Below are 141,568 nucleotides of genomic sequence, written 5' to 3'. Positions count from 1 at the left end.
CTGGTCTCCCTAACTCTTTTTTCCCCTGCCTCTACTTTGAGACTCAATTGCTTCCCCAGGACTTTTTTTTCTCCCCAAGCCAAAGAATGGAAGTTCAATGGTCCCAGCTCAGTTCTTATCAAGCATTCCAGCTAGCCTATGCCAGAGATGTTACACAGCTCTTTAATAATAGTGGCCATAGCTGTAATAACAATAACAACAGGAGGTAACAGTAGTCACACCAACAGTAGGACAGTGCATTTTGTATTACAACTGGTTTCTTGCTCCAGTAGGCTTGGGGATGAGTGAAGACGGACAGGGCTGGCACAGACCCTTTCCTCCTCCTCTCTAGCCCACAGTGATCTGGGCTTTCACAAGACAGCCTGCTTCCATTCAGTAGCGTGGGAAAGTTCCTTCTTGGCTTAGCAATACTCCTGAGACCTTGGCCTGCAGGCTGGGCTTGTTCAGTGGGCTGCGTCTCTCCCTGGGATGCTGGGAGCACCAAGCGTGGCTGAGCTAGGGCTGCTGACTTCCTCTGGGCGCCTCTGGGCTACGAGGGTCTCTTACAGGAATTGAGGCCCTTTGCTGCTCCAAGAAATGCTGAGGCTGTGGGCAGAGGGGTGTACCCAAGGGGACTTTTGCTCTGTGTCTGAATTTGGGGGATCCCCAGGTGGGCAGGGCAGGAAGGAAGCGAGTCCCAGCACTGCAAAGGGGCAGCAGCATTACAGCTCAGCCTAGAATAAGAGAGACCAATGAAGAGAAAGCCAGATTATCTGAAACTGGACAAAGTGGTGACATGTGTAACATGAGTCTTCCTTTTCTGAAGCACTTTGCTCCTCTCCCTACCCTGCAGAGGGCCAGGAGGTCTCGTGAGCCTTTCCACTCTCTTCCTTATCAGAATCTTCTCTCTAGAAAGGATCTGATAGTCTCATTCTGTCAGAAAAGAGAAAGAGAGGCTTGGTGTGTTCTATTCCCTAAGGTATTTGCATTTATCAGAAATCTCTGGCCTAAGGGATTTCAGCCTTAATAGTGCAATCTCAGGCTGTCCCTTGCTTGGAGGGAAAGTTATTTGGGATGTAAAGAGTTGTCAGAGCCATTTAAATCAAACCTAAGGATGGATTGGCACCTCCCAGGTAGAGGACTGGAGGGAAGGCACAGTGGGTAGGGCAAAGGTGCCTTACCTTCCAGACATTGTAGATCCAGTTGAGATAGGCTGAGACCTTGGTGTACACTCCTGGGGTGCTCGGGCCCCCGCAGCCATAGCCCCAGCTAACGATGCCCACCACCTGCCACTGGTCAGATTGGTACATCAGGGGCCCACCACTGTCACCCTGTGAGAGACCAGAACAGAGACTGCTGGGGAGGGCAGGTGAGGTGGAGGGGCTTCTCCTTCTCTGCTCCCTGAACTGGCCTATCTGTTCCCCTGCACTCCCTGCTGCTCTCCGATGTTCCACCCTCACCCTCTTTGCTCATTAGCACCCTGGAATGCTCTTCTCTTCTGGGGCAGAAGGGCTTGTCTGTGGGCAAGTAAGTTGCAAGCGTGCTGTTAGCCTTCTCTCAGAGATTCACAGCTCACATTAGCAAATTAAAGGCTCTGAGTGATGCCGTAAAAAAGCCTGGTTATTGGCCAGGCGCAGTGGCTCACACCTGTAATCCCAGCACCTTGGGAGGCTGAGGCGGGTGAATCACTTGAGGTCAGGAGATCGAGACCAGCCTGGCCAACATGGTGAAACCCCGTCTCTACTAAAAATACAAAAATTAGCTGGGCATAATGGCAGGCACCTGTAATCCCAGCTACTCAGGATGCTGAGGTGGAAAATCACTCTAACCCAGAGGCGGAGGCTGCAGTGAGCCGAGATCAAACCACTGCACTCCAGCCTGGGCAACAGAGTGAAACTCAGTCTCAAAAAACAAAACAAAAAGAAGCCTGGTTATCATTGTTTAACCTAGTCGTTCCAAAATTTATGTAATCACTTATAGAGTGCCTATTTTGTGCCAGGTAGTGTTCTAAGCAATTGGGATCCAACTGATGAAAAAAACAAAGATCCCTGCCACCAGAAAGCTTAGGATCAAATAGGGTGAGAGACGGTGAACAAGCAAATAGCAAAACAAGAAAATGCCAGAAAGTGAAAAGTGCACTTATCTGGGAGTCCTTATCAGCTCTTTTAGCCCCTGGGGCTTCCTCCCTCTGAACCCAAAACTATAGCCTAAATGCCTGTTTAATGCCCCCCTTTCCTCCAACCACTGTGAGCTCCCTGAGGGGTCTCCAAAGACTACCATGTTCATGGCACAAAAGCGATGACTAAGAGATGCCTCTTAAATGAAGGAATTTAATGACTGGAAATGGAGGTGAGAGTAGGGTAGGGGTTTTAATGAAAATGGTTCAGGCCAAGCCTGATGGCTCATGCCTATAATCCCAGCATTTTGGAAGGCTGAGGTGGGAGAATCCCTTGAACCCAGGAGTTTGAGACTAGACTGGGCAACATAGTGACCCTGTCTCTATTAAAAAACATAAAAGAAAAAAGAAAAAAAGAAAATGGTTCAGAAGATCCTTTGGAAGTATGGGGGAGGAAGAAGGTCTACAGGGATTGCTAAACAGTTCTGATGGCCAATGAGGCTGGGGTGAGGGGCACACACAGGTGTGCTTCCGGCATCCTGCAGGTGGTAGTTCCTTCCTAGTGTAGTTCAGCAGCTTGGGGACAGTCACAGAGAAAATAGACCTGGGATTCCTGACCTCAAGGGGCTAATCATTCTGTAGCTAGTGAGAAGGGTGGGTGGGGAGGATGAGTAATGTCATCTTTGTTGTTGTTGTTTTTAGATGGAGTCTCACTGGGTCACCCAGGCTGGAGTGCAGTGGTGCAATCTCTGCTCACTGCAACCTCTGCCTCCTGGGTTCAAACAATTCTCCTGCCTCAGCCTCCCAAGTAGCTGGGATTACAGGTGCGCCACCATACCCGTCTAATTTTTGTATTCTTTTTAGCAGAGATGTGGTTTCACCATGTTGGCCAGGCTGGTCTTGAATTCCTGACCTCAAATCACCTGCCCGCCTAAGCCTCCCAAAGTGCTGGGATTACAAGTGTGAGCCACCACGCCCAGCCAGTAACATCATCTTTGAATGTAAAAGAGACATTTGAAATATCTCTGCTTGTCTGCATCCATCCATCCACCCACTCATCTATTGGTACACTTTTATCTGACTGTATCCTTTCTTTCCCTCCTTCTCTTCCTCCCATCATCACACATTGAGTGCCCATGATATGCAAGGCTTCCTGTGGGGCATGCAGCCTCTGGGTTTTCTCATCTCTCTAGGACCTAAACCCTATTCTTAGAACTCCCCGTGATTCTTGGAGGCCCCACCTGGCAGGTGTCCACACCCCCTTCCGGGATGCCTGCACACATCATCTTCTCGGTGACTTCCCCCTGGTACGCATCGTCTGCATTGCACCGTGTGCTGTCAATGACCTGGACTGACGCCTGCAGCAGTATGTCAGACATCTTCCCTGGGAGGGTAAAAACACTCACATTCCCATCCTTGCCTTCTATCCCCCAGCCCTGGATTGCCAAACCACTTTGCTTTCTGCCTGGTGCCTTGGTGCTTGTTCCTCCAGGATGGGTTTCTCTGAAGGGTGGTCCTCCTTCCCATTACTTCTGGAAGGTGCTCCCTCATACAAGGGCATCTCCTGCCCTGTGGTCCTGCACCCAGGACTTACCTCCACTCTGCTTCGTAAAGCCCCATCCAATGATCCAGAGTGGGGTGGCTGGAGTGAGCTCCTCATCAAAGAAGGGCAGACAGATGGGCCTGACTGTGCCTGCCAGGAGCACAGAGGGAGAAGGAGATCTTTTATTCATCATAAGTGTTAATTTTCTGTAAATTATGATGCTTTATGATTATGGGGATCTTGCTGGTCTGGGAGAGACTGGGTTAGCTAATTCCTGCAGATAGAAAACGACTTGGCTCTGGGCATGACTTTAATAGGCAAACCAGCCAACCCAAAGCCCATATCCCCAACCACTTTCTTTATCTTACTCTCAGACACCAAGCCAATATTATTCCTGCCCTAAATCACTCCAGGGACAGATACTAGACAACCAGAGGCTGACATCTATAGCCTAGAGAATTGTCCACACTATCCAATCCCAAGCATGCTCAATCTTGCCTACCCTACCTTGGCCAGACCTGCCCATGGAAGCCACGGGTGGCTCTGGGCCATGCCTTCCCCTCACTCCTGCCTCCTGGTGGACCCAGCTGCTTCCCCAGGAGTCCCTGTGTTGGGGGGTGGAGTATGTCCTTTTCTCTCAGGAATTATAAATAATAAACTCTTCTTTCAAAGATAGTTGTGTCTGTATCTGTCACCTTACCATACCTGATTAAAACAATTCCCAGGCACAAATCTTGAAACACACACCAGGGTTCAGGAGAGCCTGGCAGTTAAGATCTCTGAAAGGGGTCACACTGGGGCCTCTAGAACACTTGTTCTATGGGATGCTAGTAGAAGTGGCATGAAAAAAGGATTCTGCAGTGAAATAAATTTAGAAAAGGTAGGTTAAACGCAATAAAACAGATTATTTAAAAAACTTCTCCTACCTTTAATAAACTAACATGTTCCAAGAAGGGAGCTGTAGTATGAAAATGTTTCCCAAACTTATTTGACAATGGGATCCTCTCTTCTCCAAGGGGCCAGTGTCCTGTGGACCCCACAGTTGGGAATGCTGAACCAAATATATTTCAATATAAGCACAAGGCATTCAACAGAGCTGTTCAAAGACTCTGTGGGCTGCCTCACAGGTAATGGGTTCCCTGCCCCTGGAGGAAAGCAAACAGGGGCACAGTGACTCCTTGGCAGGGATACTGAGCAGGCTCTTGGGTATTGGTCAGTGGTGGGGAATGAGCTCGATAATCTTTTTAAAAGATCTCCCCAAACTCCAAGATTGGATGAAACTCCAGTGTTCACTTGAGGGACTCCACATAGAGAAGACAGGCCTTGGAAGAATCTCCGGTAGGGAATGGAGTGGAGGTGTTAGCTGACAGCTTGAGGAGGCCTCATGGCATCAGTGATGTTAGGCTGATGTATTAGTTAGAGACAAATGGGCAAGCTGAGGTCTTGAGAGGAGACATTATGTGCCAAGGGCAGTCAGTGAGCTAATAGCACAGTGGGCGTGAAAACTGATGTAAGGGGCTTGAGTGGCCTTGGGCCCTGCTTCTCACCTGAGAAAGTGAGTGGGAACTGCAGCTTCATGAGGGCAATGTCATTGTCTTTGGGGTACATGGGGTTGAATTCAATGATGATGATCTTGGCCACAGCCAGGGATGGGAAGCTGCCCAGTTTGTCTGAGCCGGCCCGCACCTTCCAGTTGAACACATCAGTATGTTTCCTGGGGGCAGAGACAGCTGGGTTCAGGCCTGATCCAAGCCTGAGGAGGCTTTGCCAAAGGCTGGGTCCCCAGGGCCCTGGGGATCAGGGTGCTGGATGTCACTGCCTTGGGAGGAAAGATGATGGTGAGGCGGGGATGGTGGAGAAGGGTCAGTCTTTTGGCACTTACAAGAAGCCAAATTCAAAAGGGGGATTTGGCCCTTTTTCCTCAGTGAAACCTGCCCAACGAAACCTCAAGGAGGTCTGGGGAAGGGGCTCCTCTAATGCCTGAGTTCTGGGGTCCTGGTGCTCTCTCCTCCAACCTTTCTCATTGTGTTACTCATGCTGTCAGTTACATTATGTGCTTTCTTTTTCCCAGTGCCAGGCACAGCTTAGTGTGCAGGGATGTTTTTCCAGGAAAGAATTTATAGCTCTCACCAGAATCTCAAAAAAAAAAAAAAAAAGAAAAAGAAAAAGTGGTTAAAAAACGCTGGCCTAGATCGTGAGTGCCTTGAAGGCAGCGGTGGGGTCTAATGCACTTGGGCGCATAATCTGGTGCTTGGTACCTGGTGCTCATTAGATATTGAATGAAAGAATAAATAAAAGCAAAGGGGGCGCCAGACGTGGTAGCTCATGCCTGTAATCCCAGCACTTTGGGAGGCTCAGGCGGGCAGATCACTTGAGGTGAGGAGTTCGAGATCAGCCTGGCCAACATGGTGAAACCCTGTCTCTACTAAAAATACAAAAATTAGCCGGGCACGGTGGCACATGCTTATAGTCCCAGCTACTTGGGAAACTGAGGCAGGAGACTTGCTTGAACCCAGGAGGCGGAGGTTGCAGTGAGCCAACATCATGCCACTGCACTCCAGCCTGGGTGACAGAGCAAGACTCTGTCTCAAAAAAAAAAAAAAAAGTGAAGGGGGCCTGGGAGTAGCCCTTCCCTGATGTAAGGCCAGGCCTCTCTGTGGACTGAAAAGGAATCTATGCTCTTTAATTTTTTTAAAGTTTCCAGACATAATGAGGACGTGGCTGTGACTCTAGACTCTGGAACAACTTCCTGGAAACAAGCAAAAAGAGAGTGAGTTCTTGGAAGTTGAGGCAGGTGGGAAGAGCTTTTGTGGCTTGAACGATATGGGGGTGGGGTGAGGACTCTGGGTATCTGCTAGTGTCCCACCGGGAAGAGGCCATGCTTGGTGACCAGCACCCTCTGCTCAGACACCCAAAAGACTAACAAAGAGCATCACGGCCATTGTCTCATTGGGGCCGCCACACCCTGGCAAACGTCTCTAGTGGGAGAGTGAAGAGAAGGAGGGTGTCAGGAGACAGGACCCCAAGCTCTCTGGCCCCTGACTGGCCTTGGTCCCCAGAGACCTCCTTACAGCTGGGGCCTTACCTGAAACAGTGGGCTGCCGTGAGGACCCAATGGGGGTCCAGGATGCTCCCTCCACAGACGTGCTGTTTGTCGTACTGGATGCTGACCTGCCAAGGCCAAGAATCCACAGAGGCCTCCTCCCCGCCCACCACACGGGGGGTCTTCAGGCTCTCCCCACAGGCTGGACGCAGGCAGAGGCAGGGAGGAGGCAGGAAGTCAGGCTCTTGGAGATGAGGCTGCCTTCCCTTAGTACCTAACATCTGCTCTAAGCAGGGCCCTTATGGCTGGGGCCAGAGTGGGGAGAGGCCCAGGCCAATTTGAGCTATTCATGGGAGGTATTGAGTGTCCCAGACCATAGGCTTTCCCCAAACCTCCCGCTCCTTTTTCTTTCTTTCTTTTTGTTTGTTTGTTTTTTTTTTTTGGTTTAAGATGTATTTAGGAGTTTAGACTATGAACATGGGTGTGTCCGTTGTGCTGGGAATCTGTGACCTTCACAAGTGATGCAGAATTACGAAAGCCCTGCCCCGGTGGCGTGTCCCCAACCATTCCCACTGAGTAACAGTAAACAGACACCCACAAGCTGTTTTGTGACTCGGAAGTGGACTGTCCCATCCAAAACTCCCCCTTCTCCAAGTCTGTTACCCCTGCCAGGGGAGTCTCTCAATCTGACATCCTGTCTTCCTACTGACTGACCACCACCCCTGGAACTCCTGTAAAGCCCTCAGGTCCCACCTCTCCACCCATGTTCTGCCTTTCCAATTCTTCTGGCAGCCACCACCACGGTTGTGGAGCCATACACAGATGGTAGAAGGGCCATTCTAAGGGGAAGGGCTGGGCTTTTCAAACACCACCTGATTTCAAACACTGCTTTCTTCATGCCACCTTGCCCGCTCCTGCAAAGCCCTTCGGGATCTCCCTTGAGGGCAAAGTAGAGTTTCCACTCCTCCTGGAAGCCTCCTGCTGTTTCATAAAAAGTCTCTGTCTAGCCAAATTGATCTGCTTGTAGTTCTCTAAAAAGTCATTCTGTTTTTGATCCAAAAAGATGTCCTTCCCATTGAAATGCTGTCTCATCTCCTAGTTCTCTAAATCAGGGATCCCCAAACCCTAACCCCTGGACCTCAAACCAGTACTGGTCCGTGGCCTATTAGGAACCTGGCTGCACATTAGGAAGTGAGTGGCAGGGGCAAGCGAGCATGACCACCTGAGCTTCACCTCCTGTCAGATCAGAGGTGGCATTAGATTCTTGTAGGAGCACAAACCTTATTGTGAACTGCACATGTGAGGGATCTATGCTGTATGTTCCTTGTGAGAATCTAGGCTGGTTGCGGCGGCTCATGCCTGTAATCCCCGCACTTTGGGAGGCTCAGGCAGGCAGATCGCCTGAGGTCAGGAGTTCGAGACCAGCCTGGCCAACATGGTGAAACGCCGTCTCTACTAAAAATACAAAAATTAGCCGGGCATGGTGGCACATGCCTAGAGTCCCAGCTGGGCTGGTGACGGGTGCCTGTAATCCCAGCTATTTAGGGGGCTGAGGCAGGAGAATCACTTGAATCCAGGAGGCAGAGGTTGCAGTGAGCCGAGATCGCAACACTGCACTCCAGGCTGAGTGACAAGAGTGAGACTTGGTCTCAAAAAAAAAAAAAAAAAGAGAATCTAATGCTCTCTATCCCCCTCTTGGTTTGCGGAAAAATTGTCTTCCATGCAACCTGGTGCCAAAAAGGTTGGGGACCACTGAACTCTAAATCATTCATTAACCAATTTGTGTCAAGTGCCCTCTGTGTTGGGGCAGTGCTGGGTGCTGGGAGTGAGTGGCAGGCAAGACAGACAGACATGGGCTTTTCCTCCTTGAGCCTACAGATGCATTTTTCCGTGTTTAGTCCGGGCCCCCAGTCCCTGGGAATTTTCCTTTTTCTGGAATTCCCACAGGCTGTCCTGGGTGTTGGCTCCCCTTTCAGTGTTGTTGAGCTTAGGTCTTGGCTTCTTGGTAAAACAGAGGCCCCCTCAAGGGAGGACCTGTCAATTATGCTGCTTCATGCCTTCAGGGCTACTCAGTGCAGAACCTCAGATGGTGTGATCATTCATTCATTCATTCATTGACCGGCCACCACTTGTCAGATCCCACACACTAGGTATTGTGGGGTCGGGGTGGGGGGCACACGATAATGAATGAAACTCTCAACATCCTGCAGGGAAGCATATACACTCGTAAACTGCAGAGGCAGCATTGTGACCTTTTTCCCTTAGGCGTTCTGATTTCTGGCTATCCTTCCAGGCCAGTCTCAGTTCTCTATGAAGCTGGTAGGATGAGCTGAGCCACATTGCTTGTTTTCTTTTCTGATCTCCTCTGTTAGAGCTAGAAGGGTCCCTAGAGATCCTTGATGGGCAGTGGGACTAAACGACTTCTTGGGAAAACGAACTTCAGGGAGGTCAGGTGAATGACTCGAGGCCACACTGGAAGTGAACGGGACTGGTGCCCAGGTCTTCTGACCCCTGGCCAGCTCTCTCTGCAGCATGTCAACTGTGACTGTTACTCAGTTTGGCATTTTCCACATGTTGTCTTGCATCTCTCTCTTACTTAGTCATAAGCTACCGAGGATAGTGGCCAATTACTTCACTCATCTGGTACTTTCTACTTCTAGCCAGCAACTGACAGAGTGAGACATATTCTAACTGTTCAATGAATATTTGCTCAAATAATGAATGTGGGTAATCTGATCTTGGATACCTGAGCTGATTGTGACAAAGAAGGCTATGTGGGCCCTGACCAGGGGTGGGAGGCAGTGGGGGCCCCGTCCTGCCCTTTTTGGTCTTCCTAATGCTCTCTCCCAGGTCTCCACTTAGGTTGTGGAGCCATGCACAGATGGTGGAAGGGGGAAACTGAGGCTTGGAAAGACCCAGAAAAAGAATGTGACCTGCCCAAGGCCACCAACAACTCGAGGGGGCATTGACCTACAAACCCAAGGGCTGTAGACCAAGGCAGAATGAAACTTGGAGTCCCAGAAATTTAGGAGTGAAGATGAAGGTCTTCCTCCTTGCTGATTGCTGGCCCAGGCCCCAAACCCTCAGAGATCGGGGGTACTCACCAAGACAGTGCAGGGAGACCAGGGAGCCTGAGAGACAGGGTCTGGAAGACAGACACAGCGCCCTGTGGTTTAAGCTTCTTCCTCAGCTGGGAGGCAGGGACTCAGGCCTCCTGATGCTGTTAATTCAAGTCCCCTCCCAATACCTCGGAAATATGGAAGCTGCACAGTGGGGAACATCTGGAGACTGCACTGACATCCATTGCATTTCCTGCATTGACACTTCCGTTTGGTTGGATTCAACCAGCGCACAGCAGGTACCAACCCCACTGCTGAGTACCTGCTGTGCGCTGGGCCCTGCCTGCTTCAAAGCCCAGCCTGGGCTCCTGGGACCCAAGAGGGAAGAGGGCAGAGCCCGGAACACAGTCTGTGGCACTGCGGGCTTTCCAAATGGAAGAATGGGATTTTGATAGAATTTTAGGTAAAGGATCATTCTGCTACCAACCCTGTCCTTTTCAAGATTTGTTTTCGGTGAATAAGCGGCCCTCAGCAACATCCCTGAATGCTAAGAAGCCAGCCTCCTCTCTGAGCCACTTTGCCGCAGTGTGACAGATTTCATCTGGATGCTCCGCTCTAACGCAGGGTGGCGAGGCTCAGGAACAGGCCACCCACAAGGGCCGTGGAGCCTCTTCCCTGGAGCATCAAGAAGGTGGGGAGCTCTGGCTGGGTAAGTGGTAGGGAAGGACAAAGTGACAAAGGAATCTTGCCTATTGGGCAATTTATTAGAAAACCTACAGCAGTAGCAAAAACTATTTACTATCCAGATTGATGGAAAGGTCACATTATCCATCCCTCTGGCTTTGAGAAGGACAACACACTTTGTCCAGCTGTCCATTATATTAAAAACAAGTCAACACAGAAAATCTCTCCAAAATGTGAGTCTATAGCTCTTGGCATTGAATGATCTGTCTGGCTAGGAGTTCTTCCTGATGTCTGCTTACATTCCCCTGGGTACTTGGGGTTCCAGGTGAGCTGGTGGCAACCCGAAGAGCAGTGTCCATGCGGGGGCCTTCTGTAGGCCAGAAGGTGTCCCCTCACTTACCCACTTGAGTTCCGCACGTGAAGCTCCTGGCTGTTTTCTGTGATTTCAACAACATCCAGATCCTGGTCTGGGCCAATCTCCACAGCTCTGAAAGTGGGTTTGCTGCTCACATCAAGAGGGAGAGAGAGTTGTGAGCTGGGGCAGGGGGTTAGAACAAGATGGTAGAGTTGGCCCCCACTCTCAGGAGACAGGGTGGCAGAGAATGCTTGGTGGGGAGTGGCCAGGGAATGGAGGTGGTCTTAGTCAGTGAAGATGGGGCCTGCTTTGCTATACAATAAAGAACACACCCTTGGCATCCCAGGATTCAACCCTCGGTGCATTGCTGATGTAACTTGCTTTCTTGGGCGGGGACTCCAAATCCAGAACCCAGAGCGCTGGAGAAATGTTAGGGGTCTCCTTTCCGAATTCCCAGCTCTGTCCCTATTTCAAATATCCCAGCAATGTCTTCTGGTTCACAGCAGGGAAACAAAGACGCATAGGGGCTCAGGTTAGCTCCCTTCTCACCTGGGAGGGAGTTGGATGTGGATATTTGGTTCTCCAAACAAGGCATCTGGTCTGACTTTGATAGTGGGGGTATGTTTTTGGCTCCCGTAGAGATATTTAATAGAACAGGACTGGATCTGTCTTCATATGAATCCAGACAAATGTTTCTCTCAACTGGACCACCTCCCTCTTTCTCCCTCCTAATCCATGCTTGCTGCTTTCAAACCTTGGGTTGCAGTTTTTCCTCCTCCAGGAAGCCTTCCCTGATTAATTCCATCTCTCTGATTGTTCCTTTACTGAATCTGCCTCTTCTAAATCTTTTCCTTCCATCCCTAACTATGCTAGTAATGTTAGTAGAAGCTCTCCATGGAGGGCTGGGTCAATCCATGATACTGGTGGATTGGCACATTCTCAGGCAGGAATGCTGGCACTTCCTGGAAGGACCCAAGTGTCGGACCTGGGAGGACTAGAGTCCATTTTAAGAGTCCTCATGATCTAGGTTCTGTCCCTGGCTCTGGCACTAGTTTCATGTGTGGCCTTGGGCAGGTCACATTCTTTTTCTGGGTCTCTCCAAGCCTAAGTTTCCCCCTCTATAAAAAGATGCATGGGGCTGGGTGCAGTGGCTCACGCCTGTAATCCCAGCACTTTGGGAGGCCGAGGTGCGTGGATCACCTGAGGTGAGGAGTTCAAGACCAACCTGGCCAACATGGTGAAACTCTGTCTCTACAAAAATACAAAAATTAGCCGGGCATGATGGTGGGTGCCTGTAATCCCAGCTACTCGGGAGGCTGAGGCGAAAGAATCGCTTGAACCTGGGAGATGGAGGTTGCCGTAAGCAGAGATGGTGCCATTGCACTCCAGCTTGGGTGACAGAGTGAGACTCTGTCAAAAAAAAAAAAAAAAAGATGCGTGGACTAGATGATCCCTAGTGTCTCCCACATCTTGAAATGCCTATGGTTCTAGGACAAGAAGGGCCTCCGATCTAGAGAGAGGAAAGAAAGTAGGGAAGTCTGAGACCTAGAAGGACGGAATATGGTGGAAATGGACATTCCTAGGAAAGTTAACTTCTGTTCACCAATTCCATCCCAACGAATGATTCTGATGAACTTTGATTTTGTGAAGCACAAGGCTCAGGTGGTTTGGTGCCTTACTGGGCTCCAAAAGGACAGAAATTCCAGAAGCCTATCACCTTAAGAACCCCTGGAGACACCCAGGTTTCATAATCAAGCCTCAGCCTGCTGTGCCAGGTATGGCTGATGCAGCAGTTGACTGGACTACAGTGGGGAGGCAGGGCTGCCTGCAGCGAGGCTGGGCTCTGTGGCTGCAGGAAGAGGGGAGAATAGCAGGTGCCGGGCATGACTTCCTCACTCTCCTTGAAGTGAAGGTGCTGGGGTGTGCTTTCTAGAGGGTACTGGAAGTTGCCCCCTATGGAGAGTAGAGAGCAGCAGAAGCCTGTTGAGCAGAGAAGAGAGAGGCAAATAATTCTGATTGATTTGTAATGGCTGCCTGGAGCATTTACTGAAAAAGGACTTTGAGGCTGCATTAGGGATCCATGGGAGAGAGTTCTGTGATTGGTTGGTGATGTCTGCCTGGTAGAGTTGTTTGTTTGCTTTTTTTGTTTTTTTTTTTTTTTTGGCCTAGTCTCTGGGTCCAGTCTCTTAGAATCCTGAAGAAGTTTGAGCCCTGCCAGAGATAGGTTATCTCAATCTGCAACTGAATGTATGGGTTCTTTTCCATCCTCTCCAGCTAAACTCTCTGAGTGATCAACCATCTCATCAGCCCCTTCCCTTACAGATGATGTCCTACATGAGAATAAAGAATTACTCAGTCCAGAAACAGAAACAATATGGGAACTCCTAATGCACAAGAATTAGGGGTCTTGGGCTCAAATTCTAGCCCTCTACCTCCCAGCTACTACCCTAGCAAGTTACTTGCTTTCTTTGGGCCTATTTATGAAATAGATATGATAACTATCTTTTTGGTTTTCTGCCAAAATCAAATGAATATAAATATATAAAATGCAAATTACTCTTATTATAATCTTGCACCTTTTCATCCACTCCAGATTTGGAACTGCTTTTGAAATTTGCAGAGAGAGCTGGGATTGCTGAAGATGGGGCCCCACTGAAACTAGGCTCACTTAAGCTAAATCTTAACCAATGAAACTTTGAATAAGTTAACTTGGCTTTTGTATTATTGGGCAGGAACAGTTTCTTGCAAAGTCAGGACAAAGGAGTGAAGGTTGAGGAGTAAAGGAAAGGCGAGGACTGCATAGATGCCAGAAGTGTGTGTGTGAGTGTGTGTGTGTGTGTGTGTTGGAGGGCAGCACGCATTCTCTCACTGGCATTCCAAAACTATCCTGTGAGGCTGGCATTAGTTCCCCCAATTAACTCCTGAGGAACCTGAGGCTTAGGAAATTTAACTTCATATTGCTTGTAAGTGAAATGCTGGGATTCAAAAGCTATTCTGTCTGGCTCCAATGCCCGTATTTTTTAGGAAAGAGAGATGAAGCGAGGAAGGAAAGGAGGAAGAGGAAGAAAGAGGAAGGAGGGAAAAAGGAGAGAGGCACAGGTTGGTTACCTGCTGTAGCCCATCTGCCTACAGGCTGTCTCAGCCAGAGCTTCTGTGAAGTTGTCGAAACAGGCAGAGAACCAGTTCCCTGTGGCCGGGTCCAGCACCTGCAGCGTGGATCTGTCCTTGGAGAGGCGGACTGGGAGGAAAGGAACGTGGGTTAGATGGAAGGGGGGGCCCATCTGGCCCATCCCCCTCAGAACTCATCATGAGACCAGCCCAAGCTCCCCCAACCTAGAACTGGGGGTGCCACAGAGCCCCCAACGCTTTCAATGTCAAGGGAATTTCTTCCATTTGGCTTTGTCTATTTGGGCCCCATTTTGACAGTAGCTAGTGTGAACAGACGTCCCAGGGTCAGTCTCCATTTTGACCTGTTGCCCTGGCCCAATGGTTAATAGTGCCCCCTTTTGCTCTTACAGGTATCAGTTTTGATGGTCAATTATGTGGCCACTCTACCCAGTGACCATATACAACTTGTTTAAATTGTATGGACCACATGCCCATCCATGGTCCACACAACTTGCCCAGCCTGGGGAAATAAATGTCTGAGAGAGGGACCTAGGTCCTTCTCCAAGTAAGGTCAGAGGGGAAGGTTGAGTGAGAAGTCCTATTGGCAGTAGGATGACAGGTGCCTGTGGGCATTTGACTTCTGATAAAGAAAGCAAATACACAGAAAGTCACTCAGCCCTGCCCTCAGAAGCCCCATCACTCATCTCCTACCTATCTTTTTTTCTTCAGAGCCCAAGCACCAGGGGGATGAAGGTAGAAGAGCCCAGCTCAAAAGAGAATGTGGATTTTATGCTCAAAACATCTCCCATCCATTGAAAGGACCTAGCTCAGTCCTGTCACATAGCCCATCTCAGCAAACACTAATGAATAGAAGGACCAATAGCTGGCGAAGTGGCTGAGAAGTCTCTTTTCTATTCTCCTTGAAATAACAAATTTCATAGAAAGGAGGAATGCCCCAAGGTCACCCACTCTAACCCTCTGCCTGAAATCCAACCAGGCGCAACACACATGGGGCAGGCTCAGTTACAATTTCCTGTCCTTTCTGGCTCACATTTGTTCATCAAATAGTTACTGTTTGCTGTGTGTTAACTACTAGGATTTAAAGGTAGACAAGACACGGTCCTGCTCTCAAGAAACTTATACAGCTGGGCACGGTGGCTCACGCCTGTAATCCCAGCACTTTGGGAGGCTGAGGCGGGCGGATCACCTGAGGTCAGGAGTTCAAGACCAGCCTGACCAATGTGGCAAAACCCCGTCTCTACTAAAAATATAAAAATTAGCCAGGCGTGGTGGCTGGCACCTGTAATCCCAGCTACTCACGAGGCTGAGGCAGGAGAATCACTTGAACCTGGGAGGCAGAGGTTGCAGTGAGCCTAGACCAAGACACTGCACTCCATCTTGGGCCACAGAGCACTCTACCTCAAAACAACAACAAAAAAACAAACAAAGAACCTTATACAACAAGGATGAAAAGTGACAAGTAGGGGGCAGATACTATGCAGTGGGCCGTGGGGGCCTGAGCACACCTCCTGCTGGGCCCACTTCTCTTGTCCCTCAGACCCTGCACTTACCTGCCACTGCAGGCCCTTCGGGGAAGCTCTTGACACAGTGCTCCTCGTCCTCCCCCAAGGGACAGTCCAGCTCCCCGTCACACAGCTGCTTCCTCGGGATGAAGTGGAGAGGCTGCCCGCAGAGGAAGTAGTATTTATCCAGAATCACCTTGACTGGAAGGCAAGCACAGGGAGGGGCAGAGAAGGCTGAGGGTCAGGCTTGAGCAGGGAGAGGCTGGGTTTTCCTGGCGATAGCGCTGGGCTCTCAGACACGCATGTGTGAGTTCCAGGCTCAGTTCTGCTACTTGGTAGCACATAGACTTGGGCCTGAGTCTCAGCTTCCTTGTCTGTAAAGTGGAGATGGTAACACCGGCCCCATCCCCACAAGATGTCTGAGGAGTCAAGAGAGGTCATGTGTGTGGGAGAAATTGAGAAACAGGCTGGTACCTGCCTCTTACCCCCCAGTGCTGGCTCAGTATGTTCTGGTAAAAGAGGAGGAACCCGGAGTCTGAAGACCCAATTTTGAGTCCTAGCTCTGCTACCTACTGTGGAACTTAACTTTTTTTTTTTTTTTTTTGAGACCGAGTCTCACTCTGTCATCCAGGCTGGAGTGCAGTGGCGGGATCTTGGCTCACTGTAGCCTCCGCCTCCCAAGTTTAAGTGATTCTCCTGCCTCAGCCTCCCGAGTAGCTGGGATTACAGGCACGTGCCACCACACTCTGCTAAGTTTTTGTGTTTTTAGTAGAGGCAGGGTTTCACCATGTTGGCTGGGCTGCTCTCGAACTCTCGACCTCAGGTGATCCACCCGCCTCGGCCTCCCAAAGTGCTGGGATTACAGGCGTGAGCCACCCACCGGACTTGGCCTTACTGTGCAACTTTATATGGATCACTTTCCCTTCTTAGTTCTCAGTTTCCTCATCTGTACAACGGGATGATGATATCTATAATATCTGCCTCACAGGGCTGTTGAGAGCATGTGGTATGATGGTAGTTGTGAAAATGTCTTGTAACTATCAAGTATAGTTCTAGAGGTGGGTGCTTTTATCTGGGTGAAAGAAACACATGGACACGTACAGGGGGATCAACACAAACTGGGGCGTGTTTTGGGGAGGCAGGGGGAGGGAGAGCATCAGGAAATATAGCTAATGGTTGCCGGGCTTTATACCTCAGTGAAGGGTTGATCAGTGCAGCAAACCACCATGGCACACGCTTACCTACGTAACAAACCTGCACATCCTGCACATGTACCCCAGAACTTAGAATAAAAGTTGAAGAAAAAATAATTAAAATATATAAATAAAAATAACTAAAATTAAGAAAAAAAGAGAAAGATCTGTGAAGCGGTTGGTCCTTGGTTTTGTTTTGTTCCTGCTTGCCGTCTTTAGATTCTGCCAGCTGCTTTCAAATTCTGTTGCTCTTTTGCCATCTTGGGATGATGGAAAGATGTTGAGTGTGTTTAATCCTTCAGGGAACTGATATGTTAACACTTTTTCTGGCCGTGCATGGTAGTTCACACCTGTAATCCCAGCACTTTGGGATGCCAAGGCAGGAGGATCGTTTGAGCCCAGGAATTCAAGATCAGTCTGGGCAACATAGTGAGACCCTCGTCTCTACAAAAAGTTAAAAAAAGATTAGCCAGGCATTGTGGTGTGCCCTTGTGGTCCCAGCTACTTGGGAAGCTGAGGCAGGAGGATTGCTTGAGCCTAGAAGTTTGAGGCTGCAGTGAGCCGTGATCACATGATTACACTCTAGCCTGGGAGAGAGAGCAAGACCTTGTCTCAAACAAACAAACAAACAAACTTTTCCTTAGTGAAGACCCACAGCCAACACCCTGGCAGGAGGGAACTCCTCCTTCCTAACTGAATTCTCTCTTGGCCTGATGGGACCCTCTCCAGTCCAGTATCACCCTGCGCTGGTCTTAAGAGTAGTGGCATTAAATCTAATAATGGTCCCTGCTTGTCACCGTGTCAGGAGCTTTCCGTACATTTCCTCATGTAATCCTGATAACAGTCTTGGGAGGGAGGTATTATTACTAACTCACATTACAAACAGGGGCATGGAGAATTGAAGGTCAGGCTTTATTTTCCCAGGGCACACAGTGCTTCCGGTGTAGAGCCAGGGCCCATCTAACTCTCTGGGGAAGCTTGAGATGTGATCTGCTGGCCCTGATGCTCCTGGCTTGAGTGAAGCAAGGGAGAAGGAGGAGCTAGATATTACTTAGCTCTTTGGAGTTTGGTTTATGATCAGGAGCCAGATTAAGGCAGAGTCACCCCAGCCTCCTGGGACAAATCCAGGAGACAGCATTGCCGGTTGAGACTCCAGAAGCCATAAGGTTGAGGGAGCCCGGCCCAGGATGGAGGACTGGGTAACAACCTCTGATTGCAGAATCTGGGGGCCCAGGATGTGGAAGCCACATAGGACCTTCTGGGACAGGGAGCGTCCAGCTCTAAATTATGCTTTAGTGCCTGCCTGGCTTTCCCTGGATAACTTTGGCCCCCTTTATCTCCACTGTGGCAGGGTGTATGCTTACGGAAAGCAAGCTCACTTTAACATTAGCCTGAATAGAACAGGATGGCAAGTCTGCCGATGTCACTGCAGACCTCCATCATGCGGGCAACCAAGGTCAAGGAGAAAGGGTTTGGGGTCATCTGCATCTCACACCATCCAGGGCTCCCAGGGCTTTTTGTGGGGTTTATGTTGTGGCTCTGCATTTCCACCGCCATGAGATGGAAATGGACCTGTTCAATCAGGGGACCAGGGTTCTGTCCCAGCTTTGTCCCTGACTGCCACTCCTCCTCTCTGAGCCTCAGTGCTCATGTAGAATGAGGCCCAGAGTCTCTCTCAGTGTCCTCCAAACAGGCAGTCGGCTGCTACTGCTGGAAATGTCACCACAGTTACAAGTACAGATTCCTGAAAGGCCAGCTATTCCCTGGCTGCACAGGCAGTCCTGCCCCAATTAGCAAATGCATGTCCTGGGTCACATTTTGTCTGCTGCTGTGTGATGACACACTCTTTTGCAAAACTTGGTTTTTAGCTTGGTCCTTTACATGTGTTATCTCACTGGTGCTCATGATATCGCTCCGAGGGAGGAAGGACATTTTATAGGTGAGGAGACTGAGGGTATGAGGCAGTGAAGGACTTACTCAAGGTCACGCAGCAGCAAGTGGCAGAGCCAGAATCCCTGTCTCGGGTGTCCTGATTCCTAGTCTGGTCCCCAGTGCCCTACTTCTTGCTGTGAAAAGTTGTGGTCAGCAACCTGCTGTGCTCATGTGGATAACAAAGGCAATGACTCCATCACAGGATGTGGGAGCCAAAAAGGACCCACATCCCTGCTCCTTCAGTTGAATCTTCTTTATCACAGATAAGGGCCTGAGGCAGAGAGGCCTGCTCAAGACCACATTGGGCCTCAGGCACTGGCCATGGTGAAGGCCAAGCTGAAGGGGGCCAGGTGCCAGCTGCCTGGGGGGTCTTCCCTGCTGCCTCCTCTTTTTCCCCTCCTCACAAGCAGAAACTCTCCCTGTTCTTCCAGCCGCTGCTCAGAGCCACTCAGCTTGCAATCTGCAGAAGATGGGAAGGAGGGGGCAGGGGGCGTGGCAGCCCTGCAAATTGCCTGCGTGGGTTAGGAACATATGCCACTGTGCTCTCCCTCTAGAAGAAGTCACCTGGGATAGAAGCCATCTGGAACAGATGGGGGCCGAGTTCATCTCCCCTTTCACTTTTAGAAGAAGGCTCTCTTCAAAGCAGGGGGTGGATACATTTATTTTCTTTCTTTCTTTCTTTCTTTCTTTCTTTCTTTCTTTCTTTCTTTCTTTCTTTCTTCTTTCTTTCTTCTTTCTTTCTTCCCTCTTCTTTCTTTTTCTCTCTCTGTTTTTTTCTCCTCAAATTCCTTTTACTATAACAACGATTTTTTTCTGCAAAGCTTTATGCAGATCACCTGCCCCTGACTGTGGGGGTGGGGGCTGCCACTTACTGAGGGGGTGAAGGACAAGTAGGGGCTGCCACTTACTGAGGTGATAATGGGAGGGGCGGGGCTGCCACTTACTGAGTGGGTGAAGGCAGGGGTGGGACTGCCTCTTACTGAGGGGGTGAGGGCAGCGGTGGGGGACTGTCACTTATTCAGGGGGTGAGTGCGGGGGTGGGGGTTGGGCCCTGTCATTTACTTAGAGGGTGAAAGTCACTTACTGAGGACAACCACAATGATGATACTCGCCAGGCTCAGTAGTGCTACGATGATGGGGATCCCCACCTTTCTGAAGGTCTCCATGGGGGTACGGGGTTTGCGCAGGGGTTTGACATCTGCAAGAAAATGGGAGGCAGAGGGGAGGAGCATGCAGTCAGCATTTAGTGATCCCCAAGCCAAACTCCACAGTCTCCTGCCCTCTGGCCAGTGACAGGAATGCCTTGAGCACAGTTTTGGTTAATGCTGCGGGGTTATTCCTGCAGACTAGGCTTAGCTTCATCAGCACATGGTTACCCTGCCTCTTCTCACTTATCCAGGCTCACCTATCTTTCATGAGTGCTGCTCAAAGGAGCCCCCAGGCCAGGCCACCTCCCCCGTGTCTTGACTGAGCCTGTCCTAGGACATTTCTGGGTTTTGTCTGACCCTCACCTGCCCGAGAGAAGCCTGAGGCCCTGGGGCACGTACCCATTCATTGTGCCACCATTTATCCTTTTCCTGACCTCTTGACTTAGCTTTTGATTAAACATTAAGCTTCAGGGAGGCAGGGGCCTCCAGCACAGAGTGTGCTTAGTAGAGGCTTAATAAATACTTGTGAATCAATGCATCCTCAGTCCCACAAACAGCAAGTCCCCAGCCTGGTCCTTGTCTTTAAAGAGATTACCATCTGGGGGAAGAGGCAGACACAGATGCCAGTCCAGCCAGGTGGAAGATAATATATGTTATAATAGAGACATCTTCAAAGGTAGGCTGGTGAAAGCCTCCTCAGCAGGTGGCACTTAAATGCAGGTCGGGAGGGAGGCACTGGCTCAGCTCAGTCAGAGACATGGAGGGGGCCTGTAAGCTGCCTGGTGCACCTGGGGTACCATGGGAATAAAGGCAAGTTGGAAGGCAGGATGGGTGAAGGCAGCGGTGGAGACTCTTGAACATTATGCTAAGGAGTCTGGGTTTTATCCTGAAGGCAGTGAGGAACCATTGAAAGTTTTTGAACAGTGGAGAGACAGGATCGAAATAATTTTAGAAAGACGGATCTGGTCGGGTATGGTGGCTCACACCTGTAATCCCAGCACTTTGGGAGGCCGAGGTGGGTGGATCACCTGAGGTCAGGAGTTCAAGACCAGCCTGGCCAACATGGTGAAACCCTGTCTCTACTAAACATACAAAAATTAGCCAGGCACGGTGGTGCATGCCTGTAATCCCAGCTACTTGGAAGGCTGAGGCAGGAGAATCGCTTGAACCCAGGAGGCGGAGGTTGCAGTGAGCTGAGATCGTGCCATTGTACTACAGTCTGGGCGACAAGAGCAAGACTCAGCCTCAAAAAACAAAAAGAAAAATGGATCTTTCATCAGGGAGGAGGTGGATTGGAACAAAAGAGTCTGGGATTAGGGAGACCAGGTAGGAGCTTATCACTGCCTAGAACAGAGGTGATAATAACTACATTGTCGATTGCACATGGTTATCCAAGGAGAAGGAACCTGGGAAAGGGAAAACATAGGCAAAGTTAATATCAGTAAGTATCAGAGATACATTCTTTTAAGTCTCCCCCTCCTTGTGGGAAATAAGCTGGGGAGGTGCCACGGGGACTTCTGCCCTGGGGGAGCTGCAGCAAGAATTCTGGAAACCCTGGAAAGCAACGGACCGGCTCTCCTACCCCCACCTCCACATGGCTGGCTCCCTCTCCTCCTCCCAGTCTTTCTTCACTGTCACCTTCACGGTGAGGCCTTCCTGGATCTCCCTATTTAAAATGCAGCCTTCCAACCTTTCCTATCCTCCTTTCTTGCTTTTTTTTCTTCCAAAGCACGCATCACCTCTAACATATGCTATATTTGACATATTTTGTATATTTTCTGTCTCCTCCCGCCCCTCCATGAAATGAAGACTTGTTGAAGACAGAACTTGTCTGTTTTGTTCACTGCTGAATCCCTGGTGCCTAGAACAGTGCTTGCTCCACAGCAATTGCTCAACAAATATTTGTCACATGAATAGATGAATTGTTCTTGGCTCTGTTCTCTTAAGTACATCCCTTCTACTACCTCCTTTCCTTTCCTTTCCTTTCCTTTCCTTTCCTTTCCTTTCCTTTCCTTTCCTTTCCTTTCTCTCCTCTCCTCTCCTCTCCTCTCCTCTCCTCTCCTCTCCTCTCCTCTCCTCTCCTCTCCCCTCCCCTCCCCTCCCCTCCCCTCCTCTCCTCTCCCTCCTTTCCTTTTCCCTTCCTTCCTTCCTTCCTTCCTTCCTTCCTTCCTTCCTTCCTTCCTCCCTCCCTCCCTCCCTCCCTCCCTCCCTCTCTCTCTCTCTCTCTCTCTCTCTCTTTCTTTCTTTCTTTCTTTCTTTCTTTCTTTCTTTCTTTCTTTCTTTCTTTCTTTCTTTCTTCTTTTTCTTTCTTTCCTTTCATTCATGGAATCTGCTGCCCAGGCTGGAGTGCAGTGGCAGTGGCATGATCTTGGCTCACTGCAACCTTAGCCTCCCGAGTAGCTCGGACTACAGGCATGTGCCACAACACCCAGTTAACATTCGTATTTTTTGTAGAGATAGGGTTTTGCCATGTTACCTAGACAGGTCTCAAACTCCTGGGCTCAAGTGATCCACCCCCCTTGGCCTCCCAAAATGCTAGGATTACTGGCATGAGCCACCATGCTCGGCCCCTTCTACCGTTCTTACAGGTCACATTTTCTTCTGCCTTGAATGATGGCTAATCACATGTCTGGCTCTATTTCTTTCCTCAGCTCTTTAAAAGCAGAGAATGGCATCCTGCCAGAGATTGGCTCCCAATGAATGCTAGTATTAATGAATCTGTTAACAAAGGAAAGCTTAGGACACTTTGTGTTTCCCCAAAAGGAAGTTTTAACTTCACACACAGAGGCCAGTCAGTGGGGATGTGGAGTGGAATGGTATTGCGTGTAAACTATGACCTGGCACAAAGTAGCTTATCAGTAATGTTTGCCGATACTGTTTTTAAAGTTCCAGCAGCCAGTCTTCAGAATTGTCCTCTTTCCTGTGGCCATGGCCATGATGACATTTTGTTCATGAATTCATGCATGATTTATTTATTGAGCATCTACCTCTGGGAACATGAGATTTGTTTGTTTTCTCCAAGAGTGAGTGATCCATGGGGGGCCATGGGTTCCTGTGTCCAAGGCCAGACATTCTCAGGGAGCATCTGCTTCCCCCATCAGGAAGGAAAGAGCTTTCATACCTAGTTTAAGTTAACGAACCCAGTGAGCTATGAACAGCCTCCTTGCCAGCTGTTGTACCTCCCTCCAGCCTGTCCTGCCCACTGCAGCTAGACAGAGCTTCCTAAAAGCTTGCTTTCATCCTGTCACTTCTTACTTGAGGGCCTACAAGAGACTTCCACATCTGGATTATATCTTTCAAAGCCAGTGTAATTTGGCCTCTTTCTCTGAGCCAAATGGACTTCCACTGCTAGTCTTCACCAACCCCCAGTTCTGCATAGTCACGTTCACTCCCTGGTCCTCGAGCAAATTCAGCTTGTTTTCTGGTTTGAGAGTTCTCAGGCTTGCTCAGGTTGTGGAGCGGTTGGCGCCCTGGTGTTCCTTGGGGACACCGTGGCCTACTCTTATATTAAATTCTGAAGTATAAACTAGGCACCATTTTACTTGCTAAAGATTACTTCATTTGTGGTCATTATTTTTTTTGTTTGTTTGTTTTTCTTCTTTATTGTATTTTTTTTTTTTAACGTTTCTGAGTTGACATTCTTTTTTTTTTTTTTTTTTTATTATACTTTAGGGTTTTAGGGTACATGTGCACAATGTGCAGGTTTGTTACATATGTATCCATGTGCCATGTTGATTTCCTGTACCCATTAACTCGTCATTTAGCATTAGGTGTATCTCCTAATGCTGTCCCTCCCCCCTCCCCCCACCCCACAACAGTGCCCGGAGTGTGATGTTCCCCTTCCTGTGTCCATGAGTTCTCATTGTTCAATTCCCACCTATGAGTGAGAACATGCGGTGTTTGGTTTTTTGTCCTTGCGATAGTTTACTGAGAATGATGTTTTCCAGTTTCATCCATGTCCCTACAAAGGACACGAACTCATCATTTTTTATGGCTGCATAGTATTCCATGGTGTATATGTGCCACATTTTCTTAATCCAGTCTATCGTTGTTGGACATTTGGGTTGGTTCCAACTCTTTGCTATTGTGAATAGTGCCGCAATAAACATATGTGTGCATGTGTCTTTATAGCAGCATGATTTATAGTCCTTTGGGTATATACCCAGTAATGGGATGGCTGGGTCAAATGGTATTTCTAGTTCGAGATCCCTGAGGAATCGCCACACTGACTTCCACAATGGTTGAACTAGTTTACAGTCCCACCAACAGTGTAAAAGTGTTCCTAATTCTCCACATCCTCTCCAGCACCTGTTGTTTCCTGATTTTTTAATGATGGCCATTCTAACTGGTGTGAGATGGTATCTCACTGTGGTTTTGATTTGCATTTCTCTGATGGCCAGTGATGATGAGCATTTCTTCATGTGTCTTTTGGCTGCATAAATGTCTTCTTTTGAGAAGTGTCTGTTCATGTCCTCTGCCCACTTTTTGATGGGGTTGTTTGTTTTTTTCTTGTAAATTTGTTTGAGTTCATTGTAGATTCTGGATATTAGCCCTTTGTCAGATGAGTAGGTTGCAAAAATTTTCTCCCATTCTGTAGGTTGCCTGTTCACTCTGATGATAGTTTCTTTTGCTGTGCAGAAGCTCTTTAGTTTAATGAGATCCCATTTGTCGATTTTGGCTTTTGTTGCCATTGCTTTTGGTGTTTTAGACATGAAGTCCTTGCCCACGCCTATGTCCTGAATGGTATTGCCTAGGTTTTCTTGTAGGATTTTAATGGTTTTAGGTCTAACATATAAGTCTTTAATCCATCTTGAATTAATTTTTGTATAAGGTGTAAGGAAGGGATCCAGTTGCAGCTTTCTACATATGGCTAGCCAGTTTTCCCAGCACCATTTATTAAATAGGGAATCCTTTCCCCATTTCTTGTTTTTGTCAGGTTTGTCAAAGATCAGATAGTTGTAGCTATGCGGCATCATTTCTGAGGGCTCTGTTCTGTTCCATTGATCTATGTCTCTGTTGTGGTACCAGTACCATGCTGTTTTGGTTACTGTAGCCTTGTAGTAGAGTTTAAAGTCAGGTAGCGTGATGCCTCCAGCTTTGTTCTTTTGGCTTAGGATTGACTTGGCGATGCGGGCTCTTTTTTGGTTCCATATGAACTTTAAAGTAGTTTTTTCCAATTCTGTGAAGAAAGTCATTGGTAGCTTGATGGGGATGGCATTGAATCTATAAATTACCTTGGGCAGTATGGCCATTTTCACGATATTGATTCTTCCAACCCATGAGCATGGAATGTTCTTCCATTTGTTTGTATCCTCTTTTATTTCATTGAGCAGTGGTTTGTAGTTCTCCTTGAAGAGGTCTTTCACATCCCTTGTAAGTTGGATTCCTAGGTATTTTATTCTCTTTGAAGCAATTGTGAATGGGAGTTCACTCATGATTTGGCTCTCTGTTTGTCTGTTATTGGTGTACAAGAATGCTTGTGATTTTTGTACATTAATTTTGTATCCTGAGACTTTGCCGAAGTTGCTAATCAGCTTAAGGAGATTTTGGGCTGAGACAATGGGGTTTTCTAGATATACAATCATGTCATCTGCAAACAGGGACAATTTGACTTCCTCTTTTCCTAATTGAATACCCTTTATTTCCTTCTCCTGCCTGATTGCTCTGGCTAGAACTTCCAGCACTATGTTGAATAGGAGCGGTGAGAGAGGGCATCCCTGTCTTGTGCCAGTTTTCAGAGGGAATGATTCCAGTTTTTGCCCATTCAGTATGATATTGGCTGTGGGTTTGTCGTAGATAGCTCTTATTATTTTGAGATATGTCCCATCAATACCTAATTTATTGAGAGTTTTTAGCATGAAGGGTTGTTGAATTTTGTCAAAGGCCTTTTCTGCATCTGTTGAGATAATCATGTGGTTTTTGTCTTTGGTTCTGTTTATATGCTGGATTACATTTATTGATTTGCATATGTTGAACCAGCCTTGCATCCCAGGGATGAAGCCCACTTGATCATGGTGGATAAGCTTTTTGATGTGCTGCTGGATTCGGTTTGCCAGTATTTTATTGAGGATTTTTGCATCAATGTTCATCAAGGATATTGGTCTGAAATTCTCTTTTTTGGTTAAGTCTCTGCCAGGTTTTGGTATCAGGACGATGTTGGCTTCGTAAAATGTGTTAGGGAGGATTCCCTCTTTTTCTATCGATTGGAATAGTTTCAGAAGGAATGGTACCAGTTCCTCCTTGTACCTCTGGTAGAATTCAGCTGTGAATCCATCAGGTCCTGGACTCTTTTTGGTTGGTAAGCTATTGATTATTGCCACAATTTCAGAACCTGTTATTGGTCTATTCAGAGATTCAACTTCTTCCTGGTTTAGTCTTGGGAGGGTGTATTTGTCGAGGAATTTATCCATTTCTTCTAGATTTTCTAGTTTATTTGCATAGAGGTGTTTGTAGTATTCTCTGATGGCAGATTGTATTTCTGTGGGATCGGTGGTGATATCCCCTTTTTCGTTTTTTATTGCATCTATTTGATTCTTCTCTCTTTTCTTCTTTATTAGTCTTGCTAGCGGTCCATCAATTTTGTTGATCTTTTCAAAAAACCAGCTCCTGGATTCATTAATTTTTTGAAGGGTTTTTTGTGTCTCTATTTCCTTCAGTTCTGCTCTGATTTTAGTTATTTCTAGCCTTCTGCTAGCTTTTGAATGTGTTTGCTCTTGCTTTTCTAGTTCTTTTAATTGTGATGTTAGGGTGTCAATTTTGGATCTTTCCTGCTTTCTCTTGTGGGCATTTAGTGCTATAAATTTCCCTCTACACACTGCTTTGAACATGTCCCAGAGATTCTGGTATGTTGTGTCTTTGTTCTCGTTGGTTTCAAAGAACATCTTTATTTCTGCCTTCATTTCATTATGTACCCAATAGTCATTCAGGAGCAGGTTGTTCAGTTTCCATGTAGTTGAGCGGTTTTGAGTGAGTTTCTTAATCCTGAGTTCTAGTTTGATTGCACTGTGGTCTGAGAGACAGTTTGTTATAATTTCTGTTCTTTTACATTTGCTGAGGAGAGCTTTACTTCCAACTATGTGGTCAATTTTGGAATAGGTGTGGTGTGGTGCTGAAAAAAATGTATATTCTGTTGACTTGGGGTGGAGAGTTCTGTAGATGTCTATTAGGTCCACTTTATATAGAGCTGAGTTCAATTCCTGGATATCCATGTTGACTTTCTGTCTCGTTGATCTGTCTAATGCTGACAGTGGGGTGTTAAAATCTCCCATTATTATTGTGTGGGAGTTTAAGTCCCTTTGTAGGTCACTGAGGACTTGCTTTATGAATCTGGGTGCTCCTGTGTTGGGTGCATATATATTTAGGATAGTTAGCTCTTCTTGTTGAATTGATCCCTTTACCATTATGTAATGGCCTTCTTTGTCTCTTTTGATCTTTGTTGGTTTAAAGTCTATTTTATCAGAGACTAGAATTGCAACCCCTGCCTTTTTTTGATTTCCAGTTGCTTGATAGATCTTCCTTCATCCCTTTATTTTGAGTCTATGTGTGTCTCTGCACGTGAGATGGGTTTCCTGAATACAGCACACTGATGGGTCCTGACTCCTTATCCAGTTTGCCAGTCTGTGTCTTTTGATTGGAGCATTTAGCCCATTTACATTTAACGTTAATATTGTTATGTGTGAATCTGATCCTGTCATTATGATGTTAGTTGGTTATTTTGCTCGTTAGTTGCTATAGTGTCTTCCTAGCCTCGATGGTCTTTACAATTTGGCATGTTTTTGCAGTGGCTGGTACCGGTTGTTCCTTTCCATGTTTAGTGCTTCCTTCAGGAGCTCTTTTAGGGCAGGCCTGGTGGTGACAAAATCACTCAGCGTTTGCTTGTCTGTAAAGTATTTTATTTCTCCTTCACTTATGAAGCTTAGTTTGGCGGGATAGGAGATTCTGGGTTGAAAATTCTTTTCTTTAAGAATGGTGAATATCGGCCCCCACTCTCTTCTGGCTTGTAGAGTTACTGCTGAGAGATCAGCTGTTAGTCTGATGGGCTTCCCTTTGTGGGTAACCCGACCTTTCTCTCTGGCTGCCCTTAACATTTTTTCCTTCATTTCAACTTTGGTGAATCTGACAATTATGTCTTGGAGTTGCCCTTCTCGAGGAGTATCTTTGTGGCGTTCTCTGTATTTCCTGAATCTGAATGCTGGCCTGCCTTGCTAGATTGGGGAAGTTCTCCTGGATAATATCTTGCAGAGTGATTTCCAACTTGGTTCCATTCTCCCCATCATTTTCAGGTACACCAATCAGACGTAGGTTTGGTCTTTTCACATAGTCCCAAGTTTCTTGGAGGCTTTGTTCATTTCTTTTTATTCTTTTTTCTCTAAACTTCCCTTCTCTCTTCATTTCATTCATTTCATCTTCCATCAGCGATACCCTTTCTTCCAGTTGATCGCATCTGCTACTGAGGCTTCTGCAATCTTTGCGTAGTTCTTGAAACTTGGCTTTCAGCTCCATCAGCTCCTTGAAGCCCTTCTCTCCATTGGTTATTCTAGTTATCCATTCTTCTAATTTTTTTCAAAGTTTTTAACTTCTTTGCTATTGTTTTGGATTTCCTCTCGTAGCTCAGAGTAGTTTGATCGTCTGAAGCCTTCTTCTCTCAACTCATCAAAGTCATCCTCCATCCAGCTTTGTTCCGTTGCTGGTGAGGAACTGCGTTCCTTTGGAGGACGAGAGGTGCTCTGTTTTTTAGAGTTTCCAGTTTTTGTGCTCTGTTTTTTCCCCATCTTTGTGGTTTTATCTACTTTTTGTCCTTGATGATGGTGATGTACAGATGGGTTTTTGGTGTGGATGTCCTTTCTGTTTGTTAGTTTTCCTTCTACCAGACAGGACCCTCAGCTGCAGGTCTGTTGGAGTTTACTAGAGGTCCACTCCAGAGCCTGTTTGGCTGGGTGTCAGCAGCGGTGGCTGCAGAGCAGCGGATTTTCGTGAGACCACAAATTCAGCTGTCTGATAGTTCCTCTGAAAGTTTTGTCTCAGAGGAGTACCCGGTTGAATGAGGTGTCAGTCTGTCCCTACTGGGGTGGTGCCTCCCAGTTAGGCTGCTCAGGGGTGAGGGACCCACTTTCGGAGGCAGTCTGTCCTTTCTCAGATCTCCAGCTGCATGCTGGGGGAACCACTACTCTCTTCAAAGCTGTCAGTCAGACAGGGACATTTAAGTCTGTGGAGGTTCTTGCTGAGTTTTTGTTTGTCTGTGCCCTGCTCCCAGAGGTGGAGCCTACAGAGGCAGGCAGGCCTCCTTGAGCTGTGGTGGGCTCCACCCAGTTGGAGCTTCCTGGCTGCTTTGTTTACCTAAGCAAGCCTGGGCAATGGTGGGCGCCCCTCCCCCAGCCTCGCTGCTGCCTTGCAGCTTGATCTCAGACTGCTGTGCTAGCAATCAGCGAGACTCCGTGGGCATAGGACCCTCCGAGCCAGGTGCGGGACACAATCTCCTGGTGTGCCGTTTTCCAGGCCCGTTGGAAAAGCGCAGTATTAGGATTCCAGGTGCCGTCTGTTTCCCCTTTCTTTGACTAGGAAAGGGAACTCCCTGACCCCTTGCGCTTCCCGAGTGAGGCAATGCCTCGCCCTGCTTCGGCTCGCGCACAGTGCGCTTCACCGACTGTCCTGTACCCACTGTTAGGCACTCCCTAGTGAGATGAAACCGGTACCTCAAGCAGAAATGCAGAAATCACCCGTCTTCTGTGTCGCTGGGGCTGGGAGCTGGAGACCGGAGCTGTTCCTATTCGGCCATCTTGGCTCCACCCCCTTTTTTCATTTGTGGTCATTATTAACTCATGACCCAGAACTGAGAAATAAATAACCCGTGAAGCAGGATTCGCCATTTTCTTACTGATCTGTTCATATTAATGTGTTCCTTGCTCATTTGTTTTGCTGATCCAGCAGGCTATCAGGAGTAGATATTAATGGTTTAAGAAAATGTAATCGAAGAAAAATACCTCCTTAAATTTGGGATCATTCTATTTATTAACTTAGTTTTCTTCCCTTGGAAATCAGGCAAGCACTGCCATTTTTCATGAAAATGCCTCTGGCCACTGTGAACTCCATGTGACCAGGGACTTCGGCTGTCTTAATTAGTGTTATAGCCCAGCATCCAGCCTAGGGCCTGGCACATGGCAGGTACTTACAGTTTTACTGAAAGGATAAGAGTGACTGAATGAATGAATTGGAGAATCATTGCTTTGGGGATTTTAGGTCTGTTGGTCCTGTTTCCCCAGAGTCCAGGCCTCCTACTTCTAGAATGAATCCTGGAATGTTTGCTGAGTGATGGATGGACAGGTGACTGGATGTCACCCATGGCACTTAGCACTTTGGTGGTGGTGGTGAGGGCCAGGCGCAAGTGGCTTAGGATCTACTTGGTAGCTGAAACTCAGAGGTTAAGGTGGACAAATGAAAGCTGGACCTGAACTTACCGAGGCTGTTCAGAGGTTGATCACTGTCAGGATCCTGTAATTGAAGGAAAAACAGTCAGTGAGTTGAGGCAGGGAGTCTCTCAGGCTGGGGCCAGCAGCCTACGGGAGGTTCTTGGGTCTTGTCTACATTCCCTTCTCCCTGAGTCTACGTTGGGGGTCTCTGTGTTATCCAAACACCTGGTTCAACAGGAAACATTCAGTCATGCACCTGTTTGATCTGTTTCAATTAGTTTACTTATTAGTTTACTTAACTAGTAGCAACTGGTTAGCAACTGTAGAAGCAACTGGTTGCTAGTTTTTGTGTAAATTGCTGAATTCCTCAAGATGATTCTGCTCTACTATCTGTTTTTGTCAATAATTTGTCTATGTTTACAGATACTATATTTCTGTAAAAACTCTGAATAGACATTTTACAAAAGGGAATACTCAATGGCCAATAAGTACCAAACGATGCTTATTGTTTTCATTACTTATCAGGCAAATGCAGATTCAAACCACAATAAAACATCTCTACATAAATACCAAATGGCTAAAATTTAAAAGACTGACAATACTGTGTTGATGAGGATGTTGGGCAACAACAGCTCTCAGACCTTGTTGGTGGGAGTGTAAATTGGTACAAATACTTTGGAAAATGGTTTGGCTGAATCCACTAATGCTAAACATACAACTATTTTATGATTCTATGGTCCAGCAATTCTGCTCCAGGATATAGCCAAGAGAAACGAGTTCAAACGTCTAGCAAAAAAACCTGTGTGTGAAAGTTTGTAGTTGCTCCATTTGTAATAGCTAAACATTGGAAAAACCCAGACGTCAGTCACTGGTAGAGTAGATAAACTGGTATTTTCATATAATAGAATATAATTCAGCAATAGACAAGAATAAACTAATTCTAAGTGCAGTGACATGGATGAATTCCATAGACATAATGATGAAGGGAAGAAAATAGTCACAAAAAGTAAGATTTCACTTATATAAAGTTTAAAAGGCAAGGTTAATTTATAGTGATAGAAGTCAGAATAGTGGTTACCATTGGGGGGGCAGTTAGTTATTGGAAGGAATACAGTGGAATCTTCTGGAATGTTGGAAAACTTCTGGATCTTGTTTTCGACATTGGTTACATGAGTGTTTATATGTGCAAAACTTCACTGGGTGGTAGACTTTAGACTTGAGTGCTTTACTACATAAATGCTATCAACACTATGATATTTCTGAGAGAGTAGTCTTAGGCCACCATCGACGCATGTATACAAATACACGCAAAGGCATTTCTACTTACACCACTTCACGTGTGCACTCAGCACGCACACAGCCACATAGAGTCACATGGAGGAGCCACTGACACAAGGGCTCACATACAAAATACATGCACATACTTTCTGCCAGGCAAACATTAAAGGGAGGATGCTGTCCGGGTTTACGCCCTCTGAACCCTGTGGTCTAGGTCTCCACCCAGGGACTTGCCTGCCCTATTGTGCTGATGTCATGACCCGCCTTGGTGGTGGTTGGAGGAGTCACAGGACCTTGTACATTTCTGGCTGGAGATTTTTTCTGTTCCTCTTGGGAGTGAGAGGGCCTCTTTTAATCTTTGAGTGGGTGACCCAGATTAGATATGGAGGGAGGGTCCCTGGGTGTTGCCTGCTCCAGGGCTAAGCATGGTGGACACAGCAATAGGAAGGAGCTCTTTCTTTCCCTCCCAGATGAGCCTGTAGTCTGATGGAGGGACATGCCTGGCCTTGCCCTTGGGTAACACTAGGCCATGGGTGGCCTTGTGGTGTAGCACACAGCCTGGTCCTGCAGTCTGCATGGGTCGAGTCAGAATACAAGCCCGGCCTCCTGTTAACTGTGTGCTTTCAGGAAAGATCCTTCACCTCTCTGAGCTCCAGGCTTACCCTCTGTAGAGTGGGGACAATAAAACCTGCTTCAAAAGACTACTGTGAAGATTACATCAGTTGTCTGGTGGGAAATGCTGGGCTCTCACATGGGAACTGTCTTTCCTCTGCCCTCCCATTGAAACTGCCTTTGCAAAATGATGACTGAGACAGTGAAACAGATCTAACTTAGCCGACTCCATCTTGCTTCTAACCTCCAAGCTGTCCTTGTTCATTCCTGGGTGTAGGCTGAACTAACTTTGGGAGAAACTTAGTTTATAGTTTAAACAAAGTTGGTAACAGCTCTTTCCCAAGCAGACCTCCTTCTTGTCTGGAGACTAGACTAACATTAGCCCCAAGATTAGAAATTATGGTTTAGCAGTCATGCAGCTGGAGGTTACAAGATTCTGACCCTCCCCAAACTGCTTCTAAGATCAGTGCTTGAGATATTTTGCCGACCCTGCACTTGATGGATCAGCTGGCACCACCCAGATCAATAAGCTGGCTCATCTGATCTAGTGACCCCCACCTAGGAGCTGACTCAGCTCAAGAAGACAGCTCCAACTCCCTATCATTTCACCCCTGACCAATCAGCATTCCTGGCTCACTGTCTTCCCCCTACCCACCAAGTTATCCTTAAAAACTCTGCTCGCTGAATGCTCAGGGAGACTGATCTGAGTAATAATAAAATTGCAGTCTCCCACACAGCTGGCTCTGCATGAATTACTCTTTCTCTATTGCAGTTCCCTTGTCTTGATGAATCGGTTTTGTCTAGGCAGCGGGCAAGGTGAACCCCTGGGGCGGTTACACCATCCTCTGCAGTTCTGTAGCATTTGGTACAGGTGTTCATCACAGGACTTCTCTTGTAGGGTGGTCAGCGTTTCCTTTCCTTTTTTCTTTCTTTTTGATTGCTTCTTTAAATTTAACATTTTATTTTTTAATTGGCCACTCTTTCTCATTGCCTTTGTACCCTTGGTGTTTAGCACCAGGCTAGTACCTAGTAAGGGCTTAATAAATGACTGTGAACTGGACTGAACTTTGAGCTCTGCATTGTAGTTCATTCCCAGCCGTCTCTCCTCCACCATCACCAGGGCTGGATAGAACAGACTGTCTCCAGGCTGAAGATGAGACCCAATCAGGCAACTCTGCATTGTTGTGGCTAGAGTCAAGTTAGGATAATATTGACAGTAATTCACACCCAACTGGCATGTAACAGTTTACAAAGTCCTTTCATCTAACTCTTGTCTAGTCAAGTTGATATCAATTGTCTGCCAACCAGGATGGGCAGCATTAAAGAATTAATTATTAAACTAAACAAATGCTTGTAAAGCATCTACATTGTACCAGGCAGTACTCCAGGAGGATTCAGAGACAGATCAAGAAATCACCCCAGCAAGATGGGGAAAATAGTGCCCAAATAAAACAGCTGAGGGTCTGTCCCTGAGAAGCTTGTTTCTTGGTGGAGAGGAGGGCTAGGGGAAGGGGGAGGACAGGCCATAAACAGATAAACCAGAAAAGATCAGAGAGGGGTAGGGGCTATGCAGAGAGTAATCCAGGGTGAGAGGAGACAGCACCTGGATGGAGACTGAGAATGGGAGCTCCAGGGAGGGACTCAGGATGGTTACGGAGGGTCTTGCTGGTCTCCCTAGAAGAGGTGACAAGAAGGAGCCAAGTGGGAAGGAACAAGCTTGGGGGGCTAGAGGAACTGAATAGAGATGGGCATGGTTGGAGCAAGGCAAGGGCATAAGGAGAGAGGAGGTTGGTGGTAAAAGGACGCCATATGTGTTTGGAAGATACAGACAATAGGCCTCACCGATGGATTGGGTGTGCTTGGGTTTTAGTTACATGGATGAGAGGGTGCTTGCTGAGCTGTGGGAGGCTAGAGGAGTGGCTGGTGGAGCAGGGAAGTGGGCCCTTTCCTGTCAATTCATTCTTTTCCACTGAGTCTACCTGTGCATGCATGCCTGCATTCATTGAGGTAGGTAGGGCAGGTTTCTTTTGTTTCTTGTTAATTTAACAAATATTGACTATACTCCTTTGATGGGCCTGGAATTGTGCTAGAAGCTGAGGCACAAAGGAGGCTTATATTCTGCACTTTCTGGGGCCTTGGATTCCTCATCACTGAACTGAACAATGGCTAATTTTGTGTGCGTGTGTGTGTGTGTGTGTGTGTGTGTGTGTGTGTGACAGAGTGAGAGAGAGAGAGAGACAGAGTCTCATTCTGTTACCCAGGCTGGAGTGCAATGTTGTGATTTCAGTTCACTGCAACCTCCACCTCCTGGGCTCAAGTGCTCCTCCCACCTCAGCCTCTCAAGTAGCTGGGACTACAGGCATGCACCACCACGCCCAGCTATTTTTTATTTTTTTGTAGAAATGAGGTCTCACCGCATTGCCCAGGCTGGTCTCAAATTCCTGGACTCAAATGATCTGCCCACCTCAGCCTCCCAAAGTTCTGGGATTACAGGTGTGAGCCACCATGCCTGGCCCTTAATATGTTTTCAATTGCTATTCACTGACTAGTAGTTGTGGGAAAAAATTCTACACCTGTTTGAAACCAAAAGCAAGAAAGAAAAAATAAACTAAAGCAAAACCATAAGCCAGAATGACAGGGACTGTGACTATCTTGTTAACCGCGGCATCCCTGATGTCTCCTACAATGCCCAGTACATAATAAGTGTTGAAAAAATATTTGTTGAATGAAAGAATTAATGAAAATATCTCAGTTTGAGGACTCAGTCTCAGGTCAGTCTTTACGAAGCTGACTGTGGTATATTCACACAATGACATAGTAGGCTGCAGTCAAAACAAATGAACTATAGTGACACAAAATAATATGGATGGCGCCAGGTGCAGTGGCTCACACCTGTAATCCCAGAACTTTGGGAGGCTGAAGCGGGTGGATCATGAGGTCAGGAGTTCGAGACCAGCCTGGCCAACATGGTGAATCCTTGTCTCTACTAATAATACAAAAATTAGCCAGGCGTGGTGATGGGCGCCTGTAATCCCAGCTACTCAGAAGGCTGAGGCAGGAGAATCCCTTCAACCCGGAAGGGGAGGTTGCAGTGAGCGAGATGGTGCCACTGCACTCCAGCCTGGGGGACAGAGTGAGACTCCATCTCAAAATAATAATAAGGATGATATTAGAATGTAATATTAAGGGAAAAAGTAAGTCCCAAAAGATTACATATAGCACAGAATCTTTTCCATAGAGAAGCAAGGGAATGATGAATATAGGGTTTGGGAAGAACTTACTTGGGCAGGGAGCTTGAAGCACAGCTCCTGGCCTATCAAATATGTACAGCCAATATTTGTTGAATTAATAAACGAAAGACACTTGCCCTACCCACCTCAGGAGAGGGATGGATATGTGTGTGCAGGAGTGGGAACCTCATGGTTAAATGTAGGTTACTATTAAGTCTAGCTTTTGTTGGGGATGGTGGGTTTATGGAGGCTTATTACATTGTTAAAACCAACTAACTAGCAAGTTACAAACGGGCCCTGCATGGACAGATAGTGAAAAAAGGCATGAAGCAAGGATTCTAGCTCCCCCAATGCTATGCACCCAAGGCTCAAGGAAAACATAAAAAAAGCCATCACTTGGCTATGCTGAGTGGCTTGAGGAAGTCAAACTCATGTCCTCACCATGCTCTGCCCTTACTGTTGTGCTGCCTGAGTGTTGTGCTGCCTGAGTTTCCCCATGAGTAGCTCATTCTTTGGCTTTTCTTGAAGCTCTTTGGCAAACATCTGTGACACAGAAAGATCAGAGATGATGGATAGATACACTTCTGGAAGAGGAGCTGCAGAAGGTCACGAGTACTGGGGCTCATGGGCAGGGAGGTAGGTGCATTTTAAGCCTGTGAGTGTCAACTGGGGGCCATCAATGTTGATGACATCCCTGAGCAGGATAGAAATAGGGACTTATGGCCAGCTGCATCTCTTCTGAGCCCAGAAGCAACAATCTTGAGCTAAGGAAAGGAGAGAATGGGGCTGAGAGATGTGGGTACCAGGTAAAATTCAGAGATCCAGCCAGACCCCATCACCATGGTGGGTCCCTGCCATGATCAGAAGATGCAAAGCTGAAATAAGGCAACTTCCTTATTTTCAGATGAGAAAACAGAGGTCGGATAGAATTGTCTTAACCTGTAGTTAATAGAGGGAAGGAGGAAGTTGAGAGGTCAACAAACAACACATGTGCTTCCTTCTGCTTTGCTGGAGATGTATTTATTTACCCCCAGCTTGAACTCAGCTTCTGGCTACAACTGTTGCAGCCCCAGCCCAGCCCAGACCAAGCAAAGGCATTGGCCTTTCCCTTTCTGTTTGGGCCACTGGCTGGCCCAGGCCTGTCTGCTGTGTTGATTCAGTCTGCTGCAGAGCCCTGACTCATGGGTCCAGCCCAGCCAGTGTCTGACCTGCGGCTCATCTGGGAATGAAGCTCCTGCTGTCTGCAGTACAGTGGAAGGGCGAGAATGCCCAGGCCCCCAGGGCCCAGGTAGGGGGTAAGGTGGGGAGGCAGAAGTGGGTGGGTGTTCGATCGCTGGAAAACCTGCCATTGCCTGATCAACTCAGAGAATCTTCTTTTCCTGCTTCTCGGTTTGTCACTGGCAGCAGGAAGACATTAATCCAAGACCCAAATATGGAGGCAGAACCATTGGTTATTGCAGTGGAGTAGTATTATATAATTTACAATGTCTTTCTTTCATAAGTGCTGTCCTATATAATCCATGGAACAACCCTGAGAAACTGTCCCCATTTTACAGAAGAGGCAGCTGCTATGGCTTTGGAGCAAGTAAGGAACAGATCTAGCCCTTCGGGCTGGGTTTCTGGACTTGGTGGACTGTTGGTTTCATTTCCTGGTGGTTTCAGGAACTCATTTGGATAACAGTCATTAGCTGGTGCTGGGTCCTTTTGAATCTCTCCTCCCTTGCAATGCAGCCTTGTTGGATATAATCAGCATGCAGTCATCATGCAGAGATCGCCCCCAGCATCTCCCCAGCTCTCCCTTGGTGTGAAGGCAGAGTGACTTTGCTCAGTTCTGGGTTCTGCCATGTCATCCATGAATGGGGTCAAGAGACCTCCCTCAAAGAGCATGTTGGGAAAGGGGCCTATTGCAGAGCTTGGTTCCTAGGAGGGGCTTTATTGATATTAGCATTCGTTCTTCCCTTTCTTCCATTAAGTTCCCACCTTTCTCACCTGCCTCTTCTTCCTTTATTCTTATTCCCCACCCCTACCACTGTTTTAGATCATGGGGAACCTCCTGGTTGGGATTAGCTCAGCTCCAAAAAGCAAACGGACATCTTAAGGTCAGCTTCCTTTCCAGCTCAGAGAGGATGAACCCAGATACAAGGCAGCTCTTGTTTTTAAATGGAGTGAAGATTAAGTGGCTGCAGAGAAGCCACCAGCCTGGAGAGTATGAGTTCTCACCTTGCCTTGTCTTCTGACTTGCTGTGTGGCTTTGGGCACACTCCTCAATGTCTCTGAACCTCAAGATCCCTTTGGGTAATTGGGAACTGCCCTTCAGAGATGGGTTGAAAGAGTTAATACCCTCACAGTGAAACAGGCAAGTCCACCAGGCTAGTAAGGAGGGGAAGAAGAGGAGGCAGCTCAAGGAGGCCAAAGGAACAGAAAGCTTGGCTAGCTCCTGTCTGCTTCCCTTGCCAAGCAGCCTGTCCCTGGGGCCTGATTTCTCTGTTCCTCTCTGCAATGCTGACTTGGCATTGCCTTGCTCTGGAAAGAAGTCAGTAACGGCAGAGCTGGAATGACTGGAGTGTGGACAAAGAGAGAAAAGTAGGGGCACATAAAAGGGGCCTCCTGGCCCTGTTCCTGTCTACGGCAGCTTCAGTGTTCCCTGGAGTCCAAGGCCCTGGCTTCCCACGGTCTCATAGGAAAACCTAGAGCCAGAGATGCTGCTGTTGCTAGGTGATGGGATAAACAGGTCCTTTGAGGCTTGGGAAGGTGGCAGCTAAGTTGCTGAGGCCAGTAACAAGCAGTGGGGAAAACCCAAGGGAGGGGGTGGGGAAAGTTCTTCGGGTAGGCCAAGAGACCCAGAGGTGCTCACCGTCAGCTTGCAGAGTGGGGCCCGGCCACAGTGCTCCTCTGAGGGAGCCTCACTCTGCTGTCTGATCCTGGAACCTGCATCCCTCCCCCAAACCAACGGCAAGCAGCTGTGTCCTCACCACTTGCAGCTGGAATAGGCAGTTTTATGCCTTTGCTGCACTGGAAACAGGGCTCTCTCTCTTGGATGTCTCAGCCATGACAGGTAAGGGGAGGAGAGGGTCACTGAGGGCTGGAAGATCATGGGGCAGGAGAGGAGGGAGTGAGTTTCCTGAGATGAGCCTGGTGGTGATGCAGCAGCCTAGAGTGCATGGGAGGTCCTCAGAGATGACTGTCATGCCTGCTTCCAAGCATCCTGGGATCGCACCTGTTACTCCGTCTCCAGGCAGGTTGGCCACTAGCCCAGGCCATATGCAGCTGGGCATCTAAGCTCTCGCGCGGAAATTCAGGGAGCATCCTCGCAAACACTGTCTTGCATTGAGGCATTCTTAGAGCAGCACATTTTCCTTTGGGTCTAACCTCAGCCTCGGCTGCTACATTAGAAACCATTTTGCCTTGTTCTAAGCCACATAGGTGCTGACCTATTGGCAATTTGAGCCGAGCACCTCAGCCCCCATCTCAGCACATAATGGCTCCAGGGCAGGGCCTGGGGCAGAAGGGAGGGGTCAGGCAGCCTGCCATTATCGCCTGCCAGCCTGCTGTTCAGCTCCCATCATTTAAGAATCAGCTTTTGTGTTCGGGCGTAGCTCTTAGGTTCAGGTAGGGCTAGGGAGGCAGGGAAGATGTAACTATCCCTATTTCACAAATGGAGAAACTGAGGCACGGCACTTATGCTCTTTCCCCAGAGACAATGTGAAGGGCAGGAGTGAGGTATTTGTACATGCCCATTGGGCTAAATTAAACTGAAGACAGACCTGGTTCCCTCTGGAGGGCCCTTGCTTCCAGGCGATGCTGCTGTTTACTGCAATGCTTAGGAATCCCTCTGCAATCCTTCTCTTTGTCCTAGGGGAAGCAGCCCATTCTCTCCCAACTTTCTGAACTCTCAACAATTCTACTTTGCTCAGCTTTCCCTCTGTTCCAGAGTGGTGGGTCCATCCGAGCCCACCTTCCCCTCCTGGAAGGGTCTGATAGGAAGGAAGGTGCCACCATCTTTGCACACCTCAGGACGATGCCTGGGCAATGGTGGAGTGGACTTGAGAGGGCCAGCAGGGGTCCCGCCACACAGTTCAGCCTTTCAGCCTGACAGGGACCCTCATGGGTTTGCCATTGGGAAGGGCTGATGGATATTAAAGCTTAGAGGGGTTCTCTCAACTTTGCAATTTACCTGAACTGAGGAGCTGCCATCCGTGGAGCAGTCTGATGTTAATTTTAAAAAGTTCAAAGACAGAGTTTATACCCTCTTTCAAGAATCGTACTCACTTTTGCTTGTCCTGAATTGTCCTTTAAACTTTAAGGGGGAGGGAAATGGCAGGGAGGGAAAAGGAACTGACTGGGGCTGACTCCAGCCAGGAGTTTGAGACCAGCCTGGCCAACATAGTGAAACCCCATCTCTACTAAAAATACAAAAAAATCAGCTGGGTGTGGTGGCGGGCACCTGTAATCCCAGCTACTTGGGAGGCTGAGGCAGGAGAATCGCTTGAACCCAGGAGGCGGAGGTTGCAGTGAGCCGAGATCGTGCCACTGCACTCCAGCCAGGGCAACAGTGTTAGACTCTGTCTCAAAAAAAAAAAAAAAAAAAAAAAAAGAAGAAGAAGATCTGACTCCTCCATCTGTAGAACAACTTTGAGCAAGTCACTCAACAGCTCCTGGACCCAGTTTCCTTCTTTGGAATGTGGGTACAATAAAAGCGACTTCACAAGATGATGGGGAGAAAGCTTCTATAAGATGCGCCACCCGCTCAGCACCATGCACTTTTTCAGCACCTTTGCAAGCCCCGGGAGCCCCATCTGGTCCTTGCATGATTTTACAGAGTTGCTCATAGTCCCCTAGGTTGGTCTTTGCAGTTTGAGAGGTCTCAGCTGCCTTGATCAGAAGGGGGTTGTCCCTTGATCCTGTGCCTCCTGAATTCTGAGGCAGGAACACTGGCCTGAATCCAGCTCTGCCTCTTCCCAACCATGAAGTCTTGAGCAAGTTAATAAATTGTTCTGAGTCTCAGTTTTCTCATCTGTAAAATGGGGAGAATATGATGTAACTCACAGCGTTGTTGGTGAGAATTATTGACACATGTGATGTGCCTGGCTTGGTGCTTGAAACATAGAGGAGTTTAGTAAGTGAAAATGAGTGCTTTCCGCCCCAATTACCCTACAGGCATGGAGAGCAGAACTCCACACATGTTCAAGGAGGGTCTGCACTATGGTTCCGTACAGGGGCAGGGTTGAGGATTCTCATTTGTTCTGGAGGCCCCAGTGATAACCAGCCTTGGTGGGCTGGTGCGGCTGCTGCAGCCAATCTCCTGGCACAGGTTTCAGTGACTCCTAGATCTGTTTCCTGTGAACTCTGAGCTCAGGATCCTATAAATAGTGCTTTAATAGTGCTTCAGTGTCTTCTCTGCATCTCTGACTTTGCAGTTGCATAACCTGAAGTTCCTTTCTTGCTTTCCTGCCCACTCACATAACTCGTTGAGTGCTTCATGAAGTTCTTCCTTGCTGAAATTTCATTTGCTAGGAGAGGCTGTGTTTTACAGTGCACAGAGCACAGGCCGTGGAATCCTGGCCCAGCCTGGGTCTGAATCCTATTTTCTCATCGGCCTGAGGCTTTAGGCAAGTTTTTGAACCACCAAGAACCTCAGTTTCATGTGTGTGTGAAAAAGAGGGAGAGAGAGAGAGAAAGAGAGATGCAGTAAGTCTCCCTCCTAAGGAGCCCCAGTTATGCATAGCATATACTACATTGCCTGGTGCACAGTAAGAGTACGATAATTGTTTTTTGTTTGTTTGTTTTTTTGAGACGGAGTCTCGCTGTGTTGCCTAGGCTGGAGTGCAGTGGCGCTGTCTCGGCTCACTGCAACCGCCACCTCCCAGGTTCAAGCTATTCTCCTGCCTCAGCCTCCCGAGTAGCTGGGATTACAGGTGCCTGCCACCATGCCCAGCTAATTTTTTGTACTTTTAGTAGCGATAGGGTTTCACCATGTTGGCCAGGCTGGTCTTGAACTCCTGACCTCAGGTGATCCACCCGCTTCAGCCTCCCAAAGTGGTATTACAGGTGTGAGCCACTACACCCAGCCAAGAGTACAATAATTGTTAACTGTAATAATAATAACAACAATAATAGTTTACTTATTTAGTAAGGCACCTTTCTGGGCCCTGGAGACCTAGCAGTGAACCAGAGGTAAAGCTCTTTTGCCCATGGAGTATATTCTTTTTATTAATTATTGATAACAATATTAAAATAGAACCTGGGAAGTTCATGACATAGCAGATACTCATAGTCAAAAATTTTTTATTGTTAATGGGAAGGAGCTTCATAGAGGGCCTGTCATGTATGTAATAGGAACTGAACAAAGAGCGAATTTTATGATTTCATGGGCCCCGGGGCTTGGCTTCAGCAGGGGACTCTGTGGACTAAGTGCATCTGGGGAGAGTGACCAGGGCAGTTGGGACCGGAGGTGATGTCGTGTGACCTGTGTGAACTCTCTCGGAAGAGAGGGTGGAACACGCAGTTCAGAGAAGCAAGGACCAGTGGAAGCATGAAAGCTTCAAGTGTGTGTGGCCGTCTGAGAAAGGCAAAACACAATTCGAGGAGGAACAGGGGAAGTTAGAGAAAGTCTTTTCTCCTGGCAAAGGAAAGATTGTTTTCAGCAACAGTAGCTTCTAGAAACAGATGTGTGAGCAAAAGCTGGATTGTGAAGGTTTCTGTGGCAGATGAGGGCCAGGGTCAGATAAGGGCTCTGAGCACCCCTGGGGGATTCGACCAAGACCCCCAGCGGTGCAGCAGAGGAGAGGGAGGCAGGGCAGAAGTGGCGGGGGTGGGGGACAGTCCTTTCAAACACTGCAGCTCTGTTTTTCTCTCTGTGTCCCATATGGGGGTTCTGCATTTGATTTCAGTGGAGCAAAAGGCTCCGAGGTCAAAGTACGCTTGGGGAACCCCCTCGCCGAGAAGACCTCTAAGGTTTTTCCTTAGGGTCTGTGATTCTGAAGAGCTCACTCTCAGCCTGAAATTTCTCTTGTCTCCTCCCACAGATAGGATTAGTCCTAGGCCTGATCTACTTATAATATTCTCTCTTTAAATCAATTTTCTATCCTTAATGGTCTCCTGGTAATTTGGGTTTTTTTCCCTGAGCAGCATTGGGTATGAAACTTTAGTTTAGTCTTCTTGAAAGTCCAAGTTAATTATAGCTACTGGTTTTCCCTTTGCCCTTGGCCGAATGACCCTTTTCAAGTCATGAACCTCTTTGAGCCTCAATTTCTTTCTTTCTTTCTTTTTTTTGAGACCGAGTCTCACTCTATTGCCCAGGCTGGAGTGCAGTGGTGTGATCTTGGCTTACTGTAACCTCTGCCTCCTGGGTTCAAGCAATTCTCGTGCCTCAGCTTCCCGAGTCGCTGGGATTATAGGAGTGAGCCACTGTGCTCGGCAAATGTTTGTATCTTTAGTAGAGATGGGGTTTCACCATGTTGGCCAGGCTGGTCTTGAACTTCTGACCTCAGGTGATCCGCCCACCTAGGCCTCCCAAAGTGCTGGGATTAGAGGCATGAGCCGCCACACCTGGCTGAGCCTCAATTTCTTCATCTGTAGAATGAGGATTACAATGTCTCAGAGAGTTGTATTAGACTGAAGGGAGATTTTGGATGTGAAAGTGCTTCTTGAAGCCCAACATGGTGCCCTTGTTGCATTTGGATAGAGATGCAATGCTGCCACTGTAGCTATTATTCTCTTTAAGACCACCAGTGACTCCTACGTGTCCAGATAGGTTCTCCCAGCAGCCTGGCAGGACCCTCCTCTCTGGGGACTGGAGGTGTGATCGTGAGTGATGTCAGGGTGGAGATGGGATGAAGGTGAGGGGGCTCACCTTGGCGCTATAGTTACCCACTTCTTGTGGACATCAGTGAGTGAGTGAGTGTCAGGCTCTGCCTGGGGTGTGGGAAAGCAGTTTCCCCTGCTCCTGTTCCATCTGTGGAGTGCACAAAATTGAAGGCCTAGATTTTGCATATTCTCTGAATCTTCCATGGTATCTTGCCAGTACCTAGCACATAGTAGATGCTCAGGGAACACATGCTGAATGAATGAATGAATGAATGAATGAATGCATACAGATTTAAAGGAAGAAACTGAGACAGCAGGATATGCTGAAAGCATTGGTTGGCTCAACTGCACCAGCGGGCGAAGCCCAGCCAGACTGATGTGCAGGACATTTTGTGACAGGAGATGCCACTGCCACCCCTGGACAGGTGCCCACTCCTGGACAGGGGCCATCGTGTCTCTCACCCTCTTCCTCAAGTGTTCCTTTCATCTGCTACCCTTCGAGAGTTTTTGGTTGCATGTGGATTACGCGAGGAAGCTGGAGGGTGCTCTGGGGGCCACGGGCTGGGGAGAACTGTTGCGGTTTTCCGTCTTGTTTACACATTTCTCTGCTGCCGACGTGCCAGTTAGTCAGAGTGGCAGGCTGGGAGGTGGCGTTAGACGTGTCACAGGGGAATTGCCACATTGGCTCTGCCCCATTCTTCCCCTTCCCTATCACCAGGGTTTCCCGGCAGGCTCAGACCTGTGCCTCCCTCACGCCCATCCCCCTCTGGGATAAAAACACCTTGGTAACCCCTCAGATACAATCTGGCATGTTTTCCAACTGGACTTGGGATGAGCCTTGTTTTCAGTGTCAGATAAATCAGAAATTGGTTATAGAGGATTCCATCTTTGATTATTTATCTGTCATGCATCAGTCCACTCATTCATTCATTCACATTTACTAAGTGCCTAGTCCATGCCATGGATGGCATGCCCTGTGCTAGATTTGCGGCTAAAAACAGAAAAGACACAGACCCTGTCCTCAAGAAGCTCCCATTCTGGTGGCAACAGGTTTATAAGAAAATGTGGCCGAGGATTGCACTTTAGGTTTGGAGGAGTTCACTGTCCTGGGGAATCCTTGCTTGGGAACTTGAAGAGTTTTATTGAGGCTGATGTTTTCACCTGAGCAGGAAGGAAGGCTGAGGGCAGAATAGGCATCTGGGAAGGCTGAGGCCATGGAGATTTTCAGGCCTGAGAGCATTTGTCTCCTGCTGCCCTGGGGCAGTTCTGGGGCTTTGGGAAGCTTGTCGGCAGTTCCCCAGCCCTGTTTTGTGTCTGTTTTTCTCATCTCTCCCCCTACCCACGACCCCCTGAGCTGGTCTCTCCTCATTTCTTATATTCAGCTCCTCAGATCTCTTGGGCTTTGGCATGGGTCTGGGCTAGGGAGGTGGTTGCTGGGTTCTCAGCTGCACTGAGGGAAGACTGAGAGGAGGAGAGGAGGCCTGGGGGCATGCAGGAGCCCTGACATCTAAACCTCTTCTCCAGGGAAGCACCCAGGCACAGAGCTTGACCCCCAGGGTCAGGCGGGAAGCGCCCTCAGAGATGGACAGGGCCTGGGGATGCAGCTTCCACCTCAGCAGGTGCAGCTCCCACGGCCTGGAGTGCCAGAGCCTTTGCTCCAGCCACAGCACGAGAGCTTCTTGTCCCTATACTACCACTCTTTCTTGCTGTTCACACATGCAGTCCCCTGTGTCTGGAGCTCCTTAATGCTTTCCCTGCCTGGAGAGAGCCTGCTCATCCTTCAAAGTCCACTGCAAAGTTTCTCCTCCAGGACAATTTCCCGACTTCCCTAGAGAGAATCTATTGCCTTTTCAGCTCCAGGGGTACCTTGTAAGCATTGCTGGTGTTATACTTGTCACACTCTGTGTTGAACACCTGCAGGCTGAAACCTAGGTATTGTGTCCTCCCAACCCCCAGCCCCATTTAGAGGCTGGCCGATGAAAGGGGCTGATTAAATGGTGTCTGGCTGGAGCTTCTTTCTGGGGGGAGGTGGTTACAGTGACACTAGGCCCCATCACCCAGGTGTCGAGGATGCCAGGAGAGCAGGCAAAGCAAGCAGACCCTCCTTGCCTGTCTTGCCCTTTAGGACCTTCCCACTGCCCAGCTCAGTTTACCACCTCAGGGCCTAGGATGGCACTGCCGGGGCCGAGTGGGCTTCTGGATTCTGTGCCCCAGTCAGGGTGGACTCTGCAGTGCTCCCAGCAGCCCACTGCCCGCAGCCTGGCTCCTGACTGCCACATTTCTGAGCCCGGCCAAGCCCAGCCAAGCCCCTTGAGTCTGTACCAGGCTGGCATGGAAAAGAGGAGGTGGGAGGGAGGACCAGCTTCCTCCAGAGCAGCTGGAAGCGCCAGGGGGTTGACCTCAGGTGTTAACACCCACGTCTGGTGGCTCAGGGTGCGTTTGGGTCTCCAGAACAGTAATGAGTCAAGGCCAGGATAGCCAGTCCCAGGGTCCCTGACTTCCCTCCAGGCCTCAGCTATGGAGTAGTTAGCATGGGACTCATTTCCTTCAGGGACAGGGCTTGGGCTCTGACCTCTGCCTGGGCCTGAGTCCCTGCTCCAGCTCTCCCTAGGAATACCCCGCTTAATGGGTTCTGGGGAGAGCCCTCGTTAAGACGCAGCAGCTCAAAGGACCCTGACTGTCACAGAGAGGAGCCTGTGGGGATGGAAGGAGGTAGGAAATGGAAGGGAAGGGAGGGCTGAGCCTGGGCGTGGAGATCCCATCCTCCCCTCAGGGCTGGGAGCTATGGCTGTCTAGGGTTATTAAGCACAGGCTTAATGACAGGGTTATTAAGCACAGGCAGTATAATGGCTAGCTCCGGGGCTAGAAACTTCTTGACCATACCATGGAGATTGGCCATGCTGCTGCCTTGCCTTTGGGGCCCCAGGCCTGACCTAACCCCTCCACCAGTGTGCCCACCTGCCATCCCCCACTCCTCCAGCAATGCCCAGCTCCATCCCTGGTGGCAAAGGGTCTGTGTTCGGTGTACTACCAGCTGTCATTTCCTAACACAGACTCCTCTTTAGTCCTAAGTCCTTACATTTGTGTGGGGCTTCATGGTTTCCAGAACCTACTCACATGTATTAGCCGTGTAATCTCTGCGACCCCTGTGCGTGTGCTTGGGGCTGTTGTGGGTCATATCATTTCCATGGGCAGGGGAGAAGGTGAGTCTCAGGAAGATGAATGCCTCAAGACAGCAGAGCTAATCAGGGAGCTGGCCTCAGCCTTCTGATTCTGCAGTTAGTGACCTGCCCTAGAAATGATTCCCTTCTCAGTTGCTCCCCAAGAGACACCCCAGGTCTCCTCAGTGCCTGCCACCCAGAAGCAGCTCACAGCTAGGTAGGCTCCACAGCTGCTCTCCTCTTCTGGGAGCCCCAGGCGATACAGCATCTCTGCACACAGGCCAAACTTTGGGGCGCCTCCTTGGTTGGGAAAGCAGGAAGCTTGTGCTTTGATCCTGGCTCAAAGGGAAGCCCCTTCCCCTTTCTGATCATCAGCTACAACCGCACAAGGAATTGTTCTTGCCAGAATTTTCAGAAGAGTGTTGTGGGAAGTGCTCAGGTTGGGAATAGAAGACAATCACTCGAGGGGCCCCTGCAGGTCACATCCTTCCCCCTTGGACAGTGGCTTCTCCTTTCCTCTCTTCCCTTCCCTTTCACTTTGGTGGCTGGGCAATTGCTGCCTCTTGGCCAAGGATTGGAGAAGGAAGACCCCTGGGTTCCTCCTCAGACCCAGTTATTATCTCTTCCCCTCCCTGGCCCTCAGCTGTCCTCCTTGAAAGATGGGGTTGATTCTCTTTGCCCCAAGACAGCGAAGACGTTCCAGGTATTCAGAGGAGAAGGAGGAGAGAGGGTGAGGGCATGAAAAGAGACCAAGTAAAAGATCTCCACAAACACCCTAGATTATTTGGAAGCATCTCTGCACTGTTTTCTTTTCTTTCTTTCTTTTTTTTTTTTTTTTTTGAGATGGAGTTTCACTCTTGTTGCCCAGGCTGGAGTGCAATGGCACGATCTTGGCTCACCGCAACCTCCGCCTCCCAAGTTCAAGCGATTCTCCTGCCTCAGACTCCCAGGTAGCTGGGATTACAGGCGCCTGCCACCACGCCTGGCTAATTTTTTATATTTTTAGTACAGACGAGGTTTCACCATACTGGCCAGGCTGGTCTTAAGCTCCTGACCTCAAGTGATCTGCCCGCCTCGGCCTCCCAAAGTGCTGGGATTACAGGCGTGAGCCACCGTACCTGGTCTCCACTTTTCTTTAAAAAGAAAAGGAATCAGTTTCCCCAGGGAGTGGCAGAAGGCCACCATGGCATCAAAACAGCCCTCTGCCGGAAAAATAGTGCCAACCTCTAACCAACAGACCTGGAGACACTGGGCAAAAGAACATGCAGGATTCAGGAAAGAATAGTCAGGAAGGACAGCCCTGGCTCTGTGCTCAGCTTCTTAGGTGAGCTGGTCCAAGGACCATGGCAATGGCGGAAGAGAGGAAGGCAGGTGGGTATGAGACGTGTACCGGGCTGGGGTATGGGGGGATTTGGGTGTGGCCTCTTTTTTTAACCTAGAAGGTGTCACAGAATTCTCAGCTGATGAACGCTCAGGCTGCTTGAAGGGCCTTATATGGGGAGACCCACCCTCCCCGTGTCTTGGGAGCAGAGGGCCCCCACACTCACCATGCTGGCTCTGTGATCCTCCCGGTCTCCCTGTAGCCTGGAGCTGAGATTGTCACCCCAAGGCAGCAGGAGGGCCTCCCCACACAGGTCCTGGCTGGCCAGCAGGTCAGAAGTCCCTGGTCAGCACTGGCTGGAGGTGGTCTGAGTGCAGGGCGGGCCTTGGTCCCTCACGCCCAGCATCCTTGTCCGCTTAGCAAGCTGCTGCCTCTCTCCGCCGTATTCCAGGAGTGAATGGGGGACTGTGGGCAGCTTGATTAAAACAGCCCTACATGTGAAGTTGCCAAACTGGAATGATTATGTGTCTTGTAACCTGACACCTATCTTAGGGGCTGGAACAACACCTGAAGTCATTCATGGGCCCTTCGGCCTCAGAACAGGTGACACACCTAAGATGTCACAAAAGCCTTCCCGCCTGAATGACTTCCACCCAACCGGGTGTTCGCTGAGGGCGATGCCAGAAGTTTCCACCCCCCCCCCACCTTCTAGGTGCATGACTTCTCACTGTGTGGGTGCTTTGGTTTGGGGTTGTGGGAAGTTGGAGTGGTCCGGGGGTTGGGCGACAGAGTTTGTAGCTCAGTTCAAAGGGAGCATTGCCAGGTGTGGAGCAACAGGATTGGAAAGTCCACAGAGAAGGACGGAGTTTCTTCTCTTAGGGAGGTAAGATGTACCCCCTTTCCCTGGATCCCAGAAGTGAAGCTGTCCTGCACAGAGCCAATGTACTAGTGCTTCCTGCCCCTGCCTCAGTGGCCATTCAATATTCTGAAAATCACTATTGGTGCTCTGGCTACAGCCCACGTCTCCTTGTCCACAGGGTTCTTTCTTTCTTTCTTTCTTTCTTTCTTTCTTTCTTTCTTTCTTTCTTTCTTTCTTTCTTTCTTTCTTCCTTCCTTCCTTCCTTCCTTCCTTCCTTCCTTCCTTCCTTCCTTCCTTTCTTTCTTTCTTTTTTTTCTTTTTTAAAGACAGGGTCTCTCTCTGTCCCCCAGGCTGGAGTGCAGGGGCGCAATCTCAGCTCACTGCGACCTCCGCCTCCCAGGTTCAAACAGTTCTCGTGCTCCAGCCTCTCGAGTAGCTAGGACTACAGCCACCTGCCACCACACCCAGCTAAGTTTTGTGTTTTTGAATTTTATTTTATTTTGAGACAGAGTCTCACTCTGTTGCCCAGGCTGGAGTGCAGTGGCGCAATCTTGGCTCACTGCAACCTCCACCTCCCAGGTTCAAGTGATTCTCCTGCCTCAGCCTCCCAAGTAGCTGCTGGGATTACAGGTGTTATGTGCCACCATGCCTGGCTAATTTGTATTTTTAGTAGAGATGGGGTTTTGCCATGTTGGCCAGGCTGGTCTCAAACACCTGGCTTCAACTGATCCACCTGTCTTGGCCTCCCAAAGTGCTGTGATTATGGCGTGAGCCACCACACCTGGCCCCACAGGATCATTTCTGATTCACGTTCTGCCACATCCTGATAGCTGGAGCTGCCCCCCTGGCCAGGGGATGTGCAAGGTGAAACCTTACAGCCACAGACATTTTGCTGGGAGGGACTTGGATAATTGTCCACGTTATTCCCCCATTCTGTGGGTGACAAAACTAAATTCCAGAGAGGCAGTCAATGGCCCAAAGTCACATAATGAATTAGTGTCTGGTTCCATATGAATCCGGATCTCCTTCCATTTCTCAGACCTGACCCTCCCAGGAGACCAGCCTGGGTTAGACACATGTATTAGTCCTCCTGTTGATAACGTGCTTCTGTGTATCAGCCCTTTAATTCTCCAACAACAACAACCCCAATATTTTGTTCCCATTTGTCAGCTGAGGAAACTATAGCTCATGGACATGAAGTAGTTTCGGGCAGAGTTGGGGCTGGAACCTGGTTCTCTTACTGGTTCACACTGCCAGCCTTGTGAACAGGCTGAGTGGAACACAAGTGTGTGAAAGCCCCAGGTTCATGGTTTGGGATAATATGGCCCATGGAGGACCCCAGTGATGTCTGAGCAGGAGGAATACCAGGTCAGTGTGAGGGATTATTGGCCAGATCTCAGCTGATGAATGCAGTGTGGCCTTGGACTTGTCTCTGAGCAGCAGAGATCCGAAGCTGGTCTGCAGGGCTCTGCAGCCAGCACAGCCCCAGCCCTTCCTTACTGACGGCTGGTGGCCTTTAGAGTTGGAAGTCTTGGGCAGAGGCAAGAGCCTGTGATCTCAGGTGACCTCAGGGTCAGGGCTGTGGTGATCCAGGCAGGCACCTCCCCAGCAGGAGGGCAGTGAGAAGCCAGTGGGCCACTGGGAGCCATGTTTTCAGTTGTCTTGGTTCCTGTATGTGCCAGGCTAAACATCTGGCCCACAGGTTTGCATTGCTTCACCTGGTGCTCAGGTGATGAACCAGGAAAGAGGCAGCTGTCTGGGCATGAAGGCTGCTGGGCATGGCTGGTTGGAGGGATGATGACTCAACCCTCCTGGCTTCTGCTCCCATTTGGGTCTGGGAGTTTGTGGAGAGGTCCGGGAAGAAGGCACATAAGCAGGACTGGGCAGGGTGGCTGTGATGCCTGCAGGTGGGGGTGAAGGTTTACAGAGGGAGGCACAGTGGCCTGGAGACAGCAGAGGCCCACCTCTCCCAGGTGCCAGGGAAAACCAGCTGGACCAGAACCCACGTTCTTTTTTTTCTGAGACAGGGTCCCCCTCTGTTGCCCAGGCTGGAGTGCAGTGGTGCAATCTCAGCTCACTGTAACCTCCACCTCCTGAGCTCAAGGGATTCTCCCGCCTTAGTCCCCCAAGCAGCTGGGATTACAGGTGTGAGCCACTATGCCTGGCTTATTTTTGTATTTTTTGTAGAGACAGGGTTTCACCATGTTGGCCAGGCTAGTCTCAAAGCCCTGAGCTCAAGCGATCCACTCGCTTCGGTTTCCCAAAGTGCTAGGATTACAGGTGTGAGCCACTGCACCCGGCCCAGAACCCCCATTCTCCCAGAGGAAGCCTCAGCTCTCCCTCAGCCCCATCCTGCCTGCTTCTTTCTCTTGCCCACCCATCTCTTTAGATTCTCCTCCCATTTTTCCTCGCTTCTTTCCCTCCCATTACTACTCTTTTATCTCTTCCTCTTTATTTTTGACATTTTTTTCTCTTCCTTCTTCCCTTTCCTTATCTGTTTCCAGCATGTGTGTCAAGATCAGAGGCAGAGTTATCATGAAACTCCCGAAGCTGAGGCTTCAGAGCCCCTCACTTGCACGGTTCCTTCCAGGGCCCTGGGAAAGGGCCCGGCAATATGTTCACACAATCATACGTTTTTGTAAATTTTGCCGAATATTTCTTTGATATGCTTTTTCTTCAAGAAAGCCCCTCAAGAGGTGGCCTATCCCTGTGAGTGAAGGCCAGAGCCTTCCTTACCCAGGCTGGTCTCATACAGGTGACCTCAGTTTTAGGACCAAGAGGTCTTGTCCAGCTGAGAGCTCCAGGCACACCAGATTCTGAGAGGTGTCAGCAGCCCTTTGAGAAACTTTGTTGTTTGTTTTCTATGAGGTTTCTGGACCATGGACTGAGCTCAGACACGTTCTGCAGGAGAATATTATTTCTGTAAAGATGGTTATTTAACCGTCCTCCACCCCATCATGGCGGCGCTGCTGAGGGCTGACCCAGAGGCCAGGGGAACTCGCTGGTGTCCATGGGGAGGTCCAAGTCCTGTTGCCACAGCCCTCCTGCCTTGCACAGCACAGAGGCGGTCACCCCAGGGACAGGCAGGCACCCGGCTGCTCCTCTCGCCCTTCCTGGAGGAGGGGGCTGCCTCCTGTCTTTCCAAATGCTTTCCTTATGGGCCAGCCTGACGCTCAGACTTGTTTGAAGCTGCACCAGCAGCATTTTTGTCTCTTTTCGGCATTCACAACAGCCAGGGACTCGATCTGGATATATTTAAAACCACATTAAATAGTCTGTTGCTTTTTGAAAAAACCAAGTCCCTCAAAATGCATTAGCTTCAGGCCTCTCAAAACCCGAATCCTCCCTGGTCAAGATCATGAGTTCTAGTGGCCTGGGGTCCTGCCTCCTAATCTCAGCCACTAACGATTTGTATAACCATGGGCCTCTTATTTAATCCTCTTGCACGCCACCTTCTTCATCTGTAAAGTGGGGATAATAATAGTACTGACTTCATAGGGTTGTTATGAAGATTAAGAGATAATCCTGGCTGGGCGCAGTGGCTCATGCCTGTATTCCCAGCACTTTGGGAGGTCAAGGCGGGTGGATCACGAGGTCAAGAGTTTGAGACCAGGCTGGCCAACATGGCAAAACCCTTATTAAAAATACCAAACTACTTTACTAAAAATGCCAAAAACATTAGCCAGGTGTGGTGGAGGGTGCCTGTAATCCCAGCTACTCAGGAGGTTGAGGCAGGAGAATCGCTTAAACTCAGGAGGTGGAGGTTGCAGTGACCCAAGATTGTGCCACTGCACTCCAGCCTGGGTGACAGAGTGAGACTCCGTCTCAAAAAACAAAACGAAACAAAAACAAACAAACAAACAACACAAAACCTTCACTTCCATGTGAAGTGTTTGGTGCCTAAGACAGACGTTGTAAATGGCACTGTTATCCCCATACATTTCACAAAACGTGTGTTTATGGAGCTCATGCTAGGACTACCTCTTGTGTGCGGCGCTGTGGATTAGGAGATAAAACACAGGCTCTGAATACATACACCCTACAGTCTACTGAAGGAGACAGGAGACATCCATATATCACAGTAAGCTTAAAAAAACATTCTAGTAGAGATAAAAAGAGAACACTTGGGGGTTTGGAAACCTTTTTTCATTTTTACAGTTCTCTCTGCTCCCTTCCTCCTTCCTTTCCTCCTTGACTGATTTCCTTCTTTCTTCTTGCCTTCATTTTTCCCCTAGATATTTTTACTTAGCTACAGTAATTTGTAGGATGGTCATATCAATTGCTAGTTGTTTCTTTTTGAAGAACGGAGTCTAGCTCTGTCGCCCAGGCTGGAATGCAATGGCACAATCTTGGCTCACTGCAACCTCTGCCTCCCAGGCTCAAGCAATTCTCCTGCCTCAGCCTCCCAAGTAGCTGGGATTACAGGTCTCTGCCACCACACCCAGCTAATTTTTTTTACTTTAGTAGAGATGGGGTTTTGCCGTGTTGGCCAGGCTGATCTTGAACTGCTGACCTCAGGTGATCCACTCACCTTGGCCTCCCAAAGTGCTGGGATTACAGGTGTGAGCCATGGTGCCCGGCTGCCAGTTGTTTCTGATTGTGCATTTGATCTCAGTATCAGCAGTCACCCACTCATCCGTCTATATGTGCCTGGCCATCCATCCACCCATCCAGCCAGCCAGCCAGCAAGTATTTTCTATGATGATATAGACACTGTGGTTGGGGAAGATAAAATATCTCCTGCCTTGAAGAGCTCAGTCTGCCCATATACTGCACTTCCCTTCTAGGAGCTTCTGGGGGCAGCAAGCCCTGTAGATCCTTCCTGCTCAAGGTATGTGTGCCCATGGACCCAGCAATGCCACCAGTGCTGGAAGCTGGTTAGAAGCACAGAATCTCAGCACGCCCCACTCTTATTCAGAGTCTGCATTCCAAGATCCCCAGGTGATTTTCACCTTAAAGTTTGAGCAATGCTGTTCTAGGTCTCTTCCCACGCTCAGGAGTGGGTAGAGGCTGTTATTTCTGAAAGGAGCTGAATTCAGAGACTGGAGCTTGACATAGATGAACCCCTGAGGTTCCTTCCAGCCAGCAGATCCTATGGTTCTTCCCTTTGAACCCAAGTAAGTTGAGATCAGTTTCAGTGACTGGCTCGTTTGTTCACATCTCTTCCAAGAAATTAGGTAGAGAAGGGCGCAGTGGGTGGGCATGAGCTGGCAACAGCCCAGGCTCACTCATACCAAGCAGCTCTGGAATGCAGCGTGGAGGGAACCCAGTGTCTCTTTTACAGAGGCCAACAGGGGGCACCTTGGCTCACTGTGAGGGGATGCAAAGCAGGCTCCCTGTTGATTCACTAGCTTTCTAGAAAGGATTTCTACTGCTTAGCAATCCTTCTCCTAAGACATCGTTTAGGCTCAGAGGCGGATGAATTGAGCCTCAATTATCTGTACCAAAAAACCGAGGCAATTGAGAATCCCAAACCTGGATCCCAACCCTGAGCCCTAGTCACCTCTGTTCGGTGGGAGCTGACCTTCCTCTGGCCCCCGCCAGGATGAATAGGTGTTCCCTTCCACATGCCTGACTTAAGGCTGAGGGTGGGGGTGAGGGGAAGACAGGCATGAGTCTGACAGAATGGCAGGACACATTTGCTTCAAATAAGCCACACACGGTAAGGAAATAGCTACTATATAATGTGCGCTCCCATGTGCCAGGCTCTTATGCCTGTGGAAAGAAGTCTTATTGTCTCATTTTGTCTTTGCAGCCACCCTATAATGTGGGTGCTGCTATTACCTCTGTTTCACAAGGGAGTAAACTGAGGCTCAGGCAGGGTTGAGATCCAGGTCAGTGTAACCCAGGATGCCTAGGCCTTTTGCCCTAGACCATGCACACGGTGGGCCTGTGTAGATCCTGGAGGGAGCCTACACTGGCTTCTGCAGCCCACCAGGGACCTCTGGAAAGCATTCAGGTTCCTGTAGCACCAGAGTCCTGCCTGGGTTTGCCTCAGTTCCGGGGGGCGGTTTCCATATTGCCCGTGTAATTTGCTGGCAGTCTCAGTGAACATCCTGTTCACTCAGTCCTCTCCCCTTTAATTAGGCAAGGAACCAATTTCAGATTACTTGTGAGTCCATCCTGTTTCTTTTCATCTGTCTCTCCAGGATACTCTTAATTTCATCCTGGGGCAGCACAAGGGTTAGAAGACACAGGAAGGACAGTGGAGCTGGGACATATTGCTTTCCATCCTACATGCACTATAAACTCCAGACCATGAACATACAGTGCTTTGACAGTGTTTTTAATAAGAATCTGGCTAGAGGCTGGGCACGGTGGCTCACGGCTGTAATCCCGGCACTTTGGGAGGCCGAGGCAGATGGATCTCCTGAGGTCAGGAGTTCGAGACCAGCCTGGCCAACAGGGTGAAACCCCATCTCTACTAAAAATACAAAAATTAGCTGAGCTTGGTGGCGGGAGCCTGTAATCCCAGTTACTGGGGAGCCCGAGGCAGGAGAATCACTTGAACCCAGGAGGCGGAGGCTGCAGTGAGCCGAGGTCACACCATTGCACTCCAGCCTGGGCAATAAGAGTGAAACTCTATCTCAAAAAGAAAAAAAAAGAATCTGGCTAGAAAGTAAATGGTATAGATTTACTTTATCCCATTTATTTTTCTCAGTATCCGGATAATGAACAACATATACTTGGAATGACCTCCGTGCATAGCTTTAAATCTTAGCTCTGTTGCCTCCCAGCTGTATTGCCTTGGTGAATGGCATGATCTCGACTCACTGCAACCTCCACCTTCCCGGTTTGTGTGATTCTCCTGCCTCAACCTCCCGAGTGGCTGGGATTACAGGTGCCTGCCACCACCCCTGGCTAATTTTGTATTTTTAGTAGAGACGGGGTTTTGCCATGTTGACCAGGCTAGTCTCGAACTCCTGACCTCAGGTGATCCACCTGCCTCAGCTTCCCAAAGTGTTGGGATTACAGGCATGAGCCACCGTGCCTGGCCTTGTATGAACTTTCTATCCTTTTATAGGGAACCAGCTCCCAAGATAATAGAATAATCCATTCACTGTGCCCTGATGGCCTAATACCCTCTCCTTAGGCCCTACCCCCCAACATTGTTGCATTGGAGATTAAGTTTCCAACACATGCTTTTGGGGACACACACTGAAACCATGGCAGTATTCTAACTAAAACAGTCTCTAAAGCGTATATGAAGCCCCTGTACTGAGCTCCCTGGGAGATCTCTCCTTTATTTATATCTGTGGCACCAGTACAGTGTCTGGCAAACGAAAGGTGTGTAAATGTTGGTAGAGTGAATTTGGTTTAAAACATAACTCCTGCCACAGAGGAAGATAATTCTAGCAGTAGTGCGGGGGCGAGGCAGGGAGAGGGGGTTAGAGACAGTGCCAATAGTTCAGGCGAGAGATGGAGAAGATCTTAATTAAGGCCTGGTCCGCCGGCATGAAGACGGAGAAAAGGAAGATGAATATTATTTACTGACATTCTACTCTGTGTTGTGCATATATAAGATATCTAATAACCTTGCAAACAAAGTCTTAACGTTCCCATCTTACAGATCAGGGAACTGAGGGGGTGGCCTGATACCTCACAGCCTGTACTTGGCAGGCAGACGCAGAGCACAGGTGCGGTGTGGGATGCTGGGGTGCTGGCATTCACAGACGCTGCTGATGCAGAATCAAGAGGACTAGCGGGGGGAGGACCTGGGGATGACTCAGTTTTCCATGAGGGTGATGAGTCAATGGTGATCCATTAACAAATGAGTTCTTTGGGTTGACCCTGTTGGAAGAGAGAATGCTTTTAGATTGTCGTGGTTAGGCCTTGCCAAATCCCACGGATGATAATGTATTGATAATGCTGGTGCCTCTGGCTTAACTGAGTGCTTTTGGCCACGGAGCGATGCGTGGGGAGAGACCATGGCTCCTGAATGCCGCTGGGCCTCTGTGGGGTGGCCGAGAATGCAGACACAGCGCCGCCAGGTGGTGGAAGGTCACTCCGCTACCCCGGTTTCTCGCTTTTCCCAATAGACTTCATCTGCAGCCTGAAAGGCCAGCAGGCAACAGCGCGGTGAGGTTCCACATGCGGGTACCATCCTGGCTCACCCTCCCTGGGCCTCCCTCCTTCATCCCCGCCCCGGCTCATTCCCCAGGCTGCCTGCAGAGGGGTGGGTTCAGGCTGAGAATGAAAGTTCTTGAAACTGAAATCCCTGGGCCCAGACTGTCCCTTGGCCTCACCCCCATCTCTGTAAAAGCCTCTCGTTCATCCAACATTTATGAGCACCTCTAGTGTGCTGGACACTGAGGACACAAAGGTGAATAAGGCGCTGTCCGCAGCTCTTTCACAGGCCGGGAGGGAGACTCGACACAGAGATCGTGCTGTCATCCTGTTGGCAAACTCTAAGTGGAAAGAGCACACAGAGTCCGAGGGCTCCCTCCCCAAGGAGGGAGCATTTGGATTGAGCTTACAGGGAGGAGCAGGACTTTGTCAGGTGGAAAACCGGGGGTGCAATGGGAGGAAGAGCATCCAGTCCAGAGAGGAGGCTGTGTGCACTGGGGAAACGGTGACTGACCCACAGATACTGAGCATCCTTTCTGTGGCAGCTTGGTGCTGAGGCCGGGGAGATGAATCATGCATGGCCCCAATTATGAGAAACTCTTGCAATAGACATTTTCTTTTGAAGGATCTGTTCACAAGTAAGGAATTTGGACACAGACCTTATGTACTGGAAGTCCCTAAACTAGAATTCTTGGACCCAGAAATTATGCAAGACAAACCATTGGGATAGGAGAAAAAGTAGAGAAACTTCTATTTCTGTGTATTTCTTAACTAAAAACAAAGCAACTAAACTTTTCATATATATATGTATATATATATATATATATACATATATATATGTGTGTGTGTTTGTTTTTGCTGTTGTTGTTTTTTGAGATGGAGTTTCACTCTTGTTGCCCAAGCTGGAGTGCAATGGCGTGATCTCGGCTCACTGCAACCTCCATCTCCCGGGTTCAAGCGATTCTCCCACCTCAGCCTCCTGAGAAGTTGAACTACAGGTGCGCCACCACACCTGGATAATTTTTTGTATTTTTAGTAGAGATGGGGTTTCACTATCTTGGCCACGCTGGTCTTGAACTCCTGACCTCAGATGATCCGCCTGCCTTGGCCTCCCAAAGTGCTGGGATTACAGGCACGAGCCACTGCGCCCAGCCAATTTTTTTTTAAGAGAGAGAGTCTCGCTGTGTTGCCCAGGCTGGAGTGCAGTGGCTATTCACAGGCGTGATCCTACTACTGATCAGCACGGGAGTTTTGAGCTGCTCTATTTCCCACCTGGGCCAGTTCACCCTACCTTAGGCAACCAGGTGGCCCCCTGCTCCTAAGAGGTCACCATATTGATGCTGAACTTAGTGTGGACACCTGATGAACATAGCAAACCGAGGCCCAGAACTCAAGTGAGGACTCAAGTGATCCTCCTGCCTCAGCCTCCCGAGTAGCTGTGACTACAGGCATGTGTCACCGCACCTGGTGTATTTCTAATATTTAATGTACGGGTTGGCCTCGTGTCTGCACTTGGTCCCTGTGTCAGTGGCCCACATGTTGTGCGCATCTGTGAGGGTCTGAGGGGGTTAGCATATTGTGACATGCTTACACGTGGTCTGTGAAGTGATTTCTTGGTGATCTCATCTGGTTTTAACTAAATTAATCCTCACACAATGGACAAGGTATTTAGCAAATTTCCTGAAAAGATATCGGGGATTAAGAGAAGGCCAGTAATGCAGGCAGGCACAAGCAAATGGCCTGGCTCTTGCTCCGCTCCTTGGAGTGGGCTCCCATTATCTTTCTATCTTGAGTGTAAAATTGTAACAATCTCATTTTACTTGATAGAAGCTGGCAAAAAAAAAAAATCCAGAATTATCAAGATAATGTTTTGATTTTTTTTTTTTAAGTCAAGGTTGCACTCTGTCACCCAGGCTGGAGTGCAGAGGCAGGATCACGACTCACTGCAGTCTTGATCTCCTGGGTTCAAGTGATCCTTTTGCCTCCTGAGTAGCTGGGACTCAGGCACGCCACCATGCCTGGCTAAGATAATTGAAAATACAGTCTCAAGTCTCCTGATGTTAGTACTACTCTGTCTCTCAGGGCGTATTATGCCTTCAGATATTGGTTAGTTATGGTAATGTATATAAATATAATTTATACATAAATAAACAGACATATATTAGAGATGTGTGCTAAAATTCTTTTGTTATTGACAGAGATCAAAGAACTTTGGAGACCACAGCTCTAGGCAATAAGGAGCCATAGGAGTTGTTTAAGCAGGAGGATGATTTGTTTATTTTTGTTTTATTTTGAAAGATCACTCTGGTAGCTGTGTGGATAGAGAGCCTGGGGTACAGAGAATAGTAGGGAACTCATGCAGAGGTCCAGGTGAGAGATGAGATCCCAAAGCCAGGGTAGGGCAGCCAGGAGGGCAGAGCAATTTCACATGCACGTTGGACTCGGTGACTGACTAGATTTGGAAAACGAGGGCAAAGAGATGCAATCCCGGGGTGTTTCCAGGTGTCTGGGGGATTAGGCAAATAATAGTACCACTTACCAAGGTGGCAAACAGAGATGGGTTTGGGGAGAAAGATGAAGAGTCTGGGACTGAACAGGTTGAGTCAGAGGTGCCAGGGAGAGCGCTGGGTGGAGGTCATACTTCCGGGCGTCCTGTGGCTGGTCTGGGGCTGCAGCCACATCTTCCCCAGCAGGGCCCAGGTGAGCGAGTGGGCTGGATCATGGTCATGATGAGTAAATCAGGCAGTAATGGTGTCCTCTGTCCAGATCTCCTGACTCTAGCCTGGTCGCTGGGTGCTGCAACAATCAGACCCTGATTGTTACCAGTGGAGGGTGTCCAGATTCTTGGTGCTTCGAACAAACAATTGGACAAAACGCACAAACAAAGCAAGAAAATAATGAATCAACAAAAGCAGAGATTTAATGAAAACGAAAGCACACTCCACTGGGTGGGAGTGGGCCGAACAAGTGGCTCAAGAGACTGGGTACAGAATTTTCTGGTGTTTAAATACCCTCTAGAGGTTTCCCATTGATTACTTAGTGTACACCCCTATGTAAACGAAGTAGAGGGCAACAATTTTGTGGAGAGGGACCAATCAGAGTTTGAAGTGAAGTTATGAAGTTACACCTTATGCAAATGTCTGATTGGTCGTGGAAAGTGACCAGAGGCTAAAGTGAAGTTACAAAGTTATACTCCTATGCAAATGAAAACTTGGCCAGCGACCAGCCTGACTGGTTGCAGGAAGGGACCAACTAGAGGTACTTTCAGTTTTTCATCTGTCACAGAAAAGGTAGGGTCGGGAGTGGTTGCAAAGGGAGTAGCCTCTGGTCCTTTTGTTATCTGGATGTGAAAGTTGGGGTTTTCCTTTTGATTTAGTTCTAGGAAGTCAGCATGAATTGGCATTAGGTTCCCTGCCTTCAGGCCCTATTCTCCTGCCTCATGATCACTCTGTGTATTTCACTTTTGCAAAACTGCTCAAAATGCAGGTACTCTGTCTTCCTCCTCCGCTGAGCCATCGTGGACGTGACAAGGCTACTTCTTCATGGTGCTCTAGGCCAAAGCATTGGGAAAGCCGGATTAGGCTGGGAGTGTCCTTGCTGTAATTGAATGCTGACATAAGCAAAGTGAAATGCAGTGGAGAAGTGGGTGGGGCAGGGCGGGTTTGGGTGCTGTGCAGCTGTCTAGGCTGGGGAGGGATGAGTGTTTGACCACGGAGAAGGGTTCTACAGGGCCACGCTTTAGGACAGGAATATGCATTCTGGCCTTATCTGGTCATTTCTGAGTTGGGATATCTGGACCACCCCAGGGCAGGGTGTGCTTGACTAAGAGCTCACTTGGGGCTTGACCCGGAGAAGGCTAGCATTTAATAGTGATGAAGGCTGGGCATGGTGGCTCACACCTGTAATCCCAGCACAATTCCGCCAGGTGGGCATATCGCTTGAGTCTAGGAATTTGAGACTAGCTTGGGTGATATAGCGAAACCCTATCTCTACTAAAAATTACAAAAATTAGCCACGTGTGGTAGCACATGCCTGTAGTCCCAGCTACTTGGGAGGCTGAGGTAGGAGGATGGCTCGAACCAGGGAAGTAGAGGTTGCAGTGAGCCAAGATCTTGCCACTGCATTCCAGCCTAGGCGACAGAGCGAGACCATGTCTCAATACTACTACTACTACTACTAATAATAGTGATGGAAAAAAACAACAAAAAATCTCCACCCCTGAAAAGGCAGACAAATAACAATAATAAAAGCCGGGCACGATGGCACATGCCTGTAGTCCCAGCTACTCAGGTGGCTGAGGCAAGAGGATCTCCTGAGCCCAAGAATTTGAAGCCAGCCTGGGCAACATAGGGAGATTTCTTCTCTTAAAAAGAAAACAAAACCCATTAGTATTAGTGATGACTCTGAGGATGACACCCAGAACCACCAACCTGAACCTCTGGTGGGACCTTGGGGTCCATGTGGATGGGGAACAAGGTGTATGAAATCAATGGCAGGTTGGTGCCTATCTGATCTCCCATTTAAAATTTTTTCTTTGCAAGAGAAAAGAAAAGTGATATAGATTGGTGTGTTAGGAAAAAACTCAAACTCAATTTTCCCCTTGATTCTCACGCCACAATCATCAACGCAATAGACTTCTGTGACCAAATGCCTGGGGGTTCTCCCCACACACCAGTAAGCAATCATTTCTGCAGCAGACCCTGGCTGACACTTCGAGTCGATTCAATTACAACACTATCTACCAGATAGCAACAGATCCTATGGTTGATGAGGGCTCATTGCCACAAGACCGCAACTCCCTTCCCACCAGTTACAAATCTAGGCCTCTGGACCTTCTACCCAATTGTTCTTCATTTGGGGTTCCCACGACTCCCTCATTTGCTGGAGTGACTCAGAGAACTTAGGAGAACACTTACCTTTACAGGTTTACTATAAAGGATATTACAAATGATACAGACAAAGAGATACGTAGGGTGAGATGGGGGTAAAGGACACGGGGCTTTCATGCCCTCCCTGGTCGTGTCCCCTTCTGGAAACCTCCACCTGTTCAGCTATCTGTCCTTTTTTAGGCTTTTATGGAGGCTTCATTACATAAGAATGATTGATTAAGCCACTGGCCATTGGTGATCAACTTACCCTCCAGCCCGTCTCCCCTTCCCTAAGGTTACGGGTGGGGCTTAAAACCCAACCCTCTAATCCTGCCTTGGGCTTTCTGGTGATCAGCCCCTGATCTACCTGAAGCCACCTAGGCGCTTCCAGGCCTCAGTCAGCTCATTAGCACACAAAAAGACAACCTTTGGAGTTTCTAAGGACTTAGGAGTTGTATGCCAGGAAATGGGGCCGAGGACCAAATATATTTATCACAATAGGCAAAAAGATTCAACATTAAGAGGGTAAAGAAGATTTAGAAATAAAGACAGAAAAATGGAGATGAGAGACAGTAAACAGAAAGAGTAGAAATGTAAGCAGAAAATCATCAACTGAAAGAAACAGAAAGAAGAGTAGAACTGTTACAGGAAAGGGGTCCCCATCCAGACCCCAAGAGGGGGTTCTTGGATCTCACACAAGAAAGAATTCAGGGCAAGTCTGCGGTGCAAAGGGAAAGCAAGTTTATTAAGAAACTAAAGGAATAAAAGAATGGCTACTCCATAGACAGAGCAGCCCCGAGGGCTGCTGGTTGCCCACTTTTATGGTTATTTCTTGATAATATGCTAAACATGGGGTGGATTATTCATGCCTCCTCTTTTTAGACCAAATAGGATACCTTCCTGATTTTGCCATGGCATTTGTAAACTGTCTTGGCGCTAGTGGGAGTGCAGCAGTGAGGACGACCCAGAGGTCATTCTTGTCGCCATCTTGGTCTTGGTGGGTTTTGGCCAGCTCCTTTACTGCAGCCTGTTTTATTAGCAAGGTCTTTATGACCTGTACCATGTGTTGACCTCCTATCTCATCCTGTGACTTAGAATACCTTAATCATCTCGGAATGCAGCCCAGTAGGTTTCAGCCTTATTTTACCCAGCTCCTATTCAAGCTGGAATTGCAGTGATTCACACGCCTCTGATAGAATTAAGAGAGAGAGAAAATAAAAAAGACAACAGAAAAACAGATGGAAGTCAATGAAGAGGCAGAAACTCAGAGACACAAAGAAGCCAAGGGTGCAGGGGTGTGGAGGGAGGGCCGGGAGAGGGTTGGGAGGGATGAAGCCCTTGTCCTGGGTTCCTTCTTTCCCCATCTACGTGCCCTGTTCTCCGTCGCAAATGGAAGAAGCCAGAGCCCAAGTGAACCACCTGTCTCCATTGCTGACACCCAGCTGGGCTTTGGGTAGCATCAGAGGCAGCTGTCACCTTTGCTTTGACTAGGAAGGAGCCTTCCAGCAGGGTCTGGAGAGGAGCTGGGCTGGCCTGTGGTCTTGGTCCCTGCAAACTGAAGGAAAGCCTGACTTGATGTATTAGCTCGGGGGTGCCTCTCTTGACCCACTTTTGTTTGTTTGTTTTTGAGATGGAGTCTCGCTCTGTTGCCCAGGCTGGAGTGCAATGGTGCAATCTCAGCTCACTGTAACTTCCACCGCCCAGGTTCAAGCGATTCTCCTGCCTTAGCCTCCCAAGTAGCTGGGATTACAGGCACCCACCACCACACCCAGCTAATTTTTGTATTTTTGGTAGAGACGGGATTTCACCATGTTGGCCAAGCTGGTCTTGAACTCCTGACCTCAGGTGATCCACCTGCCTCGGCCTCCTAAAGGGCTGGGATTACAGGGATGAGCCACTGCACCTGGCCCCACTTTCATTTTTGATTAAACAAATTTGGAAGCTTAGTTGGTGGGAGGTCAAGACCTTCCAATTCCAAGGGGAGACTGAGTTGTAATAAACTTGGACCGAGGCAGTTGGTGGGGTTCTGCCCCATGTGGTGAGTGGCATTGTTACTTATATGCCAATGCTTTTGCTGTGGGCTGCAAAAGTGGGAATCCCTTGAGCAGGGAGGGTTGGTTTTGTGAAGTCAACTCATAATGGGGACAGAGGCTTGATGCTGGCTTAGTCAGTGACACCCACATATCTAGCGAAAGAGTCACCAAAGAGGGGTCCTGGGTGCAGAGGAAATGGGCCGCGTAGATCCAAGCTAATCAGTGTCCAGCAGCCCAGGTCGCAGGAAGGGCTGTGGGGAACATGAACAGGTTCTGCTTAACAGAGGTTGCCTCCATGGAGGCCAGCGGGATCTGTGAGGTTTTCCCAGGGCTCAGGTGAAGTATCCCCCACCCCTCCCACTTCCTTTGATCCGACTGTGTTCATCTGGTAACCTAGTTACTGATTCTGCTTCCCTGGAGCACTAATGCCAAGAAAAAGGTAGCTCCAGCTGGGGACCTGCCACTCTAGTCCCTGAAATAATTTACTACTTAAAAAATGTAATACACTGGCCTAAAAGTAGCTAGAAATGCCACTTATTGAGGGAGCACTTGCTAAATGCCTTCTGTGGATCAAGCATCCAATGTTTTCAATCTTGTGAGGTGGGCATTATTTTCTCCGTTTCCCCTACAGGGAAACATGCTCAGATCTGGGGTTTGAAGCTAGGTCTCTCTGCAGCTGAAGCTTGGGGTCTTAACCACCTCCCTTCTTGGAGGAGGCGGGGTTGAAAATGATGCCTTGGCCTGTCTATAGCCTCTCAGTCACTCCCACTGTGGGTGTCATGTGTCTGTCACGAGTGGCAGTGCAAGGTGTCCCGTCTCGGAACAAGCAGGGCCATGACCATATGCTAGAATGGGTGACTCAGCAGAAGCGGTGCCTCTGGGAGCCTCTGCCAGCCTGGACGCCTCCCACTGGAGTTCCTCAACCTGCAACCAGGACACTGTGGTGTGAGGCTGGAGAGGCGCAGCATGGAAGTGCTTTCTCTGTCCTTCTCTTACTTATAGATCAAAAAAGGAAAATTAAAAGGGGGCCAGGGTGGATGTCTGCCTGGGGATCCAAAGGTTGAGGGCAGCCATGTGGGAGAGGTGATGGGAGGACCCATGTCTGGCTGGCTAAGAGAGACTTGGAAGCCAGATTAGAACCCGCATTCCAGGGAATCTGGAGCTGGCAAGGAATTAGAGAAAGGGGTGGGGAGGGGAACAGCCAGAGGGACGCCCTGGACTCTGTAGAAGAGGGTCCCAGACAGCCATTTGCAGTTGCTCTCCCAGACCCCCGGGGGGCCCAGAGGAACACAGGATGCTAAGCCTAGAAGGGAAAGGCTGCCAAGGACAGTCTCCCAGGTGAACGTGGCAGCCGTCCCTGGGTTTCTACCACTAAGGCTTCCCGGGGCTGCCTGGCCCCTGTCCTGCCCTCGCTGCCGGCCCGGGAAGAAAAGGCCGAATCGAAACAGACTACAGCAAAACCCTGACTCATGCCTTCCAATGCCAATAGACCTGATTTTGTATTTCCCAGCACTTTCATTAGCACCAAGAGCTATTCTAATTGCAAGAGGCGTGTGGGGAGGTGGCAGTGGGTGCTCACACTCACAGCATGGGAAGTGGGGCTGAGACTCTTGTCGGGGGAGAAAGACCTCAGCCTCCCACCCCATCCCCATTTACCTGAGAGGTGGTGGGATGGGGAGTGGTCTGGGCTCTGGGCAGAGACTGTAGGCAGGCCACAACGGTGGGGGAACTGGAGGAGAGGCATGTGAGTAGATATGGTTTGAGGGAGCCCCTAGAGCACGGGAATTGGGTTGTGATAAGGGGACTGGGCTTGGGCACAGCCCTGGCTGCCTCCTGGCACCCCACTCAGACTCCTCTCCTCCTGGGCCCTCACAGGTGGGTCTGCAGGTGTGTCTGCCAGGGCAGTGCAGCCTCCACTGGCTCCCAGGCTCAAGGCTACGAGATAAAATGCTAATCATTCCCTGCCTGTAGGTTCCCAGCTTGCTTTGGTCCTTATCTTCCCTGTCACGGAGGGAGTGGGAGGCCTCCGATCCCCAGGCCAGCGTGAGAGCCAGAATTCTAGACAAGTTTATCCAGTAGGATTGAGCACCTCACCCTGTGTCTCAGATATGGGGGTTTGTAATAGCAGTTTGGGGTTTCATCTGGGCTCAGAGTGAGGCAGGGCTCTGGGATTCCAGGCTGCTTTTCCAGGTGAGGCGGCAAACGAATGGAGGTAGAGCTACGTGGGGAGACCTACCGAGACTGAAGGATCCTGACGGACCCCAGGGCACCCCAAGGCCTATCAGTTGCTTGCCTGGGCCCCAGAGCCCCTGTTGCGTGTTGCGTGCTCTTGGGTTTTTAACAACAGCAGCCAACTTGTGTGTCATGCTTCACATGTGTCACGCTTCACATGTGTCACGCTTCACATGTGTCACGCTTCACAGTTGGCAGAGACCTTTCACACATTCTGCACTCTGAGATGTGTCTATGAGGCTGCTCATGTTCCAAGTAAGAGGGGAGCCCTCGGTGAGTGGCAGAGCCCAGACCCCTGCAGGGTTGTGGGCTCCACGCTGGGTGCTCTTCCCTCCTCTCAGCACCTGTGTGAGGAGTGAGGGGCACCACTCCCCCTCCCAGACTGAGAACTGCCCCCACCCCCATGCCTGAGCATCACAGGTGACAGCGTTCTTCACGTGACCTCGCCTCTTCTAGAGACTTCTCACATCAGAGCAGTGTCATGGGATGATATTGACTGTGAATAGGAAGTCCCACGCCCCCCAGGTTATAAATCCTCTTCAGGATGGCTGGGGACTTGAAGATGTTCTCGGTCACACACTCTGGCTCCTGCAGACCCTAATGTTGGGGTAGGTGCCCGCAGTGCCTGGTGACTCACACTGAGGCTGTGTGCAGATGCCAGCCTGGGACAAACCCAGGTGTGGAGGAACTGGGAAGGCCCCTGTCTCTGGACAAGACCCTGGCCTGGTGGGAGGCCTCCCCCAGCTCTGCCATAGTGCTCTGGGGACGTTTCTGACGCATTTGTTACTTGTCTCTCTTGCTCTTTTTGACCTCTCTCCTGCTCCTCTGTAGTTACCAGCAAAGCCTCAGAAGCACTTGCTGCTTTAGGGATAGGAAGGTGGGGAGAGGCTCTAAAGCTGCGGCTTCCTCTTCTGCAGAAGGACGGCTCCCACCCCATTTCTTCCCCAGGCCCCCCGAGCTGGGCTCTTGGTCACCTCCCAGAGCAGTTTGGCCTGGAGGCAGGACGTGCTCTGCACTGCAGCCCTTGGGTCCTGGGTGGACCCAGAGGGGTGCCCTGGGTTTTTGGTTCCCAGTCTGCACCGCCCCTGCTTTGATAGAGAGGCACCTTCCCTGAGTTCCCTGAGGTTCTGATTTTTCTCTTGTGCTTACAACCGGATTTCTGGTTTCGCTTCTACTCCAAGCCTGGTCCCTGGCACATGCCTCTCACCCTGTGGTTTCGCACCCCATTCCTCTCCCCGTCATTTCTTCTTGTGCCCAGGCTGCAGCTGCTTGCTGGTCCCTCGTCCAAAGCTGCCCACCTGCCCAGGCCTGCGCCCCTCCTGCCTTGGGTCCGTGTGCAGCTCTAGCCCCTTCCCCACGCTCCTGGCCCTGGGGTGAATACTGAACCTGAGACTGGGATAGGAGGAGAGACAGCTCAGTGCAAGGAGGGGTGAGCCCAGGAAGAGGAGACAGCCGATCACCATGGGGGCTGCAGGGAAGTCCTGAGAGCTGCGTGGCAGCCAATGCCTGCTCCGCTTCAGGGACCCTGCTCTCCTGGTCCAGCAGAACAGTCCCACAACAGGGTGACCAGCCCCCAGGCCACGGGGACCTGAGACAAATTTTTAAAACAGTTACAAAACTTGCTCTAATTAGGCAGGACAACTAATTAGCTGTCAGTATGACCCTATGTCAACTAGGTCACAGGGTCAACAGAGTTTAATCCCCTGCCTACGGTTACCCTACCCTGCAGCCAGGTATCAAATTATAGGCTTGGATGAACTGGAGATGAATGTCATCGTTTATTTTGAACAACAATGTCTGTTTGTGTTTCATTCCACAAAAATTGCCTCTTGGCATCATCAAGCTCAGTCTCCGGTCAGTCATTCTCCAGTCCTGCACTGCCATCCTTCCAGGCTTCCCACCCTCATGCCTGCATTCTGCTTGCTGTCTGCCTCATAAAGAATCCCAGCTCCCGACCCCTCCGATTTCTTTCACTTCATCAGCTCCTTCCTGGCTTTGCTTTCAGCCCCTGAAGCTAATCCCCTCAACATACCACTCACTTGCAAATATAATACCTTCATCCTTGTTCTTCTCCCACACCTGGCCAGCAACACTGCAGCCCTGGGGCAGGCCAGCCATCCACGCACACCACCCCTGCACCTGGGTGCTGAAAAGTCCTTTGGCCACAGAGCAGTGACCACAGCAATGGAACTGCCTCCAGTGCCCAGCAGAGTCTCCCATCCCCAGCAGTGTGTCACCTAGATGTCCACGGTCAGTTCTATCCCCACAGTGGCTCTGTTTGTGTTTCAGAGTCCTCTTCAAGGTCCCCATCATGCCTCCCCTCCCCCAATGCTCTCATCAGATGCTCTGACCTCCTACTGCACAGAGGAAGCAGAGGTCCTCAGACAGGAATGCCAAATGTCTTTTCTCTCCTTATCCTTCCCACTCCCATACACATAGCTACATCCAAACCCTTCCTGAGTGCACTTCAGTTTCCAGGAAGGTTTGTCTCCATTCTTCAAAGCCTTCTGAACTCTATTCCTCCTTCTTAAGAGAGAGCACCAGTTGGCAGTTCCTTCTGCGCCTTCAGTGCCACCCTTTCTCCAGCAGGTAGCTATGCCCACATCTCCCTTCTTCCAACGCACCGCTCTCCCTTGAGGCTCCCAGCTGCTCTAGCTCTGTGGTCAGACCTCCTTCCTTCTCCTCGCCATTCAGTTTGGGGAGTGAGCGGACAAATTTTGTCATCTCCAGTTCTCATGGAAATGTGTGGCCTGGCTATTTTTCTCCTTTCTTCACCACCTCCTTTCACCTCGGTCCACTCTACACCCCTCGGTGGTCTGGCCTCTGCTCCCTTCATTTCACTGGAACTGTGTTTGCCGAGGCCACTGATGACCTCCGTTATTACTTCTGCACATGGTGTTCACTGACATTACTTGCCTTCTCTGCAGAATTGGCCTGTCTTCCTGGAGCCTTTCTCGCACCGTGATTGTCTTCTCTGTCTGGATCTTCTCCGTCTTCTCCACTCTGTATGTCGGTGTTCCTGAGGGTTCCTCTGTGGCCCTCTCTTTTTCTTGCTTTTATTCTCCTCCTGGGGATTTCATCCCCTTCTGCGGTTGCACCTATCACCTGGGTGCTGATATCTCCCAAATTCAGCTTTCTGGCCCAGAAGACCCTCCTGAGCTCTAAACCTAGATCTCCATTGCCCCGTGGACATCTCCTCGTGGGCTCTGGCAGGTACCTTTTGCTCAACAGGATGATGGAACTGCCTTCCTGCATGTCCCCATTTTGATCAGTGGTATTGCCATCCACCCTGTTGCCTAATCAACACCCAGGAGTCACCAGGCCTCCCCTCTCTCCCTAACTTACTACGTCCAATTGATCCCCAGTTCTGCTGACCCTCCCTTTGCAATGTCCTATCCACCTCTCCCCTGTCCCTTGCCCTGGGTCAGGCTCCCACCATCTCTCCAGGATGACCCTTCTGGCTGCCTGGAGGGCCACCTTAGCCTGGGCTCACTACTCCCAGCACGTCCCAACCCTGGCCGAAGTGAGCCTCTCAGAGGCCAATAGAATCCTGCCTCTCCTTGAGGAGCGGCAAGACCTCCACGACCTGCCCCGTCCACCACTTGATCATCAGCCACTACCTGGCCACATGGAACCTTCAGGGAACCATGATCTCTCCTGCCTCTCCACCTTCAGCCTAGAGCCTCTTCTTCCTTCACCACCTCCTCTGCGTGGCAACTGACTACTGACCATCCTTCACAATTCATCGCAGACCTCACATAGTCCAGGGATGCTTCCTTGACATCACTCTCAAATCTGGGTTTTGGGCTGTCCCCAGTGCTCTCCAAGCCCCCACGTTTATCTCTTATAGCACAGATTACCTGTCACTGTGTGCTATCTCAGCCCCTCTTTCTCTCCACCAGAGGTCTGCAGCTCTTTCTCCCATTTCCAGATGCCTGGCCTATGTAGGAAAACATTAGTATATGATTATTGAATCAATAATCTTCCTAGAAGAAGCAGCTATTAGGTGGTGTTTTATAGGCAGACACGAGCTGGTGTGAAGAGGAGGATGAGAATGAATTGCATAGAGTAGAGTCTCTGACTCAGAGTCCTTCAAGAGCCAGGGGAAACTGAGCAAAATGACTAGTTATATTTAACAAGGAGTGGGGGACCCCAGCAGAAGACATGCCCCACCAAAAGACATCACATTCAGGTACGAATTCAGCACTGCAGAGGCCAAAAAAGCACAAATAAAGAGTGTCTTGGTTGGAGGTGGCAGGGCTGGGGTGGTGGTGGCAGGTGTGGCATAGAGTGAGTAAGGCTGTTGAAATGGAACGGCTGGTGGGGTCCTTAGGAAACCAGGAATAGCTCATGATTTCCTGCAAGATGGGGTCTCTATAGTTCATCCTGGCCCTGGCAGAAAATCCGGGTATCTTGGAGGCCCTGGAATTTGAGGGATCCACTCAGAGGCTGCCAAACTGGCCTTGGCAGCCACAAACAGGAATGTCATACCAGAGACATAGGAGGCAGGGATGGCCTTCCCTTTTTGGAGCTGATCATAATTCCAAAAGACACAATCCTGAATGTTGAAATCCTGAAAGTTCAAAATCCCAAAAAACAGGCCAGGCACAGTGGCTCATGCCTGTAATCCCAGCACCTTGGGAGGCTGAGGCAGGTGTATCACTTGAGGTCAGGAATTTGAGTCCAGCCCGATCAACTTGGTGAAATCCTGCCTGTACCAAAAAATACAAAAATTAGCCAGGCATGGTGGCGCGCACCTGTAATCCCAGCTTCTTAGGAAGCTGAGGTAGGAGAATCGCTTGAATCCGGGAGGTGGAGATTGCAGTGAGCCAAGATCATGCCACTGCACTCCATCCTGGGCAACAAAGCAAGACCCTGTCTCAAAAAAAAAAATCCTGAAAATATAATTCTGGAAAAAATAATAAAAACATTCATTAAAACATATTTATTTACATTTAAAAGGGGATTTATATTGGAAACATATAAAAACACAACAGAACACTTTATAGTGTACATTACACAATAAAATAGGCAGTGATAACATACTATTTTTGCAAGCATAAACAGGTAATGACGGTTGCATGGGTATAAGAGTTATGAGCAGATGAACCATGTTCATAAAGAAATAGGTCAAAAAAGGGCAAGACGTAAATGCATGTCACCATGGTTGGTACTTGTGTGCACCCAGCTTTATAACCGGTCTTCTGAAACAACAGGATGAGGAACCAAAGTCTTTGGATGAGTTTGATCAAAAACTTCGATGGATCATCACCAAAAATGCAGCTGTCTATGCATGGAGCTGCATTCCAGGCTGCACGGAGCTGAGATTCCAAGAAAATTTAACTTCACAAAGGCAGATGTACAGAAAGGACATCTCTTTATCTAACGAGAAAATGTCAATGTTTTTCTGTACATGCATAATCCGTCCACACAAAGTTGACATTGTGATAATGCACTTTCAGGGAGCCAAATTTGAAAACAAACAAGCAAACAAACAAAAAAACAAGAGCAAACAAAAAACCAAAAACCAAAAAACCCCCCAAAACCCCCAAACCCTGCATAAAACAAATTAGAACTCTCTAAAAGTCTATACAACTTATACCTCCAGTCTTGCAAATGACGCAAAGATGAAATACCTAGCATAGGGAATTGTAAAAAATAATGCTGAAAATTTAAAATAGTGAAAAAGGAAGGAAAAAAACAACAAAAAACTATCCTGTGATTGTGATTTTTGGGATTTTAGATGTTAGGGGTTTAGACTTTAGAGATTATAATCTTTCAGGATTTTAACATTTGAGGTTACAGTGTTTGCGACTGTGTCTTGGTCCAACTCCTCTTTTTCCTCTCTGAGACCTTGTAGGCAGAGAGGAACAGGGGCTGGGGTGGGGGGTCTTTGGAACCTTGAATGAGATGAGTTCTCAAAGCTCCTTCCAGGCTAAAGAATAACAGAAATTGTAGGACTTGAGCCTCCAAGTGAATAAGAGCCTTGTAAACACATTGCTTTAGGGAGTTAAAGAGCTATGCTAGATGTCCAAGAAAGGCCCCACCTGTTGCCTCTAGTTCTTGGGGGAAAGGCACCATTTCAGCCACCAGAGGGCGCTCAGGTTGCAGGAATGGTTTCTCAGGACTGCTGCGTGGAGGAGTTGAGTAAGGAATCTAAGGAAGGGTGGCCGGAGCATGGGAGCCATGCAGGTGGGACTCCAGGACTGAAGTCCAACCTTTTCAATCACTCTGCCATTATCCCTGGCTGAGGCCATCAATTAATTCATTTATTCAAGGAACATTTGCCCTGTACCTGGGAGCCCTGAGCTAGTAAGCTTTGTGTGTGTGTATTTAGAGAGTCTTGCTCTGTCACCCAGGCTGGAGTGCAATGGCATGATCTCGGCTCACTGCAACCTCTGCCTCCTGGGTTCAAGCGATTCTCTGGCCTCAGCCTCCCGAGCAGCTGGGATTACAGGCGCCCTGCTAACATGCCTGGGTAAATTTTGTATTTTTAGTCGAGATGGGAGTTTCGCCATGTTGGCCAGGCTGGTCTTGAACTCCTGACCTCAGGTAATCCACCCGTCTTGGCCTCCCTAAGTGCTGGGATTCCTGGTGTGAGCCACTGTACCCGGCTGTGAGCTAGTAGGCTTTGGAGATGCAGAATCAGATAAGCCTGTCTGGACCCTGGAGGAACCACAGCCTGGGCTGGGAGGTGGACCTTCAACACTGCAGTCCCCTGCAGGGTATTTGTGCTATGACAGAGGGACATGCTGAGTGTGGTGGCAGTGCCCAGGATGAAGTGTTGATTGTGTCTGGGACCTGGGGGAAGGCTTCCTATTGTTGGAAGTATTTGCTGTGGGTCTCGGAGGGTGAGCAGGAGTGCCCCAGGCTGAGAGGTTCCGGCACAGGCAGGCAGGGGCATGTTATAAGCCAATGCCTAAGTTTGGCTGGACAGGGAAATGCCCAGGTGGGGGTCGTGGGATGTGGCTGGAAGGTAGGGGGCGTAGGTGATCACGTTAGGGAAGAGCTAGGGGCTTATCTCAGAGGAGAGAAGCATTCTCTGTGGGAGCCAGGGCAGACTCAGGTTCTGTGGGGGCCTGAAGCTTACATAGCTTTGAGGCTTTCTCAGATGAAGAATACAAAATTATAAATACAAACTTAGGAAGAGGGGCTTGGAAAGGTCCGTACAAGTGAGCGGCTTGAGGCTTGGCTTATTGGCCTCCTGGTCAATCCTCTTCTGTGTGGGAGACACATCTTCCACAATCTCCCTGCTTCCCTGCAGGGCCCCAGCCTGTCCTCAGCAGCTCCCCGCTCGCAGCAAACCACTTACCTCTCACCCCTGCCTCTCGCCCTTCTTTGGTCCCCTGGAGTCCTGAGCAGCTGTAGAAGGCTGGACACAGGAAACTGGAGTCTGAGGTTTCCTCTGGGGAAAGGCAGGCAGAGCTGCACAGCTGTTGGGGGACGTGGGTGGGGATGACCTTTTCTATGGCGTTTATGCAAACAGCACCCGCTACCCGCATTGTTCCAAGAGCTGCCTTTGAATCTGGCCAGCAACTCTTATTCGTGCTTTAAACAACACACAGTGTGGAAGAGTTCTCGCTCTTTGCCAGGCACTTTCACGCCTCTCATGTCATCTGTGCCATGTTCTAGCGAGGCAGGCAGTACTGTTCCCTCTGCAGAAGGTTCACAATTCAGACACCTGGCGGGTGGGACCTCACACCTAGCACTCTCCCTGCGTCACCCGTGTCTCTTGTTCACAATCAACCCAAGAGTATTAGTATTAGTATTTGTATTAGTATTAGTATTAGTATTAGTATTAGTATTAGTATCAACCTATCCTAAGATTGCCCTGCTGGGGCACCAGTGCAGGAAAATGAGTCACCATAGAGGTGAAACCACAGATGACATGGCTGGCTTTGTTATTCTCCCCTTCCTGTGGTGCGTTTTGATGGTAAGTGTGTACACAGGTGGGGTGGAGCTGGCAGCCCTTGTTACACTGTCTGCACTGTAGTGAGAGTTCTCACCCTTACCTCCTTCTTAGGCTGTTGGGAGAGCTCTCACCTGGCTTTAACCTCAATTTCAGGCTGTCACCAGTGCAATGGACTGCTGAGACTCAGCACTGATTTGCAAGATCTGCTGGGTGTTCAATTTGAGGGTCTCATCCAGGGCATGGGGAGGAGAGAGGTGGCCGCTAATTTCAGTAGCCTTTAATCAAATAAAGAGAACTGAGCATCCACCTGTGTTAGACTGTGCTAGGATAGTGCTGAATCAGGCATGGCCTTGTCCTTGTGGCTCACTTCAGCATCCGTGAATGGCTCCTGTGTGCCAGGCAGTGAGCTGGCCTGTGGGAGACCCAGGGGTGGGTGAGCAAGCTGTGTGCCTGAGTGTGAGAAGCTCCCATCTGTTTCAGGATGTCAGCCTTTGTTATAAATCCACAGAGAACAGTACAAGGCATAGCATTGTCTGTACAAAACTGAAAGGATAGTTTCTCTGCTTCTTGTGCCACCAGTTAGAACGAAAGACAATGCCTCTGATATCCACTGGTCCTTTCTTGGCTCTGCATACAGGCAAACATGAGCCTGCCTCTACCTCCCTCACACATCTTCACAAAAGCCCAGAGCAATCCCTTCTGTCTCTCCTGCTTCGCTGAAGGATGAGAATCAGAAGTAGAGGAATGGAATGGGTCAAAGCATCTTCCCTGCCCCCAGAGAAGCTCTTTTGCAGATGGGGTGGGGATGGATTGGGGGAGGTCACTGGGGCCATTTTCTACAAAGGATGCTCAAAGGTTTGGAAGTCCTGGGTCTGGGATTCAAGATGCATCACTGTGGCAGAGGTGACAAAGGAGAGAGGAATCATCCAAGTATTTAGGTGTTTCAATGCTTCGGGCAGATCTACAAAACCCCAAAGCCTCTGAACTTGCAACCAATCAAAGCAACCCTGATTTATCCTATTTTCTGCAACATGCATGCATCGGCCAGCACTTACGGTGAGGAAGCAAGGGTGGGGCTAGAAGAGTGAGTGAAATGGAGGCTTTGAGGCAGGAGGACCGCGGGGGTGCTCAGGATGGTGACTGCCACTTTGTATGTGTCAGTTGTTTCTGCTCCTCACCTTCTTGCCCAAGGTCTGGTGGGGATAAACGGAGAGCCAAAGCTGCCTTGGGTCTGCAGATGGCAGGGGCAGCTGATGGTTGGTGTCAGTGGCTGGGTGCTAGTGCCCAGCTCACCTGGGCTGTGCATGACTCTGGCCCACTTGAGCAGAGGCCTGGCTTTGTCTGGGCAGGGGCCTTGGCTTAGGATTCCCCCAGCTGGCACCCCGTCTTTGCAGACCTAGGAACCCAGGAGGCCTGTGGGGCAACCTGTGCCTGGGATGCCGCCTGGGTGAAGGAAGATGTTCTATGATTCCCCAAAGCCCTTTACCTCTTCCATTACTTCATGTGACTCTCACAGCAATAGCACGAGGCGTACATCACTCACCTGCCTCTTCATTTGCTGGAAGACAACCTGGAAGGTAGAGTGGCTCACCTGAGACTGTGCGGCTGGTGCGTCCCAGGGCGGGGGCTCCAGCACACGCTCCTCTGAAGGCAAGCCCTGTGCTCATTCCAGTACTGAGAGACTTCAAAGAGCCTCTCTATATCCACTCCCCACAAGGATCCTGGGCCCCTTGGTACCTTCTAGGCCCCAGTGACTCCACTACAGCATGAGGTGGTTTGAACTCAGTGGCACAGGTCTCCACAACACCTCCCTGACTATCCTCCCTCAGCATCTAGTGTGGGAGGCACGGTTTGCATGGCGGACACGTTGACAGCAATCCAAGGCAGGACTAGTTAGTGAGGAACGTGCACTTACCCTTGCCAGACTCTTTAGATCATGCCTCCCATCAGTAAACAATTTTGTGCATGCACTCTGATATTTATGTATTTATAAAGTATATTTGTATTTATACTCGAACATATATGGCCATTACAAAGCACACATGCAAAAATTAAATTAAAAACATTAAGGATGGGCCGGGCGCAGTGGCTCATGCCTGTAATCCCAGCATTTTGGGAGGCCGAGGTGGGTGGATCATCTGAGGTCAGGAGTTTGAGACCAGCCTGGCCAACATGGCAAAACCCCATCTCTACTAAAAATACTAAAATTAGCCGGGCGTGGTGGTGTGTGCCTGTAATCCCAGCTACTCAGGAGGCTGAGGCAGGAGAATTGCTTGAACCCGGGAGGTGGAGGTTGTAGTGAGCAGAGATCACGCCACTGCACTCCAGGCTAGGTGACAGAATAAGGCTCTGTCTAAAAAAAAAAAAAAAAATTAAGGGTGGAACAAACATGCGAGAATTGCTGCTTCCCTTCAAATCACTCCCAGACGGTTCTGGGGTCCCCAGCCGGTGTCTCAGATTCAATGTTTGGACCAGCCTCCCGGCTACTCTTGCCAGGGGCCATTGGCCCTCTCTGGCTCTGTGTGGCATTGTCTCCTGTGGCCCCTGGTGCCAGGGCAGTGGCTACCCTGTGGAGGCCTGGAAAAGAGCCCTGACCCCTGCCCACCCCCGACGTTGCTGCTAAAGCTCATGCTGGCAACGTCCCTGGGAAGTTTAGTGAAATAGCACTCTTACTTAAAAAAATATATTTTTGGTTGCAAAAGTAGTACATTATGATTATTGGCAAAATCATCATCGTTTTCACTTGCTCTTTTTTTTTTTTTTTTTTTTTTTTTTTTTTTTGTGGCAGCTCTTTAGCCTGGGCCATAGGCATGAGGCTGCAGGAGGAAGGAAAGCTGAAGGGCAGGTTTTTCCCCTTCCCCATCCTGGCCCAGGACCCGTGACACTTCACTCCTTTAGGTCATGTCCTTTCCAGAAAGCACCTCCATCTCTTCTGGGATGGCCTGCTGTTTGGCTATTACTCATGTGTTTAATCTAGAGCCGTGTTTTTTGTTTTTTGTTTTCTGTTGTTTTTTTTTCCCCATACTTTATGACTTTTGCATCATTCCTGAGCCAGCTGTACCATTATTTACTTAATTTCTCTTTCCTTCCTTCTTCCCTTCCTTCCTTCCTTCCTTCCTTCCTTCCTTCCTTTCTTTTTCTTTCTTTCTTTCTCTCTCTTTCTCTCTCTCTTTCTTCAGATGGAGTCTCGCTCTGTCGTCCAGGCTGGGGTGCAGTGGCACAATCTCGGCTCGCTGCAACTTCTGCTGCCCGGGTTCAAGTGATTCTCATGTCTCAGCCTCCCGAGTAGCTAGGACTACAGGAGCATGCCAGCAGGCCCAGCTAATTTTTTTTGTATTTTTAGTAGAGACTGGGTTTCACCATATTGGCCAGGCTGGACTCAAACTCCTGACCTCAGGTGATCCGCCTGCCTCAGCCTCCCAAAGTGCTAGGATTACAAGTGTGAGCCACCGTGCCCGGCCTAATATTTTTCTTAAATCTGACTCACTTTTTAAAATTAATTACTTCCTTTAACCTTGTTCTAAGAAATAAAATCCACAAAATCAAGATTTGATATGCTAGTTATGTCTCTTCTTAAAAATGTGAAAATAAATGCATAGCTATTAAAACAATAAATGGCTCCTGGGTACCACTATGATCACCTCCCATGTTACCAATGGATGCACCCCCACTCTGGGGGCAGTGATGGGGAGGCATGCAGAGAGAGGCCTTGGCGAGGTTCCATCTGAGCCCCAGAGACACCTCCTAAGAGACTGTCAACAAGCCACTTGAAACGCTCTGGGCTGCTGTCTGCATCTCCTTCTTCCCAAGACACAGACCCTGCCGAGCAAAGCTTAGGACCTCAAGCCAGTACCCTGGGACAAATGTGGAGGGTCACAGAGATCCCCAGCCCACAGAAGGCATTCGCTTAGACTGCTATAAAGGAAGCTTTGCCTTGACTCCCCCACAAGGTGAGTGGCCATAGCTCATACTCAAAGTCTCATTTTGGCTGCTGAAATAACTTATTTGCTTCTCTGTCCATGGGGCTTCTCCATCCATTAAATCCTTCAAACAGAAGCACTGTCTTCTCCATCTCTCCCAGCCCTCAGCCTCTGGACAGGACAGTCTAAAGTCTGGGATCCTCTGAGGTGGCTGTGGCTGGCTGTGGGTGTATGGCCCATGCCTGCTCCTAGATGACCTTTTGGCTGTCCTGAGCCACCAATAAGACTCTGTTGAGGAAGAGCCAGGGCAGAAGAGCTGAGCTTCAGGGTGTCAGATGTCAAGAATGCCCCAGAATGCCAACCTCCAAAGCCCCGACTGGGGCCAGGGCTCATTCTTTGAATATTCTCTCTGTCTCTGTCTCTCTCCCTTTCTCTCTGTTTTCAGACACACAACAAGTGTATGTATTCTAGAATCCTTGTTAATTGGTTAATTTAGTTAAAACCAGATGAGATCACTGATAAATCCACGTCACAGGCCACGTGTAAACACGTCACAATGTGCTAACCCCCTTAGACCCTCGCACATGCACACAACATGTGGGCCACTGACACAAGGACAAAGTGTGTGTCATTTCTCCCAAGGTCACCACATTGGGGTGGTGGCTGACTCTCAGCAGCTGGTTTACTCCTAAAACTCAGTCAGTAGAAGGGAGGCTCACTTCTATTCCTTGACTTTATCTTGCTTAGGGAAGTAATAAAACTAAGTATTCTTGGGACTGGCTTCTACAAAGAAATTTAAAATGTTTATTTATCTTAAACTCCTTTACTCAAAACAATACATTTTCAAATCTAAACATCCTTCTCTCTAAACTTAAGTATATTCAGTATGACTCTCACTTTCTTCCTTCTGAATGTGAGATAACCAGAACTAATTACTTGGGGAAACTCCCTATACTGACTCTTATATGAATAGACTTTGATGGACCTGTTCCTCTGTCCTCCAGACCCAAATGGTGTCAGTCTGGCTGTGAAAGAATCCCCTGGGGAGCTTATTGAAAATTACAGATTCCTGGGCCCACCTCTGGAGAGTTTCCTTGGATAGGTCTGGAGTGGGTCCCAGGCACTCCATTCTTTGAAAGATCCGTAGGGAACGCTGAAGAATTTGGGAACAGCTGCTCTACACCTGCCCTGACTGGCCTTAATTGTAGGGACAACTTGGCTCAGACTTAAGGCAAGGTTCTTGATATCCAGGGGTCTGTTGAGGTTGAGGGCTGAGCAGGCAGGAAACTACTTGAGTTAAAGACTGCATTTCTGACATAGCCAGGCACCAAGACTTACAGTTCCTTGAGGCTTCCTGGTTCTTCATAAACCCTATCATCAGTGCAAAGTTGATGCCAATCTTCCTGTGTGCTTGGAAGGAGATCACACATCCATCTAATCTAATGTGGTATCAGACCAATGTGGCATCATCACTTAAAGAGAAAGGTGCCTGACTCTGAGCCTTGTTTTATGTCACAGGAAATTGTGATCTGTCAGGGGCTGTTTCTGTCCACCTCATTCTTGCATTAGAGATCAAAGGCAGACTTTTGGTCATCAGTAGGTGGAGATCTCTATGGGCTCATGTAACTTGGCGCCTAACTGGTCTCTGTCCAGAGGAGGACAAAGGCTACTGATAAATTAATGAAGAGCTGCCAAAAATCTTATGCTGTTCTAGAAAATTTCACTGTAAGTGAAGGAAAATAACTTATTGAATATCTACCGTGTGTCAGGAGCCTTATAACTCTCCTTTCACATACACGTCTCACTTAATCTTCACATTAACCTTGTGAAGTTAATATTTTAATCCCCATTTCAACATAAGAGAGGATTAAAACTCAATCTTGCCCAGAGTAATGATATTTTAGCTTCCGGATGGCCTGGCTCCAAGTCTCTTTCCATCATCACACACTGCTAAAGCAAATATCCTGATGGTCAAGAGTTAAAAAGATCTGCCTGAAATCTGCTGTCTGTTCATTCATTATGCTGGATTGAAAGACTCAGAGCTCTACATTATCAGGGAGAGAGAGTGAGAGTAAAGTTTAGAGAGCAGAAAACAAATCAATGGGTCTAGTTTCAAACAAGAGATACTTGATTTTTTATTGTTGTTATGTGATTGGTTTGTTTTCTTCAGCAATATTCTTCATCACACGAATATTTCTATTGCAAAAGATGAAAATCATATGAAATTGATGATACCTGTTTTTGACCTTTAAAAATGACACTTTTATATGGTTCAAGCTAATACTAAGGCAAAACTTGAAAGGCTCTTTTTACTTCTACTCCCTACTCCAGTCCCCTGGTTCTTCATAAACCCTATCATCACCTGCTTTACACCTGCCCTGACTTGCCTTAATCATAGGGAGAACCACAACTTGGTGAGAGCCTTTCTCTCTCTCTCTCTCTCGTGTGTGTGTGTGTGTGTGTGTGCATGTGTGTATACCATAACTAGAATTATGTGATATCTATTCTTCTGCAACTTGAACTGATCTTTAAAACGTGGAATTGATGAGCAACAAATGAGCAACAAAGGAGGAATTCTTGATTCCAGCTGGAGAAAAGTGTAGGCTCCATAAAACCTGATGTATTGAGGGTGAGGGGGCCTAGAAGCTGATGGAGATGAAAATGTTCTGTTTTTCTTGCCAAACCTGGACCTTGGGCAATATCACCTCCACATCTGCCTCCACCATTGATCCTAATAGTAAAGCCTTGGGCCTCCCACTAGGGTCTGTAGTACTCAGGTTTTGAGTTTTAGAACTTCCTTCTGATTTTGTTTGATGTGTTGCTAATTTTGCAGGGGGTTGTGCTGCTTGCTTGTTCATTTTTTGTTTTGTTTTGTTTTGTTTTAAAGTTCCTTGTCAGTATGATCTAAAAGCTAGAGAGGTCCAATCACCTGCTGGAGGTTTCTTCTAAGTGATCAAACTAGGATTTTTTTTTTTTGGTAGAATGAACTGTTTTTTTTTTTTTTTTTTGGAGATGGAGTCTCACTCTTGCCCAGGCTAAAGTACAGTGGTGCAATCTTGGCTTACTGCAACCTCGGCCTCATGGGTTCAAGCAACTCTCCTGCCTCAGCCTCTGGAGTAGCTGGAATTACAGGTGCCCGCCACCATGCCTGGCTAATTTTTGTATTTTTAGTAGAGACGGGGTTTCACTGACCTCAAGTGATCCGCCCACCCTCAGCCTCCCAAAATGCTGGGATTACAGGCATGAATCACCGTGCCCATCCTAGAAGGAACTTTAAATGGGAGTTGGAGGGGCATCTGGAGAGAAATCATGATTTAGATGGGCGGTGGGATGACCATTTGCAAGATCTTCTGGCTTTAGGTCAGTTCGTCCAAATGGCTTGGTAAATAGTAAGGTGCATAATGCCACTATTACCTTCATGCTGCTTGGCATGTACTCACAGCTGCATTTTTTTTTTTTCAATTCTGCCAGACTTCTCAGTGACTAAGATTTGGTTTCCAGAATGTGAGTAGATGGATAGATAAGTACAATTAGGGTAGATTCTTACCTAAGTGTAAGGATCTTGATACCTCTTCTTTTTGCATGGGTTTTGAGTGTTACATATCTGCAGGAAAACTGGATTATAGAAAATGCATTTCAATGCACTTCTTCAAGTTTAAGGATTTAGGAACTCTTTCTCTCCGGGGGATAATTTAGACAGAGATAAATATAGGCTGGCATTTTATCACTTTTTTAACAGGTTTGTTTAGATATAATTCACATCACATACAATTCACTCATTAGAAGTATATAATTTAATGCTTTTAATATACTCATGCATATCTGCAGCCACCATTACAGTCAATTTCTGAAAATTTTCATCACCAAAAAAACCCCATACCCTTTAGCTAAGATAACCCCCTCCTTTTCTCCCCACCTCCCCTGGCCCCCCATAATCTACTTTCTTTTTCTTTTTCTTTTCCTTTTCTTTTTTTGAGACGGAGTCTCGCTCTGTCGCCCAGGCTGGAATGCAGTGGTGCAATCTTGGCTCACTCAAGCGATTCTCCTGCCTCAGCCTCTAGAGTAGCTGGGACTACAGGCACGGGCCACCACGCCCGGCTAATTTTTTGTATTTTTAGTAGAGACAGGGTTTCACCGTGTTAGCCAGGATGGTCTTGAACTCCCGACCTCGTGATCGGCCGGCCTCGGTCTCCCAAAGTGCTGGAATTACAGGTGTGAGCCACTGCGCCCGGCCTCTACTTTCTTTGTCTATAGATTTTCCTCTATAGATTTTCTGGATATTTCATATAAATAGAATCATATAATATGTGGACTTTTGTGACTGGCTTTTTTCACTTAGCATAATGTTTTTGAGGTTTATTCAAGTAGCATGTATCAATACTTCATTTCTTTATATGACCGAATATTCTGTTATATGGATATACCACATTCTGTTTATACATTTGTCTGTGGATTCTTTAAGATTTTCTTTAAAAAAAAAAAAATGTTTTACCAAATACCCAGACTTCAAGGAGGAGGATTTTCCATAAATAAGACTGTGTTATCTGTGAATAGAGATATTTTCATTTCTTGCTTTCCAATCTAGACACCTTCTATTTCTTTTTCTTGACTATTTCCCTACCTAGAACCTCCAGTACAATGTTGAACAGAAGTGGTGAGACCAGACATCTTTGTCGTGTTACTGATCCTAGGAAGAAAACATCTGCCTTTTACCATTGAGTGTGATTGCTCTGGGTTTCTCATAAAGGCTCTTTGTCAGGTTGAGGAAGTTCTCTTCTGTTCCTAGTTTGTTGAGTGTTTTTATCATGAAAGAGTGTTTGATTTTGTCGAATGCTTCTTCTGCATCTATTGAGATCATCGTGTGATTTAAAAAATCCTACTGGTATGAAGTATTACAAGAATTGATTTTCAGATGCTGAACTAATCTTGCGCTCGAGGGAGAAATCCAGCTTGGTTATGATGTATACTTATTTTTAGATACTACTGGAATTGGCTTGCTAGTATTTTGTTGAGGATTCTTTATTCTTTTTCCACATACAATCATTCCCAATTGTTGAGGATTTTTGCATCCATATTCATAAGACATATTTTTTCTCTGGTTTTCTTTTCTTGTGATGTCCTTGTCTGGTTTTGACATCAGGGTAATATTTGCCTTATAAAATGAGTTGGAAAGTGTTTAGCCTCTTCTATTTTTTGGAAGAGTTTGTGAATAACTGATATTAATTCTTTAAATGTTTGGCAGAATCAGTGGGAAAGCTAATTGGGCTTGGGTTTTTCTTGTGGGTATTATTTTTTATTGCTAGTTCAGTCTCTTTATTTGTTATACTTATTCAGATCATCTGTTTCTTCTTGAGTTAGTTTTGGTAGTTTGTGTGTTTTTAGGAATCTGTCTATTTCATCTAAGTTGTCTATTTTGCTGGTGTACAATTGTTCATTGTATTTCTTCATTATTATTTTTGTTTCTGTAATGTTGACAATGATGTCCCCTCTTTCATTTCTGATTCTAGTAATTTGAGTCTTTTTTTTTCTTGGTTAACTTAGCTAAAGGTTTATCAGTTTTGTTGATCTTATGCCAATTTTTTGTTTGTTAGTGTTCTCTATCGTTTATTTTCTATTTTATTAGTTTCCACTCTAAGCTTTATTATTTCCTTTCTTCTGCTTGCTCTAGTTGAGGTTGTCTTTCTTTCTTTCTCTCTCTTTCTCTCTTTTTTTAAATTTATTTATGACTGAGTCCCACTCTGTTGCCCAGGCTGGAGTGCAGTGGCGCGATCTTGGCTCACTGCAACCTCCGCCTCCCAGGTTTGAATGATTCTCCTGCTTCAGCCTCCCAAGTAGCTAGGATTATAGGCATCTGCCACCATGCCCAGCTAATTTTTGTATTTTTAGTAGAGACAGGGTTTCACCATGTTGGCCAGGCTGGTCTCAAACTCCCAACCTCAAGTGATCCACCCACCTTGGCCTCCCAAAGGGCTGGGATTACAGGCACGAACCACTGCGCCTGGCCTGTCTTTCTTTTTCTAGCGTCTTAGAAGATTAACTGGAAGATTAGGCGATTAATGTGAGATCTTCCTTCATTCCTAAAGTAGGCATTTACAAATATAAATTTTTCTCTGATCATTGCACCCCACAAGTTTTGGTGTACAGGGTCGTTATTTTCATCCATCTCCAAGTTTTTAAATTTCCCTTTTGATTTATTCCTTGATCCATTGATTATAGGTCATATTTAGGAGTGTGTTGTTTAATTTCCACATATTTGTAGAATTATTCACATTTATTTTGCTATTGATTTCTAATTTTATTTCATTGTGGTCAGAGAATATACTTCGTATTATTTTTATTCTTTAAATGTTATTGAGGTTTGTTTTATGGCTTGGCATATTGTCTATCCAGGGGATGTTTTATGTACACTTGAATGCATATTTTGTTGTTGAATGGAAGGAGTGTTTTACAGATGTCTGTTAGGTGTAGTTGGTATGTAGTGTTGTTCAAATCTTCTATTTCCTTGATCTTCTATTGAGTTATTCTATCCAATATTAAAAGTGGAATTTTGAAGCTTCCACTTATTATTGTTGAGTTTTCTATTTCTCCCTTCATTTCTGCCAGTTTTTGCTTCAGGTATTTCGATGCTTAATGTTTTAATGATTTTTTCACTATTTTTAAGCGGTTATTACTCTAGGATTTACCATGTACATCTTAGCTTACCAGAGGTCACTTCAGATAGCTTAATACCAGTGATGTATAGAAATATTACTCCTGTGTAGCTCTAGTCTCTTCTCCTCTTTTGTGTATTATTGTTATATATGGTACACATTATATATTATATTATGCAATATATTTTTGTTATACATATGTCACATCTATTAATGTTACAAACTCAGCAATATATTGTTATAATTATTACTTTATCAACTACAGTCATGTCCTTTGCTTATACTGCTTTGCTCCCATCCACCCCTTAGTGCTATTATTAACAAAAATATTACATTTCTATATGTTATAGACCTAACATTACATTATGTATTTTATATATAAATAATTTTGTATGATTGCTTTTTAAATCAGTTATGAGGAGAGAAATATGCACTTACACATTAAAAAAATTGTTACTAGTCGCCTTTGTTTTTTTGTGTGTATGTATTCAAATTAACATGAGATCATTTGCTTTTAGCCTGATGGATGTCCTTTGGTATTTCTTGTAAGGTGGGTCTGCTAGCAACAAATTCCATCAGCATTTGTTTATCTGGGAAAGTCTTTAGTTTGCCTTCATTTTTGAAAGATAGCTTTGCTAAATGTAGGACTTTTGGTTGACAGTTCTTTTTCTTTGCGCATCACTCTCTGTGACCTATATGTTTTTGCTGAAAAGCCAAGTGCTAATCTTACAAGTTCCCAATGCATTGTTTTTCTCTTGCTGCTTTCAAGATATTCTCCTTGTCTTTTACTTTCAGCATTTTTTACTATTACGTGTCTGTTTGCAAATCTCTTTTAGTTTTTCTTACTTGGAGATTATTTAGCTTCTGGATGTGGAGGTTATTTACTTATTTTTTTCTAAGACAGAGTCTTGCCTTGTTGCCCAGGCTGGAGTGCAGTGGCATGATCTCGGCTCACTGCAACCTCCGCCTTCTGGATTTAAGCGATTCTCGTGCCTCAGCTTTCCAAGTAGCTGGGATTACGGGTGTGCACCATCATGCCCGGCTGATTTTTTTTTTTTTTTTTTGAGACAAGGTCTTGCTTTGTTACCCAGGCTAGAGTACAGTGGTGCAATCTCAGCTCACTGCAACCTCCATCTCCCTGGTTCAAGCGATCCTACCACCTCAGCCTCCCTAGTAGCTGGGACTACAGGTATGTGCCACCACACTCAGCTAATTTTTGTATTTTTAGTAGAGATGGGGTTTCACCATGTTGGCCAGGCTGGTCTCAAACTCCTTTTTCGAGTCCCACCTCAGCCTCCCAAATTCCTGGGATTACAGATGTGAGCCACTGTACCTGGCCAGGTTAGTTTTTCAATAAATTTGGTAAGTTTTCTGCCATTATTATTATTATTTTGAGACAGGATCTCACTCTGTCACCCAGGCTGGAGTGCAGTGGTGTGACCATGGCTCACTGCATCCTTGACCTCTTGGGCTCAAGTAATCCTCCCGCCTCAGCTTCCCAAGTAGCTGGGGCCACATGTGTGCACCACCACACACGGCTAATTTTTGTATTTTTTGTAGAGATGGAGTTTTGCCATGTTTCCCAGGATGGTCTTGAACTCCTGGGCTGAAATGATCTACCCACCTCAGCCTTCCGAAGTGCTGGGATTACAGGAGTGAGCCACTGTGCCAGGCCACTAGCTCCTCTATTCTTGTACAGCCTTAAAGAGGCCATTACAGAACTCCTGGGCCAGGGCAATAAAATTCTGTGTTGGTCTGATCCAGTTTCCTAATTAACTGAATATAAGCCTTAATGTTATATGTCTCCCACCAAAGCTACCTGTTGAGATAACTGGGTATTTGGTACTTATTCCACGTATTCCATGGCGGAGACAGTAATTCCTCAAGGTTAAGTCACCACCTTCTCGTGCCTCCCAGTTGGTCTTCCTCCCTTCATTTTTGCTCTGCTCTAATTTATTCTACACACGGCAGCCAGAGTTGTTTTAGAAAGGGCACATTTGGTCATGACGTTATACTGCTTCAATACTTGAGTGGTCTTCCATTTTTCTTATTATAATGCTCCAAATCCCTAAAATGGATGATAAGACCCTGTTTATCTCTCCTGCTTCTTCTCATGCCCCTTTCTCTCTGTGCCCCACTCTCTGCTCCACCCCCTCTCCTCACTCCACACCTTGCATGCACTCCAGCCACACATGAATCTTTCAAATTTTTATTGTCTAAGTATCATGCTCTACCCTGTTTTGAGCCCTTTGCACATGTTGTTTGCTTTGCCTAAAATGTTATTATTGTTTTCTTTTCTGATTCCTATCATCTTTCAGGTCTTGCTTAAATGTCAGATTCAGGAAAGGCTTTCCTAACCTCTCAGAGTAGTTCAGGTCTCCTGTTTTTTGTTTTTTTTTTTCTTTCTGTTATGAAAACAAAACAAATGCCCCAGGAGAAGGGTCCATGATTACCAGAAACATCGAAGAGTGCTTTCTACCATTTTTATTCTGTTGTGTTGAGGCCAACATTGCAATAAACAAGCTAAAACTACTTACATTGGACTCATTTGCAGTAACTGACATTTACAGGAATATACTAGAAATGGCACTAAAAAGTTTAAGAAAAGTTATGACAAACTTGCTTGCACATCATATAGAAAAGTAACATTTTAAATATAAAAAAGAAAAACTTCCTGGAATTGTTATGCCAGTATTAAAGAACAGCACTACACTGGATGTGACAAATTCTTTACGTGGGTGTTATTCTTTCCCAAAGACTGTCAAAGGTGTGAGTGCTGCAAAAGAACAAAAATGAAAACAAACACAAAAGAAAACGTGTCTTACAGTTTATAAGCAGGACGACACTGACCAACACAAAGAGGGGTCTGGAGTTCAGTTCATGCCCGAAGCCTGCCCCCTCGGCCTCCAGGGGTCATTCAGAGCATTCTCAAATCCATTTCTGACACATGACTTGTCACTGCTCCTCTCCCATTGAAAAAAGCTTGTTAGAAGCTGCCCTACAGGTCTGAGCAGTGGGACAATATTTGAATCACTGAGGCCTTTTAATACATAAGAAATGGACATGACCATCACCCTCAGCCCCACGGCAAGGGTGTTGAGGAAGTCATCAGTCCTCCAAAACTCTGAAAAGAAACCAGAGTTGAAGTCTGGACAGAAAGCTTTAAAAAAGTAACAGCACCAATGCAGCCACTCAGTGTGCCCTAGGTGTGCTGTCAGGGTCAGCAGCTTCTTTCTAGATGAAAGGAGCGGAGGCGACAACAAAAGAGTACCCATTCTTCCTTTTGTTATTGGAGCAGGAGTACTAGGCAGACTAGGTACTGGCATTGGCGGTATTACGACCTCTACTCAGTTCTACTACAAACTATCTGAAGAACTAAATGGTGACATGGAACGGGTCACCAACTCCCTGGTCACCTTGCAAGATCAATTTAACTCCTTAGCAGCAGTAGGCCTTCAAAACTGAAGAGTTTTAACTTGCTAACCGCCGAAAGAGGGGGAACTTGTTTATTTTTAGGGGAAAAATGCTGTTATTACGTTAATCAATCCGGAATCGTTACTGAGAAAGTTAAAAAAATTCGGGATCGAATACAACGTAGAGCATAGGAGCTTCAAAACACCAGACTCTGGGGCCCCCTCAGCCAATGGATGCCCTGGATTCTCCCCTTCTTAGGACCTCTAGCAGCTATAATATTGTTACTCCTCTTTGGACCCTGTATCTTTAACCTCCTTGTTAAGTTTGTCTCTTCCAGTATCAAAGCTGTAAAGCTACAAATGGTTCTTCAAATGGAGCCCCAGATGCAGTCCATGGACCCCTGGACCGGCCTGCTAGCCCATGCTCTGATGTTAATGACATTGAAGGCACCCTCCTGAGGAAATCTCAACTGCACAACCCCTACTACGCCCCAATTCAGCAGGAAGCAGTTACAGTGGTCTTCGGCCAACCTCCCCAACAGCACTTGGGATTTCCTGTTGAGAGGGGGGACTGAGAGACAGGACTAGCTGGATTTCCAAGGCCAACTAAGAATCCCTAAGCCTAGCTGGGAAGATGACCGCATCCATCTTTAAACATGGGGCTTGCGACTTAGCTCACACCCAACCAGTAAAGAGAGCTCACTAAAATGCTAATTAGGCAAAAACAGGAGTTAAAGAAACAGCCAATCATCTATTACCTGAGAGCACAGAGGGAGGGACAATGATCGGGATATAAACCCAGGCATTCGAGCTGGCAATGGCTACCCTCTTTGGGTCCTCTCCCTTTGTATGGGAGCTCTGTTTTCACTCTATTAAATCTTGCAACTGCAAAAAAACAAAAAAACAAACAAACAAAAAAAGGAGCAGAGGAGAGCATGATGCCACCATCGCAGAGAACCAGCCCAGATGGAAAGGTCCCATGATGCTCCTGCTACCCTCTGCCCCCATGGCCAGCCACTCCCCTGACAGCTCACACAGGTGGCACCTCACTGTCCTGTGGCTGGAGGGGCACTCCAAGGAGCGCCCTACATCCCTAGGCACCCCCAGGTTAGGGTGTATGCATTATCCAGCCCTGTGCTGGCAGCACGTTACCAATCAGCCTGCATGAAGACCTGTCAACTGTCATGTGTGAATTCCTTAAATTCAGTTAAATAGTCCATTAAAGATCTGTTTAGAAAATACCTTTGAAAAACAAGGGTAACTTTAAAAAATGGAAATTTTCAAATCCATTTATATTTTTATTATAAACAAAACTTAGTTAAAAGTTTAACAAACTGGCTGAAAAGTCACCAAGTGTCAGACTCACCAGCAATTAGAAAAATGGTAATTTACCAGCATTTCCTCATCGTAGTTCTCTCTCTGGTAAGGGTATATTTAGATCTGTAAGGGTCAGTGGACTCTGAATCAATTTTATGGTTTTTTAAAAATCACCACATATTGGCCGGGCATGGTGGCTCACACCTGGAATCCCAGCACTTTGGGAGGCCGAGGCGGTTGGGTCACTTGAGGTCAGAAGTTTGAGACCAGCCTGGCCAACATGGTGAAACCCCGTCTCTACTAAAATACAAAAATTAGCCAGGAGGGCGCCTGTAATCCCAGCTTCTCAGGAGGCTGAGACAGGAGAATCGCTTCAGGAGGCAGAGGTTGTAGTGAGCTGAGACTGTGCCACTGCATACTAATGATAGTCCCTATATCCATCCAGAAGTTCAGGAAGTGCTGGCATAAAGCACTGACCACCCCACGGCTCCACACTTAGCACCTGCCTGGAGGCTCCCTGATGCCAAGGTCCAGGAGAATGCCTGGTTTCGGTCATTTCTGGGCTGTGACAACACGTGAGCAGGGAGCACTGTGTGAGTCTCCAGGAGGGAATCCTCCTGGGGCCCAGAGACTCCTCTACCCCTGAGGAGGGCAGACAGGTTGGGGAGGGCCTGGGCAGGCCCCTAGAGACTGGCAGGGGGCAGGCATGCCCCACCCGTGCAAGTCCCTCTGTTGTGATGGCACCTGGAACCCCTGTACTTTTTCATAGAACGTAAGTTTTTGAGCAACTGATTATTAGGGTGCTGATCTGTTGAACATACTTCCTCATAGAACATGAGCTCCATAAAGGCAGGGCTCCTGTGTGCCTTGACCACTCTATGCCCGGTGTCTGGTACAGGGCCTGGCACGTAGTAAGAACTCCATAAATCCTTGTTGAGTGTGGAAATTAGTGCTCTTTGGGGCACAGAATTCAAGGGCTGGCATGGGAGGTGGGCAGGGAGAAAGTCCTGGGGCTCTACCTAGAGCTAATGTGAAACTGGTGGAAAAGTTGTTTAAATTTCAGATGGGCACTTTGGGAGGCCGAGGCGGGTGGATCACTTGTGGTCAGGAGTTCAAAAACAGCCTGGTCAACATGGTGAAACTCTGTCTCTACTAAAAATACAAAAATTAGCTGGGCGTGATGGTGCACGCCTGTGGTCCCAGCAACTCAGGAGGCTGAGGCACCAAAATCGCTTGCACCCAGGAGTTGGAGGTTGCCGTGAGCTGAGATTGTGCCACTGCACTCCAGCCTGGGTGACAGAGCGAAACTCTGTCTCAAATAAATAAATAAATAAATAAATAAATAAATTCAGAGGGAAACTGCTCACCACTTGTATTCATAACTGCAATGTGGACTTACTAACTGGCAATCTAATGGACACATATTCCAAGGGGAGCTTCCCTGAGAGTTCCATCCTGGGCTAGTGTTATAATAAGGTGGTTGGCTCCTCGTCCCCCTTGTCATTCTTTGGGTGAATAGCTTGGTGCATATAGAAAGTAGCCATTTCCCTCCTACTTTCACCCTTCACATTGTGGACACTGAGCCTATTTCTTTGTTTTGATACAAGATCTCACTCTGTCACCCATGCTGGAGTGCAGTGGCACAATCTTAGCTCACTGCAACCTCTGCCTCCCAGGCGATTCTCCAAGTAGCTGGGTCTACATGTGTGAACCACCATGCCCAGCTAATTTTTGTATTTTTTGTAGAGATGGGGGTCTTGCCATGTTGCCCAGGCTGGTCTTGAACTCCTGAGCTCAAGCAATCTGCCTGCCTCGGCCTCCCAAAGTGCTGGGATTATAGTCATGGGCCACTTGCCTCAGCCTATTGTAACCCATAATTGGAATGGTGAGTTTGGGAATATAAATTGAGACAGTGACAATTTTTTTAAAAAAGTAATCAACAACTAGTATTTATTAAGTGCTTTATTTGTAGTAGATATGTATCATTTTATTTTATTTCTTTTTTTCTTTTTTCTTTTTCTTTTCTTTTTTTTTTTTTTTTTTGAGATGGAGTCTTGCTGTTGTTGCCCAGCCTGGAGTGCAATGGCATGATCTCAGATCACCTACTGGTTTCAAGTGATTCTCCTACCCCAGCCTCCTGAATAGCTGGGATTACAGGTGCTTGTCATCATGCCTGGGCTAATTTTTGTATTTTTAGTAGAGATGGGGTTTCACCATGTTGGCCAGGCTGGTCTTGAACTCCTGACTTCAGGTGATTCACCCCCCTCGGCCTCCCAAAGTGTTGGGATTAGAGGCGTGAGCCACCGTGCCTGGCCTATTTTAAATAAATCTATGGTAATTCCAGGTGTTAGGGTACTTTTATTATTTCCATTTCATAGATAAATGGACTGGGTTTTGGAGAAATTAAGTATCTTGCTCATGGACAAATTGTAAGTAACTGGTAAAACTGAGATTCAAGTTCACTTCTGTTTGGCACAAGCACCCAAACACTTAACTTTTGTTCTATATTGTCAAAGGATTGTAGAATTCTATAAATGATTTCTTGCTGTCTGATGGTATTTTGAAATTTCATTTACACTTTCACCTGAAGTGCCTTTTGAAACCGTCATCTTGAAGTGCCCCTGAGGGAGGGAGGCACTTTTCTTTCGATATCAGGAGATCACCGAAACCCAAAATCTGTGTTCACCATTCCATGTTTGAGTAAGTGCAGGCCTTGCCCTAAACTTTCTTGATTTTACAGGGACATTTTCTGGAAGCCAAAGCAACAACAACAACAACAGAAAAAGCCCCTTGACTATACAGAAAAGGCAGTTTGTAAAGAAATAGGAAAGAAAATACACAGGAATTTACCAAATTTAAATTCTATTTAAACTGATTGCGTTCAAAGGCTCTAAGTCTGAGGCTTGTCAAAGGACTTTGACCAAAACAGAAGGGTAGATTTTAAAAAGTATTCCACAGGGTAAGGTTTGGATGAGAAAAAAGTCATCGAAACATAGACCTAAATTAATAAACAGCTACGTGGTCCTGACAAAACTGCTTTGAAGTCAGTCTATGTGTTCTAGAATCCTTGTTAATTGGCAACCAAGAACAATCCCTCATACAGATCTTTAAATTAAAAAGCCTAAATTAAATAAAACACCAGGTAAAGACTTTCTGCTACCAAAGTTGTTCAAAGCCTGGCTTAATTGATGAAAGCTGATCCTTATTCGCTTTTTGCCTTAACTATAGAGAGAAAAATGAAAATTTCAATGTGTGTTCATGCAAATGTCTAACATTATTATGTATTAGTTTTTTGAATGTAAAAAAATAAGAAAAACAAATGACACATAATCTCACTCTCCAGAAAACTCCTTTTTTTGTTGTTGTTTTTTGTTTTGAGACAGAGTCTCATTCTGTTGCCCAGGCTGAAGTGCAGTGGCATGATCTCGGCTCACTGCAACCTCTGCCTCCTGAGTTCAAGTGATTCTTGTGCCTCAGCCTCCCAAGTAGGTGGGACTACAGGTGCCTGCCACCATGCCTGGATAATTTTTGTATTTTTTGGTAGAGACGGGGTTCCACCATGTTGGCCAGGCTGGTCTCAAACTCCTGACCGCAAGTGATCCCCACACCTCGGCCTCCCAAAGGCTAGGATTACAAGTGTGAGCCACCATGCCTGGCCTCCTGTATTTGTTTTTATCAGAGTAATACATGTACCTGATTTAAAAAAAAAAAAAAAAACTTTGCAGGAAGATATAAAATGAAAAACAAAAGCTCTTTCCTACCACCACCCAGTCCCTCTCCCAGATCAGTACATTACTTTTCTTCTGCATCTGTCCAGAAAAATAAGGTGTGTATATATATATATATATATATATATATATATATATAGAGAGAGAGAGAGAGAGAGAGAGAGAGAGAGATGCGTATCATGAAATATAGTCTTTTAAAAGGATTTTACTATATCCATTTAAACTTTGCTTTTTCAATATAATGTCTTGGAGATTTTATAAACCAGCAAATAGAGACCAATTGCATTTTAAAAGTTATTATTTTCCATTTTGAAATGATTACAAACCTGTAGAAAAGTTAGAACTACTGTGTATTAAAAAACAACAACAATAAAAATGTTCCTGAGTGACTTGAAAGTTACTGACCTGATGCCCCATCACACCTAAATACGATGTATTCTCTACAAAGACATTTCCCTACCTAACCATGACACAGTGATCAAAATCAGAAAATTAATAACAATACCCTACTCCCATCTAATTCTCACATTATTCAAGTTTTGTCAGTTGCCCTGATAGTGGCTTTTATAGCAAAAGGATCCAGTTCAGAATCACAAATTGCATTTAGTTGTCATGTCTTTTTATTCTGCTTCAGTCTGGAGCATTTTCTCAATCTTCTCTTGAATGTTCTTTATACTCAGGCTGGAGTACAGTGGTGTGATCTTGGCTCACTGCAATCTCTGCCTCCTGGGCTCAAACCATCCTCCCACCTCAGCCTCCCAAGTAGCTGGGACCGCAGGCACGCACTACCACACCCAGCTAATTTTTTTTTTTTTGTATTTTTTTGTTAGAGATGGGGTTTTGCCATGTTGCCCAGGCTGGTCTTGGACTCCTGGCCTCAAGCGATCCTCCTGTCTCAGACTCCCAAAGCACTAGGATTACTGGTGTGAGCCACTGTGCCTGGCCGATGCTGGGTTCTTCTCCTCACCTCCCCTCAGGTGATATGCCATTTCTGTCTATCTCATTACTGATGAAGCTCACTCTGGTCACTTGATTAAGGTGGTGTTTGCCAAGCTTCCCATCTGTAAAGTTATTATTTTTTTCTCTTTGTAATTAATAAGTACTTTGTGGAGAGGAATTTGAAACTATGCCATTGTGCAGTGAACTTTTAATTAATTAATGTCTTTTGGACTCATGGTTTCTATTTTATTCAGTGAGTTGTTCCCACCATCACTTATTTTGATACTCAAATATCAAATCAAATTTTGATACTCTCGCCTTCCCTTCAAAACCTAACAGCCATTGCTTTGTCCAATAGAAGCTAGCTTATATGTCATTTGACATGCCCCTGTTTTTGTTTAGGACCTTCCTTATTGTTGCTGTTGTTGCTTTGACACAGAAAGATGATTCAAATTCATCTTTTACTTTCCCTGCTGGTACTGAAATCAGCCATTTCTCCAAGGGACCCTGGTTCCTTTGGGTGGAAAATGGCGTTTAGAAGCCAAGATGTTGGTGGTAGATGTGTCTATTGATATTGGGACATTGCTGCTTCAAGCCCTCTTAGCGGACAAAGCTACATCCATCCATACAGGTCTATGTTCATTTCTATATCTATTTATATGTGTATTAAACTGTAGTTCACACCAATAACTTCAATTCCCATCTAACACCACAAGATTTATTCTAGGTGTCTCTGTTTTTGTATTTGTAACTCTTTTTTCTAACAGTGTGAAGTCTGGCTTCCATTAGTCTTAACATACTACTTAATTAATCCTTTGTATGTAATCAACATCGATATTGATATTGATTCATCAGTATCAATCAATATCCAATCTCTGCTGCCATGTCCCCTCTAGCACTAACGCCTGTCTTCTTCTACCTGGACTCTGATACTTTATGCTGGGCTGCGCCATCATGGCCTTTCTTGTTGCCCTATTGGGCTCTGACTCCACTTGCTGGGCCATAACCCCCAACACTGCCATGGATGCCCTCCTAATCCCATTCAGTCTCTGACTCCGCATACCAGGCTATCCTCCACCTAGAACCCTCATCATCCTGCTTTGGCTCTGATGCTCCAGGTTAGACTACCTCATTCCCTATGCCTTCCTCTTCCTGCTCAGCCCTGACTCCCCACACCAGGCTTCCCATCTTCACGGACACCCTCCTCCCCCAGCTTGGGATCAGGCATCTTGTGCTGAGCAGCCCTCCTCCACAGACCCCGCTTCACACTGCTCAGGACCACCATGGTGCTACTCCACCACCAACAGCGGCTGGGCCCAAGAAAGAACATGTAGATGTTCTATTCTTTAAGTTCTTTTACATTGGAAAATATCTGTCTTTTATCTTTATATTTGAACATCTTGGGTTGTTAAAATATTTTTGGATTTCACTTCTTTTTCTCTTAGAACCTTGTAGATTGTGCTCCATTGTCTCCCAGCATTACGTTTCTGTGAAGAAGCCTGTGCCCAACATAAATTATGTTGCAAGTCAGGTGTGGTGTCTCACGCCTGTAATCTCAACACTTTGGGGGGCTGAGGCGGGTGGATCACTTGAGGTCAAGGGTTCAAAACCAGCCTGGCCAACATGGCGAAACCCCATCTCCACTAAAAATACAAAAATTAGCTGGGTGTGGTGATGCATGCCTGTAATCCCAGCTACTCGGGAGGCTGAGGTGGGAGAATCACTTGAACCTGGGAGACAGAGGTTGCTGTGAGCCAAGATCACGCCACTGCACTCCAGCCTGGGAGACAGAGTGAGACATTGTCTCAAAAAAAAAAAAAAAAAAATAGTTCTATCCCCCTGCCCATTCCCCAAGATATTTTTATATTTCTGCATGGATAACCAGGGTCTAGTTAGGAAACATAAGCCACAACAACCATTTTACCAGAGAGAATTTATTCTAGAGAAATGTTAACTAGGTAACTGAAAAGACAGATACAGAACACTTGGTGATGTGGAGGTAGCAATGCAGGAGGCAGATGCCAGCATTAAGACTGGGGAAACAAAGGGAAGCACTTAGAAGTATCAAAACATAGAGCCTGGGGGAGGACCTCAGGCCTCTGGGAAAGGGGGCTTTGGCAGTCTGGTGCTGGTGTTTCTGGGGTAGAAGGTAGGGTGTAACGAGACTGGTTCCATGAATTTGGAAAAATTGCAAACTAGACCCAACTGATACTAGAAGAAACTGCTGGGATGAAAAAGAAACACTGGGTGATGCTGACAGTGATATGACAATAAGAAGCAGACAGGGGGTAAGTCCCCTCTTCATCCTCCAGCCTTGTAGCCTCTCTCTATTGCCTCCTATTGGCAGAACTTCCCCCAGCTGGCAAGAAGAAACTTTCGCAGAGTCCTCATTGTAACATCACAAAGCCAAATAGAAAGAGTGGGTTTGAAACTGAGAAACAATAGCTTAACTGGAACAACACTTTAACTAAACTAGATCTTGGTCTTGAGTATTAAGCTAACCTCCCACCTCAGTCTCCTGAGTAGCTGGGGCTACACGCGTGTGCCACCATGCCTAGCTACTTTTTGTATTTTTGTAGAGATGGTGTTTCGTTGCCCAGGCTGGTCTTGAATTCCTTACCTCAAGTAATCCGCCTGCCTCGGCCTCCCAAAGTGCTGGGATTATAGGTGTGAGCCACTGCCCTGGCCTCTTGAGTAACATTTTATTGTAGGTCAGATTCTTTGTCCCTCTTTTGCATTTGGTTTTATTATTTATGCTATACTTCACATGTGTGGTTGCTATGTCCTTTATTTGAGTGACTAAGTCCAGACATTCTATCTGTCTGACATTGATGACAGACTATTCTCCTGTATCTTGATTCTATTTTCGAAAAGTGAAATTACTATTTTTACCTCAAACAACATAGCCAAGAATTTCTCCTCCTCCTCTTCCTCTTGTTTTTCTCCTCCTCCTCCTCTTGTCCTCCTTCCCCTCCTCCTTCTTCTCCCCCACCTTTTTTCTTCTTCTTCCTCCTCCTCTTTCTTCTTCTCTTCCCCTTCTACTTCTCTTGTTCCTCCTTGTTTTTTCTCTTCCTCCTCCTCCTTTTGCTTCTCAGTTTCTCTTCTTCCATCTCCTTCCCCAACCTCCTAATTTACCCCTTGACCTTACTTTGTTTTTAGACTTTTTCCGTCTCCAGCTTCTCCTCTTGCTTCATCATTCTAAGTAAATTTTATGCCAATTTTCTTCTTTACAAACTGAAAACCCGTTTCCCATGTCAACATTTTATGTATGAATAAGCATAGTTTTATTTGTAAAATCAATTTGTAATTTTTTTAAAAGGGGTTTTTACAGAATTAAGATAGTATTTCGGCCATACCCACGAATACTGGAATCCTGTCATTGACTACACAAAACCTCTAAGGGAGAGACACATAAAGAAACAGGAGATAAATATCAAAGGAAAAATAACATATCATGGGACTCATATCCCAAGTCCCCACAGGCCTGTCTTGTAAACTTGACTGGAGCAATGACCAAGGCTAAAGAGCCTTAGGGCATGTTTTTCTCCTCCTTAGCCCAGCACCAAATCCTGGGTCTTACCACGCTTTGGTCCACAGGAGCAGGAAACTGTCATAATGAGCATGCCTGTGCGTAAATGTGGGGAGACGATGGTGTCTACACTGGCTCCCTACTGCTCCAGTTATATGGAAGGAGGCAATGGAATAGAAGGGCCATAGTTACCACCTCTGAATATATGTTGATCCTGCCCATCAGTAAACTTGGCCCAACTGGCATGACTCTAGAGAGACAGTGAAGCAGGGAGGAAAAGGGGATGTAAATGGTCATCTTGAATGCATCTCTTGCCCTAGAGCCCCATGCTGCTTTCTGGGATCAGGACTAATAGAAGATCACAATTATATTGACTCTTCATGAGCCTTTGACTACATGGTTACAGATCCACATGCAACACTTGCATCTTAATGGTAAGAGTGGAGGCTGGGAGAAACGGCTTCCCCTAGGCCAAATACTACTGTGAGTGACACAAAACAGGACTCCGTTTTGAAGAACCTCATTCTCTCAAACACCTTTGTGGTCTGAAACTGCTTTTGGATAATGTGGATGTGTGCCTCCCTGCCACAGGTGTTGGAAGTGTGAGTACTTAGGTAGGCTGATGACAATAGGTGGATTGGATGAGGGGCATCTTCAGGAAATCAGTTGATATGGTTATCTAACTGCTGACATAAAGAAGCTCCACATAGGCTGCTCTAAAAGTCATAGCATAGTTCTAGAGATGCCTTTTAAAATTTGTTTATTTCTGTCTAATTGTTTTATAGAACAAGTAATTTTAAGCAATAAAGAATAATGGAAAGGACACGGGTTTTGGTGCCAGAAGGAACTGAGTTCTCACTGTGGCTTTGGCATACACAGCTCTGTGAATTGGGTGATTACTTAACTATTAGGAGCTCTATTTACAGTCTCCTTAACTGCAAAATGATGGGCAATAATAATGTAGTCTAAAAAACTAAAAACTACCAAGCAAAAAAAAAAAGTGGTGGTGGATATTTAAAAAATTCACATAGCTGACAGCCTGTTGGAGAAACTTCTGAGAATTTTCACCTGTAGCAACATCTGTGGGGCAAAGGTTTTATTGACCTTTTCTTAAATTTGGATTTTGTGAAGGGGAATATCAGTTTACCATAGATTCTTGGCTACCAAGACTTATATAAGACCTGCATTTTATATTTTTATTTTTTAAAAAAAGAAACAGGGTCTCACTGTGTTGCTCAGGCTGGTCTCAAATTCCTGGGCTCAAGCAGTTCTCCTGCCTCAGTCTCCCAAATTGCTGAGGATTACAGGCATGAGCCACCACACCCAGCCTAAGACCTGCATCTTAATGAATGCAAAATTGGTAGATACATTATTTCCCTCTGTAAAATCCTAGGTAAGGATTCATGTGCCCATCTGATGTCCCAATTATTTTGGCCAGTAATTAGAATATATTAATTAATCAAGCAAGAAATTTATTCTGGCAAGATCACCAAGAGTGATTTTTCTAAAGCCATTTGTTCTAGTGGGAGCCCCAAGATAACACATCTGTTTGGAATATATTAACCACAAAGAAATCATCTTTAATTATTCATATAGTAGAGATATCCTAGACCTACTTCTGAGAAAAACTCTGGCTATGCCTGAAGATTGGCCCACCTCAGTATAGGCATTGCCCAGGAGAGAAAAAGGGTCAGGCTTCTCCATTTCTATTGAGGAAATACTCCCTCATCCCCAACTTATTCATTTTCTATGTTTAGTTCTAAAATATTTGGCTTTACCACAGGCATCACATTACTCAAATTCAAACTGTGCTACAAGGCTACAGTAACCAAAACAGCATGGTACTGATACAACGAGACACATTAGACCAATGGAACAGAATATAGAACCCAGAAATAAAGCTGCACACCTACAAGCATTGGATCTTTGACAAAGGCTACAATAATAAGAAATGGGGAAAGGAGTCCCTATTCAAACAATGGTGCTGGGATAGCTGGCTAACCCTATGCAGAAGATTGAAATTGTACCCCTAAATTTCACCATATACAAAAGTTAACTCGAGATGAATTAAAGACTTAAATGTAAGACCTAAAACTGTAAAAATCCTACAAGAAAAGCTAGAAAATACCATTCTGGACATTGGCCTTGGCAAAGAATTTATGACTAAGTTCCCAAAAGCAGTTACAGCAAAAATAAAAACTGACAAATGGGACCTAATTAAACTAAAGGGCTTCTGCACAGCAGAAGAAACTATCAACAGAACAAACAGACAACCTGTAGAATGGGAGAAAATATTCACAAACTATGCATCCAACAAGGTTCTGATATCTAGAATCTACAAGGAACTTAGGCAATTTGACAAGCAAAGACCAAATAACCCCATTAAAAAGTGGGCAAAGGACATGAACAGACACTTCTCAAAAGAAGACATACAAGTGGCCAACAAACACGAAAAAATGCTCAACATCACTAATCATTGGAAAAATGCAAATCAAAACCACAGTGAGATACCATCTCATGCCAGCAAGAAAAGCTACTATTAAGAAGTCAAAAAATAACAGATGTTGGCAAGGCTGCAGAGGAAAGGGAACGTTTATACACTGTTGGTTGAAATGTAAATTAAAATGTAAATGTAAAATGTAAAGTTCAGTCACTGTGGAAAGCAGTTTGGAGATTTTTCAAGGAACTCAAAACAGAACTACCATTTGACTCCACAATCTTGTTACTAGGTATATACCCAAAAGAAAATAAGCAGTTCTACCAAAAAGTCACATGCACTCATATGTTCACTGCAGCACTATTCACAACAGCAAAGACTTAGAATCAACCTAGGCGCCCATCAACAGTGGAGTGGATGAAGAAAATGTGGTACATATACACCATGAGATACTACACAGCCATAAGAAAAGACAAAATCTTCTCCTTTGCAGCAAAATTGATGAAGCTAGAGGTCATTCAAAAGTGGGCAAAGGACACGAACAGGCACTTCTCAAAAGAAGACATACAAGTGGCCAACAAACACGAAAAAATGCTCAACATCACTAATCATTGGAAAATATCCTACGCAGATTAACACTGGAACAGAAAACCAAATACCACATGTTTTCCCTTACAAGTGAAAGATTAACACTAGGTACATATGGACAGGGAAAAATAGACACTGGGGACCACTAGACTGGGGAGAGAGGGAGAGGAGCAAGGGTTGAAGAACTAACTATTGGTAATAGTAATGCTCACTACCTGGGTAATGGGATCATTTGTATCCCAAACCTCAGCATCATTCAATATACTCATTTAACAAACCTGTACATCTACTCCCTGAATCTAAAATAAAAGTTGAGGCTGGGCACGGTGGCTCATGCCTGTAATCCCAGCACTTTGAGAGGCCGAGCCAGGCAGATCACCTGAGGTCAGGAGTTCGACACCAGCCTGGTCAACATGGTGAAACCCCACCTCTACCAAAAATACCAAAATTAGCCAGGCATGGTGGCGGGCACCTGTAATCCCAGCTACTTGGGAGGCTGAGACAGGAGAATCGCTTAAACCTGGGAAGTCAAGGTTGCAGTGAGCCGAGATCACATCATTGCACCCCAGCCTGGATAACAGAGAGAGACTCTGCCAAAAAAAAAAAAAAGAACCAAACCAAACCAAAACAAAACAAAACCGGCCTCACCCCTTATAAGCAATACAGTGAACACGTAGCTCAGGACCTTACCAGACACCATACTCTTGACCTGTATATTTTCCAACCTATACATATGGTTTAGTTAAAAAGAATGATTCTTATGGAGGGTCGGTTGAAAGGAAATGTAGTCTATTTCTTCCTAAGGATAGTTTAGGCCTTCCTTGATGTAATAAAGAGTTATGATATCAATCATGGGCACCAGAATTCCTCATAGGAAAAAAAATGTCTTGTTTGAACAAATAACTTGACAGGTTCTTCAACATTGGAAAATTATTGGCCATATCTCATCAAATTTTTTTTTCTGCTTTCCCTGGTTTTCTCCTTCAGGGAATCTAATTACACATATATTAGGTGGTTTGAAGTTGTCCTGCACCTCACTAATACTCTTTTCTTTTCTCTTTTTTTTTTTTTGGAGACAGCATCTCACTCTATCACCAAGGCTGAAGTTCAGTGCAACCTCCGCCACCCAGGTTCAAGCGTTCTCCTTCCTCAGCCTCCCGAGTTGCTGGTATTACAGGCACACACCACCACACCTGGCTAATTTTTTTATATTTTTGGTAGAGATAGTGTTTCACCATTTTGGCCAGGCTCATCAGGAACTCCTGACCTCAAGTGATCCATCCACCTTGGCCTCCCAAAGTGCTGGGATTACAGGCATGAGCCACCATGCCCAGCTTTTTCATTTGTTTTATCACTTTTTTTTCACCTCTATGTCTCATCTTGGATAGTTTCTATTGCTACGCCTTCAAGTGCACTACTTTTTTCTTCTGTAACGCCTAGTCTGCTGTTAATTCCATTCAATGTAATTTTAATCTCAGATGTTGTAGTTTTCATCCCTGGAAATAATTGGGGTCTTTTATAATTTGAGACTTATTGAATCTCTCTTTCTCCCTCTCCCTTTTTTTCACACACACATGAAATTGAGGCTCTTGGTGATTAAATAACTTGATGAAAGCCTCAGACGGATGAGTGAATAGGATTCAGCCCCAGGCTGCAGGATTCCAAGGCCTGTGCTGTTGATTGTTCTGTTCGTTATGGGTCATTTTGCTCTGCCTCTGAGTGCCTGGTAATGTTTGATTGAATGAGGATATTGTAAATTTTACTTTGCTGAGTGCTAGATATTTTTGTTTGCCTATAAATATATTGGGAAGCAGTTAAGTTAGTTGGAAGCAGTTTGACCTTTTTGGGTCTTGGTTTTATGATTTGTTAGATGGGTTCAGAGCAGTAGACAAATCATAAAACCAAGACCCAAAGTGGTGGAAATAATTAGCCTTAGGCTGAACAGTCTAAGGCTAATTATTCTCACCACTAAGGCAAGAACTTCCTGAGTTCCCTATCCAATACCCTGTGAATTACGAGTTTTTCTAGTCTGGCTTATGAGAATAGGCCCTGCTTCTAGCCCTATTTGAATGCTAGACACTGTTTCCTACGAACGCTTTCAGACGATTCTCTGGTCTCAGGTAACTCCTTTACACACATGCACTCGTTACTTATCGAATACTTGAGGGGGTCCCTCTGCACATCGCTGGATTTTTTACCCAATGCAGCTCTTTCCTCTGTCTTGTGAACTTTAGCTGCCTTGGACTGTCTCCTCAACTTACATTTTTGATATGTCGTGTTTTCAATATCATTCAGATCTAAGTATTTTCTAATTTCCCTTATGATATCTTCTTTTATCCAGGATGTTTTTAGAAGTGTGTTGTTTAATTTCCAAATACTGGGATATTTTCCAGATATCTTTTTGTTTTTATTTTCCAATATAATTCTGTGGTCAGGGAACATATTGTATATTATTTTAACTTTTAAAAATTTATTGAGATTTACTTACTAAGACTTATTGTTGGGCCAGGCACGGTGGCTCACACCTGTAATCCCAGCACTTTGGGAGGCCAAGGCAGGTGGATCATGAGGTCAAGAGATCAAGACCATCCTGGCCAACATGGTGAAACCCCGTCTTTACTAAAATTACAAAAATTATCCGGGCATGGTGGCAGGCACCTGTAGTCCCAGCTACTCGGGAGGCTGAGGCAGGAGAATCACTTGAATCTCACTTGAACCAGGGAGGCGGAGGTTGTCGTGAGCTGAGATTGCGCCTCTGCACTCCAGCCTGGCGACAGAGCAAGACTCCATCTCAAAAAAAAAAAAAAGACTTATTGTTTTATGGTTTAGCATATGATCTGTCTTGATGAATGCTCCATGTATACTTGAGAACAATGTGTATTCCACAGATGTTGGATGTAGTGTTCTGTAAATGTCTACAAGGTCAAGTTAGCTGGCAGTGTTGTTTGTGTCCTCTATATACTTACCTGATTTCCTGTTCTATCAATTGCTGAGAGAGTTGAATTCTCTAATAATAATTATGAATTTTTAAAGTTTGTCTTTCAGTTCTATTCATTTTTTCTTTTTAAATTTTGAAGCTATATAATGAAATGTCCTCTTGATGAATTGTCCCTTTTATCATTATGAAATGTCCTTCTTTACCCTTGGTAATATTTCTTGTTTTAAAATCTTTTTTGTCTGATATCAACAGAGGCACTTCAGCTTTCGTTTGATTAGTTTTTATATGGCATATCTTTATTTTCCCTTTTATATGTGAATGTAATAAGTTAAAGATACATTTTATAAACCCTAGAATAATGAATAGAAACTATAGGAAAGATGTATAGCAAATGTTATAAAATTAGATATAATGGAAAAATTTAGCAAATAATTGGAAATTATAAAAAGAATTAAGTTAAAATTATGGAAATGAAAAACACTATAACAAATTAAAACACTAAGGATGATTAATAGCAGATTAGACACAGCTGAAGAAAGAATTAGTCAGCTAGAAGACAGGTCAGAAAAAAATATCTAAGACTGAAGTTTAGAGTGACAAAAGTAAGTAAAAAGAAAAAACAATTTTATTGTTCATGCCAAACTTTTAAACTGAATTTTCAGTAACATTCACAATAATTTCCGATGTTTTACCTCCTACAGAGTAAGCTTCTAAAGGCTTTACTTTGACTTCATGAGTTAGATGAAAACATTGAGCTAGTATTAAAATTAAATTAACTGTTACTCTTTTCTTATACCAGCCATAATTCTATAACTCATGTCCATCTTAATAAGTAGTAAAAAAAAAAACAAAAAACACTTACTCTGTGAATTTGGAAACTAAAAAGACACTGCCAAATACCTCAAGGGTTAAAGAGGATATCCCAGTGGAAATTACAAAACATTTAGATCAGACAAAGGTAAAAATGTTACATATCAAGTCTTATAAAATGAAGCTAAAGTGATGTTTAGGGGTAAATTTAGAGCATCAAATGCATATATCAAAGTACATTATACTGGAAGTTCTAACCAATATAATTAGACAAGAAAAATAAATTGAGACATATAAGAAAAGAAAGTAAGAAAGCAAACGGCCTTTATTTGTGGACAATATAATAGTCTACATATCCAAGGGAGACCAGAAGAAAATGATTAGAATGAGAGAATTCAGCAACGCTATTACATGGAAGACCAATGTACACAAAACAAGCTCCCATTCACACTTACAACATCATAAAGTACTGAGGAATAAATCTAGCAAGAAGAGTACCAAACCTTTAAAGGACAAATTATAAAACATATGATAGTCTACAAAAGATGACCCAAAATAAATGAAAACATTTGCCATACTTGTAAGTTTGAAGACTCAGTATCTCAAATATGTAAGTTTTATCCAAATAAACCTATACATTTACTGCTACCTCAATCAAATTCTAATAGAGATTTTCACTGACCTTGAAAAACGAATTCCCAAATTCACAAGAAAGAGCAAAGTACTCAGAATAACTAACATGCTTATGAGGGAGGATAGAGTGGAGCGTTTATTTTACCAACTATCAAGATTTATTTATATATTTATATATTTATGTATTTATTTATTTATGATGGAGTCTCGCTCTCTCGCCCAGGCTGGAGTGCGCTAGTGTGATCTTGGCTCACTGCAACCTCTGCTGCCTGGGTTCAAGTGATTCTCCTGCCTTAGCCTCCCGAGTAGCTGGGATTACATTTGCCCGCTACCACACCCGGCTAATTTTTGTATTTTTAGTAGAGAGGGGGTTTCGCCATGTTGACCAGGCTGGTCATCTTGAACTCCTGACCTCAGTTGATCCGACCACCTCGGCCTCCCAAAGTGCTGAGAATACAGGCGTGAGACACCGCGCCCAGCCAAGATTTATTATGAGGCCATAGTAATTAAGATAATGTAGCAGTGTTTGTCATTACATGTCTAGTGTCCAGTGACAGACACATAGACCAATAGAAGACAGTTGAAAGCCTAGAAAAAGAAGCAGGCACATCTGTATAACTTGATATATGAAAGCAGCAGCAATGAAGGGGAAAAGGATGGAAAATTAATTTCCATATAAAAATTACAGAGATAATGTATACAAAAATGAATTCCAGGTTGATTGAAGTCCTAAACTGTAAAAAACAAAACGTTAAAACTTTTAGAAAAAAATTAAGGCGTATGTCTTGGAGTAGAGATGGATGTCTTAAATAAGATTTTTAAAAAGCACAAATACATAAATTTGATTAAAATATTAGTTAAAATTCTGCTCAAAAAAGACACTATAAGCAAACTTAAAAGGCAAGCCACAACCAAAGACTTTGGGGGACCCTTTTGCAGATCTCTGAGAGTCCTTGTCTCTGTCCAGCTCCCTTCTCTCTGGTATTTTGTCCATAAATTCTGGCTTCCTGGGCTTCCCTGAACTTAGATTCTGACTCCTCAATTTGACTGCTGGGCTCTTTCCGGGTTTTCCCTTCTGTGCTGGAACTCGGGGAACTCACCCAGGCAATAAGCCAGGCAATCCTAGAGAGCTCTTCATTTTACTTCCTTCCTTCAGGGATCACTATTCTGTACTACCTTTGCCCATTGTTTTAGATGGTTTGTTGGTTTTCTAGTTATTAAAGTAGGAGAGTAAACCTGGTCCCTATTATTCCACCATGGCCAGAAGTGGAAGTGGTCCTAATATAATTTTCATAAAGTTTGAAAACATGTAAAACAATGGTATATATCTCTGTATCTACATAGAGATAAAGAATTTATTAAAAATATGAAGTAATGGTATAAAAAAGGTGTATAGGAAAGATAAACACCAAATTTGGGAGGGTATTTACTTGGAGGGAGAGATAGGAGAGGACTACTCTGAAATTGAGCTACTTTATAGGTAAGAAGGGCAGCATTTTAGAATTCTTTGAAAAATTAGTAGGCACATGGCTGTTCTTCATGCTATTTTATATACTTCTTGTATGCATGAAATATTTTATAATAAAAATGTAAAAGTATTAAAAAGAAGACTAAGGAATATTAGGTAAAGGAGCATCCCAGAAAGATCAAGGGGTAAAATAGAGTAATTGTTTCTGCAAGCTACCTAAGTCAGAAGACACTGTGTAGAGGAGATAAAAAAATGACAACGGAGACATAGCATCTTCTTCCCTCACCTCGGGGTCTTTGGAAGGCCTGTGATTTCCCTGCTGGTGCTTTCCTACTGGTATTTCCTACTTTTGGACAGACTTTTCTTTGATGAAACCCTTCAAACCCCAGCTTCCACAAACACCACCAATATCACTATGACGCTGTGTTGTCATCTGTCCGTCCACCTGTGAGTCACTAACCCTTAGTTCTTGAAGATTTGAGCCCTCGAGTCACTGTCCCTCTCTCTGTCATCCACAGAGATGATCTTCTTTGACCTTGGCCTCTTAGCTCCTTGCACTCCTTTCCTCCAATTACTGTCTTGCTTGGATATTGCAGTGGCCTCCTGACTGGTCCCCCTTCTCCAGGGTCATTCCCTACCTCGTCAATTCTTAACACAGTAGCCAGCCAGAGACATCCTTTTAAAACATTGGGTCATGCCCCTTCTCTACTCCAAGTCCTCAAGTGACTCCCCATCTCGCTCAGAGGAAAAGCCAAGCTCCCCTCATTGTCTTCAGAGCACTACATTATTTGGCTCCTGATACCTTCTCTCCTGCTGCTTTCCTGCTCATCACCCTGGGCTCTTGGATGCTTCTGAAACCTGCTAGGCATGCTCCTGCCTCATTTGTACCTACTGCTCCCTCTGCCTAGACATTTTCACTCTAGATACCTCTAAGGCTTGTTTCTTCTCTCACCTCCTGATATGGTTTGGCTGTGTCTTCACCCAGATCTCATCTTGAATTGTAGTTCCCATAATCCCCATGTGTTGTGGGAGGGACCTGGTGGGAGGTAATTTAATCATGGGGGTGGGTACCCTCATGCTGTTCTCGTGATAGTGAGTGAGTTCTCGTGAGATTTGATGGTTTAATAAGGGACTTTCCCCGCTTTTGCTTGGCACTCTTCTCCTTGCTGCCGTCATGTGAAGAAGGATGTGTTTGCTTCCTCTTCCACCCTGACTGTAAGTTTCCTGAGGCCTCCCCAGCCATGCTGAACTGTGAGTCAGTTAAACTTCTTTCCTTTATAAATTACCCAGTCCCAGGTATGCTTTTATTAGTAGTGTGAGAATAAACTAATACACCTCCTTTAGGTCTTTTCTCCCCAATTGTCACATTTGTCATAAGACCTTCCTTGACCACTTTATTTAAAACTGCTCTCTCCCTTCACAATGCTTTCTTTTGCTTAAATTTTTCTCTAGCATTTACTACCCTCTAATATGCTATTTAATTAATTTCTTTATTTTGCTTATTGCCTGTCTCCCTTCACTGGAGGGGCTCTCTATGACTTCCCTGCCTCTCTTTTGGATACAGGAATCATTTGGTTACTCTCATGCCATGACAGCAACTCTTCAAGGCTGTGTGAGGCTCCATTTGGCAAGGCACCCATATGCAACTATTCTTACCTGGACTCTTGCTGTCTTGGAGCACAGCCCAGCTCTTGGATCCCACAACTCCATCTGGGAATTCTATTGCCTTCCTGGGGCTCGACTTTGGAGCAGGGAACAAGGTTGCTCTCTCTGGGACCCATCGGCATCTTTGTAACCTGGCCTTTTTCTTTATCTCTTTCATCTCTCTGGGCTGGAGATTTTTTCCTAGTATGATGAGGAGGGTAATTCTTGTTCTGGCTCACTTCTTGTCTATGCTGTGAATTCTTTCCCCAAGGGCCTGGGTTTTTGTAACTTAAAACTGAAAGGAGAGACCCCTTCCCTCTGCATTTGGCTATCAGATTCTCTTCACTGAGTAAAGAATAACCTGGTTGCCAGTGAGAGGAAGGACCAAGGGGCGTAGCATGGGCATATCATTTTTAATGAGAGAATTGTGAAATACTTAAAAAATACAGTTGTACCATTTGATAATACTAATGACAACAACAACAATAATGATATAATTTACATCTATTGAGCATTTCGTGTATGTCAGATCCTCTCCTAAGTGCTCTCTACATATGGTATCTCTTTTGTCACAACAAATCTATGTATATTTAATATTAGTCTTATTTTCCATCAGAGCAGTTGAAGTTCAGCAAGGTAAAGAGACTTGTGTGTGTCAGGGTCTCACAGTTTGCAAACGGTGGATCTAGGCTTCAGATGCTAGCCTGCACCTAAAGCCTGAGCTCAACCACTGCACCTCCTGGCCTCTTGGCAATATCCCTGGAGCCTCAGGACACCAAATGGGGAATCATTCCATTCTTTCACACTCCTGGCTCCTCATCAGGCAGCAGTGGGGCTGGCCTTCTTGATTCCCTGCCCCAGCAGAGGTGGGTTGTCCCTAGGGTGCCCCCACTGTCAGCCTCTTCCTCAGAACCTGGTTGTCCTTTCTGCTTCTACCGTGGCCTATCTCATCTCCCTGCAGGTTTCCAACCTCTCTCTCTCTCTCTTTCTTGGTTTGGCTTTACAAATAAAATATAAATTTAGCTAAGAGCTCATACCACAAAAAGGGAAGAAATGGTAAGTACAGGCAGCAAACAGAGTCCAAGGGTTAACACCCTGCTGCCACTGGGTGCATGGGCTTTGCAAAGGGGTGGGGGGACTGAGGCTCCCTGGTCTGTGTTCTTGGACCCTCCAGGTGGCCCCTGACCACCTGGCTCATGCTGAGGCAGGACCTCCCAGGCTCTCCCCCACACAGGCAGAGCTTTTTCCAGGTAGAATATGCCTGTGGCTTCAAAAAGACCTCAAACAATCTCTACTATCCGAGGATTATTCCTTTGGATTAACAAGCTCCAAATACTGGATAGGCTCACTCTAAAAATTCAGGTGTCAGACATTTTCATCTTAGTATAGCTGGGCTGAATCATCGGGCTCAGAGCAAGGCTCCCAGGGGACAGTTATGTTGGTAGGCAGTGGGAAGGGAGGAGAGCTTTGAAACGTGGTGCAGGTGGGTCGGTGCAGCAGGCTGTGGGCTGTGGGAGGGTGCAGAGCTGCATTTCTCTGCAGGTGAGGACTCCATCAGCACCTTGGGCCTGATCCTTGGCGTGGGGCTGTTGCTGCTGCTCGTGTCCATCCTCGGCTATAGCCTGGCCAAGTGGTACCAGCGCAGGTACTGCTGGGAGGGTGAGTGTGCACTGGGCCCTGTCACCCCAGTTCTGCCCAGCTCCTCCTCTCCCATAGCAGTTGGCAATGCCTGGCAGGGCTGCAAACTCTTCAGCATGGTGGGATGCAAAAATATTTCCTGTGGTGGTTGCAGTGGTTGAAGACTTGAGTGGGTGGCTAAGCAGTTGAGGTGGTGAGGTGGGGCAATGGTACTTTTATCGAGGGAATGGGGGCTCCTCCCATCCCAGCAAGCAGCCAGCTTCCTCCTCTCTCAGAGCCCATAGGAGTCCATGCCAGGGGTCTCTGTGGGCCCCCAAGGCCAAGAGCAATGGCCTAGACAGGCCAAGCTCCAACTGGCTCCTTGTGTGTCTCTGCCCCTGCCTGTGGGTCTTGGGGCCCTCTCCTAAGCTTGTGGAGGTATCAGCTTCACTGGGAGTCTCCTGGAATTTGCTGTGGTGTTCTCAACTCTGAGACATAGCTGCAGTTTTCACTGGACTCTGGGAAAACTGGAAGGGTGTGCTGGAGTGCCAAGGGGTAGAAACTATTCCCTAGATCTGCAGTTAACTTTAACAGAGTCCATGGATATTTGTTGAGCACCTACTATATGCCAATGAACTTTTGTCTAATATGATTTTCTTTAAAATTCCACATGAGGAAGACATTATTATAGCCTTCATTTTTATAGATGGGGACATGAGGCTAAAGTCGTGGAGTCAGAATGACGTGGAGTCTGAATTCAAGCCCAGGTCTGGTTCTTTTGGGGTCCAGGCTAGGACTGCCTTCATCCCAGCATAATCAGGACCCTTAATGGGGGGCCCTGAAGGAGGCTGGGATGCTCGCACACCATCCTGAGGTCCAGCCCAGCCACCCTCCTCCTCCAGACAGGGATGAGGTAGTACCAGACGTTCTTAGAAGGGTGATGGACTGCTTCCCCTGGAGGTGCTAACCCTCTCTTTTTGGATTGTCTTCCTAGGGCCTAATTTTGTCTTCAACTTATATCAAATCCGGTGAGTAAATTCAGGGAATATCTGGGTGAGGTGGGGGTTGGGGGTAGATATAATGGAAAAAGAATCAAAGATAGAGTAAGAACTGACTGGTTCCCTTTCCTGTCTTCTGTTCATGCCCCTAAGAAAATAAAAGAAGGGCACAAGAATCCATTTAGAAAAGTCCCATGAATTAAAACTTGAACACAGACAGGACTATGTGAAACCCTGATGGCAATGATCTCCTTAACACTTACCCTTAGGCAGGGAACATCCATCCATCCATCCATCCATCCATCCATCCATCCATCCATCCATCTGTCCATCTATCCATCTCTCCCCCAAGCAGACAGAGCCTGCCTTCCTTTCTTCCTTTCTTCCTTTCCTTTCCTTTCCTTTCCTTTCCTTTCCTTTCCTTTCCTTTCCTTTCCTTTCCTTTCCTTTCCTTTCTTTTCCTTTCCTTTCCTTTCTTTCCTTCCTTCCTTCCTTCCTTCCTTCCTTCCTTCCTTCCTTCCTTCTTTCCTTCATTTATTCAGAAAGATGCTATCATAACCACCACTACTGCGGTATTAGTTTCAAAGAGTACAAAGATGACTGGGCATAGCCTCTGTTTTCAAGCATTTCATGTCTCTGCTGGAGACAGGTCTGATTACAAATAATGTAATCTCAGGCACAAGATAGTATGAAAAAGAAGAGCATATCAGAAAATCAGGTATTCAGGGAGCGTGAGCCGGAAGTCCTCTTGGCGTTGGTCATCTCTTCTACTTGCCACAGGCAGGGCTGTACCTCCTTTGGCCCTGAGAGATGAATATGGTAAGTGGCCCACTTCCTTTTCTGGAAGACAAGTCAGTGAATTGGTGCCCTGGAGTCAAGGGAAATGGGGACCCAGGGAGAGGCTAGGTTATCGCTCCAGTAGCCTGATTGTATCATCTTCTTCAGGAACCTGAAGGATCTGGAGATAGGTCCACCCTTCACCATCAGTGGTCACATCAGCAGCACAGATGGTGGCTACAGGAAGTTCTCCAATGGGCTAGTCTGATGCAGAGACAGCAACTTGTGAAGCCCTGGGGAGGTGAGTTGGAGTTGGGAGAGCTTCCGAGTGAGCCTGATGTCCAAGTAAGGTCCTAAGAGGGTCCAGTCACCCAAGCCTCGCACCAAGGACCACTTGGAACCCAAAGAGATTATCTGGTTCATCCCCTGTCTTCTGGTGCTGATCTCAGGCTTGGGTCATGTTTTCTCCCACCCACTTCTGGTACTGGGCCTGCCCTGTTTCCTCCTGTCCACCCAATCCATGCCCGGCCTTTCTTTCCTGGGAAGGTTCTGTTTGTATTCAAGGTGGAAGCTCCTAGAGCAGAGCTTTTTATCTCAACTCTTGCTCTGAGATGAAATTTCCAGATGGCCAATATCTCCAAGAAGCATCACTCTAGCACTTCAGTTCTGAGCTTTCTGAGCCCAGGAGCCTCCCCTGCTTCATGGCCCGCCAACCCTTTGGCCACACCTTCCCTTGCCTGCCTTCAAGCCTGTCCCTTCCCCACATCTCAGCTGCTTTTTCCCATCCAAACCATTTCTTCCTCGGGCAGTTCTTGCCCCTCTCAGGCTCCCCTGGACTGCCCTCATCCTTTTGGATCTTCAAGGCCTGGCCTGGCCCCTCACTGTGAAGAATGAGGGGGTCTCCTCTGGATACACCACCAGCCTATGATATGGGAGTCCTGGGGAGTCAGGCCTCTGGGGATGGAGTCTGGCTGGGCAGCAGCGGCTTTCTCTCAGAACTAAAAGAGGCCACCATTCCTCAGGAGGAAGCTGGATCCCGGGAAGCCCCTGAGCCTGTAGGACAGGTCACAGATGTCCTGGAGAACCAGCCCTGCCCAGTGCAGTCCAGTGTGGGCGAGGCCTCCAGACACCAGTGGGGAGCTTCTTTATGTGGTATCTCCAGTTATCTCCCCCTGTAGGGTTGACCAGGGGCTGGAAAGCCAGTCATAGCTTCAATAGGCGAAGTTATACTGAGGTGATTCCAGACATAGTTTTAACATTCCCACCTGAGGCCAACTTCCCTGAAGCCTGAGCTGGGCCTTGACTCTGCCCTGCCCCGCTCTGTACTTGGTTCCAGCACTTTCAACCCTCCCCCTGCCCCGTCCCCAATCTGGGCCTGTTCTCTTACTGCTCAAGGCCTCAGTGCCTCCCAAACATGGCCAACTCCCAATTTTGATGTGCAGTGCTGAGAACAGTCTAGAAACATGTTCTTGTCGCCTAGGCTCCTGCGATGGGGTGGGCATGGGGGACTGGGTGAGTGCTACCTTGCCGTGTTCTGCATTTCTTGTGCAAAGCCTGTCCTGTGGCAAAAGTGGGCCGGAAATGGTGGGAGTGTGAAGAGGAACCCAGGAGAGGCTGAACAAACCAGATAATGCACCAGGGAAACCAAGAATCCACTGTAGTTTGGTGGACAGCAGGGCAGTTCCCCTCGTGAGTCATCACTCCTTTCTCCGGTCTATGCCCTGCTGTACTGGAGGTGGAGTGTCCACAGGACATCAGCTCAGAAGGTGCTTAGTGCAGACTTGTTCAAACCAGAGAGGCAGAGTCCTCGGGGCTCCTGTGGATGGAGTAGGGCAAGAGAAGGGAGCCTGTCACTGCTGAAACCTGCAGTTAGAACAGCCAGCTGCCAGCCCCTCTGCTAGCAGCCCAGCAACAGATGCAGGAGCCCAGTGCAGCAAGTGGGAGGAGGAGGGAAGCTGTGTGATTTCTCTCTCTATACTCCCTTTCCTGAAGCCTCATTTCTCGTTTTGGGTTCTAGCAGATTGTAGAGGAAGGAAGGTGAGGAGCCTCACCAGCCCTTACCCCATTTTCTGCCAGGGTCTGGAGGCCATTCTCCCAGCATAGCCAGGCTTTGACTTAATTACCAAGTCTCTGGATTTGGAGGTCTTCAACTGAGTCTTCTGCCCCTGAGTAAGTGGGAGTGAGGAAGGCCCCTTAATGGTTCTGAGACCCCTCCCTTCCTTGAAGGCCTCTTGGAATAGCAGGGAGGGGAGATGGGTTGTCTTCAGCTTCCTTCCTTGAATTTCAATTCTGAGGACTGGGGCCTCTTTCCTAACCCCTGAGGTTTGGGCCCCAGTAAAACTTTCTTTCTTTCTTTTTTTGAGATGGAGTCACCCTGTTGCCCAGGCTGGAGTGCAGTGGCGGGATCTTGGCTCACTGCAACCTCCGTCTCCCAAGTTCAAAGGATCCTCCTGCCTCAGCCTCCCAAGTAGCTGGGATTACAGGTGTGCGCCATCATGCCCAACTAACTTTTATATTTTTAGTAGAGATGGGGTTTCACTATGTTGGCCAGGCTGGTCCCGAACTCCTAACCTTGAGGGATCCACCCGCCTCGGCCTCCCAAAGTGCTGGGATTACAGATGTGAGCTGCTGCACCTGGCCCGGCCCCAATAAAACTCTGTATCCGCACCCTGCCTAGCAGGGACACTGGGTCTGCAGTCCATGCCTGGCCACCCTAAGCCCCTGGAAGTGCTCAGAACTCAGTAGCCTTGGGGAATCTTGAAAGGGAGGATGGGACCCAGGACCCAGGTGGCCCTGGCCCCAGGTCTGTGGCTTCAGGTGAGGAGACGGGGACAGCTGCCCGGGGCTGGGAGCACGGAGGGTATTTCCCATCCTTAGGAGCAGAACTGATACTGGGCGACTTCCTCTTTTAGGGCCCTCTGACGCACCCTTTGTCCCCTCAGCCTCCCCCTCTTTTCCTTACTTCCGCAGGCTACTGGCGAGCACAGCTTTCTTCACCCTTGGGGCCCGGGCCTTACCCCTGGACTCTGCGTGTTTCTGTTGAGGGCTGTAAAGGGCAGATTCCAGCTTGTTTAGAAACGATTCGGGAGCAGATGCCTGGAAACCCAGCCACAGGTTTGGCTGAGCCAGGCACTGGCTGGGACCCAGACCACGGCTGTGCCAGGGCCTCTCCCAACACCTTCCCGCTACCTTTTTACGGTTCTTCTTTCCACCGGCCCTAAGAGCCCAGAGGCAGTCACGGGGGCTGGGGGCCCAGGGGCTGGCTGGTCCCGGTTCCCATGCCACCCTTTGGTGCCTTCTCTGGGGCTATTCTCCAGCCTGGGTACCCTCTTGTCCCCGCACCCCCTCCCCTCCAAGCCATATCTAGTCTCTGTGGGATGGCTCAAGTCCATCTTTGCTGTGACTTTGCTCAGGGCTCGAGACTTGATACCACCCATTTTGATCTGAATTGCAGGTGGCCACATTTCCTCCATTTGTGCTGTTCCTCAACCAGGCTGAGCCCTCTGCCAGCAAATTTATGTCCCATAGGTCTTTAGTAACTCCTAAAGCTGGAGCGTGCTGGAGGAGGTCAGTAACTACTTGCCGAGTAGAGAAGAGATACCCAATGTAGCCACAGAAGGCTGCTTTGTCCTAGAAAATTGATCAAAATCATGATGAGGCTGGGAGGTGAAGAGGGAGCTTTTCTCTCCTCCAAGTTCTCCTTGAAGTCTTACTGATCTCGTCTCATGCCAGTGGCATTGGAGGGGGCCAGGTGCCAGGAGCCAGGAGGCCAGTGTCTATGGTGCCCCTCTCTCTGCTTCAGGAGTCTGAGAAACTCAAAGTAGGAGCAGATGGGAGGATCATTATTATTTTTTAAAAAACTGCTTAGTGATCAAAAGGAGGAGCAGAGACTGTTTGCACAGTCCACAGTCCACAGAACACAAAGCCTTTTCTTGCATGATACTGCGTTTTCAGCCTTATGTCAAGCTTGAGACACAGAGATTATTCTTGGTCTCGTTTTACATACGGGGACACTTGGGTCAGAAAAGCAGCATGCTTTACCCAAGTTCCACAGCTGGCTACTGGCTGCACCAGAGCTGAGCAGAGTCTGCACCCTCACGGATGTAGCTGACATCAGGGTGTAAGGATGAGAACTGAATGTAGTATAAGGTCTGGTTCTGACCCTGCCCTGACATGCTGTGTGGTCATGGGCTACTTACTCCACCTCTCTGGGCATCTATTTCAGCATCTGGAATCAAAAGATTGGACTATTTTTCCAAGGCTTCTCCTGGTTCTTACCTGTAGGAGAGCAAAGACCTTACCTACTTTTTTTTTTTTTTTAAAGCCTCTGCATTCTCAGTTCTTAGCATATAGCCTGGTCCATAGTAGGTGCTCAGTAAACAATTAAAAGATGCAAGTACAAAGTGTCAATATATCTTCCCGTTTTAGGAGATGGCAGTTGAAAGGTGATGGCTGCAGTTCCCTAGTGGTCTAGGATTCTAAGCATTACTTAGCCTTTCCTTGACTCTGCACGTGTCTGACCAGGTTCCAAGTCTGGCCCATGGCCAACCAAATCGTTCTTTACCTGTAGGGTGAAACGCTAACGTTTGCTGAGCACATATCAGTGCAGGGCAGAGGCTTATGATGCACGTCTTCATCCTCACAGCCTCACAGCCTCACAGGTGAGGGAACAGAGGCCCAGAGTGCTGTGAAGTGATTTGTTCAAGGCCAAGCAAGAATCTATTTTCTTTATAATCCTTTGTCACCCACTTCTAGCCTCAGTCCAAACTGGCAGCTATCCTAACATCCTTGGCCCCCAAGAACATACTCCTCCCTCCTGATGGTCTCTAATCTCTTTTTGGGGTCTCCTTGTGTGGTGAGAAGGGCGCTCAGGAGCCCAGTCCTCCCCAGGCCCCATCCTCAGCTCTGAGCTTCCCACTGACCCACTCCTCTTTCTTACTTTTATTTTTTTAGACCTTCCTTGACCTCCAAATCACCAAATTCTGCCCATTCTTCACGCCAGCTCAAATTTCCCTTCTCCAGGGAGACTTCTGCAAGACCCATGGATCTTGTGCTCTGCTGATTTTAAATACAGATAGTCTCAGGCTCCCATAACTTTATTATTGATTATTGCTTTGCATTCATTTATTCACTCTGCTTCCATAACATGCCAGGAACTATGCTAGGCACCATGAGGGCATCCAGTCTCCCTGAAATTAACCTTGCTTTCTCCTATTTGACAGGCATTTCTTGCAGGCAGGATCAGGTTTTAAGCCTCTTCTGAGTTCTCCGCGGTACTTTGCATGGCTCTGGCCACAGCCAGGAACTTCTCAGGAAATTGTGTTGAAATCTCTCTTCAGAACATCTTGGGCATTGCTTCATCCCTGGTGCAATCCTAGGTGCTCTGAAAACCAAAACTTTTGATCTCTCCCCAACCTTGACTACATTCAACCTTGTGCTCATGATCAGTTACATTTCTGAGAGAGAGCATACAGATGACGATTTTTCTATCTTAAACGATAAACTAAGGAATGATCAAAACCGTGACAAGGCTGGCAGGTGAAGAGGGAGCTTTTCTCTCCTCTAGGTTCTTCTTCAAGTCTTAATGGTGTTGTCCTATGCCAGTGGCATTGGAGGGGGCCTGGTGCCAGGAGCCAGGAGGCCAGAGTCTATGGTGCCCCACTCTCTGCTCCAGGAGTTTGAGAAACTCAAAGTGGGAGCAGATGGGAGGATCATTATTATATTTCTAAAAACTGCTTAGTGATCAAAAACCATCTAGAAGCCGTGATATTTAAACAGATCTGGTACAAAACAGGAAGCCAGTGGCCTGGTGAATTCTCACACTTGGAGACCAGAAGTGAAAATGTTCTGCCTGCCCAGAGTAGCAGCAGGCCAGCAAAACAACAGGTGTGGCCGGGCACGGTGGCTCATGCCTGTAATCCTAGCACTTTGGGAAGCCAAGGCGGGTGGATCACTTGAGGTCAGGAGTTCAAGATCAGCCTGGCCAACATGGTGAAAACCCATCTCTGCTGAAACTACAAAAATTAGCCGAGTGTGGTGGCTCGTGCCTATAATCCCAGCTACTAGGGAGGCTGAGGCAAGGGAATTGCTTGAATCCTGGAGGCAGATGTTGCAGTGAGCTGAGATTGTGCCACTGGACTCCAGCCTGGAGACAGAGCAAGACTCTCAAAAGAAAAAAAAAAAGAAAGAAAGAAAGAGAAAAACAAACCAAGAAAAAAACAGGTTGGGCAGTGCTGGAGGCGAGTTTTTATCTGCAGAGCTATTGGGCTGGTCTACTCCTCCCTAATCAGGAGGATGCGGTTTCTCATGATAAGCAGGGAGCCACTGGGGGAATGATGGTGAGCAGTATAAGAAGTCACATCTTCGGCCAGGCGCGGTGGCTCACACCTATAATCCCAGCACTTTGGGAGGCCGAGGTGGGCGGATCACAAGGTCAAGAGTTTGAGACCATCCTGGCCAACATGGTGAAACCGTGTCTGTACTAAAAATACAAAAGTTAGCTGGGCATGGTGGTGCGTGCCTGTAGCCCCCACTATTTGGGAGGCTGAGGCAGGGGAATCTCTTGAACCCAGGAGGCAGAGGTTGCAGTGAGCCAAGATTGCACCACTGCACTCCAGCCTGGCAACAGAGCAAGACTCAGTCTCAGAAAAAAGCAGTCACATCTTCTATTCTAGTCCCATTTCCTCCCCTTGTAGCTGGTGAGCGCAAGCTCTCTGAGCCCCTGATGCTGTGTTTGTTTGTATAAGGCTGCCATTGGACCTGAGGACTCTGAGGTCCCTTCCAGCTGGGAGGCTATTTCAGAGCTCAGGTAACTCTGAATAATCCTTTTTCACCCACTTCTAGCCTCAGTCCAAACTGGCAGCTACTCTGACATCTTTGGCCCCCAGAACCTACTTCTCCCTCCAGATGGACTCTAATCAGTTCCACAGTGCTCGGTGGGGGTGGGGAGTGGAGAAGGAGATGGGTGGAGACACCCCTGTGTGTGTGTGCGTGTGTGTGTGCAAGTGTGCATGTGTGTGTACTACACAACTGAGCCAAGAAGGAGAAGGATCATGTCTGATTGCCTTTTGTATTTCCGGAGGGCCTGCCCATGACAGAGGCTTAATGAGTGTTTGCCCAAAGAGTGAATGCATGTTGAATGTTTTCATGGTCCTTTGCCTTGTCTCTTGACCACATCCCCTTGTCTTCCTGTTTGGTCTATAGCCCTGACTTCCTACAACACCCAAGAGTTGTAGGGTGAAAAGAGCAGGGAAGGGAATCAGCATGGTATAATATGACTCAGCTAGGAAGATGACAAGCCTGAAGATAAAATTTAAAATAATAGTTATGTACAGCCTGCTTTTCTTTAGGCTCAGTCAAAATGCCTCCCAAGTATCCGTCAGCTACAAGCTACCATCACCACTGTTGCCTTCTCATGTTTGGATACTATGCTTCTTCAAGTTCCTTCCCACAAATGGAAGAAATTCATTCATCCATGCATTCATTTGTTCATACAAATTTATTGAGCACTCATTGCGATGTGTTAGGCATTGATTGGGTGCAAACGACACAGAGAGAAATCAGAGGGGTTTCTGCTGCCCAGCAGCCTACAGTCAGTACTGCATGTAGCACACTCAGGGATAGCAATGTGCCCAGGGCACTAATTAAAGAAGTCAACTTGAAGACTACTCTGTCCATTTTACAGATGAGATGACTGAGGCCCAGAACTGACATGACAGTTTCATGTGGAGAGAACAGAAAGTGGCTGAGCATTCTTTCTACTCCCTGGGGCTGTTGCCTCTTCCTGTTTGCCCTTGGAGCATTTCCAGACCAACAAGCTTGCTGTGGCAGTCCATCCGGCCATTGGCATATTATAGCCTACCATGTGCTGGGTGTCCCTGGAGCTGTCAGTGCTGCAGAAGCAGTTGGAAGTGGAGTCAGTGAGTCTTTCAATTCTTTCAAAAAGTTGATTGTGAAGGATGAGAGAGAAGGTGGTGCTGGCCAGGAAGTTTTCAGAACCCTTGGCTTGTCTTCCTCAAGGAGGCCTCCCAGAAAGCGCCAGCTGGGCCAAATGCCCGCTCTGCACACGCCGTCGACCCCTGTGCACATCCCCATGACAGCCTGTACAGTCAGTGCCTCCTGTCCTCCTGGCCTGACAAAGTCTCGTCTCCAGTGCCCACTGCCTGCCATCTGCTTATGCCCAGCTCCTCCAGTTCTGGGGAAGCCCATGCAGCCCTGTACACTGCATCAGGAGGACTGTGGTATGGAGATTAGACTGAGGAGCAGGAGTGGATACAGAGAAGCAGGACAGAGCCTCATGGTGGTCCAGGGGAGAGGTGAAGATGAATTTGACCAGATGACAGTGGGAGGTGGTGACAAGTGATTGGATTCACCATCTATCTGGAAAGTAGAGCTGATAGGACTTACTAAGGAGTTTGATGGGGCAGGAAGGGCTGACTCCTGGATTTTTGGCCTGAACTAGGGGAAGGGTGGTGCCATTTATCAGGTGGGGAAGACTAGGGGAGGAAGGAGTGTCGGGGGAATCATGAGCTCTGTTGTAGACACTATAATTTTGAGATGTATGCTAGATGGAGCTGCTGATGAGGCAGCTGGATAGAGTTCTGGAGAGAAACCCTGTTTGGACATTTGGAAGCCACCAGCATCCAGATAACCCTTAAAGGTGTGGACTGGGTGATAACAAGTAGGGGGCAGTGGGGAGAAAAAGGACTGATTTTAACAGAACAAGCAGTGAATCATCAGGTTGTTCCTTAAAGAGGTGACTCAGTGTGTGCTGGAATCACCTGCAATGTGGTCGCTATAAGTTGTTTCCCTAGCAGGTCCTTGGGAACCGGCATTCAGAAATTCTGGGCCTTGGGGAGCAGCTTAGGAAGACAAATACTCCCAAGTAATTCTGATAGAGGCAATCTTCTGAGAAACTCTGCCTTAGGGGACAGGTAGAGGGGATGTGTGGAGGTGGAAGGCAAGGGTCACTTCCAGGGCTGGGGTGACCAGATAGTAGGATCCTGAAGAATGTTCCTGTTCTCTCCAGGGTCACTGTGAGGTCTTAATCTCCACCATGCCCTTCTGCCCCATGTGGGTAGAGGTAGACAGGTGTGGCACCCTACACCCAGGCCTTCGCAGATCATGTACTAGCCTGTACCCCTCCCTGAGCCTCTAGCTCTACAGATTGGACAACTTACTAAAGGGAGCCCTCAGCTGCACCCTTGATGATGGGCTGTGATTGACCAAGGAGCCCCAGTGAGACTCCTGGCTGGGCTCTGCAAGACAGATGCCAAACACAGCCATGGCTCCTGTGACTCAATGAGTCGAAGGGATGGCAGCCTGCTTTTCCTCAAGGCAGGAAGTCATCGTGTGAATATTCTAACTGCGTATTGGCTGCAGGGATTTGGGGATCTTCTCCAAGCCGGCGTCCTTACTTTCACACTAAGGGCTATGGGCTCATTCACTCTCACATGGGAATCCCCAGCCCTGAGCCTCACAGATCCAGGCCAGCCTTGCCAATTGCTGAAAGACCTTTTCTTGGATGACTTGTCATTATTAAGCCAGAACTCATCATCTCCCCTCTCCCTCCACACCTGTGTCTCCCTTCCATGTCCATATCTCGCTTTTCTCATCATCAGGTTCAAGTGTGACCAGCACTTTTGACACTTTCTTCTTTCACTCCTGCCTGTCGCCCCATCTTGATAACTCTTCCTTTAAAATGTCTTTGAGTCTGTCCCTTTCTCTCTGTTCCCACTGCCCCTGCTCAATCCTGTCATTTGATTAGACTACTGTATAAGCCTCTTTTATGAACTGAATATTTTTGTCTTCCCCAAATTCATGTTGAAGCTGTCACTCCCAATGTGATGGTATTTGGAGGTGGGGCCTCTGGGAGGTAATTGGTTTAGATGAGGTCATGAGGATGGGGCCTCCATGATAGGATTAGTGCCCTTGTAAGAAAGTGGAAGAGAGACCAGAGCTCTTTATCTCTACCGTGTAAGGCCACAGCAAGAAGGAGGCCGTCTCCAAGCCAGGCAGAGAGCCCTCCCAGGGAACTCACTCAGCTGGCACCTTGATCCTGCACTTTCCCACCTCCAGAACTGGGAGACATAAATGTCTGTTGTTTAAGCCATCCAGTCCATGGTGTTTTGTTATAGTAGCCCAGCCTAAGACAGCCTCCTACCCTGTTTCTCTGCCTCCTGCCTCATCCTTCATGTGGAATACTAGTTTCTTTCACACCACTTATCACTGATTGTAGTAATACATTTTTGTGTTTATTTGCTTGGTGTTTATCTTCACAACCAGATGACAGGCTCCATGAAGCCATGCTTGTTTGGTTCACCACTCTGTACCCAGGGCTGCATGTCCAACACATAACAGGTGCTTCATAATGTTTCTTGACAAAATGAAATGCTGACTACAGTAAAAGTCTCCAGCCAGGTCTCTCTACCCCCTGCCTCATCCTTTCTGATTCATGTCTGATGCTTTGGATAGAGCCATATTCTTAAAACACAAGTTTTATCCTACCCAATCCTTCCTTGGCAAAGTGTTTATTGGGTCCCACCACACTTTTCGGAGGTTTATGGGAAATTAAGTGAAGTTAGGATCGAGATGATAGTGGGAAAATGTGCTGTGTGTCATTAATAACAATGCATTTAATTTTAAATTGGGGTTTACTTCAAACCCAAAACTGTGGGTTTGCTTTTTTAACCCATGAGCACAACAGGAAATGAATGAGTCAAGCTTCCTAGTATCTAGGGTCCTCTAGGTTGAGGCTTGATCAAATCAGCCCTGACTGCCCGGACCTGCCCCTTAGGCAGCAGACCTGTCAGTGGTCCCAGGTGGTCACGGCCTACAGCTTCCCTTGCTGTGCTGTTCCCATGTGGGGCTCAGAGACCTTCCACCCAGCAGAGCAGCATGGGCTCTGGGGGTGGGACCCAGCCTCCTAGGGACTGTGTGTCTTCGTGAAAGTGTGGACACTGAGGCGGGGGGATGGATATATGCTGGGTAGACAAGGCACACCCTGACTATAGCTATTTACAAAGCTGGGAAAACACAGTTTATTGAATTTCCTCTTCACTCCATGGTGGCCCATTTACCCCCCTCTCTGTACTAAGAGGAAGTTCCATTAGCTCACAGAAAGACAGCATTACGCATTCCTCGGCTTGGAAAAGCCCTTGAAGGAGATTGCTCAGTCGAAGAACAGCCGGGGCCTTCTGTTGGGGACTGTGATCCAAATTCCCAAGAAACCTGCAAGTGTCTCATCAGCCTCGGCTGCTTGGAAGGACTCGCTTAGTTTCTCCCAAGGGCCTATCTGTGGTGAGTGGTTACAGAGCAGCCTCAAAGCAGAGGTGAACCAGCGCAAACTCCTACTCATTCCACAGAAACGGAGCAGGCAGGGCCTGCAGCAAGGGCTGCGTCTTCTGATTTCCTTCTGTCCTGCAAGCTGCTCCTTGATCTGTCATATCCAACCGAACCTGCAAGTGTCTCATCAGCCCCGGCTGCTTGGAAGGACTCGCTTAGTTTCTCCCAAGGGCCTATCTGTGGTGAGTGGTTACAGAGCAGCCTCAAAGCAGAGGTGAACCAGCGCAAACTCCTACTCATTCCACAGAAACGGAGCAGGCAGGGCCTGCAGCAAGGGCTGAGTCTTCTGATTTCCTTCTGTCCTGCAAGCTGCTCCTTGATCTGTCGTATCCAACCGAACTGGCAGTTCCTTGAATGTAATTCCTTTTACTCTATGAATCTTTATATGTAGACCTTAGGGGCCTTTTCCGTGGGGAATAAGCCGTCGCTAACACCTCATTTCCAGGAGAAAGTGACCAACACTACTTTTCTTTCCAGTATTGACAGGGAGGGCTCTAGGGCAAAAGCCTGAGCAGGTCTGAAATGGTGTGATATTAGTCGAGTTCTCTGAAGATGATAGGATCAGCACTTCCTCAGAACTAGTTATTTTCTCAGAATGAACAGGGTGAGGTAAGATTGGAGATGACACAGGGGAAAAGAGGTAAGGTGTCCCCAGTCACCTTCTAGGGGATTCAGGTAGGATGAAGAGAAAAGCACACCCAGGAAGCTCAGGCCGCGGGCCTGGGTTTGTTCTACCTACTGGGCTGAGCATGGGGAGAAAGTCAAACCCACATGGGGTTTTTCATGGAGGGAGCAGGCTGCTTCTGGAATAGAGTGCAGATGGCTTCTGCACTTAGGAGAACCACCGCTGGGACATGCCTCCTGGGCAAGAGGAGCCAGGGACAGGGCTCTGGGGACAGAGCTCCGGGGAGGTCCGGTTGCTGTCTTCCTGGAAAGGAGGGGTTTCCAGGTTCTTCTCTCCACATTGTCAGAACTCACATCCAAAACGTTGCACTGTGCTTTCCCCCTCTTCCTTTTCTGTCTTCTGAAAGAGCCCCGCTGCACACTCCTTATCGCTTTCATTTTCACCTGTTTCCAAGAAAAACTGTCCATTTCTCTTTACAGCCTCAACAGCCAATGAAAGCTAGTGGCACATGGGGACCACCACATGCCTGGCACCATGTTAAACTTTTTATGTGCAATTTCATTTAAACCTCACAACATCCTCATGGGGAGTTGTCATCTCCACGTGACAGGTCTGAAATGGTGTGATATTAGTCGAAAACTTGGAGAAGATAAGTAATGGGCCCAACGTCACAATACAGGTAGCACGAGGACTCCCTGGATCTGTCAGATTTAAGCCTGAGTCCTCAGCCCTGTTTCCTTAAAGTGACATCACACATCCCACCCATTATTACCCTCCTCATTATCAACAACCGAGTCCTCCATGAGCCACTGTGCCATCAGCAATCTGACTGGTTTCATACGATTCCTGTGGTCTTGACAATTTATTGGAATAAAAAACATGTATCACTCATTGACAGAGCTTTGTGTCCAAGGCACATTCATACCCATTTCCTCAGCAGAACCTCACATCCCTATGAATTAGACAAGTCAGTCATTATTCTGCAGATGAGGAAACTGAGGCTCCAAGAGGATAAGTGACTTCCCCAAGGTCATATTGCTGGAAACAGCAGAGTCAGAGCTAGAACTTCGGGGCTCCTGAGATATCCAGAATTCTTTCACTGTGCAATGCTGCCTCTCCAATAAATAAATGAACAAAATAAATAAATAAAGCTTTCAAGGGAAACCTGAGGAATCCTCCCTCAAGCCTGTCTCCAGAGGGAGTTCAGTTACCAGACTGGCACCTAAGAGCACTTTGGCAGAGGGATGGGGGTCATGGCTGGATTCCCTGGGCCAGAATGTCTGTTTTCCGAATGCTCCAGAGAAAGGCAGGGCTGAGATGACTTTGGATGGCACGCACAGGCCTGTCCCCTCACAGCTTCCATGCCTGTGGACTGAACTGCCTTTGTTTGAAGACAGATTCCGAATGGCTTATGGGGAGGCCGGGCCCATAATGCCCCCTTCTGGGGCCATGTCTGATACTGTCTTGGCATGACACCATGGACTCCCATTGGATCTGTTAGCCTGTGGCATGAGAAACAAGCCAGCTTGGTAGTCTGTGGACAGTATCTACATTCTCCCAGGGCCAGCTTGGCTAATACCCAGCAAACATGGAGGGCCCCCTAAAGGTGGAGTCCTTATTTCACAGATGGGAGATTGAGGCCCTCTGACAAGTGGCTAGTCCAAAGTCACACAGCTGAACACCAAGAAGGCAGGGACCCCAGCCCAGTGCCCAGTGGCTTATCCTCTGGGTCTGTAGCTGGACATTAGCAGCAAACACAAGCACAGGCCTCCAACCCTGACTCTCTGGGGCTGGCATGAGCTGGTGCCCAAGCCCACAGGCCACCCAAAGGGCTGGGTTATGACCAATACAAAAAACCATGGCTTCTCTGGAAGTTGTCAGCAAGATGGTGGGGCAGCAGGGTGGGGATGTGAGTGGCTTGGCCACAGCCAGTGCCCCAGGGAGATGCTACTCCATTTGCTGGAGAGAGGGAGATATTTGCAGATGGGCACCAGAGGTACCCACCAGAGGGATGGCTTCTGAGCTGGAACCCCCATCCAGGGTCTCAGCTCCCTTTGTCTCCCCCCAGTGAATCCATTAAGATGCATTTGAGTATCCAGAAAATACATACCTTAAGATCTTCCAGTGACAAGCTTCCTGCCTCAGAGGCCTGATGAGGGGAGGTTCCCCATGTATCATCCCAGAGATCAAACTCTGCCTCCATATCCTCCTTTTCCCCCTAAAAATGACCCCAGCAGCAAGGCCCTGAAGCTTCCATTCCCATAGCCCTTCCTTCTGCTGGTGGCCCTGATGCTTGAGTGGACTAAGCAGGGAGGTCTGGGGCTGAGCTGACTTCAGCCTGGCGGCCTCACCACAACTCCAGAAAGCCCCATGGTTCCCCTGAGCAAATAATCCTTTATGATACAGGAAAGAGTTCCAAGGAGGGAGAAGGTCCCTGCCCTTCTCAGCTCTGCCAGAGTCTGCAGGGCCCCAGTCAACAGAACAGGTCAGTGCCACCCACATACCCTGCACTAGTTCAGTGAGTTGGCCTCCTCCTGCCCCAGGCACCCTGACCAGCCCTGCAGGGCTTGGCTGGGGCTGGCCCCAGTGGACTTGCAGAAAAGTGCCCAGACTGCCTCGTGACTTACTTCTGCCCTGGAGGCCCTCCTCCTGGTCCAGGCAGAGGAGCAGGCCTGGCTAAAATAAAAAGCAGCCTCTCAGCCTGAGTCACTCACTTGACTGCAGGCTAGAGATGAGGGGCAGGGTGACCAGGTCTGAGTTAAAGCTGCCCAGGAGACTACCTGGGGATGCCACACAGCCTAGTGGGCCAAGGTCATGGGCAAAGCTCCAGTCAGATGTTCCCAGGTCACTGCAGCTGCTCAAGGCCAGGAGTGACCATTCCTCAGTGGGCTGGTTCCACTGTCCAGTTGGGGCCCCTGAGGAAGCCAGAGTCATTTCTAGAGGATCCTGTTTCAAATAGCCCTTGGCCAGGGCTGGTGGATGCAAGCCTGCCTCATCATCCAGGCATCTCCCGAATTTGAGGCCAAGGCCATCTGTCAAGGGCGATTCTTCCTCCAGGCAGCCTGTCTTGGTTGCCTTCTCTTCAGCGCATCTGGTCTGCCTCAGGTAGCCCCGGAATGCCACAGCAGCTGGGTCTTCTTCCCCAGGCACCTCAGGCTCTGGGGGACTGTGGTGGCCCAAGGCTGAGCCACTCTGTGTGTCCCCAGCCCGGCCCTCAGAGTTTTGAACTAGGCCAATGCCACTGTCATCCTGGCAGCTGCTGTTGCTCCCCACCTGCTGCTCCCAGGTGGGTCCTGGGCTGGGGCTCAGGCTGGACTCTTGCAGGCAGATCCCGCTGTCCGTACTATTGCTGCTGCCACTATTGCAGCTGTCCCCCAGCACAGGGGGCTCCCCATTTCCCAGCGTTCTGTCAGCCCGGGGGTGAGGGTCAGGGAGGAGGAACTGGGGCTCTTCAGTCTGCAGGGATGGCTTGGTGCTGCCAAAGCCACTGTCCGTACTGCCGTGCAGGTCCGAGTTCCTCAGCTCTGGGGACACCTTCAAAAAGGCCTCCTCATCAAGCGGGTGGATGGTGTCTTGGGTCTCTGGGGAGGGACGCTGGCTGATGAAGATGAAGGGGCTGGGCTTCTTGAAGAGCTGGGGAGGAGAGGGCAGAGTGAGAGAGGCAGGAGTCACCTTCCAGCGCCCATCCCAGTGCTGCCGGGGAAGGCCAGGCCCAGGAGGAGAGCTCAGTGGAGGGGACTACAGTCTTAATTACACTGCAATGTATTCTGTTTTGTTTTCGAATCCAGCTTTCTCCTAATGCAATTCCCAGTTTGGCTCAGGCCAGATACACAAGAAACTTGTATTCTCAGGCCCAGATGGAGTAACAGGCAGAACCAGGGTCTGCTGAGCATGGTGAAAACTCTCAGGTGGCTCCATCCACAGTGTTTTTCAAACCTGAAAGCAGGCTAGACCCCTCTAGAAGCATGTTTCAAACTTTTTTGACTATGACTCAAAATCAGAAATAAGTTGCATAATGACTTGTATATATAACCCATATGTAAATAACTGAAACCAGTTTCACAAAATAATACTCATCATTATGAGCTGTGCCACGATATTTCTGCAGTTCTTATTCTATTGTATCCCAGTCTACGCCCTCCTGCCTATTTCATTTTCTAAAATTCTGGATGTAGCACACCAAATTAATTTTTCTATTCCCTGAGTAGTGACTCACACGAACACGGGGGCTGCAGCGTGGGGCAGTGGCACAAGTGTGGAACTCACAGTGAAGGGGCTGCTCTCTGTTAATTGCCAAGGGTTTTAAAGAAGCCACATAACCCCTCTGCCCTAGCCACACTGGTGTTCTTTCTGTCCCAGAACACATCAAGCACCGTGCTGCCTCAGGGCCTTTGCACACACTCTCCCTCCTGCTTGAAATGCTCTCAGCACGTTATATGGCTGTGTCCTGTTCATGGTTTAGGTCTCAGCTCAGTTGTCACTTCTTCAGCAAAGCCTTCCCGAATACCTTGCCTAAAGCAGTACTCCTGCCACTCTCTCCACATTAACCTTGTTACTTTTTCCTAGCACTTTGTTCCTAGAATTATTTTACTTGTTTGTTTTCTGTCTCTCACCATACACACACTCACTTACTCCACATTCCCAAAAGAACACAAACTCCTTGAGGGCAGAACTGTCTAGTGTTGTTTACTACCCTGTCTCCAGAGTCTAAACTGAGCTGGCACACAGTAGGCCCTCCTAAGTTCTGCCGACTGACTCACTGACTCACTGTTGCACATCTGCCCTCATTTCCTTGGTACATGATGATTCAAATGCAGCTCTTATTGGTTGAGTCCCTATTCCTATCACATTGCTTGGTGATTTAGGATATGTCCTCTAGAGCCAGACTTCATGGGTTCAAATTCCAGCTCTGACTCTTGTCAGCTTTGTCACCCTGACCAAATTACTTACCCTCTCTGTGCTTTAGTTCCTCATCTATAACATGGAAATAATGACAGTACCTGTCTCCTTATGTTGTAATGTGTCTAAAGGGCTTACAACAAAGTGTGGTACATAGAAGGTGCTCAATAAATATATGTTGAATTGAACTTTACCCTCCAATAATTCTGTAAGAGAAGTATTATTACCTCTAGTTCCTAGGGGAGAAAACTGAAGCTCAGAGAAGTTAAATGACTTGCACAAAGTGGCACAACAGTAAAGAACACATCTGGAATTCATCCTCAGCTGTCCTGATTTGAAATCCCTTGCTTGTCCAATAATACTTACCTTGATGAACTGTTGAAAGATCAGATCAAACAAGCTAATGAATGGGAACAAACTAATGAATGTGTCAGTGCTCTGTGCATTATAATTTATTCATGTGGTAATGACTACGATCATCAGATGAAGAGATTGGGCTATATTTATCCTAAGGAGAAAAAACCCCCAAGGACAAGTCAGTTCCGTGATCCAAAAGTACAGAAGGGGCAGGGCGCGGTGGCTCATGCCTATAATCCTAGCACTTTGGGAGGCTGAGGTGGGCATATCACCGGAGGTCAGGAGTTCGAGACAAGCCTGGTCAACACCCCGTCTCTACTAAAAATACAAAAATTAGCCAGGCATGGTGGCAGGTGCCTGTAATCCCAGCTGCTCAGGAGGCTAAGGCAGGAGAATCATTGGAACCTGGGAGGGTGAGGCTGCAAGTGAGCTAAGATTGAGCCACTGCACTTGTCTCTCGTCAAGTTTTCCCTAGAGATCCCAGGATCCCTCTGGAGATTCCCCTTCCAGTTGTGGGGCCCCTGCCTTGCAGATGGAGCTGGTTGCTTCCCAGCTGATCCCTCAGCCATCATGCAATAGTGCTATGGAGGCTATGGTGGGCAATCTTCAATGCGGCCTGAACTCCAGGCCAGAGACAGGCCGAGGTTTGGAAAATGCTGCCCAATCTTTGCAAGCTGAGTTTTGGAGGCTGGCTTGCCACAAATGTATCATTTGTCAGTACAATGTAGCAAGAGGACACACCCTGGGAGGGGAGGAGGGCTTGGCCTCCTCCATGAGCCCCTCCCTGCTCCCTCCCCGCTCCGCCGCCAACATCCCCTCTCCACTGGCCCAGCATTCCCACCGCCTCCCAGCATCCTCTCTCCTCTGGCCCACTCTGGCAGCAGCCCGAGGACCAGCACTTCTGGCCTTTCCTTCTTTCTCTCTTGTGGAACACCCATGGCCACTGGCAGTAGGAAAGTGGGTTTCCTCCCTGACTCTTCCTGGCTGTGTGGCCCTGTGTGTGTAACAATCTCTCTGTGCCTCAGTTTCCTCACTTATGAAATGGGGATAATAATAACTGTGCCTCATTATCAGAGATGCAATGCACAGGGGCTAGTCCATGGCCAACTACTAGTAGATCATATCAAAATGGCTCATGGTCATTGAGGTTTGTGATTCCATGTGTCTTATCTGAGCCACTGGATGGCAACATTCTCGGTACTGGGCTTCAGGCTCACTTCCTCCCTCTGTCCCCACAGTGCTTGATGAAGGTATCTCCCAATCACATGAGGGCTGAGAGCAGACGCGAGCTAAGGCAATGTACTGGCTGGGAGGAAAAGAACTCCCTACCCTCCTGGAAGCTCTGGTGTGGCTGGGAAGGACAGGGCAGTGACCTCCTTGCAAGACTCACCAGGACACTGGGCAGCTTCTTTCGGCGCCGCACATACAGCTGGAGGGCCAGGCAGTAGGCGAGGGCTCCGGAGAGCAGCAAGACAAAGGCAAAGAAGATGACGACGTTGGTCACGGTGAAATCTGCAGGCCCAGAGAGATGTGTTTGTGGCCTAGCACCATGGGGCATGGTGATTCTGGTCATAGGACTCTGGTCCCATGAAATCCATTGGCCACTGTCAGGAACCATTTGGTGAGTGGCCCAAGGCAACCTACAGGCCACAACTCTAGATGTGCCTAGGTTTCTGCGAATCCCTACCTGGCCTTCCAAACCATGCCCTGAAGGATCCCCTTAGGAGATGCGCTAACTGCTTCCAGCTCTCTGCACACGACTCCCATCACAGCAAACAGAACAGTGAGGCAGGATGGTACAGCAGGTAAGAATCGAGGCTCCGGGGGCTGCTAGATCTGGGTTCAAGTCCCAGCTTCACCACTTACTAGCTGTGCAATTGTGGACAAATTAATTGCTCTCTCAGAGCCACTGACCTCATAAGGTAGTTGTGAAGTACGCAGCACTGACCATGTACCAATATCATCAGATTCTTTTAACTTTTATACTTATAGGAGGTAAATACTATCATCAGCCCCATTTTTACAGATTAGGATCCTGAAGCACATAGAAGTTAAGTAACTTGCCCAAAGTCATATACCTCAAAAGTAGTAAAGCTGAGATTTGGAACTATTTCATGTATCGGTGAATGAATGTATGAAAAACTCTTGAGATTGCCTAATACCCACTTAGTGCCTTACTCTGCATTGAGACTTAAATGACACCGAGCTGTTGAGTGTCCTTCATAAACTGAAATTTGTTACAGATCTAGCAGGAGTCACTTTCATCTTTGCCAGACGCTGCCCACACCGGACTGGGCCCTCCCAGAGCACTCACTGTTGGCATGTTTCATTGGGCACTGGACATCTCATCTGCTGTCCAGTAAGAGTTGCTTGTTACAGTCTCCTCTGTGCACACTCTATCTCCCCAGCCAGGATGCAAGATCCTCCTAGGCAGGACTGTGGCCTCCACATCCTCTATTCTCTCCCTCCCCCTACAGCCCTGGCACCTGACTGACAGCCTGGAGCAGTATTTGCTGACTTTAGCAGCTCTGGTGAGGAGCAGAGCAGAGTAGGGGAAGTAAGGAGAAGCCCTTTGTATCCCTGGCTCCGAGGAAGAATAGCAGAAGACCGTAACAACAGGAACTAGCACAGCTCACTGAAGATGGCCTGGGGGAGGGGGATGTTGTTGGGAAACACCGCTGTGCTCCAGTGGGAGGACCCTAGATCCAAGAGACTTGGTTCTGCCACCAAGTCCTAGCTGTGCAACCCTAGGAAGTTGCTAACACTGAGCCTCAGTTCCCTCATCTCTAAAATGAGGACAGTAGGACCTCTCTCCTATTAAGGATGCAGAGCTATGTGAAGCAGCACCTAACACAGTGGCTGGCACCAGCATCCCAGGTGCACGCATTTTGGATTGCACCAGGCCCTCCCAGTCTCCCTCCCCATGCTGAGAGCAGCCCAGCTGACTCACACTGCCTGGTGAGGGAGATGCACTCCTCTTTAGACCACACCCCCTTGTTAGTTCGGGAAGCGACAGATGGTTTCACCTGGACACAGAACTCTCCCACTTCTCCAGAGGTTAGGAGGCTGAAGTTTTCATGTTTTACTTTCTTGTGTGTGAACTGAAACAAAAATGATAGCGATTAACAAAATCCTTTTATTTCATGGCACACGGACACTGAGAGCTGGCGGGCCTTTAGAGGTGATTTCAGCCAACCCCCTTCAGTATCCTTTGTCTAAGATAATAAACCCCACAATTACCAATGCAGCACATGATCTCTGTAATGATCACAATTTTATTTTGTATTTTAAAAGAAAAAGTGGTGTTTTATAGATGCTGAAGATCTTCCCAGAAGGGGCTGGAATCAACTGTGGTGGAGAGGAAAGAGGGTGGATTTTGCAGATGCCAGCTCTCCCATAACAGGGGCGCCCTCTGGTAGGTTACATAGCCTCTCAGATCTTTATTGCTTCATTAGAAAGGCTCTGGGGTGCCCAATTGCCCTAGTAGGCAATTCCTTTGAGGAGCGTCTCACAAGAGCATAGCTCTGAGGGCTGAGGTGGTTTCTACTCCCTCCTCTGCCCACCCACCATCCCAGACCCTCCCTTTAGTCCACAAGCAAAGTTCCCAATGGCACACAAGGGTGCTTCCAGCCCAGGGGACAGGAAAGCCAAGGGAGCTCTGGCCCTGGGGCCTTGGGGAACCCCATACCGTGAAGTTTCCCGGCACCTTGCGAATGGCAATCTCATACTCTCGGAAGTGACTGAAGATGCTTTCATATGTGTCATTTGCAGGGGCCATCTTGGGCCTGGGGGGCTGAATCTTTCCGAGGATGAAGCCATTGTGGGTCTCTAGCTTCACACTGCCAACTGTCAGAGTCACTAAATGGAGTGGAGGGGGAGGGGGAATACCATGAGACCTCAGGGCTGAGGAGGGCCTGGGTGTCCCCCACCCGAGACTTTGCCTCCAGAATTAAGCTCAATTAGAACCTAGGCCTAAAACCTAGGCCACGGGTTTGTCAATGCAGCAGAATGTAAGGATTTCTTGGGGAGCACATTAAAAATACGTATACCCTAAAATCAGATGCATCAACCAATGGAATATGATGGAGAGCCCAGAAATAAACCCACAATTGATTTTCAACAAAGGGGCCAAGGACACACAATGGGAAAAGAACAGTCTCTTCAATAAATTGTGTTGGGAAAACTGGATATTCACAAACAGAACAATGAAAATAGATCTTTGTCTCACCTCTTATACAACAATCAACACAAAATGGATTAAAGACAAATGTAACACCTGAAACTATAAAAACCACTAGAAGAAAACCTGGGGCAAAGTTCTAAGACAATGGTCTGGGCAAAGATTTCTTGGATACGATCCCTAAAGCACAGGCAACAAAAAGCAAAATTAGACAAATGGGATTGCATCACACTAAAGAGCTTCTGCACAGCAAAAGAAACAACTACTAGAGTGAAGAGACAATCTATGAATGGGTGGAAAATATTTACAAATGTACATTGAACAAGGGGTTAATATCCAAAATATACAAGGAACTCATACTACTTAATAACAAGAAAACAAACCTGTTTTTAAAATGGGCAAAGGACTTGAATAGACATTTAAAAGAAGACATACAAATGACCAACAGATACATGAAAAAATGGTCAACGTCTCTAATCGTCAGAGAAATGCAAATTAAAACCACAATGAGATACCACTCTACACCTGTTAGATTGGCTATTATCCAAAAGATGGAAGTAACAAGCGTGGGCAAGGATGTGGTGAAAAGGGAAACCCTTGCATGTCGCTGGTGGTGAATTTCTCAGCCATTATGGAAGACAGTATGGATGGTCCTCAAAAATCTAAAAATAGAACCCATGTGATCCAGCGATTCCCACTACTGGGTATATATAGAAATATATTGAAATTAGTGTATTGAAGAGATACCTGTATCCCCCATTCATTGCAGCATTATTCACAACAGCCAAGATATGGAAATGCCCACCAACACCAACGGATGAATGGGTTTTTAAATGTGGTATGTATATACAACAGAATACTATTCGGCCTTGAAAAATAGGAAACTGAGTCTGGCCCAGTGGCTCACACCTGTAATCCTAGCACTTTGGGAGGCTGAGGCGGGTGGATCATTTGAGGTCAGGAGTCCGAGACCAGCCTGGCCAACATGGTGAAACCCCATCTCCACTAAAAATATAAAAATTAGCTGGGTGTGGTGGCATGTGCCTGTAATCCCAGCTACTCAGGAGGCTGAGGCAGGAGAATCTCTTGAACTCGGGAGGCAGAGGTTGCAGTGAGATGAGATCAAGCCAGTGCACTCCAGCCTGGGTGACAGAGCAAGACTTTGTCTCAAATTGAAAAAACAGGAAACTGTCATTTGGGACAACATAGATGGACCTAGAGGACATCATGAGTGAAATAAGCCAGGTGCAAAGAGATAAATGCCATAAGATCTCACTTATGTATAGAATCTAAGTAGAATTCTTTTAGAATTCAATTCATAGAAGTAGAGAGTAGAAGGGGTTACCAGAGGCTGGAAGAAGGCAGGTGGGGGAAGTGGATAGGGAACAAGGAGAGGGGTACCAAGTTACAGTGAGACAGGAGGAATAAATTCTGGTGCCTATTGCATGGCAAGGTGACTGTAGTAATAATAATGGACTGTATATTTCAAAATAGCTGAAAGATAATATTTTAAATGTTTTTGGCACAAAGAAATGCTAAATATTTGAGGTGATAGATATTCTAATTACCTTGATTTGATCATTCCACAAGGTATGCATGTATTATGTATACATAACCCTCTACCTCATAAACATGTAGAATTTTTTTTTTTTTTTTTTTGAGACGGAGTCTCGCTCTGTCACCCAGGCTGGAGTGCAGTGGTGCGATCTCGGCTCACTGCAAGCTCCGCCTCCCGGATTCACGCCATTCTCCTGCCTCAGCCTCTCCGAGTAGCTGGGACTACAGGCGCCCACCACCACGCCCGGCTAATTTTTTGTATTTTTAGTAGAGACGGGGTTTCACCGTGGTCTCGATCTCCTGACCTTGTGATCCGCCTGCCTCTGCCTCCCAAAGTGCTGGGATTACAAGCGTGAGCCACCGCGCCCGGCCACATGTAGAATTATTACTTGTCAATTAAAAATAAAACAAAAACTTTTTGTATAAAATGTTTTCAACACTTTACTGTTTTGTTTTTGTTTATTTGTTTGTTTTTTTGAGACAGAGTCTCGCTCTGTCACCCAGACTGGAATGCAATGGCGTGATCTCAGCTCACTGCAACCTCTGCCTCCTGGGTTCAAGTGATTCTCCTGCCTCAGCCTCCCTGAGTAGCTGAGACTACAGGTGCACGCCACCACGCCCGGCTAATTTTTGTATTTTTAGTAGAGATGGGGTTTCACCTTGTCAGCCAGGCTGGTCTCAAACTCCTGACCTCAGGTGATCCACCCACCTTGGCCTCCCAAAGTGCTGGGATTACAGGCGTGAGCCACCGAGCCCAGCCCAACACTTTACTGTTAAGCATAATATTTATGGTAGATATGTGTAGATAGATATCTTTCTACAGGTTAGGACATTTTCTTTCTACTTTAACTTTGCTTAGTTTCTTTTTAAATGTTGTTTTCTTTTTTAAATAGTTAATGTGATAAATTGCATTGATTATATTTTTATGTAGAAATTTCCAATAGACACAAAAGTAGAAGAGAATATGATTTCCAAAGTCCCAGCTTTAGTAATTGCAAACACTAGGCCAATTTTGAAGTAATTAGTGGTGGGGGAGGGTCATCAATATCCCCCCATGAAATTTACTTTAGCATTTTAAAGAAAATCCCAAGCACTGTGTTACTTAATTCTGAATTACTTAAGCATGTATCTCTCACATATCATACCTTTGTAAATATAACTACCATGCTGTTATCACATGTAACAAACAAATACCTAGTAATATGCCCTAAAAACCCTTTCATATATAAATACGGTGATTTCCTCAAAAATGTCTTTTTATAATTGCCTTGCTCAAATCAAAATACAAAGAAGAACAAAATGTTAAAAAAAAAAAAAATACAGATGCCCTGGACCCATTCAAGACACAGTTAGTCTGAATTTCTGAGGCTGGGCCCTGGAAATAGATATTTTAAACACACTTGCTGGGAAATGTTTCCGCACCAGCTGAGCAGTGGCCTGTGGGCAGGCATTTGGAAGCCAATGACCTAGACCATCAGCTCTAACTCTGAATCCTACAGAGCGAGGCCTCCAGGCACACAAAACTTTCTCAATCCCAACTGGTGGGATGAAAAATCCCATTGAGTTGGGGGCTTATCCTTTCCTCTTACCTCAACAGAGAGGGACCCGTAACTTCTCTTTAGTAGCCCTTCCCATTTCAAAGGGATGATCCCTGGGTGTTCACCCCTAAAGAAGCGGGGGGCTTACCCAAATTCTGCCTACTGCTTGCTGCCCTATGCTGAGTGTTCATGGATTCGCTTCCTCTCCCTGAACCCTCCCTGAAAAAACAAGTTCACAGGCCTGGACCTGGTGACTCAGCTGCCCCAACCCACCCCAAGACCTCTCTTCTGTAGGATAAACAACTCCAGTTCCCTTTTAAATCTCAAACAACTTGGGCTATTTTTATCTAACATTCTCCAAAGTCCTGCCCTGTTTGGGCAACTAGTTCTCCGGCCAGGGAGGCTGGCTGACATGGTGAGCTATGCTAATAGACAGAAAAGCTCTAGACTAGAGTTCCTGGCTGGAAGGGACTTCAGAACCATGTTCTAAGTCAAGGGAGGAAAAGCACCTTCATCCACAGAGAAGCGGGTGTTGGCGATGGTCCAGTTGGAGTGCCGGCTGCCATCCACAGCCCGCACTCTGGCCCGGTAGCCATTGCTGCGGTACAGGTCCAAGGTCACTGCGGTAAGGTCATAGGACAGGGCCTGGCTACAGTTGGAGATGGAGTTCCAGGGCTCTATTCCATACCTGAGGAGATACCAGGTTAGGCACTGGAAAGGAGCTTGTGCTCAATCCTACCTCCTTTAAGGGAGATGCAAGAGGCCAGGAAGAGAGCTCCCACAGTGGGAGAAACTGGGACAGCCCTCAGGCTATATCCTCTAGTCCACGACAGCTCCTTGTGAGGGGCCTCCCTTGGTCTTGGGACCCTGTACCAATTTCCATGTGGTCTAGAAGATTTTTCGATAGGAATACGAGTAGTCCCAGCTCTTCCAGAAAGTCTTGCTAGCTCCTATAGCACAGCCCAGTCTCTCCCTTCTCCCCACTGCCTTCGCAGTCATTAGGGTTCCCCTGTTGTCTGGCTATACTGTGGATGCTTCTCCTTCTTTTCCAGTAAGATAGAAAAGGCTTGGAGGCCGGAGGTGGTGGCTCACGCCTGTAATCCCAGCCCTTAGGGAGGCCGAGGTGGGTGGATCACCGGAAGTCAGGAGTTCGAGACCAGCCTGGCCAACATGGTGAAACCCGGTCTCTACTAAAAATGCAAATATTAGCCAGGCATGGTGGTGGACCCCTGTAATCCCAGCTACTTGGGAGGCTGAGGTGGGGGAATTGCTTGAACCCAGGAGGCAGAGGCTGCAGTGAGCTGAGATTGCACCACTGCACTCCAGCCTGGGTGACAGAGCGAGAAGCTGTCTCAACAAAACAAAACAAAACAAAAGACAAAAGAGAACAGCCTTGGCACAAAGGCTTTTCTGACTCTGGAGTGGGCAAAGCCTCTGGCCTTTTCACCCAGAGCTCCCGGCACATTGCTCAGCATGGGAGTCTCAGTCAGTACTTGTCAACTGCTGGCTATGTGTCAGGAGCCCTCAGGCACCCACTTCATTAACAAGGCAGGTACCCCCCCATGCTAGGGGAGTAGGGGACAAGGCGGGGATTCACTCCTCCCTCCCCCTCCCTCTTCCCTTTTCCTCACCTCAGGAGCGCCACTTCATAGCAGGTACTTTCAGACTGATTTGGGATGGGTGTCCAGTGGAGGATGTGGTGGAAAAATTCTGCTTCAAACCACACAGATGGAGGGCTGGGCAGCTCTGTCCCTGGGGAGAAGAGTGTCAGTGCCACAGCTGGTGGGGGGGGGGGCAGGCATTGATGACCCCAATTTTACCAAAGAAGAAAGGGAGGTTCAGAGAGGCTATGACTCGCCCGAGGCCAGTGGAGCCTGTAAGGGGCAGAGTGGGCACATGAATCCAGATGTGTCTGATTCTAGAGCTAGTGTGTCTCCCTACATCACTGCCTTGTGCTGTCTGTGATCAGAAGCTGCAGTGGTGGCTGAGAAGAGCCAAGCTGAGTCTGATGCCTCCCAGGGAAGAAGGCAGGGGCCGAGGGCTAAGCAAGCTGGCAATGAGCTCTCAGATGTGTTAGTCCCTGGCTCTGCCCAATCCCTGTCCCTGCTCTAGCACTATTCCTAGGCTTGGCCCCATCCACACATCTGGTCCCCATCCTGGCTTGGCCCAGGCTCCAGCTCAAAGCCACCTCACTAAGTACACAGATAACCTGCTTGCTGACATCTGCCTCCTTCTCTTCATAGGTCTCCTGGGCTCCTCAAGCTAAGTGCTTGCCTCATTCCCTAGTTTCTAGAAGAGCTTTGCCTATAGCCAGATGCCCAACCTCTGGCTGAGCAAGGACAGATGCAATAAATCAGCTCTGGCTCTACACATGGCTGAGGACATCCCCACAAGAGCTGGCACCCGTAGCTCTGAGGTGAGATACTCAATACCAATTCCACTCTCCCTTTACCCCCAGTACACACCATTCACCATGGGAAACACTGCTGTGTGTCTTCTTTGTAAGAATGCAACAAACACTTCTACTTTAAGAGTCTTGTTGATCAAGCAGACTGAAGTATGTGCAAGGCCAACGGCTGGCTGGTTCCCTTTCTCTCCTCCTTGATCCCCTAAGTTCTCTCCATTTGACAGCAACTCTGCTCGCGCTCCCTAGTTTTCTAACTTCACGACATCTCTCTAATCATCCACCTGTTTTTTATTTATTTTTTTTTGGGGGGGGGACTCTGTCATCTGTCTCTTGCTTTCTTTCTTATACTGTCTTTGATCTTCACGTCAGTGCCTTGATTTCGAAACATTAGATGGAAAGTGAAAAATGCAGCGAGTCGTTGTAGTATTTGGGCTGCACATCCCCGACTCAGCTCTCGATCACGTGAATGGCTGACTGCATGTTTCACTTTGTATTTCGGTGTCATGAAGAAGCAGTTTCGGTCCTTGCTCTCTGTCTCTGCTCTTGGTCCCTCCAACTCCGGGCTCTTTCATTCCGTCTCTGGGGTTTACTTTTCTTAGTTGCAGAAACTTTGCCGGAGAACTGGCTGGGTTAGGAGCCTGAACTGGGTTAGGAGCCTGAACTGGCTGGGTTAGGAGGAGAGAGGCAGGGGGGCAGTGGGAGTGAGTTGGGGGCTACAGGTGGAGCAAGGGGGATCAGATCGGGGTGATGAGTGAGGGATGAAGGTGAGATGAGAGAAGGACAGACAGAGGTAAGTTGAAGGACTAAGAGAAGGGAGAGTCAGGAGATCAAAATTATTCCCCAAGGGGACAAGAAGTCCCATCATTTGAACCTAAACAGCAAAAAACCTAGAGCTAAACTTATGGCTCATCTAGAAGTGGGTGGATGATGAGGTTTGCGGGCTGGGGGTTTGGCCTTGCACATACTTCTCTATCCTTCCCAGTCCGTCAGTTCCTGTCAATCTCAGCCTCTTCCACTTCCACAACAGGTGAGCCTGAGATCCAGGTTTGCCAGAGTAAGGGAGCACCCGGGCACCCCTCTCCCCAGAGGGCCGGCCAGTCAGCCAGGACTCTCCACTGGATGTAGAACTTTAATGGAGCGGGCGCGGAGAGGGCAGGGCAGGGAAGGGCCTCGTCCCAGAGCCTTACCATGAGCGTCTGAGCCAAGACGGAGGCTGAGGAGCGCCGCCAGCAGCACTACGAGGCACGGCAGCATTCTGGGCGCCGCCGCATAGTCCGGGGCCGGAGCCGAGCCGGCCTGCGCGCCTCCAGCGACCCTTGGGCTGGGACTGACAGTTCCGCCGCCCGCTCCGCCCGCGCGCCGCGGGGCTGACGTCAGCGGGGCGTGGCCTACAGACGCCCCGCCCCCGAGGCCGCTGACAGGGAACCACTGTCCCACAGGGCTACCGCCTGGGGCAACCCGAGACTGTCCTGGGGCGAAAGCGGGCTCCGGCCACCCCTCCCTTTCCTTCCCTCTGGGCCTCCAGTGCCTTCGGATCAAAGTGGTCCGGGTAGCCCGACCGGCCGTGTGTACGTGTGTGTGTGTGTGTGCGCGCGCGCGCGCGTGTGCATGTGTTGGGGAGCAGGTGGCCAGGCACAGCCTCGGCCCTGAGTGCGGAAGGTGGGGTGAGGGCGTCCGAGCCGCTTTTGCCGGGCGTGCCGGCGTTAAAGATGTGGCAGCGGCCGCTCCGAATGGGGAGGAGGTAGCTGCAGGCGCTTGAGGGCAAGGGCGCCAGGACGCGGGTGTGAGTCCTGGCGTTGCCCCAGGGCCTCCCCGTGTGGGGTTCTGAGGACACCGATGGATGAGTACTGAGTAGTCCCCTACCTAATTGTTGGAGGGGGTCTACGACTAAGCAGTTTATGCAGACCTGCCCCCAAAGTCCCAGGAAGCTGAGAGACCCAAGAAAGAGGCTTTTATCCAGCAGCTTAGCAGCTGAGCCTCAAACCGCGATTTAAAAAAATTTTTTTATCTATTTATTTTTTTTTACAGAGTCTCGCTCGTCGCCCAAGCTGGAATGCAGTGGCGCGATCTCGGATCACTGCAACCTTCGTCTCCCAGGTTCAAGCGATTCTCCTGCCTCAGCCTTCCCAGTAGCTGGCATTACAGGCATGCGCCACCACGTCTGGGCTAATTTTTGTATTTTTAGTAGAGACGGGGTTTCACCATGTTGGCCAGGCTGGTCTCGAACTCTTGACCTCAGGTGATCCACCCGCCTCGGCCTCCCAAAGTGCTGGGATTTCAGGGGTGAGCCACCGCGCCCAGCCTTAAACCGTGTTTTAAACTTAGTTTCTCTTCTTTCCTTTTTTCTCTTCCTCCTCTGGGCCTCAAGATATAACTTTGAGACAAACTGCGTGTATGTTACCTCTCATCTTAAAATACAGCCTCAGGATGTGCTGTGAACCTCCACTCCATTTCCTGTCCCATACTGTACTCCCATGCCTTATGCACGTTTATTTACCTATGTGCTTGTTAAGCACACGCTATGCTCTTATCTGGTCATATATTTCCTTAGATACCTCAGGAGCTGCGTCCTGATAGGGACCAGGCACCTCTGGAATTCTCTCTCCAGCAAAAGCTTACTTCAGGAATTGAACGTATACCCTGCTGAAGAGTAACTAATTTATAACCTGGCAGGATCCACAATTGCACCAGCCCCTCCACCAAATAAGACAATAATTAAAGAGGACCACTGGAGCAAGTCACGCCACCTGGTACCTCCTAACCTCCCCCTTGCCTTTTCTGCATTTCAGATCATTTCTTAAAAAACCCCTGCATTCCCCCCATGAATTGAAGAGTGGAATTGTTTGCTGCTCTTCCCTTGCTAGCATGGCAGCTAGCAGATTTTCCTTTATTATTCATTCTTTCTACAAGCAGCGAGCAGCCAGATCCTTTTGCAGGTTACAGGCTGACACATCCAGTTCCTTAGAAAAAAACATTTAATAAGGACTTATAAACAGAAGCTACGTTTGTGTCTCCACGATTCACCCCCAGGCCCAGGGCTTATAGACCATAGGGGAAGGGTGATTCAGAAAAGATGTGTAGGACAGTTGAAGTATGATAACATCAAGGTTGTTTGACCTAAGGGCCGGATTTACAGTAAGTGCTTGCACTTACACAAGGAGCAATTAATAAACTGGGAATCTCAGAGGCCTTCTGGGAGGCTTCGAAGCCAACATGGCCAAAACTGTGGATTAGCATCCAACATAGAGTTGCTTTAGCCTCCATAAGGACTTCTCCCAGCCTCTTTTGGGTTTCCCTTGCTTGCTTGAAATCTGATATTCAGACCAATTTTTGTGTTGGGTAATAGCACTACTGGAGTGCTGGGTAACACCTCAGCACATCCTCAGTCTCTCGCACCTTTGTGTCACTTGGCTCATCTGAGGCCATCTCTAGGTGAACCAAAGATGTGAGGATATGGGAGACAGACTGTCCATCACTTTTTCTTCGAGGCTGACACTTGCTTCAAAGTGTGTGCGTGTGTGTGTGTGTGTGTGTGTGTGTATGTGTGTGTTTGCATGCACTTGCAGTCGTATATGATTTGCAGTGGCCAGTCTGTGGATTTGTATTTCAATGTGGTGTGGAGAACGTCTGTGAGTCTGTTTGCCAAGTGCATAGGTGTGTTTGGGACTGTGTGTGCATCCCTGGAGCCCTGCCCTTGTTCTCAGAGAAACCAAAGAAGAGGGGCTCAGGACATTTCCAGCCAGCAACGGCCCCCTCCAGGCCTGCTGCCCCACCCACCCGGCCCTACC

General features: G+C 47.5%; 3 protein-coding genes across 5 annotated transcripts in view; 1 reads left to right on the top strand and 2 right to left on the bottom strand.

The window, feature by feature from the left end:
- TMPRSS4 (transmembrane serine protease 4) overlaps nt 1-47,952 on the bottom strand; it is a 51,241-nt gene extending 3,289 nt beyond the window's left edge. Inside the window, exons 1-13 of one of the 2 annotated variants that reach the window (XM_063635549.1) lie at nt 47,724-47,952; nt 30,138-30,171; nt 19,620-19,733; nt 15,459-15,611; nt 13,888-14,017; nt 10,825-10,926; nt 9,786-9,826; nt 6,724-6,883; nt 5,186-5,352; nt 3,690-3,788; nt 3,337-3,479; nt 1,161-1,310; nt 1-713 (exon numbers count right to left, since the gene is read on the bottom strand). The exon at nt 1-713 is cut by the window's left edge and continues 3,289 nt beyond it. In XM_063635549.1, the coding sequence (XP_063491619.1) occupies nt 702-713; nt 1,161-1,310; nt 3,337-3,479; nt 3,690-3,788; nt 5,186-5,352; nt 6,724-6,883; nt 9,786-9,826; nt 10,825-10,926; nt 13,888-14,017; nt 15,459-15,611; nt 19,620-19,733; nt 30,138-30,171; nt 47,724-47,726 (1,308 nt within the window). In that variant the 5' untranslated portion in view covers nt 47,727-47,952 and the 3' untranslated portion in view covers nt 1-701. Of the gene's footprint in view, nt 913-1,160; nt 1,311-3,336; nt 3,480-3,689; nt 3,789-5,185; nt 5,353-6,723; nt 6,884-9,785; nt 9,827-10,824; nt 10,927-13,887; nt 14,018-15,458; nt 15,612-19,619; nt 19,734-30,137; nt 30,172-47,723 lie in introns of both variants that reach the window. The other variant, XM_063635548.1, reaches the window with a different exon arrangement.
- Nucleotides 47,953-66,042: 18,090 nt separating this feature from the next.
- Nucleotides 66,043-111,204, top strand: SMIM35 (small integral membrane protein 35). Its single transcript, XM_055273301.1, has 7 exons — nt 66,043-66,164; nt 85,270-85,286; nt 93,345-93,473; nt 93,535-93,537; nt 109,025-109,141; nt 110,094-110,127; nt 111,043-111,204. The coding sequence occupies exons 1-7, from the start codon at nt 66,043-66,045 to the stop codon at nt 111,140-111,142; spliced, it is 522 nt and encodes a 173-aa protein (XP_055129276.1). The 3' UTR covers nt 111,143-111,204.
- A 10,685-nt stretch (nt 111,205-121,889) lies between these two features.
- On the bottom strand, nt 121,890-139,342 carry IL10RA (interleukin 10 receptor subunit alpha). Of its 2 annotated transcripts, XR_010119880.1 has the most exons (8): nt 138,968-139,126; nt 137,005-137,125; nt 135,883-136,061; nt 131,787-131,956; nt 131,049-131,199; nt 129,489-129,610; nt 124,953-126,475; nt 121,890-124,344 (listed from the first exon to the last, which is right to left on the bottom strand). XR_010119880.1 is itself a non-coding variant. In XM_055273300.2 (7 exons), the coding sequence occupies exons 1-7, from the start codon at nt 139,032-139,034 to the stop codon at nt 125,549-125,551; spliced, it is 1,737 nt and encodes a 578-aa protein (XP_055129275.1). In that variant the 5' UTR covers nt 139,035-139,342; the 3' UTR covers nt 121,890-125,548. The 2 variants fall into 2 exon arrangements, 1 of the variants encoding a protein (XP_055129275.1); XM_055273300.2 differs by having other exon boundaries at nt 121,890-126,475; nt 138,968-139,342.
- Between the last annotated feature and the right edge of the window lie 2,226 nt (nt 139,343-141,568).

The sequence above is a fragment of the Symphalangus syndactylus genome, chromosome 3 (assembly GCF_028878055.3).
Source record: "Symphalangus syndactylus isolate Jambi chromosome 3, NHGRI_mSymSyn1-v2.1_pri, whole genome shotgun sequence".
Classification (NCBI taxonomy): Eukaryota; Metazoa; Chordata; class Mammalia; order Primates; family Hylobatidae; genus Symphalangus; species Symphalangus syndactylus.
The sequence above is the reverse complement of the archived record's forward strand: the minus strand, read 5'-3'. Positions and strand labels throughout refer to the sequence as shown.

Excerpts from the sequence above, each read along its gene's own strand:
- SMIM35 (XM_055273301.1), top strand. The coding sequence starts at position 66,043 with ATGATATTGACTGTGAATAGGAAGTCCCACGCCCCCCAGGTTATAAAT. Across the intron at positions 109,142-110,093 it reads GCGCAGGTACTGCTGGGAGG|GGCCTAATTTTGTCTTCAAC; the intron begins GTGAGTGTGCAC and ends TTGTCTTCCTAG. Across the intron at positions 110,128-111,042 it reads TTCAACTTATATCAAATCCG|GAACCTGAAGGATCTGGAGA; the intron begins GTGAGTAAATTC and ends CATCTTCTTCAG.
- IL10RA (XM_055273300.2), bottom strand. The coding sequence starts at position 139,034 with ATGCTGCCGTGCCTCGTAGTGCTGCTGGCGGCGCTCCTCAGCCTCCGT. Across the intron at positions 136,062-137,004 it reads TATGAAGTGGCGCTCCTGAG|GTATGGAATAGAGCCCTGGA; the intron begins GTGAGGAAAAGG and ends GTATCTCCTCAG. Across the intron at positions 129,611-131,048 it reads CATCTCCCTCACCAGGCAGT|ATTTCACCGTGACCAACGTC; the intron begins GTGAGTCAGCTG and ends CTGGGCCTGCAG.